Here is a 144,179-nt window from a genome sequence, read left to right as displayed (position 1 = left end):
ATAAGGGGCTTCCATATTCAAGGTAACCTGTATGTAAAAGATCTGCATATAAAAAGTTACGATATTTTATGAAGATATTTATATGTTTAAAGCACAATAAGCATAGTATTTGTCTTTTTAAACTTAGATTTCACTTTTAAGCTCTAAGGCCTAATTGTTTATGATACTTATATAATTAACTATAGATTTTTTTGTTATTAAACTCTGATGACCTGGTTATGAATTACAAAGGGTATCAGCAAAACTTGAGATGGAATAGGACGTAAAAAAAACACTTTGGGGTTCTACAGCTGTCACGAGGTACGTTGACCAGTTTCTGTAGGTTTGCAACCACTTTTTTTTGTTCCCTTGTTTTTTGAGAAATGCTTTTCCTTTCCTAGTTGTTGTGTGAAAAACCCACATGAAGGAATAGTTACAAAGGCCATGACACTGCAAAGATTCGTGTTATAAGCTTCATTTTCTGTACTTTGGATTATCCCCCTGACCCAGGCTGACTCATAATGCATCAGTCCAGCATATGCATAAATACAGATTTGAAGAAATGGATTTACACCATGAAAATTAACAGTCTAAAGCCAATTTCAGTGGTCTTTGTTCTTAAACCAGATAAACAAATTGAATAAGTGAATATATGTTTACAGGGAAAGCTGAAGAGCTTCTGTGTGTTCCTTTCCTAGAAATTCTAGGCTGGTTCAAGACCAGATCTTTAGGAGCCTGTTTCCTAGATGGGAATTGAGTGCACAGATGTACTGGGCTTTTGCATTACAAGCAAAGGATGAGAAAAAAAAATAAACTTTGTTCCTTTCTTCCACAGTCTTTTCAGGAGATAACTGCATTTTATATACCTTCAGTGGATAGAGATGGCTTCATAATTCAAATCTCGGTGAGGCAGGATTTAGGATTCAGCTCCAGCCTTGATATTGCAAACTGTCCTTGCTAAGTAAAGTGCTTTCAAGCCACCGTGGGTCTCTGACTCACATTCATGTCCATGAGAACTCCTTTCTCATTTTAGGGTCTGAACATCCAAGTTACCTAAAGTATGTGGTGTTCATCTCATTCACACATCCCATTATAACTGTGCTGTGGTGGAGTTCTTCAGACACTGAATGTTGTCATGATTTATCAGTGGTAAAGTCCCTCCTTTGGCAAACAGGTAGAACTGACTTGGTTTCAGTAGGAAGCTGTACCAAGTGCACAACTTTTTATAAAGCTCATGCAACCTATGGCAGGAGCAACTCATTTCAGTTGAACCAATTCCCACTTAGGGACTGATGGAAGACACACCTGTTTCAAACTACAGGACAGTTCTGATCCTTCAAATATTTAACACTATCACTTCAAGCATTCCTGCTGAAAGGAAAGAGGCAGCACATCATATAAGGTGGTGTGTGCGCAGTATTGTGTCCTCCAAGCATTTTGTGTGGGCTTCACTAAGCCAGTTCAGAGAAGAATTTTAAATTCAACAAGCACAGTATTCTCACAGAGTCATGTCTAGATTTTAGATACTTACAGGTACTTACAGTCTACAAAACACACTTTTTTGACAAAACAGCCTGAAGCATGTTTTTAAAATGAGGAAACTGAGACAGAGATTTTGTAATTTACACAGAGTCTCGGAGGATTTCAGTGATAGTTCAGAAAAATTCCAGGCCTCCTGACCCTTCATCCCACAGTCTTATCTTTCACATGTAATGATTTTTCAGAATACTAATTTCAGTCTCCTTCTGCCTTTACTAAACCCCAGATATTTCTCTCTGCAATGAGTAGTGAGCTACACTGGTGAATGCCAAACAGATTAAAGCTACATCTCACCCTAAGTCAATGTAGACACTGAGGTCACAATTGTAATACAGCTTCTATACAGCCTATTGTTTGCATTCCCAATGTTTGCATTTTGAGCCAGGGTCCTGCAGATTTCTGGATGTGCTTTATTTTGTGCAGTGACTAGTTCTGCAGATTTAGGTGAGACAACTTCATTACTCAGGAAGTTCAGCACATGGACTCTAGGTTGCATTTTATATTCTACTTGAAATCATGATGACAACAACACCTAATAAATATTTTTTCCAGGACTCTTGATAATGATTCTCAGAATCTTTAGAGATTTTCAGCTAACCAGGCATTGGCATGCGTTGGAAATCTTTCCAGAGATTGTAACACCAGGTAGCAAGCACTGAGGAGGTGATCTCACAGGACAAAGCCTAGGGAAAGATCTTAGAGGTCATTAATTATCTAAGTCTTAGCTTCTGGTTGTACCCAGTTCACAGCCCGATTTTCAGAGCTGATGAAAAGCTCAAAGTAACAGTCCCTGAGAGCCTTTGAGATGACTTTCTAATTGTGCACAGAAAGAGTAAGTAAATTCTTCTGAGTTATTTCCTTAGAAAAAGCAGCTTGGTATTCATGAAATAGGGAAACAGAACAAGTTTTTTTGAAAAGGAAAGAACTAAATATTCAAAAAATGCCAAGGTTAGCAGGGTATAGCATTAGGAAATAGCAGAGAGATTTCTCCCTGAACTTGTGACTTAGCTTTTGAGAAAAATAGCTTTTCTGAAGAAGCCCAGATTGGCATTCCACAGCAGCAAGAGAGAAGGTTACTGTTCCTGCTTTATAATGGTATCTCTTTCAATATAGCTTTCCATAGACATTAAACTTCTTACAGTATAATGTGGGATTAGAGGGAAGCAGTGGATTTAGGCTATTTTGACCTTAATAAAGATTTTTACAGTGTCTCCCTATTATGTTCTTATAACAAAGTTTGGGAAGTATGACATACCTGCAACAACTACTAGACAGATGTGTGACTGTGGAAAATGGGATTCAGGAGGATTTTTGAAACTTGAAAGATGTAGCTAGAAGGGTTTTGTAACAGTTTTATCTTCAGTTCTTTAGTATTCAGTAGCTGTGTTAGGGATGTGACGGGTGGAACACAGCATGTGTTTGCGGAGGTTACAGATGGCACTGTGCTAGAAGGTGCTGCAGATATGCTGGAGAGGAACAGGATCAAAGTGACCTTCACAAGCTGAGAGAAGTTTTTGGGGGGCAAGGAGAGGAGAATGCTGTCATTCCTTAAAGGGACAAGTTGTTCTGTACATAAATTACGTACAAGAATGGTAAATTACAGGTTAAGCAATAGTTCTGCAGGAAAAAGTCCTGGGAATATCATTGCTCACAAGTTGATATGGGTTAACCTGTCATGCTGTAAAGTGAGACATGATTTTCATACATATGAAGAGGTCCTAACATTAATTATAGTAACTGCATTTACAATTAGAGGAGCTCAGGGCAACATGCTTAATGTGAATGCATCGAGTACATATGTGCAGCAGTTTCCTGTGGCAGCAAGGTTCATAGTTAATTGCATATGACATTAAAAAGTACTTCCTTTTATTGTTTTGTATTTAAATATATTGTGCTGTAAGAGAGGGAAAACCAGTGCATCCTGAAGTATCACAAACATGATGACAATGACACATCTTTAATTGTACTTCTTTGATTGTTTTCACCACCATTCTCAGTTTTGCAGTGTCCTGCAGAGGTTGTGACTCTCAGCACACAGCATATACACCTCTTCAGGTGTGGGCATGTTGTGTGATTTCTATACTGGTACTGCAGAATTCTCCTTCTACTATATATGAATATAATAAATGCTTTGATTTGAATATTAAATTAATGTGGACAGTGAACAACAGTCATCTTAAGGATCTCTGGTTTCTGATTCCATTCTTTACATTAAGCTTGTAATGGAAAAAAATGCTCTGATTTTTTTTTTCTGCCTGTATCTTGCTTACTTTTTCTATAATTTAAATTTCTTTTACTAGTGCATTGATTTTTTTCTCTCTCCTCTTGGGGTGTCTCACATTCTCCCTGCTGGTTCCTCACAAACTGACTAGTATTGTGTCCTGTGCAAATGCTGTCAATAAACCACTTATCCATTGACAAGATCATTAAGAAAAAAGTTACCAATTATTTAATTATGAAGCTGGACTAGAATTTTAAGCCAGGATTTATTCCACCTGCATTTTTAGGCACTTAAGTTTAAGTCTAAAGGTCTTATCACTAAAAAGAGAGTTTTCTTGAGAGGTGATTTAATCCATCACAAAAATGATCAGTTTGCCAGGTGTATTCAATAATTATTAGATATTTTAAAATGAAAATTTAAATGTTATTATTTTATTATTATTTATTTATCTTTTATTATTATAAATTGGGGGGGGTAAAATTGTGATGAATCTAGACCTTATTCTTTGCTGTTATAAAAAACAGATTATCTAATCTAATCCTAATCTTTTTTCTTTTTCTTTGCTTCCAGACTCCTTCTTAACACATTGCAACCTTTCATTTTACAGCTGTTTAGTTCCAGCCAAAGTTTGTTGTGTGATGTGTAAGAGAGAGCTTTTAGATGACCTGTAATTTTTGTCATCTGGTTGTGCTTACTGAAGAACTTATAGATCATTAAAATGTTATTTTCCTTTATAAAATCAGTAGCAATTAGACAGGACAGTATTTTCTACTCCCCAAGCCACAGGACAGGGTGATTCTTGCATAGCAAGATAGTTACCAACTCAGTAATTCTCTATTTAAGGTTCTTAATACTCCTAAATATACCTGATATGTTCTATATTCTCCACTGATGCTGCTTCTTGATACCTCACTACTCAAATAGAAATTGTTATTGCCAGAAAAAATATAGAGATCAGAAATCTCCTGAATGTATCGAATAAGAAAGTTGGGTGCCATAGAGGAAAGTAATTTACCTTCCAAACAGCATAATTATCTTCTTTAGCTGTACAAATTCTGTTGTAGGGCTCTTGTTTCTGATATACCTAAGGAATATTTTATTGTTTATTTTTAAATCTTTTAATGTTTGTTCTTGGAAACCTACTTTTGCTCTTTGCAATTTCCTCTTACTTAACGCCTGCTGAAGTTTAAGTTCCTGTTTATTGGTTTCCATAGGATCATGTTTCCAAAATTTGAAGGATTTTTTTTTTTTGGTTGAAATAGACTCTTGAACCTTCCCATTCATCCAGTTTAGCTTAATCCTGTCTTCCTGGTTCCCTTTCTTGCACGGTACCCAAGCCTTCAAAGTACTGCCCTTATTGCCTTTGCTGTCCTCTTCGTTTACTATTAGGATCTCTATGACTAATCTAAGTTTACTAAGTGTGTGAATTCCACTTCATTTCTTATTGTTTACTGAAAAAAAGCACAAGCACCGTGGAAATATGAGCAAACCCCACCAAGAACAGGAGATAGGACAGAGGAACCAGTAAGATGGGAGAAAGGGATCAGGAGAGTACTTACTATTCCCACTGTATGACTGAACTGGGAGTGAGAGCTGCCTGCAGAATCCCAGTGGTGTTGAATGAACTGGTATGTGTCAGGTTCTTCACTGATGACCACCAATATTTTCATCCCTGCCAACCATCCACTGTTGGTGCTGCAAGATAATGCAGAATTTCTGACTGCAGGTACAGTAAAAAATAGTGACCTACTAACAACAACCTTATTCTGGACTGGAAAGTAGAAAACTTGACATACTAAAATCCCCATATAAGGACTTTGGTGCAAGTCCTATTGCGAAATCCAGGCTTGTGCACTTAGTGCTTTGTGAAATCTTGTAAATCCATAGCCACATGCACCTGAAGGATCAGCATCTCAGGTAGAAAGGGCTGCTCTCCATGTCCTGCCTTCTGATACAGAGCAGGGCTTTTGATCAGACAGATTCTGTTATAAGTAGGACTTTTGAGCACTAAAATCATGTTTATCACATTAGAAACAGGAATCAATATGAAATTAGTTAAATACCTGTGGACTTCCTTGTAGAATTACAGAGTGGTTTGGACTGGAAGGGATCTTAAAGATCATCCAGTTCCAGCCTCCCTGCCATGAGAAGGGACACCTTCCACTAGACCAAGTTGCTCAAAGCCCCATCCAACTTGGCCTGGAACACTTCCAGGGATTGGGCATCTCTGTACAACCTGTGCCAGGGCCTCACCACCTTCACAGTAAAGAATTACTTACTTCCTTATATCTAGTACAAACCTGCCCTCTTTCAGCCTAAGGCCATTCCCCTGTGTCCTATCCCTCCAGGCGCTTTAGAAAAGTCCCTCTCCAGTTTTCTTGTAGCCCCTTTAGGTACTGAAAGGTGCTGTAAGGTCTCCCTGAATCCTTCTCTTCTCCAGGCTGAACAGTCTCAGCTCTCTCAGCCTGTCTTCATAGAAGTGCTCCAACCCTTTGACCAGCTTAGTGACTCTCCTGTGGACTTGTGCCAGTTGCCTTTCATATCTCTCAATTAAGGTTTTCCTAGACATTTTTTGAAGGTGCATTCTAAAATGTGTGTATAATGCACCAGTGTTTGGGACTGAATTAAGAAGACAACCACCAATCAGGGTATGAACTCAACAATGCTGTAGATGCACAGTCTTTTGCCAGCTCCACCAAGGGATTAGATGATCAGGTTGCTAGACATAAAACTGCACAGAGACCCCTTTGCACAGCAGAGTAGGATAGGACCAGTAAATTTTCTGGATTCTCTATGTGATGTCACATCTGTATCCCTTTCATCTTGCCTAGGAAAGGAAGAACTTGAATTAGCTGTGTTCAGTGTTTAATTGAAGAAGACAGAGCTCTGCAGGTATAGAACTGAATTGCATCTTCTTTGGCTGGCTCAGAAGTAGATACTACTTTCTAGGAATTTTTTTTTTACTTTAGAGCACTGGCTTTGTCTTTTAACATTCGATCTCCAGCGCCATCACTCATCTCTCCAGTGGCATTCTGCTTCCTTAGAGTAGTGCTGGAATTCAGCCAACTCCATGTTTTGGTCGTGACCAAAGACCTGTGTGATTACCATTTCCTCCCCTATCTCACAGTGTGAGAATGTATTACCCCTGTCTCAAAGCAGCATCAGATCCAGCACTGTCATTAACTACTTGTGCACAAAACTCCATTGCTTCAGATTTTAAAAACAGTCAGTCTTTCCATTTTCTCCTGTATTTCAAGACAGGATTTAGTGTTTTAAAATACTTTCAGTCATTCTAGGACCTGGAAATCGAAATGCTTTAAGGTAATTTAGCCACTCAGGGTCTACCACTGGTTTTGCAAACTGCTGAGAAAGAAGATTATTGTAATTCATTTTCATTTCACATACAGGTTGTGTCTCTGTGATCCACAAGCACAGAGGCTTCATATTGTGAGGTCAGGAGAGGCTTGGCTATCTTATTAGCCCTGTAAGCTCACTGAGCAGAAAAAAAGGGTAAATGAAGTGCTAATTCTTTGGCTAGCTTCACATTTTTTCAGTACAGCACTGAGGTCAGAAATGGATAGCCCTCATTAAAACACCCTTTGGAGGTGCAACACTGATGGTCATGTAGCAACTCTGGGTTCTGCAGTTGAATACATGAGGTTTGTTCTACAGCAGAACTCATAATCTAACAGTGCTTGTTCAAAGCCAGCTCTTGCAGTGTACATTCAGGTTCTGCAGGTTCTGTTGCAACAGAAGCCAGGCAAGGTGGACACAGTGTGATCCTTCTGTGTCAAAATGTTTAAATTTCTGAATATTCAGGCATCCAGACAAACCAATCCACTTTTCAGAGGTGCTAAGTTCCTATTGCTGTCTAATATACCTGAGACATACCAGAACTCAACACTTCATAAAATGAATTAGGTGTCCAAATGTTACACTTAATTATTTATGTCTCTGAGACAGTATCTTGCAGACCAACTCACAATAAATTGCACTGAGCCATTTTTAATACTTCACATTCCAGAAAGGTAAGACTTAGACATTTGGTGTCCAGTCTTACCTCGGTAGGTACCTCAATATTATGCAGGACTGCAGTTTCCAATGATATTTGTAGTTGCCATTGTTTTTATTATATGTTATGTTGAATATTTGAATGACTTGCATGTTGGGATGTCAATAATTTAATCATCTGTTGATTAGTAATGCCTTTTATTGTATGCTTTGTATTTAAAAGCCCACTTTTGTATACTTCATGGGTGATTTATCATGCTTACCTTTACCTTTCTAGAAGCATGTAGGGAAAGCTAGTCATCAGAGATCCTTCTCTGGTTAGGAGAGAGAGAGAGTCATCACCATTGGCTGATTCATAAGTCTGTAAGGGTAGAGTTATATTCCAAAGATGTCTCCCTTTCCATTAATTATGGAATTAATTAATAAGAGGTGACTTAATTTAGTCTGTATGGCTTTTTACTCACTTGGTTAGGTGAAATAATTCTGCTCTTTCTGTCAGTGGGATTCTTTTCCATGGGATTGTAGAAACAGTGACTGCTCTGGTTGCTCTGCCTTTTTTCAGGGTTGGGCCCATCTTGGTTTTCCTAAAAGATTTGCTGTATACTTACACTATTGCATGTTTCTTTTTCTACAGCCAACATCTTGTACATGGCAAGCCAAGAAATGATGAAGGTGGTGGAGAGAGACAGTACAACCATAAAACAAAATTTAAAGAAGGTAACTATTTAAGCCTCAGAGTTTTCACAGGAAGCCCACAGGCATGAGGAGATGATACATCCAGTTATATTTGTGCAAAGCCAGAATTTCTGGAGGCTTGATTCTGCCTTTTGGGGAGTGTCATTCCATATAATTTGGAGAAGGGGTCACTGGTCCTTAAAATGTCTTGATCCACACCTTTGTAATTGTAGCCTTCACCACTATCAGGTGTTCCAAACCATCTGGTATGTTTGCCTTTGTGGAGGACAAACAGCCTGTGTTCTGGTTGAGCCTGAGATGTGGTTCCCAGTGAGGCCTGGGTTCTGATCAGACAGGCAGATGGCCAGCCAGGAAATGAGTGCAGGCTGATGGACCAAATCCCTTGACTTTGCTGCTGAACAGGTCAAGAAGAACATCTCTGTTGTGGGGTGTCAGTTAATACCACAGGGTTCTGCAGGCTCAACTTTTCCATGGCGTCAAAAGATAATAGAGTGGAGTCAGCAAAATTATGGCTCCACAGTTTCAGCCATTGAACTGCAGAGTAAGAGGAATTCCTCAGAGGCTGGAGCTACTGCTCTACAGGTAAATTAATTAATTTCAGGGACCTGTCTCCTGCACTGAACTTTCTTGTCTGTATCAATTTATTGTTGAAAGAGATTTTGTAAAGTTTTTGTCTGGACTGACAGTATTTTCCCAGGCACTTCCCAGGCATGGTTCAGGGGTTGGCACAGGCCAGAAACTGTTCCTAATTGGAGTTCTGGTGTGGTCACCCTGTTTTGGAGGCTGAGATAATTTAATAGTCTGGCCATGGTCAGACAATTCCAGATGGCTCATGAGCCAGAAAACTGTCACATTTAATAAACTTCTATTGGGGTAGCCTCTGTGTGAGTAGATAATCAGTATAACATATTATTCTACTGTGTCCCCTTCCTTCCCTCCATTTTTTTGTATCATCCCTGCCTTTTTACTGGAAGAATGATTCCACCACTTTGCACTGGCAGAGATTTTCGTCAGAGAATGGAATTTTCTGGGACAGAGGTCTTCTGTAAAATTACTTTGTGCCTTTTAAGTAGATATGGTACAAAGTTCATTTCATAAATCAGTCTTTCTTTTTTTGGCTAAAAATAGATATATTTTTTTTTTTGTTTATCCCATTTGCCTTCTCTGCACTTTGAAAGGTATGTTCATATTTTAGAGGACTTGAAATAGCACACATGAACAAGGATCCCTACACTGCACCTGGTGTGCCTAGGCTTTCACATTTTTGCTGCAGAACACTCAAAGTTCTCCTTTGAGTGAATGGAGAATCTCTGTGAAAAGACTGAGAGGCTGATCTTGGAGACTGCAAATATTCCCACTGTCTTAAACAAAACTCTTCATGGCTTGATCCAAAGCCCAGTGAATTTAAGGAAAGTGGTTGATTTTACTGAGTACCAGGGAGCTGGAGGGTCTGCCTGTTCCCTTGAGGGAAGGGGAGCCACGGGTGACCCCACACAGGCAGTGCCCTCCCTCACCAAGCACGATCCAGTCCCACAGCACCTGAGGAGAGTACAGAAACAGGGTCCTTCGACTGTCCCAGACAAGGGAAAATAATGAACCAGGTCCAGTGTCTCTTCAGAGAATCCAGTCAGGATCAAAAGGGTACGGGGCCAGAGACAGGAGTGGAGACAAGGCTACAACATGGGTCCAAAGTCCACCCAGGAGGGACTGCCAAAGACATGAGGTAAGGCAAGGTGCAAGGTGGGAGCCATCCAGGCAGCAAACTGTATAAGGTGGATCCAGTGTCAATCTATGACTCAGGGCGAGGGCTGGAGGCAGATACTCTACAGTGTAGCCTGAGAGACAGAGACCAAAGGTGAAGGACAGAGCTGGAGACCCTGGAGCCGTAGGCAGGGATTGTGGGTCAGGTGCCAGGCGAGGCTGGTAGGGTTATTAGTGCCCTGAAGCTGAGGGTGAGACTGCAGGTCACCCTGCTAGCCAGGATGCAAAAGCAGAGTGTGCAGAAGCAGGACTTCAGGTGCTCATGAAAATGTTAAATCACAAGCACACTTGTGATTGTTGTGCTTGAAGTTAAGCATAAAAGTTTCATTGGGTGGGGATGGTGGTGGTGGTGACAATCAGCTGCAGCTCCAGTGACTTCAGGTAGTCTATCAGATGCCTCACATTACAAAAAATACTGATTTTGTGTGCTGAATAAAGGCCCATAGCCAACAGTAAGAGTTTGCAGGTGTCCAAGTCTGCTCCATCTGTGCTTTTGTTGACTCTGTCAAGCTAAGCATGGCCTTGGCAGGCTGGAACTGTTTTAAACCTGTGTTAACTTTCTTTTATTGATTCTTCTATGTCCTCATACTTTTAAAGTGGCAAACATACTCAAGAAAACAAAAAGCTGAAGCGCGCTTATAAGAGTTGGCAAACTGAAGAAAAAGTAGGTCTAAAAATGCTTCTCTTTTTCATCTCCTAGTAATTTCTGGGAATGTAAGAATTAAGGGAAAAATTTTGAATTGGCATCACGTTAAACTTGAAGAGTATTGACAATAAAAATGGGCTTAACTTATAAAGGTTGGAAGTTTATGAAAACAGGAACTATAGTCCAAGTTGCTATAGAACTGGCAAGCTGTTACTTCAAAAAAATTTATACTGTTTAGTAGTCACTGTGATCATATGGTAAAAGCCAATCTTAACACCTGACTTTGCCAGCTGCTGTGGAATAGAACAGTTATTTCTGGATCTTGTTTGCATTCTGTGATCTGAAGAAGGAGGAAGAAGAGACACAAAATTATTCCAATCTTTCCATACCAGGTTTAACTATAATTGTTACTAGTTAGGGACTAGGAGAAATTTTATCACCAGACTCCAGATTCTTAGTCTAACAATGCTAATTGCTTGGATTTATGTTGAAAGAATGGGAGCTGGAATATTGTTTGGATAATGAAGTGAGTTTTTTCACTTATAATCTTCTAAAGTCAGAAGTTGTGCACATTAAATAGCAGTGGAACTGTAGGAGGAGGATGGAGACCTGTCTTCTAACAAAGTAATATATGATAGAGCCTTTAAAATATTGTCTGTAAAACTACTTGTCTGGATCAAGCAGTATGTGAATGTACAGGAATTTGAGCTTCATATTTCAGTGACATGGGGGTTGTGATAAACCACAAAATCCAAACAAATAAGGTAGGGAATACTGACATAAGATTTGCTTTGGTGGTTAATTATTAGCTTTTAGATCGTGTCTAAGGCAGCTGAGCTATGTTCTTTCACTGTAATAACACCAGCTCCCTTTCCTAACAGAAACTGGAGGCAAAGATACTACTGAACTAGAGGAAGTTTATTCTAATTCCTGCACAAAAGGAAGTGGGTGTAATTTTGTGTTCTTAAAAGATGGATCAGCACTGAGCATCATGGAGCTCTTACAAATAGAATTAAAAAAAAAAAAACAACTTTAAAGGAACAGGAAAATGGATATGTTGGGCATTCACTAGCATGCCTGGAATGGACAATATTTTCATATAGAGGCTCTCTACAGCACTTAACTTGTTATTGTCTGCATCATGCCCCATTCATTTCTCTATTTTCTGTCAAATAAGCTTATAAACCTGTTATAATAAGTAAATCCTTCTATAAATCAGGAAGATATTGCACAAAAGGGTAAAACTAGGGTGCTTACAGAGGAAAGTCACTAAAAAATCACCCCTCAGAGTTTATATTTATTGAGATATATCTGGTCCATTACTCCATATGTAATACACAGTAGTCCTATTTTGAAGTGTAGAATCTGCTCCAAAGTCCAACTAAATCAATAGAAGAACTTCCACAGGCTTCAGGAATTCTTGAATCAGTGAATTTTCTGCAGTGGATCATAATTTCTTAAGACAATAAACCATCTCCTCCAACTGAAAATCATGATTCTTTTGGTTAGCATTTTAAACCAAAAAAGGTTTATATGCTCCTTGAGTTTAGTTTTACCAGTGGTTTGGTGTACAAGTTACATTGATTACATAAGGAAAAAGACAGGAAATATCTGAAAGAGAGATACAAAGATCAAAAAAGAAAACCTTTTATCTCAGAAGAAATGTATAAACTGGAAGTTTATGGACACGTTAACCTATTTTCACTAAGTTTGTGGAAATCTGTATAGTGAGTGGCTTATAACCACCCATATATAGATGGTTAGATGGGGAAGAAATTCAGTTTTGTAAAAATTAAATGAACGAAATACATGTTTACTATTTCATGCTTATTTCAATGATGTATTTAGAATTTGAAGTCATGCAAGTTTATATCACACCAGTAATTCCAAAGAAAATGTCTTCTCCAAGATTATCAACTAAACAGTGGCATGCAGAGTTTTAGAATAAAAGCTGAAGAATTTTTTCCTTTCCACAGAGAAGAGCTAGGTTTTTATTTTGAAAAATTGTCTTTGTTAGAGAAATTTTTTAAAACTGAGCAACCAAGAACTATTTTGACCGCTGAGGCAGCTGTTTTGATGTTGCCCAGTTTTTGGTCAACAGTGTTTTTGTTTGAGTCTCTGTAGACATCCACGGGGGGTTAGTAATTATTCCCAGTGAGAGGAGCATGATCTGAAGATATGTGCTTAAAAGAATACTACAAATACTTTGCCTGCCCACAGCCTGAGTGAGGTGCTTGCCTACATTTGTGAAAAACTTTCCAAACGCTCTTTCTGAATAGGTACTAAGTGCTCTCTCAAGCCAAGAACACCCCTTTTTATGTCTGGTCTCACATCCAGTTTGGTTTGCGCTCCCTGGAGGTGCAGAGTTGAAGCCAGGGAAGCTGCACATATGCTTGGGGATTTTGGTGCCCCTGTCATTTAACCACAAGAACAGCCTTCTCCTTGAAGTGCCCAGAATGCCTAATCAGAGACTGTCAGCTTCTCTCCTTGATGGAAGAGAATCCCAGTGAGCGTTTAAAAGTCCAGTATACCACAGTGTACTTACCTGTGATATTTCACTTGTTCTGTAACTGATCTCCTGTTACCATCGTTCATGCTGTGTGGTGTTCTAGTAAAGAAGCAATGACATTTTTGAGGTGAGTATAAGGTGTGTGCTGCACACAGTAAGCACTGACAGCAATATTTCCCCAGCCTTCTGTAGAATATTTAAAAGTAGAATATTTACTGCACCATACTTACCTTCTGCTGTGCACAGCAATGCACAGCATTGCCCTTGACAGTCAGATGCTGATCCTGCTGTTGCAAGAGAGATCTGACTGATTCACCTTAGATAAAGTCCCACTGAATGTAGATGGTGTCGGGCTAATACTCAGAGGGAAATACTGTTTGCAGTAAATATGGTTGGAAGAATCTAGCCCAGTAATAGTATTGCTTAAATGGTGGTTTCAGGTCTGTTTGTTTTTATTTTGGTATTTATACAGACTTGACTTCTGAAATATTCATGTCCCTGACACATCTAAATATATACCCTCGAAATGCTTTTAAGTCTTTAAAGTGACATAGATAATATAAATAAGTTAATCACCCTGATTTGTTGATAAATCCTGTGCATCCCTTTTTAAAAGCACAGTTTTACTTTACATTGAGTTTGACCCATCATTATCTGTGAGAAAGTGGAAATAAAAGTGGCCTCACATGATCTCATGGTTCTACGTGCAGAGCAGCTGGTAGCATTGCTAACAAACTGCAACAGAGTTAAAGAGAAACCCTTTTCCCTTTGTCAATTTACCAAGTTTCAACACTGACAAAGGCAAGAAAACAGTATGTAGGACACCATGCCTGACACCGGGGAGAGGAGTAACACACCTTAAATCATATGCGAAGTACCCACTGCATCAGGCCATGTCGCAAGGTTTGCATCTTAATTTCTCCAATAGCAAAATGTTTCTCCACCCCATTTCTAGATGGAAAAGGGAGTTTTGTTTTTTATTTCTGTTGGTTTAACAAAACTGACCACCATCCTTATGTTAAATAAAATCACCACAAATACTTGGACTACCCATTACACCTTTACTGCAAGCCCTACAGGGCAGTGTTTAAAAAGAGCATTGTGTACCCCAGATTGTCAACTGCCTCTTCTCAAAACAGTCCAACTGAAAATGTTTGGTTTTGCACAGCCCTTGGAAAGTTACGAAAAACCAGTTCTGGTAAAACAAGCTGAGAAGCAAGTTCTAAGACCTTGCCATCAAACTGGCTGATCTAAACCAGGATAGTGAGGGGAGGGAGACGGTGTCTTGAAGAGCCAGATCCCAAAGCATTTAGGGCTTCCTAGGGCAATGCCAGCTCTTTGAATTCCCATTAGTAAAGCCAAAGTACAACTAAAGCAAATTAAAAAAAAAAAAAAAAGCGTGTCCCAAACCAGTGTGTTCCCATGGCGTTTATCCTATTCTTTTAGCAGGATAAGGTGGAGACACTTTCATAATTCCAGAGAAGCTAGGTCATTTTCTATAAACCCTGATTGAAACTAATTCTGGGCTAATGCCTTTTAAACTAGTTTTCATCCAAGAACAAATGAATCTATTTGCTGGTTACTGTTGATAGATGTCACCCAGAGAGAAACTGCTGTGGCAACCAGTGAATGCATGTGGGAGTAATGCTGATAAAATGTCAGTGTATCAGAGACAAGGATTTCAGCAAGGACACTGGTGCAGTCCCGCTATTGCACCCGTGCTGCTCGTTTATATCCACAGAGATCAGACCTTCGCTCTTTGCCATCAGCTGGAGTGGTGCCTGGCCATGTAATAAGATCCTAAAGTTTTTATAACATGTAACGAATTCCAGAGAGATAGAAGAAACTCAATATTTTTTAACTTTTTTGATTTCTTTTTCAGTGCTGCTCTATGACAGTTACAGAAGAGGCATAAAAGAAATCTCTCTGTAATTTATACTTTTGTGAATTGTCATACATACTATAACAAGTGCCAATGGAGTCAACTGCAGGAAATCTTTATTATTTTCTTAGAAACTCTTTAAAATGTAAACATCCTGTTGATACAAATCTCAGATTCTTCTGATGTTTACTTAGCAGCTGCCATCATTGTGCAGTGTCAGAGTACACACACCATATTACAGGGTACGAGGCTGAACCCTACTCAGACGTGTTTTTTAAGAAGCTAAGGCTGAACATACCTCTGAACCATTTAATGGAAATCAACTTGCAACAATACTACTGTTATTTTAAAACTATTTGAAATTTAGAAATTGCATAACTATTTCAAACATGGTATTGAAATAACCAGCAAAGACAGCCCACATCCCCTTTACTCTGCTCTCATCAGATCCTGAAAGAGGACATGTTTCAGTCACTCACAGCAAGCAGGATATTACATCAGGAATCATAAAGTCTTTCTCATGTCCAGTGGAAGCTGCCATTTCCCTTCTGAGTCAGGAATACCTGGAAGTCTCAGCATTCAATATTGCAAAAGAATAAAAATAATCCTCTTGCCCTCATGGCAGAAAAGTTAAAAAAAATGCAAATATTGAAAAGTTTAAGCCCGTAAGAAAATAGAAAGAACCTTTTATTTATTGTTTTGCAAATCTGTTTATTTTTAAGCTAGTCTCATTATTTTGGGGGCCTGACTCACCATTTCTGAATGCTTAGACTGGCAGCAGCTTTCCATGGCTGGTGCATTGGTTGTGCTGACTCAGAATGTCTTTACAGCCATGCACCGTCCACAGGAAAATATGCACTTTATAGATTCATGCAAACCATAAAGCGCATGCCAGTGTTCCCTACAATTGATAGAGATCCCATGTGCCTCTGGTTACACATGGTTCATTAATTATACCTGCCTGCCTGCTGCAATAGCAAAGCTCCTGATGTGAAAATGGAGATGAGAAGATTTAGATTCTGGAAAGTTTTGTTTAAATATGTCTGAAATTATTCTGTCTTAATATATTAGGAAAGTTGGTGATATTCTAAAGTCTGTATATTTCATGTCTCTATCTGACAAAGAGCAGACACATTTTGTCATTCAAAGGGAGACCCTCAACTCCACAAATGGCAGTCAAGTAGCTGTCAGGTTTCATAGGCCAACATCTGGATCACTGAAAATTTGAACCTTGATTGCAGTCCTGCTCTTTTGCATAAACCATTAATAAGGAAGCATTTTAAAAACAATTCTGAATTCTGTTGGCAGTTAAGAAACACATTAAAGTTTTGGATGTGCAGGCATAGGCACACAGACAATGCCTGCACACCAACATCTGCACATGAAATGAACAGACAAAATAACTGTAACATCAAATCATGACCCCCAGGTCTCCTGTTTTAAAACTGTTCTTACTTAGTTGGTCATAACATACCCAAACTTTAGTTGCATATATGACACAAGTGTCTGTCCTACCTTGACTGTTTTTATTTCAGTGGAAAGGATTCTACAATATATACAAATAAGGCTCAGGGGAAAATGCATTGTTTTCTCGTGTTAACAATTCCTGGCTTGGAGAAGGAGTCCATGTGTTAACTAACATGGCTAGATATTTATGTATGGGCACCTGAACTGTGCTTTATGAGTACACTTGTAGGAATCTAAAGGTGCAGCAGGCATTAGAGATGCAGGTGACCCCAGTAGAGTCAACAGAAATCCATTGAAGAAATCAAGGTGGAATTTGGTCCTTAAATGTAGACCTCTGGTTCAGTTTTGGGCACTGTGAAATATCCCCACCTGGCCTCCAGCTGTTTTGCCAGAAAGTTGTGAGTCTCTTATAAATTAACCTGCCGTACCTGCCAGTCTCATGCAGGTGCCTCAGATATCTAGAGCATCTCACACGGCAGTAGGTCCCCACACTTTGGCAATTGAGTTCTTAGTGGAACCTGAGGTGCAGCTTCACTCACCTTAAAATAAACACTTGCTCTGTCAGCTGAATAGCTTTCTAAGCACTGATGCCTTTATTGAGCCCATCTTTCTGACTCTGTACTGTATTTAGATGTTTTTATGCTGAACTGAACCTGACACTAGGAATAACTGATAGTCTTAGAGATGTTTGAGGAGCAGCACTGGGAATAGAGGTTCTATAAAAAGCAGCCAGGGTTAGAATTCAGACTCAGAATGGGATGGAGAAACCAGAAGACTAAAATTTGGACTTTGCATGGCAAGTATGTGGGACTAGAAGAAAAAGCAGAGTAGAAACCAGAAATGATGAGGTAAGGAAGATAGACCTGAAATAATGAGCCAAAGGGGGTTTAGAGCAGTCTTGAGACCAGAAAAGGACAAGACAAAAGAAGTCATATTTGGAGAGAGTGGACAAATGACTGGACAGCAAGGCCAGTAGTTGGTAAATATTCTACCCTTTTTTGCTGGTAATGGAACCTAAATTTCCAAAATCTTATTGCTTCTGTTCTCATCAAGTGCCATTGGCAATGTTTGCCTTAAGAATAGGAACAGCACAATAGAAGAGAACTGTAGAGATAAATAGTAACTAGTGATGACCTGGTGTTCCCAGTGTAGGCGTCTCAGAGCATTATTACTTTACCCAACAGTTGTCTGGTCCCATGGACTGAATGTCCACTGCTGACTTGAGCTCATTAAGTTTGATCCTGCAGAGCATTTTTCAATTGAAAGGAGTTCATACACTCTGAGACCCTCCACAGTGTGAACCACAGTACTGTAAATCTGGACAATCTTGGCATTTGCTTCAAAAACACATTACATATTCAAACTAGATCACTGATTTCTGTGCTGGACACCTCCAGTGTGACACCCAGCAGGAAAGTGTCCCATGTTCCTCTGGCCAGAAAGTGACAGTGCTATTTCTTTTAATTACACCATGACCTTAAGGGACAGAGGCCTAAAGCAGCAAATCTAGAGGTGCTGACACTGTTGACAAGACATGTAGGTGCCACATGTAAAACGCCTGGGTTTTGGTTTACCTCCTCGAAGCCTGGTAGTCTGTGTACACAAGCTTTGCTAAAACCAGTTGACATTGCATTACCAAGCGTTTCACAGTTAGGGAGCACCAGTCTCATTTCAGATGCCTTCTCTGTATCCTTTCAGAGCTGCTTTCATTTTCCTTTTTCCTCTTTCATTAACCAAAGGAGCTGTGTAATGAAGAACACAGGATTAAGAACTTCTGCCTTATCTGTGGTGGAAGGGGTAAAATGCCTGTTGAAAAAAAAGAGGGAATTGTATGAAATGAAAGGGAATAACTTCATGGTAAAGGCATGTAAATTTCACATCCAAGAATGGGCTCTTGGTGAAGTCATTAATATTTTTCATAGATGGCCACAGTTTGTTCTCACTTTTCTGAGTATCTCATTTAAGACCTTGAAATGTGTGTTGCAGACAGATAGACAGTGTTTCAGAGCACCTGCAAGTGCAGTCCAGGAATGCTGTCCTTTGAGTATAGTCAATTCTGTGTAATGCTGCACACACTGGAAAACCAGCTTGAGGTGTTTCAGACTACACTACATGCTTTCAAATTAATATGTGTAGTTTTACATTAATTTCTGTGCTCCTCACCTGCAAAATGGAGATAAAAATGGCCACTAAGGTGTTGCAAAACTAAATTAATAAATGTGAGCATGCAGATCCTGTAGTGATGTGTGCCAGAGGAATGCAGAGCATAAAGAAAATAAATTCTGTCTGTAAACCATGAAATATGTAGTAAATAAATCCTCAGACCACACACAGAATTTAAAACGAAAAATACTATCAAATAGCAGCTCATCAGCTGAACATCATCCTGTCAGTGGATTGAATGAGTCAAGGATCCTTTGGATCATGCAGTGAAAGATTAAACTGTAATGCAAATATACCAGAGGCAAGCTAAGAATGCACATAAATCTTCTATTTAGGCATTTCCAAATCTGTGAGTTCTCAAGTTTACAACCTTACCTGGAGAACAGCCCGTTTCACAGTCCATGCAGACTAAGCCAAGTATTTTATCCACCTTTGTAACTGTAAATAGCTTTTCATCTTTTTGTTAATGATCATTATGTAATAGACTCTGCAACTGGCCTTTCAAAAAACCTAATGAATTCAAGGACTACTCAAACTGGAGTTGCTCCATTGCTTTTTTTCCCTTCGTTTCACAATCTTTATTTTTGTATCTGTTGGTAACAGAGCCCAGGGTTAAATGTAATTCAGTCAGATGGTTGGCTTCCAAAAGGCCTGAAAGCAGCTGGCCATTTTACATTGGCTTTTTTGAAGAGCTTTTGCTAGTGTGACATCCTGTGATGGATGAATCAAAGGCAAGATCAAAAGAAATTTTCTGCTAAAGCAAATGACACACCTTGTTTCCAGCAATTAGTGAGTGACAAAGGAAACCAATAATGTTTGCTAACATGGGATACGTAGAAGTTTAACTTGGGTTGGTGTCTGTGCAACTGAGATGTTTTGGATACAGCCCATAGTCAGTAATGTACAAGATTTGGATAAACTTCAACAAGAGAAAAGTAAGTTAGACAAAAACCTGTAATATTTTGTGAAATGCAGTCTGGGCTCTTAGCCTGCCTCTACCCCGGTGGGTCCCTTTATTTGTATTCCACATACAAAAATTATGAAATTGAAGATTTTTGTGATGAAAGGAAAACTTCTTGTCCTCTGATTTATGTTAGTAATGCTCAATTTTTCACTGAAGTACAGAAATGAAATATGAAACAAATGAGAGTAATGGAATTGGGCCAAGCTGTGTGTGTGATGTGTTGAGCAATCAGCATCCTTCTGGTACCTGCATTCAAACATTTTAATATGAGGACTGCTTGTCATTAATCTTGTTCTTGTATAGTCTTAAATCCATAGTTTTTTACTCTCTCCCAGACAACCACTTTCCCCTCAGATATTTTATAGAAATTGAAAAACATAGCTATAGCATGCAAAGTTGACATGAAAATGGGGGGAAGTGGTGACTTGGGAAAATGTGACATTTAGTGTTTCTAACAGAGAGAAAAGACACTTCACTGAATATGATATTTGCCTGGAATTTATGACTTTTGCATTTAGGTGGACCCTGTAGCCCCTGCTTCATGTATGTCATCCACCAAGGTTATTATTTGGGCAAGATGAAAACACAATGGACTTTGGCAGAATTTTAGTTCCACATTAGGACCCAAACTAAAGTTGCCCATCAATCTCTGGGAGGTGCCTTCACTCCACACAGGCAACATTTCACAAAGACAGGACAAAAAGCTGGGGTTTTCAGCCTGGAAAAGAAACCTTAGAGCACCTTCCAGTACCTAAAGGGGGGCTGTAAGAAAAAGGAGGACAAACTTTAGCAGGGCCTGTTGTGATAGAACAAGGGGCAATCATTTTAAACTGGAAGAGGATCAATTCAGACTAGACACAGGGAAGAAGTTTTTTACAATGAGGGTGGTGAGACACTGGCACAGGTTGCCCAGAGAAGTTGAGGATGCCCCATCCCTGGAAACAGTCAGGGTCAGGTTGCATGGGGCTTTGAGCAACCTGATAGAGGTGAAGATGTCCCTGGTCATTGCTTTTGGTTAAATAGTTAGAAAGCTAGCACAGAAAGGAGCTAACAGCTTAGGAAAAACAGCAGCTGGGCTGGTTAGGGGTGGACTCCATGGACAACTACATGTTTTGATCCATAATAAGAAATTTCTTAAGGCAGCCAGGCTTCCCTCAGTAGATCTCTGGTTTCAGAATTAAGTCTGTTCCATGTTCTCCAGTTTCACAGATGAGAAAACTGAGTCATAGAGCATTTAATTGTCTTCATTATAACTGCAGACTTGGAAGCAACCAAGAACTACCAATTTGCTATCCCTCATGGTATATCTTGGGACTTGAAGTATCACTTATTATCTGTTGGTTGCTCCACCAGTAAACTTTGCAAATTAATTATTTACTATGCTTTGATTTCTAGCTGATTTTTTACTATGGAACTGGAGACAGCTGGTGTCCACAGCACTACTACGATGAGATCAAAATGGATTTTCCAGATGGGGACATTCGGCTTTGTGAGAAGGGGCTCCGCCACGCCTTTGTGCTGGATGCCAGCAAGGAGATGGCTGCCATGATCACAGACTGGCTACAGGATGATCTGACCAAATTATAAGCATGGATTCAGTGATTAACAAGAAAACGATGTAATTATTTTGTGAACGTGTAATTTTTTTTGTGAGAGAGTCTGTCCTATTTTTTTTCAGTTTATTATAGATTATGGCTTGTTTTCTATTGAGATATTTTAGAGGAAGTTAAAGAGAAACTGGCTGGTCCAAAGTATAGTTTTATTGATTCGGTGCGGGTGTAGTTTTGTCCTGTGTCTTCAGGACTCTGCAGGACTTGGCAAAAGGTGGAATATTTATTGTCTGCTAGGGCTCTAGACAACACTGGTACAATTGTACCTGAGTTATACCACCTCGTTCACCTGGTGGAGAACTGTCAGGGATGTGGAGGATTCTGACAATGGATCCTGGTATGCTGTGAAAGACCTGGCCCTCTCTGTGTGTCTTATCCATCCATGTAAACCAAGTGCATGACAGGCAGAACAGCCCAAGGCCCCTGGGCAACCCTGACATTGTCTCCTCAGGGTCAGATGGTGTTGGTGGTCAGTCCAAGGTCATGCTGAGTTCAGGATGAGTACAAAGGAGATGTGTAGAGGAGATGTGCAGTTTCTCCTATTTTCACAAGGGGTTTAGGGTGCCTCCCAGGACTCCACAGGGTATTAAAAATGCCATAAGGTAACTGCGGCTGCTCAGCCAGGGAATACATAAGGAGCTCTTGTCTGGAACGTGGCCAAATGTTTCATTTTTCAATTGACTGTAGAGACTGGAAAGGACACTGATCAAAAGTGCCAGTATTAAAAGGTTAAAATGGATTGCAGAATCCATGTATAACAACTTCTAGGTGGCTTAGCTCTCCTAATGAAGTCCATGAGAACAGTGCTTGCTCAGCAGCTTTAAAGAATTAAACCAGTTTTAATGCATGTCTAAATTTCAGGTTTTTGCTCTAAAGACTGAAGTATGAAATTTTCTGCCAAGCCACAAATTAGATAAATTCACCATCAGAAAATATCTGTTACTGTGCCACGGCTGCACCCGTGACATGACATGAAATGTTAATGTTGAGAGCCAGACCCTTGCACATTGCTGACAAGTTCACTGTTCCTCACAGTTGTTCATCCCTCTCCTTTACAAATAGCAAAAAAAAAAGAAAAAAACATCCTACCAGTTGTGATAACAGAAGAAGTTACAGGCAACAGCTAGAAATGAAAACAATGCAAGTAAGGGGATCAGAGCCAAGTGTAATCAGGAAAAGCTTTCTAGCCATGAACCTGTGAAATAGTCTCCCTGCAGAGTTCACAGAGACATTTATAAATAAGCAAAACACTACAGAGTATAGTCAGGGGAGATCCTGCCCTTGCAAACAGATGAATTTAAATGAGGCACTGGGTATCTACTTTACATGATTTATTAACAGTTTTGATGTGGTACTGGTGAGAATGATTCTGGAGAATATTCTCGGTGATGCAGAAAGATTAATTAGTCACTTACTTTTCTTACACAATTATACACACACCTTACACTGCTCTCTAAACCCCCCCTGAACCTTTCACTGATATTTAGAGCAACCTGTGATAGAGCTCAGTTTCTGGATATTTTGGACAAGTTTTCAAACCTGCAGACTGACAGTGGATTTAAGTGACCTTCTTTGTATCAGAAACTGGTTTGGCTTTTGGGACTAGCCACTGGATTTTCCGATTACACTGACACGTGATGAAATGGTACAGATAAGTGAGGCAGAAATGTTGAGACCACAGTTGCAGCAGCGTGAGGAAGAACTGGGCAGATTCAAAGTGAAGGGTCTGTGCCCATGCAACTAGTTCTGTTTATTGGAGAGTCATGGACTTTCCTTCTTTCTACAGGTCCATTTTCAGTCATAATCCTTGTTCTCACTTTAGAAATCCATAGTTGTCTGTGTCTGTGTGTGTTTGAATAGCCCCCAGATGCTGGCATCATTCCTGTTGATGGCCTTGGGGCAGATGCTCCATGCATCTGTTGGCCAAGGTGCTCCCTGGGACAGAGCCAGGGGACACGTTCACATATGTGGAGATATATAAATGTACACACACACACACATATATATACATGTGCGCGTTTGTATGTCAGCAACATAAAAACTACAGTTCACTTGGTTGTTTTGTTTTACACATTGATCTGGTTGAACAAAACATGTTCTTCAAAATGTATGGAACCAAGGAATCGAGCAAGGACTTGGTGGAAGTTCAGCTGTTGTAGTGGATCTCCTGAGACCAGACGAAATCTTGTATTAACCAAAGATGATAAGTAACTATTAAAGCCTGGGAACTGAAGCACCTACAAGAAGCAGTTGTTTACAGTGCATTATTCGTATACTTTGTATGAGGAATTAATTTAGCAATACTTGTACTTGACTTGTGTATGCCTTTTATACAATTGTTAATCCATTATAATAAATCCTACTGACTGCATTAAGACCTAATCTGGGACTAGGTCTGGTCAATGATGACCAGATCTACTGCAGGAGAATGCCTTACAATTTTCTTAAATGAATTTTCTCTAATATTATCAAAACCATATTGATTCAATTGCTACCTTCCTCTTAGGAGCTGTTACTGTAAGGCTAAGATCTGACAATTTGCTGCTCTATTCATTGCAAGAACGCATGGGTCTAGTTTCCACAGCTGTATTTCCTAAGAGAAGCAGATCCCACACAATGAGAATCCGTCTTCTCTGAAGCCTGTGGTGTTCACTGTCACCCCAGGCAAAGAGTGTCAAAAGTGCTTGTGGTCCAAATGTGCCAACTTACCATGAAAACACAGTGTGGTCTTGCCTATTTTAGACTACTTAAGAGTTCTTGAGAAACCTATCACAAGTATATTGACTGTATGCTGTAGCACCTAATCTCTGTCTTTCACATCTGTGCTTAATTCTCACCACACAAGTAACCCTTGCTAGTTCAATGACTTTGACTCATGTGCAAGTGTTTTGCTAGATCGATACCTTTTATTAAAAGTACACAACTCCAATAACAAAAATAAAGACATTTATGGTAAAATGTAACTTGATTCTTTGTTTTGATAACTTGCTTAGTCCTAGTTCACCCTCTCTATTACTTCATGCATACAAAATTTACAAAAATACTTTCCAAACCCCAGATTTCACATGCGATGCTGACATCTGCCAAGTGCACAGAAAATCCGTGGGTGGTAGGCACCTGACTCGCTTAAGCATTTTTATCCAGAACCCCTCCAAAATAATCAACCAGTGTTTCCCCTTGCTTCCTCCAGCTCTGTGTTTGCTGCTTTGAATGAGCTATAGAGTGCATGGATCAGTGAGGTTTGTTCCTTCAGGAAGCTGGATGAGTGCTTGCCCAGTGTTTATGGTGAAGAATTTGGAGTTGGACTCCAAGCTAAACACCAGATTCTTGACTCATGGAGACAGATTGCATACATGAGCCACAGCAGATAATCTCTTCTCTGCAGTTGAGGTCATTTATGTATTTATTTTACAGAAAATGGGTTTATATGTACATCCACTCCCCATCCCTTTCTTTGGTCTAGCTAATTGCCAGCAAAGACTTTAAACAAGATGTTCAGTGTTATCATTAATAAAGTCACTCAAACTATTACTGGGTTTGGATAAACTTACAAGACCCAAGAGACTTGTTTTACTCTGTGTCACAGGTCATGCTCAGACTCCCAACTACAATAAGTTTCTAAGGCTCTTCACTTACAGGCAAATGTTCTCTTTCCTGGCACATTTACAAAATAAGAATCCAGAGAGCGTTTGTGAGTGACCAGGAACTATTAAAACAGCATATATTTCTGGAACAGCTGATGGGGGTTGAGTACAATCAGCAGATACAGCAGTAACAGCACAAGGCAGCTGCCAGGAGCAAGCACAGCTCTCAGTAGCATCATGCAGAACTTATGGAACAGGCTCATGTGTGCTCAGATGGGACAGCAGGGAGAGGTTTGATTAAAAACTGTTTCAGAGTGCTTAAGCTGACAGTCAGTGGCCTAGGTCTTGCCTGTTGCAGGAACGTGCTTGCAGGAAAATAGCTGTGTTGTGGAAAGTAGTTTGCAGCAGCTGATAAAACACAGGATTTTGTTTAAAACATCTGACTGACCATACCTGACTGCAGGGTTTGCCAGTCAAGACACTTGAAGGAGATCTTTTGCCATCCTGTTTAATGCAATTCACACTGAAAGAGGCAGTGGGGGGTGCCCCCAGACCTCTCAGTTCGTGAACATCTTCAACAAACTCACCTCAAAGCCCCCAAGCTCTGAAATACACTGTGCTTCATGCATTGGGACAAATCCATGAAGGTGAGGTGGCTTGGAATTGGAAAAAATTAGGCTTTCCCAGTGTCAGGACTCGGTTACTCCTTTTCCCTGACAGGCACCTTTACAATTTGATAAGGATTCAGCTATTCCAATCTAACTTGCAGGATACAGGAATGCCATTTACAGAATATAAATGCTTTGAATTGCTAACATCATCTGCTCTCATCATGCAGGGGGTACTGCAACTCATCTGTGTTTATTAGGAAATAACATGTATTCTCACCCACAAAATAAACTCACAGGATGTTAATCATCCAGTGTGATCCAGCCCCAGTACTGCCTCAATAAAGTCAACAGGATTGCACATAGGCTTAGGTCGACCCAAGTGATTGATTGACTGAGACTCAGGCAACAGAGGGGCCATGACATGAACAAATTGCTTCAGTACAAAAATACTATGTGCAAGACATGAGTTTCCTTTTGTCCTCGTATCTTTACTAGTTTGCACCAAAATAGGACAGTCCAGTGCAGATGGATTCCTACGGATTTGTTTTCATAGCAGTGAAAACATGCCTGCCTAGTATCGGTTATTGAAAATAAGATGAAGTTCTCCTATTAGAATACTTCGGGACTGCACTTGAGCCTCACACCAGCACATGTCCCAGCGATCTCCCCAAGCACCTCTGGATTGGGCTGTGTTGTGGACAACAGTGTGGGATGGTACATGAGAGGCCTCAGGTAAGCCTGGTCCAAAACCTACAGAGGTTATTACAGACATTTAAACAAGTTTCACTGGGCTTTGGATTAGTTGCTAAGAGGAAAACTGGTGCTCCAAGCAAAATTGAGCTTGGCAGTTCATAAAGCAGTGCTCCCAAAATGGATGTCTAAATTCCCTGTCTGGTCTAACTTAGATATCCAAATGCAGGGGGTACCAGATCTCTCTCTTGAGGTCCTGGAAGGCACCGACTAATTTTTTTACTACCTGAGGGACTTAGGCATTTGCTTTAGGGTTAAAGTCACCAGGTGTCCAAGTCAAGCCATGTCCTGTTTTAACAATGGTCTGCATTTTCTTCCACTGTACCCTTTTGTGACCTTGAACATCTCCCCTGTCTTTGCTGTGCCTTTGATTTCTCTTCAGATATAAACTGACTAGTTTATGTTGTCAATCATGAGTAGTCTGAAGTGCTGTGGACTAAAAACCTGTTTCCACTGAAGGCAAACCCACCACTCCCACTGGTTTCAGTGAAGACATGGTGGAAGGTCTGTGAATAACCATTTGCTCTCATCCCTCAATGTTCTGTTGAAAATAACTTGTTAAGATAACACATTCCTGTAAAACTGCTCATAGAGTGGACAGGGGCACATGGAGGCAAATGCCATCCTGCTTCCCTCTGCATGCCTACTGGAGAACTTGTACTGAAAGATCCCCTCAGCCAGTGGGACCATAAATGGGCATGTGAGGATGCAGAAAACTGCCTAAAAATTGACTCATGCATGGTCTGTCATTCCACATGCCACTGGGAATAAAAATGACCATGCCTCACCCCAACTGAGCCATATGTTTGTGGGTGTGCTTAAGAGGAAGGGACAGCCTAGAAAATATCAGTCTTGTAAGAATTAAAGTCCTTCAGGCAAATGTCTCTTTTCAGTTCTCCACGTGTTTCTCCTGGGTCTTGAAAGCTGAGGTTGGCTCTGCTATGTCTAAAACACATAATCTGATGCCTTGAAGACTTCTTTCATTCTTCCAAATGTGCCTTGCTCCACACCCGCACCTTCTCAGTATCGTGTGCATAGGGATCTCCAAGGCATTTTGGTATGTCCACTGCAGGAAAATGTGCTAAAGCAACTCTCCCTCAAACTTCTGGGTTTGCCACTGCAATGTCCCAGTGAAAGGAGGTGAGAAAAAGGCCATGTCACTATGTGACAGCTCATTTCTCAACGTGCATGACACACTTATCTAATGTGATGGATTAAACTCATCTTGCAGATTCCCTGCTTTCTGGATAAAAGCAGAGAACTTTTGAAGTTCAGCTACTACAAATGCAAAAGGATTTCATGTCACAGGATGCTTTACAAAGCTATTAAAAAAATACTTTGAAAACAGGAATAATGGACTAATAAAAACCAATATTCAATGAAAAGCAAACTTTGATGAAGCATTTTCTGCCATGGTAATTAGCAGCCTAATCTCTCAGGTACATCAAGTGATGTATCATGTACCAGTGATACCTAACAGGAAACTACCAGACCCACGGCGATCAAGGCAGTTGAACTGAATTCATGAACACAAGGAAGAAAGGGATGTACATTTTGATGATAAATCCATCACAAACACTCACTGTGCTGTGAGTTTATTTATTGGAAAATAACTGTGGCTGCACAGGAAGACAGTTTAAAATGAATGGGTATTTCATTTTTGGTTTTAACACCTTAGGTAGACCAGGGAGTAAAGACGACTTACGAAGGCTGTTCTGGTATCTGGTTTCAGGACACAGGCACAAGTCTTCAAAAGAAAAGAACAATCTTGCAGAGGTCTATTTATCAATAAAATATTTAATAAACTTATCTGTACAAAATATTAAAAAGGTTATTGAAGAGTATACAAGAATACTTATTTAACAAATATATACTGCTATATAATATATTCAAGAAAATATAGATTGCTGTTTACAGTTCATTTACAATCCCATATGTACAATCTATTTAAACTTTAGATACATACAAACAATGCATTTACACCATCACGTACAGAGCTATCTTCTTTAGAGATATTTCACACACTCAGACCTGAAAAAGCTGACCAAATAAATGGATAGTTCAGAGGCACACACAGGGATATGAGTATTGCTTCAAAATTCATAACTACTAGAGATACAGCTATTGGAAACTCGAGTCCTTTTTCATTTTTTGATATTTTCCTTTCTAATCAAAGAAAAGAACATATAAATAAAACCATGACTGACCAGCAGAGAGGCTCGTTTTGTCAAAGGAACTCCAGATAGTGTTGACTTGGCTTGAGAAAAAGAGCACATGGTGATGGGATATGGAGGGACTGAGCAAACTGGATCAACATTGCTCCTGCTGCATCCAAAACAGGGAGGACCAGGAGCAGAGCAGGTCTGTCCTGCACAGACATATGCCCAGTTCTTGTGAGCAGCATCTCCACCAGCTTTCCCAGTGGAGAGCCACAGTGCAAGACGGAGCTGGTGACTCCAGCTGGGCACAGCCCCCAGCTGCTCCTCAGGCTGTCAGAGCTTGATCTGCAAAGGCACTGCACAAACGTGGCTTCGTCTGAAGTACGTGCGAGTACTGGATGTTTGACACCTCAGGAACTCAGACTCTTCTTTAAAAGCTTCATTACTCACAGCATGTGGGATGAATGCAACCAGAATGATCCTTCCCCTCCTTGAGCAAGGAGGGGATGAGCTGCCCCTACAAAGTGGCTCATCCCCAGCCAATGACCACCTACACACCCACTTAACTCCAGCACCTCTTCAAGGACTACAGCCCAGCCCCTCCATGTCTGACCATCCCTTTTCCTGGCCTGTGGATGCTGTTTCATACTCTGCTACTAATGGCTGAGCTTCTGTGAGCCCCTTGGTGCTCAGCAGTTCCCAGCACATAGCTGGCACACAGCTCCCTAGGATGACCAGCTTGGGACCAAAGCAGCCCCAACATTTGCCTCTTGTTTTTCCCCTACTGCTCCCCTCCTCTCTCTCCACCAAGGCACAATGGAGGAAATTCATGAAACACCACAGGGAACATTACCATCTCCCCAAAACCTGGGACCAACTGGATGCCACAGCTTCCAGGGAGGCCAGGCTTGGTCCAGTCTCTGTGTCTCATTCCTGATGATGGAGACCAGAGTGGCACCAGCATAGGTTGACACTGTGGCAAAGAGCAGGGGAGGGGAGACCCAAACTCTCCCATGTTCCATCAGCAAAGCACATGAGTGTGGGACCCATCATGAGCAAGTCCCCTCCTCCCACCGTTTTCAACCCTGCCAGACCCATCCTCTCACTGTCCCCTAATTGAGGGCACAGACTGACCCCCGTCCTCCTGCTGCTAAGGCTCAGTCTTCCCTTCCTCCCCATCCTACCCTCACCAAACACCACAGCAAGTCTGCACTCCCCATCCTGAAAACCCAAAGCATGAACACCAGTACCAAAGCAGAAAAACGAGCTTACAAAATGTATGAATGCACTATTAAGTGGTGGTGACAGAAAAAAGAAGAGCAAAACCTGCTGAAAAACCACTGAAAATGGGCAGGTTTTGTTTTCAGCCATTTCTGGGAATGAATCAAGTTTTGGTTTAAGATGTTTCAATACCAGCTCCATGAAAATGCTCTGCTGCCCGAGTTTCCTACCCTAGTCCATTCAGCCAGAGTTAAACACAGTGCGTCTGCCAGCCTGCCCATGTGCTCCTTTCCACCACCACTGACATCAGGCTCCTCTCCAACATGGAAAATTCAGGGGCTGTTTGGGTACTGCTGCCAGGAAAAGGAAAAGCAGCCACCTGGGCTACTTGTGTCTTGAGGTGCAAGGATGTAAAATATCCTTTCAGATGTAGAGTGGGCTCTGGCTCCTTGGTCAGTGGGTTACACCAGCAGGAGTTCCAAATTTTGGTCATTTTTCAAAGGCCCAGAACACTGACTGATAGGGTAAAAGTGATTTTCAGAGACATCTTTGCACCTCTATGTATCTCACAACACTCTGTACTAGGAATAAAGAGCTTCAAAAAGCTGAATGCAGCTCGTTTTACCTTGGAAGACATAAACCAGTTTATGACAAAATTGAAAGGTGTCACTCACACCAGCCTGGTGGAACACCTTGCTCTTTTACCAGTCATTAATTCAAAGATAAAACTCTCCCACCACAAGGTCACAGGCTCCTGACCATCACGAACAACCCATCCATGAACAGTTTAGCCCCCAACTCCTCTCCGTGTTGTGTTTTCAGGGAGGATGCACTCCCACAGTGAGCATACTGCTATACTCTGCTCCTACCACTCAGCATCTCCATTCAGGCCCCACATAGCCATAAAGGGATCCCTGATGCTACAGAAGCTGTTCTGATTCCAGTGAGACACATGTAGTCTCTCCATCTGCTGGTCATGGTGACTTAAAAGAAGAACCACACTGCTCTCAGAGACCAGTGCTTGGTTTTGTCCACACAGGTTTTCCCACCCACTCACCTCCCAGAGTGTGATGTGAAGAGAGAAGAATTCACACCATAACTGCAGTTGCACACAGGACAGGGGACAATGTGGTGGGACCATCCAGCCAAGGTTCATCTGACAGCCTTTCAGTCTGACCATCTTTCAAACCCAGTGGTACCGCCCCATTTTGAGTGACTCATTGCCGTTGCCCCACTTAGGTTTTTTTCTCCCTGGCACATGGCCCTGCTGCTCCAGCACAGACAAAAGAGAAGGCACTTGGATTTCAGAGCTTGCTACATGCTTGGCAGGAAACCTTGACATTTCCCACCAGGTTTGTTCCAACAAGAGTATGAGCTGGATTGGTATTTATGATGTATCCGTCACATTAACATAGGTCATAGGGGTTTTGATGTAACTGCAAATGCTGCTATCAAGACAAGTACAAAAAGCCAGAGCTCATGGCAAAACTCCTGTTAAGTCTGGAGAGCAAAGCTGTGGCATCCCATCAGCACTCCAAGGTGCTCTGCTCCATTTGCCCTGCTGTGGCCCCCTGGGACCCACATCCCCCAGGGGTCCTAAGTGATGCCCCAGCCTCTCTGTTTCTCCCTGGAGAGGCAGTGCTGCCAACAGCAGAGCATGTGCCTGCTGTTACGTGGGGGCCAGCACAGGTGACTGTCCCTAAATACCACTTTTGGGTTTGTGGGATAAGGCTTAAAACTGTAAAAGGAGCTGCTTGTTTTGCAACAGGAGTGTGACCGATAAATCAATGCAGCATCACCCAGTGACAGCTGTGTAACCACAACCTGAGTTAAAACCCACATGGTGCAAAAACACCCAGGAGTCACTGGCACTCGAACTTGAGCAGAGGGCTCAAGTCTTGGGCTTCACTTTTAATACCTTTGCAGTCTTTTCCTTATGATGCCAAGCATCAGCCAACAGGCAAAGAAAACGTGGCTCTGTCTGCCAGTGCTGACCAGAATCAACACAACTATGCCAGGAAGAAGATGCTAGAAGCCTGAATCAAGCCCTTTTCCCTATGAACACCCTTCTCTCTTCCAGAGGATAGTAATTTCCCTTCTATCATTGGATTTGAAATACGTTTAAAAAAAATGGTGTGTGTGGTTAGACAAAAGTCCTATTTTAAGAGAATTAAAAATTAATTATTCCTTAGAAGAAAAAAGGATGAAATCTGTGATTTTGGGGAATTATTTCTAGGCCAGAAGCACCCCTGGTCACTAGGCAGTTAAACTAGGCATAAAGCCATTTTGCTTTTGACTATTCCTGCTATGGAGCTCCATTGGACAGGGAGTTTCAGGACATAGCGCAGGCAATGGCTTAAGCACAGGCTTTGGTTTTACAGAGCTCAAGGCACACACACCAGTCCTGTCCCAACCAGGTGTGCTTCCCTGAATCACAGCCCCAGTGCTTCCAAGTTAAATGAGATTGGTCCATGTTTCCCTGCTCCTGCACGATTACATTCATGTGTCTGAGGGGAAGGAGCCAGTTAAGCATAGATGCATAGTCTTTTTCAAATGCTTAATATTTCTAGTTTCACTGTAATTATATCCTGCAGATAAAAATGGTGCTCAAGGTCAAACAAATCCTCCAGGAGAATATACACTGCATGGAAACTGGGAGGTTTTTTTAACTGGAAAAGTTGTATAAATACTGCAGAATAAGAACCTATAATTATCCATTAAAATCACTCTGAGCCTACTGAATTCATATTTGTCCATGTTCAACCTCTAGTCTCATAAAGTTTACATGTGGCCAAAAATCAGCTCAGGCAAGAGGCAACTGATCAGAAATACATTTTTCCTGGACCATTTCTATGGCATTAGAGGGTGATGCTCAGCTGAGGACCAGCTTCAGAGACGAGGGCTGGGCTGGGCTGCCACCTCCTGCAGCCAGTGCCCCACTTACCTGCCTCCACAGGCAGGATTTACTGCTTCGTGCCCTTTGCTGACATGTCCCTGTGTTGCTCCCCAACATGGCAGGGCTGCAACAACTCAGCTGAGAGAATCTCCCTGTCTGGAAAAGGCTTTCACACCCACCACTTCCATTTAGAGTCATAGAGTCATTAAGACTGGAAAAGACCATCAAGTCCTACTGTCAGCCCCTCACGACCACCACGTTCACCATGAAACTGTCTCCTCAAGTGCCTTATCCACGCATTTTTTGAACACTTCAAGGGATGGCAACTCTGCTACCTCCCTGGGCAGTCTGTTCCAATGCTTTACAACCCCTTCCATGAAATTTTTTTTCCTAATATCTAATCTAAACCTCTAAACATTTGCAATGGTTCTGATGGTTGTTGCCCAAGCCTCATTCCAGTGTTTGGGTGCAATCTCCAAATATACCTGGGGATGGAGAGGCAGCCCTTACAGCTGGCATGCAGGGATCCATAAAGGGAGAAGTGGTGCTTTTGCTGTGGAAACACTCCTCTGGGAGCAATAAGCAATGCAACAGCTGAGCACTGCGGCTGATACACTTTCCCAGGGGGAGCAACACAGTTACCCACCAAGAGCCCCAGCCCTGCTCCCCTCCAGCCTTGCCCCACCCATACACATCATCTTGGAGCAGCCCTTGGCTGCCTTCCATCTCGTGGGGCAAACAGAAAGAGGATCTGACTCCATCCTTTTCCCTCCTGTTGTCCTCCAGAGGTTGTCTGCCCAGGAAAGGAACAGGTGCTCCTTTAAAAGAGCAGCTGGCACAGCAGTGTCACCAGTGCGAGCACAAAGGGCCCCACTGCTGCTGGGCTCACCTCAGGGGGCTGAAGTGTGCTGTCCCACCAAACATGCCCATTCTGGAAGAGGTACTTGCAGCCAGGAGAGCCAGGACTGATTCCCACATGGGCAAAACCACGGATGGCATCACTGCCAGCAGCGGCCTCTGCACTCTCACCAAATCCTTTCATTTACTGTAGTGATCCACGCTACAAAACTGCAGTGACTGAGCCACTGCTTTTCCCCCCAGGACCAGCAAAGCCATGGTGGGGCTCAGGACAGAGCCTCAGCAGAGCACAGCGCACAGTACACAGCACTGGGGTCGAGGTGAAGCACTGCAAGACCCAACCCATCGCCCTGCTCCCCGTCAGCCATCTCCAGGCCTGAGGTGCGTGACATCTGTCTGTTCCCTGCAGATGTGGCTGAACAAAAGCCACAAGAACTGAAGGTCACTGGTATTAACACCCCCTTGGACTCGGTTCCACAGGAGCAGGTCTCGAGCCAACCTTTTGGTTGAGGCTAACAAGAGCCACCAGCCAGCAGGGGCTGCCAGGAGCTATATATATCTTGCCTGGATTTGAACTGCCCACAAACCTCCACCACAAATATTTGGAGGAAGGGGAGGGGGCAAAAAAAACAAAAACGTTAAAAAATATTGTCTCAGCAGTGAGAAAAGCTATCAAACAACCCATGACAATTGAAAAATTAGGCACTTCAAAAGCTTGGTTATTTTATAAATGGTGTGGTGTTTCCAGAGCAAGCAACTCGGGCACTGCTGTGCCATTCTCCTTCCCAAAACATCTGTGCTAAAGCCAAAGGGCAGAGGAAAGACACCATCTCTCCTTACGACCCCTCCTCACCCACTAGTTGCACCTCAGCCTCCCCATCCGGCAAGGAGAAAACCCACCTGCATGGACCTGATTCTTCCCTACCAACCTCCATCTCTGAGCATCGCCCTGGGGACAGTTACATCATTAATATATTTACATTTATGCTGAGGTAGGGAGATGGGGTTTCCTCTTGGTTACATGGATGTAAAGTCAGAGGAGCTCCAAGGGAGTCAAGGGGGTTACACGAGATTTACGGGTACCACATTTGCTCTCCTGAGTTGCCACCAGCCACAGCCTGAGGATGCAGAGCAAGCCTCTATGGATGAGGATAGAGGGAAGCTGGGGGGTGTTAGTCCAGTGGATCTATCACCATTATCAGTGTGCACAATTTACTCCCTGCTGATGCACTATTTTCTTGTGGGGAAGCGGCTGTTGGACCTCACCAAGGCTTTTCTGATCCTTGAAATCATTTGGATCTCAATAGAGTTCTTTGAGGTGACCCCCTTTCTGCCCCAGCTAGGCTCAGCCCTCCCAGAAGAACACCCCTGCCATGGAGGACAACTCATTTTATATAGGGAAAATGCCATGTTTTCCAGCAGGGATTTATCTCCTCCAAAAGCAAACTACTGTCACTAATAAGCACTGATGTTTACGCACCAACACTCTGACCACCAGTAAAAAAACAAACCATCAAACACAAAGTCTGTGCAAATACATCTGTGGACTATGCCAACTCAGCCATGAAGTTGGAGTGTGGTACTAAAAGCCACTGAGGTGCAGCAGAAACACTTTCCAGCATCCAAAACACACCCTGTCATGGGTGCGAGGTTTCTCTGATTTAAAGGCATAATTTATACTCAGCTCCTGAGTTACTAAAATCCTGCAGCCCTTTCAGCACGGGTCAAAGCACCCCATTTTATGTAGCAGTCCCCAAGGGTGACATTCAGCCCACAGCATGAGAAAGGTCTGTTCCTGGCGGATCCGGGCTCCCTTAATGGAGCAGGGGGAGGCCAGCGCTCCAGGGAGGGATGGAGCTCACTGGGAAATCAATGCCAAAGGGAGATAGGGTGGAGCTTAGTGCTTTTATAGAGATTATTTGGAAAAAGAAGAACCCGAGCAAAATGGCTCTTCCCTGGGGAACTCAGGACCTTTGTTTCTCTCCAGACACGCTGAGGACATCTGTGACTTGTGGGCCTGATGCCGGGTTCCCAGTATGCCTTGGAAATGGGGTTTTGTGCAGGAAAGGGAGGGGACCCACCAGGCAATACCCCCTGCAGGACATCAACAACAGGGCTAGCACTTAGGACTACATGGAGCCAGGGTATCCCCAGCTAACACCTCCCAGGACCATTCCCATATTTTTGACAGCACGAGCTCTACTTCAGACCTGACTATTGCTTTAGCCTCCAGTTACAAGGACCTTCTTTCCGGTCCCACCAGCAGACTCACAAATCTCTCCCCACTACAAGCAGGCCTGGACCAAATGATTTCAACCCCCAGCAGCCACAGGTTCTCCACCCCCTGAGTTCCCCCAGGGATCCCTCGTTTTTCCACCAGAAAACCTGGGGTGGTGATTTGAAGGCAGACAGAAAAACTCCTTTAACTCAAATAAATGAGCATTCCCATCTCACCTCCATCCCACTGCCCCAGCCAGAAGGTGATGCTGACATCTCCCGCAGCCACCACTCTGTCTGCCCCCCAACCCCAGGTCATCATTCTCACCGAGACAATTTTGGCCAGACATTTTCCAAACCCTTTGGGAAGGAAAGTGTCAGTTCCACCTGGGAAAACCAAGCCTAGCAGGCAGAGCTCAGAGCCAGAACAGGTATTTCCTGGGGGCTCTGACAGTCTGTGTACCGCCCCCCCTTCCCGCGGGAAGCAGGCAAGGCACAGAGATGGCATCAGCCTCACAGCCTCAGGGGGGTTCATGGCCAGGGTGGCCCAGGGAAGGCAAGGGACACCTGCTCTGAGCTTGGCTTTTGGAAAGGCACACACCAAAATGTGTATGTGTATATATATATTTTTTTTATATATATATATCTATATTTATATATATAAAATGGGGCAGGGCTGCTGGGCAGGGCAGGGAGGGGTGGGGAGGAGGAGAGCTGCAGAAATTGCTACCTGCAGCCACACGTCTCCACGACCATGTCCTCGTACTGTTTGTAAACCACATTGTTCCCAGAGTCTATGTAGAGGATGCTGATGGGGCTGAGCTTGGAGGGTACACAGCAGCTCGGGGGGGTGGACTCCGGGTCCATGGAGTTCATCAGGGTCTGAATAATGGCATGGTTGGTGGGCTCCAGGTGGGAGCGCAGGGGGAAGTCGCAGACCCCCTCACAGTGATACGCCTCGTAATCCAGGGGGGCGATTATCCAGTCATCCCAGCCCAGCTCCTTGAAGTTCACGTGCAGGGGCTTCCTGCTGCAGCGGGTCTTCGCCTTCTTCCCATGGCCTCTGCCCCCAGACCGGGCAGCAATTGTGGTCCTTCTCTTCCTCCGCTTGGGATACACCTCCTGGTCAGGATCAGGGGGCTCCAGGAATGGGGGGCTGCCCAGGGCCTTGATCTTATCCCGGATCTCCTTGAAGAGATTCTCCTTCCTCTGGGTGCGGGAGAAGGCCACGAGCAGGGCTCGCTCGTGGGGCTGGGGCTGGGGTTTGTTGAACCCCAGTTGTCGGGGGGGCAGGAGCTGCCCCGACTGATCAGAGACGATCCTCAGCAGGAAGCACAGCAGCTTGCCCGAGAGAGCTCTCTCCCTCCGATCTCGTAAGGCTTCCCAGACATCAAAAACCTCCCATCTGGAGGAGCCTGCGTCCAAAATGTCTGCAGCCCTGGAGTCCAGCAGCTGGGGCTCCTGACCATCCTGGCTTGGGCAGGTGGAAAGGAGGAGGTGGTGGAAGGTGCCTTCGGGGGACAGGGCCAAGCTCCGGTTTTCAGGGAGGGCACGCAGGATCCGCAGCTCTGCGCCCGTCACCTCCTCTGCCTCAGGCAGGCTGGAGATGTCGAAGAGGTATCGCTGCTCGGAGGCGGATAGGGAGGCATCTGGAAGAGATAACACAGAAGGGGAAAAAAAAAAAGGAAAAAAAAAATGAAAATCCCAGCAAGCTGAAGCCAAGCTCTCATTATGGAGGTGCAAGAGACACAGAACTAACAGGAAAGATCTTGCCGTGCAGCAAGGCTCGCTGAGCATCCCAGCAGGACACAGTCTGTGTGTCCCGCATCCAGGAGCATCACTCTGGCTGGAGGCACCAAAAACTAACAAGGAGAAAGTACAGAGGGAGAGAGGCATCAATTGAATCAAGTGGGTTCTCATCAGCACTCTTCCCCATGTCCCAAGGAGGCTTCTCTGCCTCCTCATAGGTGTTCCACTGACCCCAGTTGCATCACTACTCTGTTTTGGCATGGAAGCCCCATCTGAACCTGTGCCGCAGTCCCATCCCCAGTCAGGAGGTGGTCACCAATTTCTTCTGCCCTAAGTGTCATACACACACACACAGCCCCATCCATTCCAAGTAAAAAGCTGTGAAAAATTCCATTTTCCCCTCGCAGACACACGTCTGATAGAGGCACCACTAGAGGCTGAAAGCAAGCCCAGCTTCACTTTGTCACTATTTTTGGTGGATCCAAAGCCCAAACACAGACTTGTGCAGTTTCTGACACTGATTAAATATACTCAATGTGAATTAAAAAAAAAAAAAAAAAAAAAAAAAAAACCAAAGGAGATGACATTAGGGAGAAGACATGAATGACTTCTGCGAGGGTTGTTTTTTTATTTTCTCCCTCGTTAACGAGAAACGTGACCTGACCATGCTGCAAAACTCGCTGCTGTGCCCGAGCCTCTTGACCCGCTGCCGGCAGAGCCCTCTGCCCGACATCCCCACACCGCAGCCCCCGCCCCGCGCCGGCAGCGCCGCTGGGTGCAGTCTGCACACCCGCCAGGGGGGGAAACAATCTTCTCCCTGTCATCTGCTGCTGCTGCTACTATTATTGTTATTATTATCCTTATTATTATTATTCATTATAGTCATTATTATAATTATTATTTTAAAAGCAGATCTAACGTTCCTATGAGGAGCAGATAAGAGCAGATAAGGAGATTCCTTTGAAGAGTTCATCTGGTTTCGTTTTGCTCTGAAACTTCCCAGGACCTATGCGCAGTTTTCCCCCGGCTCTCCCAAGCCGGGCACTGCCCACCCTCCCACGGATCATCTTCCCCGCGTCCCACCTCGCTCCCCTGACCTTGCCCCATCAGCTTTTAGCACCCCTTCCCCTCAAAGGCTGCCGGTAGGATACGATCCGTTCTGGGTGTGAGGATGGGGCTTGGGGGGCTCCACACCACCAGCCGCCGCTCTCCCACCCCGGGGCAGCCGGCAATAGGCACCGCGGGGAGGCTGGGGGCTGCTTTTCAGTTTGTCTTTTAATTTTATTCGATCGGAAATTTATTATTTTTTTTTCCCTAGCCGAGCGAACTTCGGCGGCAGTGCGCGATGCATGCGTTAAAAATATATCGTTAAATGCGTTTACGTGTTATCATCATTAGATCCGCGGATATGAAGAGGGCAAAAGAGGAGGAAGAGGGAGAAGGGGGAGCGCGATGCCGAGCTCAGTCGGCGGGTCGGCGGGAGCCGCTCTGGAGCGCTCCCCGGAGCACCGCGGCTGCGCTCCCTCCCCAGCCTCGCCCGGCCCGTCGCGAGGTCTTGCGGAGCTTTTCGGGCTGCAAAGGCTCTGTCGGGTCTTCTCGCTCCCGGTCTCGGGGATGCCGCCCAGAGAAGCTGCCTCAAAACTGCGCCGCAGCCGCCGGCCCCGCATCAGGTGGCGAGAGGTTCCGAGAGCCGCCGGCAGCCCGGCCCGGCCCGGCCGGCTGCACCTCGCACCCCGTCCCCAACCCCAGCCCCAGCCCCGAGCGTCATCTTTGACCGCGCAACCCCATCGCCACCCCCGACCTCACGCTCATCTCCATCGGCAATCCCTTTTTCCAGCTCCAGACACAAACCCTTTGCTGTCACTATCGTCGCCTCACCCCTACGCTCACGCACAACCCCACTCCCAGCGCTGTTCTCGTCCCCATTCCCACGCTCGGTCTCGCGCACGGCTCCATTCCCGTTAAACAACCGGGAGGCGCAGCCCCTATCCCGCGAAGCTCTATCCCGTGAGCTACCCCCAGCCCCTGCAACCACCCCGTGCTCAAACCAACGCAAAACTTCGTTCCCCAACCAACGCACAACCCCATCCCAGGCACAGCCTCGCGTTTGGACCAACGCGCGAGCTCCCGCTCCGCGTTGCCACCACGTCCCCAAACTCACGCTCAAAGTGATGCGCAACCCCGCGTCCATCCCTGCTCCCACGCAGGAGCCCGATCCTCGCATCCACGCACAGCCCCGTCTCCGTTCCCAAACCCCATCCTCATCCTAAAGCCCGTCCCCAAGCCCAAGCATTCCCGACGGCGGGGTCCCGGGGGGACGCGCTCCCCGCACTCACCGCTGCGCGCCCGCTCCGCGAAGCCCGTGACGGTGTCGGCGCGGCCGCCGGGGCCGCGGCGGGCGGCCAGGCGCTGGTACAGGGCCACCATGTAGTGGTGCGGCACCACCGTGCCGTTGCGGAGAGCCCCGTCCCTCCGCGGCGGGGAGGAGAAGGGGGAGGCGGCGGCGGCGGCGGAGGAGGAGGAGGCGGAGGAAGGCGCGGCTGCCGAGGGTCGCTGGGGAGCGGCCGCCGACGGGCCGCGCACGGCGGCGGCCTCCAGCCCGCGGCGGAGGCGGCAGGCGCCCAGCAGGCAGAGGCAGAGGGCGGCGGCGGCGGCGCGGAGGCGCATGGCGGCGGCCCGGGGCTCGGCGCGGAGCTGCTGCCGCCGCCGCTCCCCGCCCGCTTTTGAACATCGTCTTCGCCGCCGCCGTCGCCGCCGCCGCCGCCGCTCCTCGTTCGCCCGCCGCCGCCGGGGCTCCCCCTGCCGGCCGCTCGCCCCTCCCCGCCCGAGCACCGCCCGCGCCCCGGAACCCGCCCCGCCTCCCCCGGCAGGTGGGACCCCCTCGGACACCTCCCTGGATCCCGCCCCTCCTCCCCCGGCAGACGGGACCCCCCGGACACCCTCCTGGATGCCGCCCCGCCTTCCCTGGCAGGTGGGACACCCCCGGCTCCCTCCCAACCCCGCCCCGCCTCTACCTGCAGGTGGGAACCCCCGGACCGTCCCCTCGGACACCGCTCTGCCTCCCCCGGCAGGTGAGAGAAACCCCGTCCACGCTCCGCCTCCGTCTGCAGGTGAGACCCCACCCCGGACACTCCCTCCCCGGTCCCCTCCTCGCCTTCCCGGGCAGGTGAGACCCCCGCAGGCTCCAGCCCCGTCTAGTGGGAGGCACCTGCGCCCCCCGTGGGGGCACCCCTACCCCTCATTTGTCGGGGAGAGCTGCGTCCCACAGCCCCGTGACGCGGCGTCACTCCAGCCTAATTAGGGGGGATGCGGATGGGAGGCGACCCTGTATTAGAGGGGGTCACCCGCCACCCCGTACTGGGGCGGGGGTCCCGGTCCCACACTGGACGTGGGGCAGACCCCGGCTCTGTTTCGGACTGAGGAACCGTCACCCCACATTTCGGGCTGACTTCCCACCCCCAGACTGGCCTGCGGGGTTGATGCTGGCTGCGGGGCCGGGCCGGGAGCGTCGAGGGAGCCGGAGCGACTGTCCCGGGCTGCCCCGCACCTCCATCGGCCCCGGCAATTCCGCCTGGGGAGCCCGACACCGGAGCAAAACAAAGCCCCGGCCGGGCTGCGGGCTGATGTTTTCCCTCGCACGGAGGGTTTCCTTGGTAAAATTCAGATGTTTCCTTGGGTCTCGATTAAAATAACAAAGTGGGGTATTTACTAGGATGTTATTTCAAGTCTCTTAAGTCCCTGGTTATGTCTGTTGCGATTTCTCCGCAAATACAAAAACAAGGGCTGTGATGATTTATTTGAAGGAATGTAGGTGTTTTGCCAAAACAAACATGGCTTTTTTTTTTTCCCTTTTCCCCCCCCAAACAATTGCTTCTCACTAGCATTTGTCACTGCAACCTCTCAGATTTCTTTCTGCTGTGATTTTACAGGTGCTTTGTCACAGTATCACGAGCGGGTTTCTAATGCCAACCAGCGGATTTGCTCGGTATGAACGCACACACTGTGCAGAGACACAGACACAGCTCCCATGACACCATCCCAAGAAATCCGCATCCCGAGAAATCCCTGTCTCTCGCAGTGCCGGATGGCCAGGCCCAAAGCCATTTGCACACTTTGCACAGTTTGCCCAGCCTTTGCACAGCATTTGCACAGGGCTTGCACAGCCTTTACATAGAGTTTGTGTGGCTTGCACAGCATTTGCACGCTCTGCACAGACCACAAGGCCTTGCACGCTGCCACTGGCACCACCCACCCAGCAGTTAGTGACCACCAGGAACCCCAACCCAGCTGGGGCAGGAGGCAGAGGAAGGGAAGGCAGAGGAAGGCTTTAGTAATTGTTATTCTTTTGTCAGTCCCTTATTAAATCCAGCCTGATGCTCTTCAGACACTAAAGGTCACTTTTAAAAGCATCTGACAAGACCTTCCAGCCCCTGAGGCCTCACTCCCCCCTGCCCAGGGTGCTGAGATCCCACTCGGGTGCCCTCACAGAATGAGAGCAGGTGGCAGCGGGGCTGAATGTTGAGGGCAGTTCTTCCCAAAGATGGGAAGGCTGAAAAACACTGTCTAGCCCTGTGCCACTCAATCCCATCTCAACCAGCAGCTCCAGGGTCACAAATTGTGCTCCTGATGCTCCCACTGAAGGGTATGGCAGCAATCCCTTCCCAGTGCTGCCCAGAGAAGGGATCAAAGGGATCAGCAGAAGGATGGAAGGATGATGGGACAGGAAGGACTGTTGAATTCTAGAAAATGGGCAGACAAATCTATCCATAAACCTCTGGGCTTCTCACAATGGTTTCTGGAGCCTGCTGCCTGGAATTGTTTTCACACAGTCAGTTTTATGTGAAACACTGAAAGATACAAAAATGGTGAATGTGGTCCATGCCCTGGGTCCCCTGAGACGTTACATCCTCCTGCATGTTGGGGTGCATGTACCTGCCAAACATGTGGAACCCCAGGCTTAACCCTGGGACTGGAACTGTCACTGCATTTTTTTCTGTGTGTTTTTCAAAAATTAAAGTTACCTTGATGCAACAGACAGCCAGGCTGCACCTTCTGGGTTTTTTTCATCACAGTTTCTTTTTTCCCTACAGACCAGCCCTCTTCTCAGCTCCCAGTGTGGGCAGCAGGGCCAAATCCCTGCCTGGTGCAAGTCAGCACAGCTGAGCAGTGGGTTCCTCTGCATCAGTTTGCACCACACCATCCTTGTTCCTGTGCACAGTTGTCCCCATGACAGAGCCTTGTGCTGCTGGGTGATGAGAGCCAGATCCCTGTCCTCACCATCTGTATGGAGACCCAACACAGGCACACGCATACCCACACCACCCTGAGCGACACGGACACACATGTCTGCACACACCAGGCACACATGCCCACACCAAAGGTACACACACACACACACCACACACACGGGTACACAGACCCAAGAGGCAAATCCTGCCCAGCCATGCCAGAGGGTAGATGTGAAATCCCACGGCTCATCCTCTCAACCACACAGCATCTACTGAGGTGCACAGGCGCTAACTTTCCCATCTGTAATCCATTGCAACTTCACTTAAACCCTTCTGGGCTTTCTTGAATTTCCATCAGCCCAGCCCAGCCCAGCCCAGCTGCAAGACCTTCCCAAGCCGCTCCAGCCCTGCTCAACAGCTCCTGCCCCCAGTCCTTCCCTGCACCGAGGACGGGCTCCCTCCTCTTCTACTGCAAACCTTTGCGCATAATTTCACACTGGCAGAGAGCCACCTTCTACCAGCCCCCTTCCAAAACCAAATTAGCACGCTGCTGCAGCAGCAGAAATTGGAGAGGAAGGACTGCAGTTTTATTTTACAACTCAATTAGCAAGTTTATACAGAAAAAAACATCCATATAACTGAGGGAGATTTTATGTCCATTTGGCTCCACCAGTAAATAGACTTGTTCCTCCTGAGGGTACTTCCCACTGCAGTGGGTACAGCAATGTGCTCCTGCCCTTTGGGGGCCCTTAACCAAAGTAGTGACCCTGGCTCCAGACCTGCTCACTTGCTCCATCTCTCTTTGCTTTTACACTTACAAATCCTCTGGGTACCTCCATCACAGGTTGAAAAACAGTTCTGAGACTGTCCTGTCACCCTGGTCACCAAGTATTAAATCAGAAGTGTGCCAGAACCTCAGAAGAAGATAAAGGGCCCCATTTGCCTCTAATTTTTCCCTAAGAACTAGTCCTAGACAACATGAAGCCAGTGGCTGTATGCCCAGGATGGATCCTGACTGCCATAACAGCTTGCACCTTGTCCCACTATGGTCTCTTTCTCCCTTCACTAATAGGTCAGGTTTTTGGAAAGAAGGGCGCGGTCAACTCACTAAGCCTGTTTTCTTATTGGGAACATTTTATGGATGCTGATTCCTTCAGGATCAGGAAGGAATCATTTCTGCCTGGCTGATACTTAGGCTAGTCCCTCTGACACAGTCTCCATCCCTCTGCTCCCTCTCTTGGTCCCCAGCACTGCCCTGCTTGTCGTCCTGCATTGTCCATGGTGGTTGGGGACCTTTGTGTGTGGAGCACCGATTCATTTCCATGAGTCCTGGGCAGGGTGAACTCCCCTACCACATCTGCATCCTCTTGTGCAACTGTGGGCAAGGTCCTAGCCTGGCAGAGGGGCTGCCCTACAGATGCTCTTTGGCACAGGAAAGAAGGGGGTATTCAATTTAACTGGAACCCACTAGCCACAGAAGACCACTTCTCAAAGGAGGAAACTGAGGCAGAAGAGAAATCCTCAAGGAATAATAACCACGTACCTCACATCACAGCCACATTCCCACAGCTCTGCACCTCCACCTCACCTTCCCTATCATCAGCCCTTTTTGATGAAATAAAACCAAACTGCAGTAACAAACTCCACTCTTCAAAGCTGGAGTGGCTGTTTCTGTTAGCTAAGTCAGTGGGGCTCCACCAACTTTTCGTCTCAAGCAAGTTCAGAGCGATCAGAATGTTGATGCCAGTGGCTATTTGGAAGAGTGTGTTTTCATGTAGTGACCACACAAGAAGCCTCTTGAGGCTTCACTTAACAAATGTCTTCTAGTGAGATAGCTACAAGTGACAGCAAGACCAGCTCAGCAAGTAACCAAGCAACAGCATCATTTTCTTTCCAAATCTTCTAGCAACTCCTTCCAAAACGTACTTAAACTCAAGCCAAGCTGAATTCTTTCTGGTTGTCTGCACAGGGATAGCCAGAGAAGATAAGAGAAATCAAGGTACAAACTCCATGCATGAAACATCAGACAGATTCAAGGACCCCATGGGCTTCTTTGCTTCAGGCCCAGAGACCTGACATCACCACAGCCTGGATGCCTAAAGCTGTGTTTGTCTCACATCACTTTCTATTTGAACACTGTGCTCTAGCTAGAGGACAGGAGACTTATGGAAATGCTTTGCTGAAAATTCAATCCTTCTGGAAACATAAAAGCTTCTTGAAACAGGCTTTCCAATCCCCTCAGGGCAAATTGTCCTATTCAGCATCTGGTCGACAGGATCGGGCATAAGCCACCTGAAAGTAGCGAGTCAAAGCACAGTTGAGCACTCAGTTGTGCTCAAAAAAAGAAAAAAAAAAGCCCATTTGCTTTTTGAAGGGTGCAGAGTAAGCAGGTAATTTGTCTATGCACCAAGCCCAGATGCTGGACCATGGTGACGACTCACTCAAGTGTCCTTATGGTGGTAGTCTAGGCTAGCATCTGGTTGGAAGGGGTGGGATTCACTTTACTTCATTCTGGCTTCTTCTCAGTCACCTTCCTCCCATCACTAGTTACTGCAGGGTAAGCTGTACCTCCAGAAAGCTGTTCTTACAGCATTAACACAGACCCCAGCTGGGACAGCTGTTACAGAGGTGCAGAAAGCCCTCAGCTGCCTCCTACCCACCCCTGGCTGCCCATGTGAGAGGTCACCAGGGGAAGCGCTCTCCTACAGCCTTCCTCAAGCTCTGCTCCATGATTCTTTATTTTTACATATTTAATCCTTTGATCTCCACTCAGTCCTTTTTTTCTCTCATCTGTTTTCCACATTACTGTGTTTCTCCCCAGCTTCTTGTCCTCCAGCTCCCAACCCCTTTGCAAAGGCTCCTCAGATGTGGGGGTATCAGGACCTGAAGGTGAGACCCGGCTGGGAGAGTAGAGTGGAGACCCAAGGGAGCACCGGAAAAGGAACACTGCCCACAGTAGCTCACCCCGATCTTTCCAGTTCCCAATTATTCCTAGGAGAGTCCTCTGCCCTCTTCCCATCCCTCTCCAAGAAGTGCTGCTTACCACTGTTGTCACTCTCATTTCTCTGCCACTTGAGACAGGATTTCTCCATATGAAGTCTTTTGCTTTCTATCCCAATGCAAAGTCTTACCCGTAACTCCAGTTCTGTCTCACTCATAACTTTCTGCATGCAGATGCTCACCACTATGAACATGGAAGGAAGAATGGGGGGGTTTTCCCCTTTAAGTTATCTTCCCTTCCTTTGGTATTGTTTGTTCCTTGTCAGACACTCTTTTCTCTCTCATTTACTTCAATGCTCTAATCCCATGTTTTTGTTTTCCTCCATAGACCAGACAAATGGAGATAAACTTTAGGTCAGCCCGATAGTTCTCCACCAGTAATAGGCATCTGGCAAAGAAAGACCTTTCCCCAAGAACTGATTTCCCTCCTTTTTGGGGATATCATCCTGATTAGGAATCAACAGGGGGATGGATCCTACCAAAGTACCTCTGACAACGCAAGATATCTAGTTGGAGGTATCAACTTTGGTTTCCTGAGCAGTTGCTCTGGGGACACCAACAAGCCATGGGTGTCAGCTGAGGTGTGCAGAGGGTCAGAGCAGACCTGCCAGTCCTCAACTCCAGCGCAGTCCTCCTCCCTTCACTCCTCTGTGCCAGCTGCTGTGCTGGGTTGTGATGAGGAGGAGGAGGAATGGAGGAAGGTGAGTGCCTGAGTGGGGAAAGGGATGTGGTTTAAAGTCCTGTTTGATTGCAACTTCTCATGGTCTGGATCACTTCTGTTGAAGATTCTGTCTGTCTGACCTTCCTGCCAGGGCAGTGTGTCCTTTCATGATGAATGTGGGTGGTTTGGGCCAGGCACTCAGGAGAGATGCCCCTCACCCAAAAGGCCCCACAGAAACCAGCACAGACCATAGGGCAAACTGAGCAGCTCATGAACTACTTACCACTTGTACCTTCTGGTCTCCTGTGCAGTTCTGCATTTTAACCCAACAATTTCTGCTTTCTTTTTCCATCTTGCCTTTTCCAACTTTTATTGGAAAACATTTTCATGCCCTGGGTCTCTTTGTCCTTCAGCTGCTGAGCAGCAAGAGAAGCTCAGAGGATAAGAACCATCGCGTCCTAGCCCAGCAGAGGGGTCGGGTGGCTGCGGTGGGACCCAGCATCATCTGGAAGCGTGCGGGCAGGAATCTCTCCCAGGGCAGGAGCACCATCTCCTGGAGAAGGGATTTATAGCACTGAGCCTCTGCATAAGGTGTTTCCTGTCGCACTTATGAAATGTGGAAGGCACTAGCAGTTTCAAAGGCACTCACTCTTGTTTCTCTCCCCTTAGGCTGTGAAACAGATGTAAATCAACCCAGTATGGGTGTGTCCTGTATACAAGAAAGAGAGATGGAAAACAGGAATATGTTATGTGGGCACATACCTTTTCCTTTGCGCTGTGCATTAGATGGACTTGAGTGTGAGGTGCAGGATCAGCTGTTACAGAGTTTTACTATGGGTGTATCAGGTGAAGCTCCATCTTACTTTGTATTTCTCTGTCTCAAAGCACCCTCGAGTTAATATAAAGAGCAAATCACACCTCACTTAAGGGTCCTTTGCATAGTATTACTATATAAGTCAGAACAAGCCTTCTGCCCACATATCTTTTCCTTAGTAGATGCATTTGAAGGAGATAAAAGCAATGTACTAAATCTTGCAGTCCTTGTACATTTATTTAGTGCTCTCACCAAAGTTAAAGCCATGCCTCTGGGCTGAATGGACAGAGTCACTGACACACATCGCTGGGTGGGATGTCAAATACCCTATTAGCAATGAACTTGATTTCCTAATGCATTATAGTGGTGTATCTTCACAACTTCCTAACTCAGCTCTTTTGCTCAACTCAACTCTTGCTCAACACTGCAAGCTGGTGTGGGCCGTGCTGACATCAGTATTTAGGTAACATCCATTTCTGCCTTAACAAGAAAGGCACAGACCTGTTATCCAGAGCAGGTTACAGGGATGACCACAAGGGTGGAGCACCTCTCCTGTGGAGACAGACAGTAGGGGTTGTTGAGCCTGGAGAAGAGAAGGCTCCAGGAAGACCTCATTTCAGACTTGCAGTACTCTAAAAGGGGCTTATAAGAGAGAGGCAAAGCAATTTTTTTACACGTGCAGATAGTGATATGATGAGGGAGAAAAATTTTAAACTAAAAGAGGAGAGATTGAGATCAGATATTAAGAACAAATTCTTTACTGTGAGCGTGTTGAGGCACTGGAAGAGGTTGCCCAGAGAAGTTGTAGATGCCTCACTCCTGGAAGTGTTCAAGTGTTCAGGATGGGGCCCTGAACAACCAGGTCTAGTGGGTGGCATCTCTGCCAATGGTGGGGAGGTTGGAACTAGATGATCTTTAAGGTTCCTTCCAACCCAAACCTTTCCATGGTTCTATAATTTATATTTGATGCAGGGAACATGTTTGCTTTGCTTTGCCAGCTTGTCTGTTCTTACACACCAAAACGCTCATGCGCAGGTTCAGGCACCTGAGACCATCTCACATGCTTAAATGTGAGCATATGGTGCCACCTGAGACATCCAGACCTCCAGCTGCTGCCTCAGAAAAGGAGGTGATCCTACCCCTTCTCATTGACCAGCACCATGCCTACGGATCTTTTCAAACCTAAAAGATCCTATAATTCCATGTGAACATCTTGGGTGCCCTGCAGTCTGAAGAGAGCTCCCAGCTGCCTCTTTTAGCACCCGACCACCAGCTCTTCTGAGAAGATCATCAGAATTTAGTAGGAAAAAAATAAATGAGATGGGACTTTCTGATACTGAAGAAATCCTTGAAGAGCACAGCACTGTGTTTGGGTCACTTCAGCAGTGTACAGGGAGCTCTGCCTATTTCTGTGGTTCACATACTGATCTCACCAGGTTCATAAGTCAAAATATGCCATTTTGGGCTCCTTGTTCTGTGTACAGAAGAAAAGTGCAGCTGAAAATTATTTAATATGACTGACTCCCGCATGAAACAAAATGATGGCCCAGTGGCCACCTGTTGGTTTGCTAACAAGCACTTTGCACTTGGAACAAGGAGATGCTAAATTCTGCCTCTGTTCTCTCTGCAGGGCCTTGTCCTGCAGTTCAGATTCTGTCTGGGCTGACAGTTTTTATAAGAACCAAAGGCACAAGGACTGTGAAAGATTGTCCTGGTCCTTGATGATTTAGCAATGTGGAAACTGCAAGTGAACCCAGTTCTGAATCTTCTCCATAGTTTTTTCCTCTAAATCTTCTCCATGTTTTTTTTCCTCTGTACAGTGATGGTTTGTGGATACAGTATGTGTAAGACAGGTTGTGAATGTAAATAATAATGATTGAATAACCATAGAATACCCAGACTTGGAAGGGACCCACATGGATCATTGAGTCCAGCACCTAATAACAACAATTATGGTCACCTTGTACCATAGTCCCTGAATTTTGGTATTTATTCCTCCACTATTCCAAGTTTTGCAGTTCCTCTGGCTTTTTCATGAAAAGCCACAATCCCAGGAGCAGAAATAGGGCTTGTGCTGGTAGTTCAGAGAAAAGAGTTGTAGTAGCTGAACAGTTTAAATTTTGGGGAAAATGTAGCACAGTGATCAGCCAGCTTCATCCCAGTGGGATCCCAAGCCCATGCCAGCCCCTGGCTGAGCCTCTCTGTCCTTCCCTCCCTCAGGCTGGAGCTGTGCTCGGGATGCCAGCTTCTTGCAGAACCAAGTTCAGCTTTGATAAAAGCAAGTATTCCTTTTTTCTCCTCCTTCATTTCCAGCTCCTTCCCTTCCTTTCCCATTGCTGCTGGTTTGCTGGGTGCCCACAATCCATTTTCCATCAGCATTAAATATAGCAGGAAGGAGACCAGGGGAACACACAGAACAACAGAGCATGGCAGGGCTTTAGGCTCATCTTTTCACCCAAGGATGCTGCCAAGCCCCACAGCACAGGGGGGAAAGTGCCATCTCCTCCCCTTCCCCAAATCATGTCCTACCTGTGCTGTAGTGCTCCAGACTGGTTGGCATCTCATGTGATGGGCTCATCCCAGAGCAGGCAGCTCATCCTCAGCTGACAGCAGGTGGCCTGGAAGCCACTGGTCACCCAGTGATCCTCACAGGGGCTGGCAGCTCCTTGTTTCATCACTCCAGGCTGAGTACTATGAGCTCTCCAGGTAGACATAATTGTGCAACTAGAGTTAGACTCTTAGGCTGCATCTACACAGGTAAATTAAATATTTGTAGGAACACTCATTGGTTCCCTGGCATTATTTAATTTACTTGTGTAAATGGAATGCTGGAGACCCTGAAGACCAGGCCAAGTTACCTGTTGGGCTTGTGTGTAGGAAGCCTAGCTCATGGTCAAGATTGTCTGCAGCCTTACCTTCTTTACCTCAAAAGTTTATTCCAGCATGTTTGCGGTGAACCTTAGCTAGCCAAGAAACAGTGGCTTTTCTTGAAGAAAGAAAGGATCAGCCCTTTGGTATTTGTTGGGGAGCTGAGAATTTGGCAGCAAGAGCAATAAAGAGTGCTATCCTGGGGATAGACCTAAGCCAGCACTGGGTGGGAGCTTGGGACAGCCACAGTCCTTCACATATTAGTTTTCCCCTCTCTGTAGTAACAGGTCCCTGCCTGCTCTTGAGGGAAGCTTGGGAAAAGGATTAAGGAAATAGTAGAGGTGTATTTCCAACCTTGCACACAGATGTTCTTGATGGAGTCTCAGGAAGGAAAACCACCTTCCCTGCAATTAGTTTTTCCACAAGTCCTGCATTTCCCATTCCCCTCCCCAGCTAATCACAGCCCAGACCAACTCCCCTGACTGTGTAATGTTTGGGTAGAAATTACCATTATGATTTTGTAATTGTAGATTTGAACGCCCGAGTGACTGATTTCAGCAGAGGCACCAGTCATATGAAGTGGGAATGGATACAGCTGGTTGTAGGACCAGACAGAAAAATGTGGTCTCCCAAGGAGACTTCATTTCCATTCTCCTCAGGCTGATTGTTTTTCTCACCAGGTGGTGGTTGCTTCCTCTTGCATTTTGGAAAGCTGAGAACTTGACTCATGAGAAAAATATTCAAAGTGTTGCTACACCATTGTACCATAAATGGCTACATCTGTCTCTAGGGATGTATTTTCCTCTGTCTTTCTGAAGGACAATCACTCATTTCTGTAAAACCTCCAACACCCTTATAGAGCTATTTTAGTAGTTACTGTTTTGGAGGAGTGTGATAAGGAAGCATTTAGGGTGGATTCATTTCACTTGATCTAGAATGTTAAATTTGTTAGACATGCATCAGCTGTACCACTCTTTGGACTCCAAAGATTGCACTGAATTGATTTTCTATTACTACAATATATATATATTTAATGCACATGACAGCACGAACACCTGCTTCTAAGGTCACGAATTTCAACCATTTAGGCCTCATTCTGTTTTCTACACATAGACACTGCAAATTGGGATGTAACAGAGATTGAAGACACCTGCCTGGACATGTAGACATAGCACAGGACCAGCACAAGACCTGAAACCCTCTAGGGCAGCAGTTGGAGGCCATGTGGGATACACCAAGGTCTCTTCAAGGGCACTAAACCACAGCTGAACAATTGAATTGAGACCCGAGCACTTAAGCTGGTTGTTACCATTCCCCTATAGCCACTGGGGAAAAAGTAAGCCCTTTTAGGGCACAAATCTTTAAGTGAGCACCTGAAGCAGATCCCAGTGCTCCCCGAAATTTTCCTCTTCTCCATTGACTACAAAGTCAATCTACCAGACCAGCACAGAGCAAGACGTTGAGGAGGTCAAAAATCTAATTTTAAGCAAGAATGATATCTCTCCGTGAAGCTAGATAGGCAAATTGTTACTGCTTTATAACACCTTTACAATTGCAATACTAATATCTTCATTAAAAAACATGGATGTAGAAACCTGTGTTCATGGCCTGGTGAAACCCAGAGTCTGACTGTCAGCCACTTTCTAAGCAAGAATCACAGCATTTTACTTAAAATGCTTGTTGTAAAACACCTGTGAGCAAAACTCTGCTACTGGAAGAAACAGCACTGACCTGGAAAGATATTCACCTTCCTCCTACAGCTGTGTATGAATGATTGGTTGATGAGATGGGTTGTACTGGTTGTGTTATGAGACAGATGCACACTTACAGATCTCCCTGCACAACTGGGCAACTCTATCCTGGCTTACTGTCACCAAGAAATGGTTGGGCGATTGCAATCTCTCTCATGGCATCTGCCAAATCAGTTATCTTGGACTGAAAAGAGCGCAGCAGAACTAATGCAACTCAGTTTACCAAAATCCCTGTGTTTTACTTCCCTTTTATTTCCATCACACACTGGAGATACACCAGAAGTGACTGGCTTACTGGTGAGCCAAATCAAACAGGTATCTGCTTAAGTCTGTGCCTCAGCCTTTCCCTTAGAGGGACACAAATCCAGGCCTCTCACCTATTGAGCTGCCAGGTTTTTACAATAATTGGAGGAGCTGAAAGTTGTCCAGCCATCTTCTCTTCTGTTGTATTTGATTAAAATTGGTCATTGGGTTGTTGCAACGTTATTAAGTGGGGAGCAGACAGCTAGACTGGCAGATACATGGAGCAACAGACAGAGCAATTGTATACACTTTCTATTTAGGAAGAGATGATGAAGAAAAACACCATCTCTCCTCCCAGTCCCTTCTCAGTTTTTTGCTAATTCAGAGAGCTGAAATTTTTCCATTTGGGAGAATTTCAGCCAGGTCCAGCATCACTCACAAAAATGGAGGAATTGTTCCAACAATGTCCCAGGTTTCCTAATTTTATAAAGAAATCCAGGAAAAAAATCTGGCCAGCTCTAACCTGACTGGCTCGCACTGTGCTGTGGTGGGTAGTTCAGCAGAGAAGTCTGGGTCTCCATGAGTCTCAGCCTTTACTCCTGCAGGCAGAAAGCTTCATAAAAGGAGTCACCTCTATGCTTCATGCAGGTAATGAGCGACCAGGAGCCAGCACCAAAGGCAGGCAGGCCTTGGGCTCTTGCTCATCTCCAACCAAATAACTTAGTATGGACATGAACACCTCCAGAGCTTATTTGGTGGGAGTGAGGGAAATCAAGGCAAAGTACTTGGACAACAGCTTTGGTCAGGCGTGTGGTGAAGATGGACTTGAAAAACTTGGCAGCATATTTGGGAGTCTACCTGGAAATTTGTGCAGTTATTGACTGTTCCTTCACCTTTTCTGGATTTGGGGAAACACTTTTCATTGAACCTATGTAAAGAGTCAACTACCCAAAAACTATGGTTCCTTTGGGGGAAAAAAAGATTCTACTCTATCTATTTATTGTAGATGTGATTTTTGAATAATATAGACAATTTTCTGTACTTAAGGTTTGGTTTTATTAAACTGGGGCAAACCAGAAAATCTCATCTTTTCTTCCTCACTGGCTATGATGAAATTCATCCCCGATTTACCTAGGGTCTCCAAACTTAAGAGAGGTGGAATTTAAATTCCAGGGCTGCAGCAGGTCAAGAGCCAGGTTTATCTTTCAGCAGGGATTACCTATGGTTTCTACTAGATTATTCCTGACATGTGGCTCATCATATTACAGGTTAAATGTTTAAAGGGGGGAGGAAAGCATGAGGTATAATGAATAACAGCTATATAACTCTCCTTCCTTCTCCCCAGAATAAATCCATACTGAGTTTAGGAGGTGCGTAGATTAAAAGACTGTCCTGACAAGCTATCAACAAACTTACCACATCATATAACAAGAGTGAACTTTAAATCTACCATTTTGGCTACCTTTGAAACTCACTGAGAAGCCCAGTCCTAATATAAAATCTCCTAGTGGTTCACATCTGGGTTTTGTAATTGTCATCTGAAAGGAGCGTTAGGAGTGATAAGTGAGTGGTCATCTCACTGGAATCCTAGTGCAGCCTTTTTCAGTAATGAAATGATATTGTATTTCTCCCCATATGAATCAAGGCTGAAAAAAGTTTCATGTTCAGCTTTTAAACTGTGTTTCCACAGCTGATTTATTTTGTTTTTAAATATGTTCCTCTGCCCTTGCTTTTCCCCTCTCATTTTATTTACTATACTCTAAGCAGGGCTCTGATTTCCCCTCATCCTGTCATGATTACAGGCAGAGTCCTCTGCCAGGGATTCAAAAATCGGTGGACAATACCCCCTGGGCTTATAAACTCACTGTTGTTCTCCTTCTGCTTTGGGGGAGATGGAAAGCAAATCCGTGAGCTGCCAAGAATCACACCCAGGCAGGGACACAGTGCTGCAAGAGCTGGTCCCTGCTCAGTGTACAGGAGACAGACGTGACCCTGGGATGAGTTCATGGGGTCACACCTTGACTCTGACGGAGACCCCTCGTCCCCCCGTGCCCCCGTGGAACAGAGAGAGATTAAACTGCAGGGCTGCAGTCCGTTTGCATGGACGGAATGAACAGACCCCAGCTACAAATCACTCCATATTTTAACAGGCTTTGAGAGGTTCTCCTTCTTCACTTTAACCCTTTGTGGGACCTCAGTGCCTGCAGAAGATGGATGGTGGGCAGTCCTCCAGTACAGGTTGGTGAAAGGCTACCTGGTGTAAACCTACTTTTTCCATGTCCCAGTCGGGGCTGAAGGAGAGGGAGGACCATCCCCTTTACCTCTCAGGTCTGGGATCTCCACTACAACTGCCTTCCAACACACTCCTCACTAACAGTGCTTCCCTTTGCCCGCTCACCAAACAGTTCCCCAATTTGACATCAAGCTCTTCCCCAAGGAGGCCAGGACCTGGTTGTCAGCTATTTCACAGGCATCAGAGCATAAGCCCTGCAGAGGACCTGGATACCCAACAGCTGTCAGATCACAAGCTCTGCAGTCACCTGCCAGCCCCCAGACCATCAGGGCTTGCCCCAGTCCTTGCAAAATTCTTTCACATGCTTTTTAGGTTGCCATAAGGAGGGCGAAGGGGAGAGCTTTTCAGCCACATCTGGTGTAGGACAGCAAATGTGTTTGTGCCTCTTTCTGAGGAGGGGGGTGGTTGCTGCATCTCCATCATGTCTATCTGTATTTTCTTGTCTGTCCTGCCACAGGGTGGTGGATGGAGAATTATCTACTGTTTGGTAGAAAAGTGCTGTGCTAATGCTGAAAGAGCTCACAGACAATAGGAGCTGTAGGCTGCTGATTTCCAATCTTTTTCATTTCTTTATTCTCCCCCTTTTTCATTCTACTCCCACTTGGTCCCCTACAACCCTCTTCATGCTGAAGAAGGTGGTTGAGAAAACTTCTCTGAGCTATGTGTCAGTGAAAGTTTAGCTATTGGACGTAAAACTGTATCAAAAATAAATACAAACATCAGTCTTGACTGCAAATGTGGTCATATCACTGACTGACTTCAGCTCTGTAGCAAATCCCAGTGCATCTGGTCCCAGAGTCAGGTTTTGAGAATGAGCTGAGAGTTAGACAGGAGTTAGTGGGATTGGGTGTGCAAGTGAACGGTGCCAGACAGGCACCTTTTGGGCATTGACTCCCAGAAGGTGAGTGTCATGGTTTTCTAGCTACTACGAAGAAAATTAACTTTACCCCAGCCAAAACCAGCAGAGTGCGACACAGCTGAGGACTGCAGTCAGCACCAGCAGCCCATCCCGGGTCTATAGGTTGTACTTGAGTGCTCTCTAGTGGACAGAAAAGCAAGTTCAGAGGTTAACACAGCTGACGAGGCGCTCTCTGAGCTCCAGTCACTCTCACCTGGGTGTCAGGCATTGGGTCTGTAATATCCACGCACCACGGGTCTGTGCTGAGTGTCTGGGTGCAGGGTTTGGGAAGGCAGTTCAAAGCTGAGTCTTCCTGATCCGTGAGACTGCAGGGCAGAGGTTTGATGCAGGAGCAGTGCAGGGTGGCAGAGGATACACACCTTGTCTGGTAAGAGCTGACTCACAGGTAACATCCCAGTCCCTTCCCACCAACACAGCTTTTCAGTGCTTCTCCTTGTGTTGAAGGAAACACCTGAAGGACCTGTTCCTGCATGTGCAGTCAGTGGGTAGAAGAGCACAGAGGTACTGTGGAAGGACAGTAGAAACACTGGTCGTGGGATTTTATAAGGAAGTGGGGGAAAATTATATCAACTCATTTACCAGCCACTGATGAGCCTCCAGGAGCCCTCTGCTCTGAGAGCCCTGCTAGTGCTGAACATAAACACTCTGAGGGAAAATAGCTCTTGTTTCATAGCACAAAGTGATAACCCACTGGATAGAGCAGAAGCAAACTACTTCAGTAGTTATTATAGAAGTTATTATAGAAGGTTATTATAGAAGTCAGCTCAGGACACAGACCATAAAGTGGTATGTAGTGGGTGCTCCCAGATAAGCAGAACTATACTACTGAACCCAAATGTTCAAAAGGTGCTCGAAAATCATGAGATCTGAGTTTTGAATTCTGAGAATAACTCATTGCATTTTCCTTTTATTTCTGTGAAGTGACAGCTAAAAGATTTTTATGATGGTCATATTAAAACCAGAAACAGCCACTTGACTCATGAAATAGTTACACCAGCTACAGAGGTTATATGCATCTCTCCTTAAACTCTTTAAAGTCTGACTTCTCCATTACTTCTGTGTTGTGGGAGCTATTATCTTAGGTTGCCAGGATGTCAGAGACTGAAACGGTTAATGATTTATGCATTCTAGGATTGCCAAGGGACTTTTGCAGGCTTCTGCAGGACTTTTGCATTATACTTCTGATGGCCCATCAAAGCCCACCCCCCCTCTGCCAATCTTGAAAGGCAGGAACGAGGCCAGACACAGAAACTCTGCACAGGCCCAGGGAGAGGTTGGAGGCTCGAGGCATGGCTCTTGACACTAACCATGGATATAACAACTCATAACTTCTTGGAGTGTGGGGGTTTCCCTCCTTCATCCCCAATGGATCAAGGCCACCACTTCAACTGACAGACATAGAAGCGGCAACTACCAAGTGTCATCGCTGGACCCCGTGGGTGGTGACTATATACATCTGTCCACTCTCAGCTTTTCTTTCCCTTACTCTCCCTTACCCTTATCCCGTCTTTCCTTTCTCTCCCTTATGAATTTTCCTCCCCAGAGGTTATCCCTATGCCATATTGCTATAGATGATATAGATGATAACACCCAAAATGCTAACATACCTGTTGAAACAAAATTGTTAAAATGAACTCTACCTATATATGTTTAAAATAAACCCTACCTATATATGTTTTCAAACACCGATTACTCAGTGTCGTTTCACTCTAATCCTCCCCAAGGGAATTACTGATAAGAACCTGGGTTACCCCCTCCCCTTTTTCTGGGGCGAGTTGTAACACAGGATGACACCGCCTTTCATCAAGAGCTCCTCTTATATGGACACTTACCAATGCTCAGAAATCCTGAACACAAATAAAACTCCTTCAACTTTTTATTAAGCTTAATTACTTGTCTCCTATTCATGCTTTCTCTTTACTTTCTAGAGGCCTTTGACTGAAATGCGACTGCCTCCTTTTCTTTGAGCATCTTCTTTCACTTGGAGCAGTCATCTTTGACCTTGCCTCATCTAGTCAGAAACCACTGAGGTTCTACCACAGTACCACACGTACCTGCAGCAAAAGAACATGGGTTTGTATGTGGGCAGTTATTCCGTGCAAATTCATTAACAGTTTTGTTACAGAGATGCTGCAGCTATGCATGTTAGGCTGCTGAATACTGACTGCACAAATATGTTGATTCAGTTTGTTGAGGGTCCAGAAAGAAACGGGGTGGGAGGAGGGGGGAGAAAAAAAAAAGGAAAATGAATGAATAAAAATAAATGAAGCAACCTACCAAACCAGTCAGCACTGGAGAGTTAAGAGGAAGGAAAAGAGAAAAAAAATCCCAAAGAAAATAGCCCTGAAACTTCAGAGAGTTTACTCATCTTTCCTTCACTCATACACAACTAAACTGAGGCAAAGGAGACCCACGAAGGTGAGAGGAGCATCACTCTATTAGTGATGACTTTTAGTGGTATTGCTTCTTAGATTCTCTGCACATTCTCCCATAAGCCTTCCCCTGCAGGTTTCCAGTTAACAACCAGCTACAACACTAGACAAATCCCAGTGCCACCGTGACTGGTGGCCAAGGTGCAGGGTCTGGCCAACGCTCATCAATGGGCTCATTTCTGCAACAAAAAAGAAGGAAAAAAAACAGTTCAGTGGAAGAACTTTTCTCTGTTGCATCCAAAGTAACATGAGAATCAAACTTCAAGTATTCTGGGAAGTTGCTTCTGAAAAAGGAAAGATTGTTGGTCAGCTCCAGCAGGCAGCTCTATCGGCACATTACGGTCTTCTCCTGTCAGGTTTGATTTACGCGCGCACCTTCTATGCTGAGATTCACTCTTCACAGTCACCATCTGATGAGAGACCCTGCCCTAACATCACAGGAAAGTCAGCTGATGATTTCCACAACCTCAGAGTTTAGCACCACTGAGGCATTTGTTTTATTCATTTATTACGATGATACAGGCTGTGGAGTTATAAAAATGCCATATAGGATAAGACTTCTTAGGAAATCAGATAAACAGGCAGCCCTTGGACTTCTTCATGAGTATACTGATATAGTGCACACAACCTCTCCAGGACAAAGAGAGGCAGCATACAGGGGCCAGGCAAACACTTCTGTTTAGAGAGAAAAGCCTCAGGTTTTGAAGCATCTTCACAGGCACTTGGCAATATTTGGAAGGACAGTGCTCAGTGAGCATGACAAGCCTCAGTGGGAACTCATGGCTCAGGTCCTGCTCTATTTTTGCTGTCTCAGGCAGCTAACTGCCAGCTGCTTACTCCTTGTTACTATCTGAATAAATTGGATAATCCAGGAAGCCAAATGGGGATAAAAATGCCATCAGAGAAGCAATTCATTTAGACATAAAACTATTCACGATATACTAGTGCTTTCAAGAGCTCCAGCCCAGAGCTCTTTAACCCGTCAGAGGCCACATGAGAACAATTCACGTTCCAAAACCACTTTCTGGTGGCTTGTAGCACTTCTGGTAACCAGGACTCCTGTGCCAGAAAGGCTGAAGCTGGGGGATGGTGTTTACACTCTGCTTAACGAAAGGTTTTTAGTGGCAGGGAGACAAAACAACTGGGATTTAGAAAAGTTCATGTATGAAGTCTCCCCTTTTTGTTTTGAGTTCCATGCTCCAGATTTCTTGTTTCACAAGCATCAAAAAAGACTGTTCTGTGTATGCCACTTTGGACCTCTCTTTATTTTTACAGATTTCCATCCCATCCTAAACTCCTCTAGCTGTTCCTTTCAGGGGTGAAAAGTCCTAATCCACTCACTCAGTCTTCTTTCAGATGCTGCTCCTCTCTGGGGACACCCCTGGACCCTGTTGCATACCCACTGGTGTGCAGACCTCGTTTGGCTGCCTTGATGCAGTCTCAGAGTCTGGTTTCTGTTGCTTTTCTAATAATCCCTTCCATATTAGTGGGAATCTGTCTGTCCAGAGAAGCCAACGGAGCTGATGAAGGGTCTGAAACACAGTGTGATGAGGAGCAGCTCAGAGAGCTGGAGGGGTTTAGACCGGAGGAGGCTCAGGGGGAACCTTATCGACATTTGTAGGTCGGTCGCTTCTCCCAAGTGAAAGGAGAGGAAATGGCCTCGGGTTGCACCAAGGGAGGTTTAGATTGAGTATTAAAAAAAAATTATTCAACTGAAAGGGTGGTCAGGCATTGGAACAGGCTGCCCGGGGAAGTGAAGGAATTGCGGTCCCTGAGGTGCTCAAAAAACCCGTGGATGTGGCACTTGGGGATACCGTGTAGTGGTGAGCACGGTGGCTGGGTTAAGGGTTGAATTCGATGATCTTAGAGGTCCGATCCAACCATAACGACTCTATAACTCATAACTACAGAAAGCAGCCCCCGGTGCGAAGCTTTCCCCCCCCCCTCCCCGCTGCTTCCCTGCAGAAGCCCTGGGCACCAGTGCAGAGAAAGCGCTGGGATAACCGAGAGCCCAGAAACCTGCAAACCAACTGGGTCTGCCCAGACTGGCCCCGGGTGCCGTGAGGGGCAGCAGTGGGACCAGCTGCTTCCTTCTTCCTTCCCAAAATAAATTTCGGAGCACACAGCCGAGGTGTGTGGCCGTGTCCTGCTCCCGGCTGGCGCTGCCTCGGGATGGGGCTGGGTAAGGCCAGGGCTCTGGAGCAGTGTCGTGCCCAATGTTTTAAGGCAGAGAAGCATGTGAGCTGTTTCCAATGAGGAGGAGGAGGAGGAAGAGGAGGGCGCCGAGATGCACCGAAGCTCGGGGGATGTTTTGGTCCCGTGGGGAAGAGGGTGAGTTAGTGGGGTTCCCGTGGAAATGTTTACGCCCGCCGGTGTAGTCGTGGCCGAGTGGTTAAGGCGATGGACTAGAAATCCATTGGGGTCTCCCCGCGCAGGTTCGAATCCTGCCGACTACGAGCCAAGGCCGCTACTTTTTTCTCCGCGTTCCGGACATTTCCCTCCCTCCCCCCGCTCGATTTGCACCGGAGCCGCCGCCGCCGCCCGATATCCGGCAGGGCCAGCCCCGGGAAGGGAGGCGGGACCTCCTCCCGCGGCCATGGAGCAGCGCGGCCCTGCGCCCGCCGTGCTGGTCACCACCAGGTACCGGGGACACCGGCCCCGCCACCCGGATCGGCCCCGGCGGGGCTGGGGATGCCCCTGCCGGGCCAGCCGTCCCTCGGCTGCGCTAGTGGCGGGAGCCGTCCCGGGAAAGCGAAGGGAGGGAGGGAAGGAAGAGAAGGAGCGCGGGGTGGCGGAGCTGAGGGGAAGCCGGGTGGCTGCTGCGTGGGTTTGCCCCGGGACATTTGGGATACGTGCGGATCCTCGAGTTTTCTGGCGTTTTCCCAGCCGGGAGAGATCCCTCCCTGGCCCTTTGCTCCTGTGATAACTTGGGGTCGCTTCCCCTCCACGCTGACGCAGCGTGTGCTCCCGCCCTGCGGAAACGCCTTTTCCTCGTCGTGGTTCCGAGGTGGGTCAGAAGGAATTAGAATTTATCCCGAAGCTTTGGCTTCATCAGTGGTTTGGCTGATGCCCATTCCCCGCTGCCATGCCTTGCATCCCGATCCCCGTGCCCACCGGGAGCCCCTCTGGCTGGAAGCCCAGAGAAGGGCTAAATGGATTTTTTCTCTTTTCCCACCTTCTTGTAAACCTGCCCCAGGTGGGTGCAGAGGCGCTGTTTTCCGTTGCATTAAACTTTTAAAACCTGCGTTTTCCTAGATGTGATAAAGGAACCCTCACGAGAAATGCCTCAAGAAGAAAATGCTTCTGGCAATCTTTATAGAAAAATGATAGAGATCTCTCTCTTTTTTTTTTTCTTTTATCCCCACAAAATATTTGAGACCACATGAAAGCAGTTTCCTGTCAGATGAGTCATGAGAAGAAGTGTTGATTCAGCAAAGTCCTTATCTTCTAGGACATAAATAACAGTTATTGCAGTCTCATTAACTTCAAAGCTGTTATATTAATCCCTGGCTTCCTTTAGAGCAGTGGCCTTGAACCTTCAAATGTATCTGACTTGACTAATAGATATTTTGTAGGACTGACTTGATATTAGGTTTAGCCTTGGAAATGGAAATCTGAACACCTGGACTCGTTTTACAGTCTGTAGACTGTAAAAGACACACTTGCAAATTGTCCCATTGATACTGGAATACTTTCAGTGATAAAATCAAATATGTATGTATGTGTGGGATTAAGACTTTAGCAAATAAACATATTTTTTATCTTGTGAGGTAAAATAGCTCTACAGTTGTGACCTTTTCCACTCTTCATGCATACTGGTTTTGAGAATGGGACTCCTAGTTGCTGTGGTAATAAAAATCATAGAATCTTAGAATATGCTGAGTTGGAAGGGACCCATCAGGATCATTGAATCCAGCTCCTGGCTCTGCGCAGGACACCTCAAGAATCACACCATGTGCCTGAAAATGTCCAAACACTTCTTGAACTCAGACAGGCTTGGTGACCACTGCCCTGGGGAGCCTGTAATCTGTATACTTGTACTTAGACTATACAGAGGAATAAAACGTTTGGGGGTAATTTGTGTCAGATAGTTTGCCTTCACTTAATGAATAGACTAGCTGTACAAGTTTTTTTTCCTTTTGTTATGACCTGGAACACCATGTTTTGGCCCCCTTACGGCAGAGGTTGTTGGAGCTGGGCACTGCTGGCAAGGCTGACTGTATCGAGGCAGGAAGTGCAGAGTCCACTCTCCTGGGTGCACACACGTTGGAATAAAGTTTCTCTGGTCTTAGCTCTTTATCTTTTACTTTGCTTTCTTGCCTGCAGTGGGTATTCCCCACTCCCCATCTTAGCCTTTCAGCACAGAAAGGAGATTAATTAAAGTACAATTTAATTATTACATGCAAATCAAAAGACAGGAATGAAAAACTGTCTCTTCCATGAGCTGTGGAAGCTGCTCTGTTCAGCTGACCCTTACATAAGTTCCACTTCCTCTGTCCCTTGCCAGCCCCTCATGATCTGATTGTGCAAGCACAGTTACTGGTATGAATGGTCTCCTTGTATTCAGGTGATTTCCTCTTAGGAAGGTTGGCCATGTGCCCAGGTCTCCCCTGAACCATCGATATTGTAGACAAAAGTGTAACGTTGGGATAAACAAGCTAGATTTAAATAAGGAGTAGAAGCAGTAAACCTGTGTGTCCAATTTAAACAACCAGCTTTCTCCTTTTGTTGCTTTTTTTTAAAGGAACAAGTGTAAAAATAATTGTGTTTGATGTGAAAAATGCAATGAAACTATATTCTGTCTTGGGATTTGCAGGTGCTGCTTCTGTTTGAACAACAACAGCAGTATTTAATGAATTAAAACACTGAGGCTGCTTATTTTGAAATTAAGGCATTAAAAAAACCAGTGAGCACTTTGGAGAGTACACTCTGTCTGTCACAGCCTCCCTGTTGATTTCTGTTTGTTTAGAATCATTTTTATATTTAAAAAAAATCCTGTTGCTGTTGAAGAGGTAGTAGGGGTGGGTTTCCTGTAAGAGATGGTAATGAAAGTGATCACAAGGCCTAAAGCAAACAAACAAAAATGTAGCTATTCCCTCCTCCCTCTAATTGCTTCCCATTACCATCACTTTATGTCAGACTTTTAACAACTTTAAAAGAAAACCCCTGGGTATAGATAAAGTATTTATTAGGTTCATGACATTTTTAGGGCTCTCTGAGGCAACACCTCTTAAGGTGAAGTTGTTGTGTCATCTCGGAATATCTGTATGTTTTCAGCTGAGTGAGAACCACTCAGGATGGTTCACTGCTGGTTATTTGTTTTATTTACATCAGGAGAAAAGCAGGTTAATTTGCTGTTTATACTCTGTGTTAACAGAAGTAGAATCATAGTCATTTAGTTTGGAAAAGACCTTTAAGACCATCAAGTCCATCCATTAACCCAGCACTGCCTCGTCCACTACTAAACCATGTCCCCAAGTGCCACATCTACATGACCTTTAAATATCTCCAGGACTGGTGACTCAAGCTCTTCCCTGTGTTATTCCTGAGTACCAGCTGACAAACCCTTTTGCTGCCTAAGCTGCAGGCACAGCTTCTGAGTGACTACACATCTGGAGAGCATTTCCTCTGCTACAGGTCTATTCTAAAAAACTCCATATCCAGCTGATTTTACTGGCAGGTGCCCTTTGAGTCAGCATTTTGGCAGAAAATGAGAACAGAATCAGAGCAGGCAGAATAGCATTGAGGTAAATACTATAAAATGTTGGTGATGGTAGAGCTGTTGTTAAAGCCCTAATGTTTTAAACATGTCTTGCAGAGAGGATTGGATACAAAATTTGGGACTGTACCCTTGTTGGTTGTTGTCCTATTTATCAAGAACTCTCAAGATACTCTGTTTAAAGTGCTTTTTATTAAAGCTTTGCAGATTCAGAGATTGTCTTCTTGGAAAAGCTCAAGTTTCAAAAGAACTGGTCAAGTTTTAACATGATGAGGGGAGTTTTTTGAAACTTTGTTTGAAACTAGATTGTTTAAACCTCTTGAAACTATATTTTAAGTTCTATGCATCTTGCATCCTTAGGTGAAAGGTGCCTGTGTTAAGGAATCTAAACTTCCTAAAGAAAGGAGTAAATTCCATAAGACACCTCTGCAATCAACAGAAGTCCATGGAAGATGGGACTTGATATTCCCCATATAGTTAAGGTTAAAAAAGGCAGGAAAAAATGTTTAATGATTCTAGTTTGTTTTTTTTAAATGATCCCTTCTGATTTCACTAAAAAGCATTCACACATGGGAAGCACTGTTTTGTGCCCCAACAGCAACTGCTTGGTCTTACTCCTGATGAGTGAGAAATATAATACAATTCTGGCATTCCTCTTGCAAAAATACCATAAATAACTCCTTGGATAGGAATCTAGGGAAAGGTGACACCCTGGTTCCTTGGGTCTGAAGCTGGCAGGAGAAGAAAATGCATTGAGTAAACTGCTGCAGCAGCTCCCCTGTTGCATTTTCCTCCCAAAAGGAGATGTTCTAACTTTCTGGGTGGTTCTGACTGTTGGCAACATTCAGAGGTTAATGCTGTGATTGTCTGTTTAACTGGGTATGAAAGGACAGGTAGTTTTGTTTCCAGTAAGATTTTCTGTGGGAAAGCTGAGATGTTTTAGCTGGTGCACCCTTAGGTGTTTGGCAACAAGACTATGTCAGGCAGTCAAAACTAGAAGGCAGCTCCAAGGGATCATGTCCTCCTTTAACTTGCTCAGTCCTGATAGATGTTTGTCTAATTTTCCTCAATGACCTTCACAGATGGAAACTGTGGTTGGCCCATCAGTCTGCTCCAGCAGCTTCCTTTGTGTTCCGGGCTTTTGTCTAGTTCCCTTGTTCTTCACAAACGTTGAGTTGTTCCTGTGCTCCAGCAAGCTCCTTCTTCCTTTTGTGGCCCCTTTTAGCTTATTGTTGCTGCTATTCCTGGAAATGTCCTTAGGCAGAGGAGAGTTGGATAGGCCTTGGCATGAGTTGTGATGAAGAGACCTTTGCCTCAAAACAAACTGTGATGAGAGATCATGGGATCTTCTTACCTGCCTTGCTGAGTAAGAGCACTTTCAACTCCTGTGAGTGAAGTCCTGAAGAAATCCACATCTTCTCTTTGCAGAAATGCTGTGCTCCTGACATTTTGCCTGCAGTGGCCAGTGGCAGGTGCTTTGGGATGGAAAGTCATGGATAGGAAGCAAGCCATGTCTAAATTTGTCCTGATGCAGAGTAGGAGCAGTGTTGGGGCAGGGTCTGTCTGATGTCCTGTTGCAGTGGGAGTCTTTGCACTGACTTTCTTGTGCTTTGAACTGGATCCTTGGAGAGGGTCAGTTAAAAGTCTTTGTGCCAATGCCTGAACTCTGCGTGTATTTCTTCCCTTAGGCAAATTCAGAATACGCACACGGGGCTGGATTTGTCAGTGCCAGAATACCAGGAAATCCGTGGGAAGATGATGTCTGGCCATGTGGAGTATCACATCGTTGTCGTCACACGACTGGCTGCCTTCAAATCAACAAAGCACAAGCCTGAAGATGTAGTTCAGTTTATGGTAAGTATTTAATCAGAGCTGTGTTGGTGACCACTTTCTTAATCGGCTTTGATTATTTTTGTCCTGATGTAGCAGATACTTTATCATCAATCACAGCCTCTCTGGGTCAAGGTCCTTGGTAGCACAACACAGTCTGTATTATTTCTGCAATAGGAGTATTCTACATGTATTAGTTGAACTCTTTATTCCAGGAGCTCAAAGCAATAATGACTGTTGTTGCCTTAAAGGCATTTGGCATTATGGGTCAACAAATAGAAACCAATTAAGCTTTTTATAAGTCCTGCTACAAAATTGTCTTCTTCCAAGCTCTTGGACTTGGTACATAAACTTGAAATAAATATGTAATAGCTTATTTGAATGGATATATTAGCCTTGGCATGGCTTTTAAAATCCTTAGTAAGAGAGTTTTTCAAGGAAGCGTCCATATAAAACATTATTGAGTTAGATTGTCTTTGTCATTATACCTGCAGAGTAGAGGTTTGAAAATACAGCACATGACTTAAACCAGGTGAAATTAATCTCATCTATAACACATGCACATCCACTTAAGCTGTTTCACCTGGGACTGTCTATTAAGTTGATGGAAGAAGGTGCATTTAGGGTATGTTTTATTTGATCTTCTTTAGCGGCCTGCTGAACCGCTCCCAAGAAGTGCATTTCGCTGTCCATTAACTATAAAGGGACCCATTCTGCTGCATACTGTGAACATGTGCTCTTTTCAGATGTTTTGGCAATAACTGTAATGTCACAGTGATGTGAGTGTGTGGTTACCTGGTAGACCATTACCTGCAGTGTAACTCACACTCCTTAGAAGATAGTTGATAAATGGTTATTTACACAGTATGATTTGCAGATAAACATCTGTCAGTGTTGTAAAGAGATGCATGATAAGGAGAGCTCATTCATTTATTCCACACCTTAAGCTGTGTATAACTTTATGGTAAGAGCAGCAGTGCTGGTGTAAGAGTCTGTTCTGTTCTCCCTCCTGGTCCCTTGACTGCTTGTTCTCACTCCCTCAGTGTTTCCTTTTGTGTGCCAGTGTCATGTGGCTGTTCCATAACGTCAGCTGAGGAACTGGTCCTGGCTAAAAATGGGTGTTTGGGGGGTTGTTATTCAGTGCTGAGTTACACATATTTCTTGAGCCTGTGAGTTGCACAGCCCCATTAAAGTTTGTTTTCAGGTGGGGGAAAGGCCAAACGTGAGCAGATGGGAGAAGGGGATGTGCAGTTGCTTTTTTTTATGCAGCAATGCCTGTTTATGTAATGTAATATTCCCACACAGCTCTGTGCAAAAAAGGATCTGACTAATCCAGAGGTGTTAAACTGGGTTATTGTCATCTAAATTCATTTTGCTTAACTTAAGAATAAGTTGATAAAATCAGATTGTCTATAAAGAGGATAAACAAACTTTCTACTGTGGCCCCCTTGCTTGCTGAAATTGTCTGTTCCCATGTCTGCTCTCTATAGGAGGATTTTTAGCATTCAAGTGAAATGAACCTTCCTGATTTTTCCTCTGGTTAGACCTCCTGATATTTCATTCTTCAGGAAGAAGAAAACTGGTGGAACCTGGCAGGAATAACATTTATCTCAGCAGTTACATTTTTTTCAGCTGACTGAATCTGATATATTATACAGTTTGTTTTGTGAGAGTAATTTAAAACCACGAGCTGGGAGGTTGGAGGATGGATGCTTTGCATCAATTCATTCCAATGAGTTTTGTCTGTATGTATTACTGGAAGGAACAGGGGGATTCACCTGTCCTAACTTATCTCTCTAAGTTGGATATTTTAATCTGAGACTGTCCTTGCTTTTATGGTCAGTGGGGAGAAGGGGAATGAGGTGACTCATCCTCTGGAAATGTCTCTCTTCTTTGACCATAAAGGGAAAGCATCTACATTTTAGACAGCTGCAGCAGGGGGCTTCAACTCCAGGCTGAAATGCTTAAGGGTCAGTAGAGTTGCACACAAATCATGTGTGCAGTCAAAGCTGCCCTGGGATTTTCCACCTGAACTTCAGAAGGTTGTGGGTCTCCCATAGATCTTGTGTGTTATTTGCCTGCCCCACACAAGCCCCTTGGATGCCATGGGATGCCTGTCTCTAGGCAGAAAAATCTGCTCTCTATGATTAGGTGTCTGCATTTGGTGGATTTCTAAACTCCCATCCCAGTCAGGGCAGTGCTATTGGGAAGGATGTAACTGAGCATCTGTGGTGTGGAGGAACCCACTTTGCATAACATACACAGCTGGTACCATTTGAGAAACTCTAAATTATCTGAGGTGTGTGCACAGGGCTGGCAGGTGTGACAGGGGGAATAAAGGCATTGGCACTGCCCTGGAACAGAGTGAGGTGAGATACAGGGCATCATCCAAGGTAACACTAGCTGCCTGTATTCAGGTGAGTTGAATTTCAGTGACATATTGCCAAAATGTAGGGACTGTATCTGTCTGTCATGAGGGCTGGGGCACCTCCTGTGTGTAGGCAGTTTGCTTAAGCTGGAGACAAGTCTCAACCCTGTGCTTCCAGGAGAGGTGAGTTGCACCCACAGTGTCTGCAGTGGATATCTGCTCTGCTGGATGCTGTACCAGCACAAACAAGAACCACCACCCTTTCCCAGGGACTTGCAGGTGAAGTGTGAGAGAACCAGGGGGCTAGAGAACAGTAGAGAATAATGAGGTTACATTGGGCAGCAGATCTAACATATCAAATTTATATCAGAAAGCAGAGTGAGATGAGACACCTGAAGGAGCAAAAAGAAACTACTGTGTGTGCACTCTGGAACAGGACGGGAGAGGTGACCTTTTTTTTTTTTTTGCTTTTGTTGAAGCTGCTAAATATGAAAGGTTAGAGGAAGGAGTCTCACAGTGCTAAGGTGGCAGGTAGGTTAGAGGCGACAGGCAGGTGTGGTAGGATTTTCACTGGCTCTGCATACATTAGTCCAATTTTAGTCACCTCGGGAGCCAGGTCTGTGTTTTGAGAGCTCCTCCTCCCCTTCTGCCTCCCCCTGAAGCATCAGGTGAGTGGATTTTCCCTGTCCGACGGTTCTCCCTTCCCTGTGGCAGTGCCGGCGTCGCTCCCTGTCCGGCGCCAGGTGGCAGCAGCGAGGGGCGGACCCGTGTTTGCTGCTCCAACAGCGCTTCTGTTTTCCCTGGAAAGTGATGGCGAGCAAGGCACAAGCACCCTCTAAGCTAGCTGTGATGTGTGGTATGCTGTTTGGGCAGAATCTTTTAGGCTGGAAAAGATCTCTAAGGTCATCGAGTCCATCCTTTGACCGATCACCACTTGGTCAGTAAGTGCCTCATCCAGTCATTTCTTGAACACCTCCAGGGATGGTGACTCCATCACCTCCCTGTGGACAGTCTATTCCAATGTTTAACAACGCTTTTCATAAAGAAATTCCTTCTGATCTGCGACCTGGACCTCCTCTGGTGCAGTTTGAAGCTATGTCCTCTCGCCCTGTCAAGATCAAGATATATTAAGGGCCTATGATCAAAACCAGATGAACATCGAATAGATATTCCAGATTTGACCTGTGGAGCCTTTACTAGACTTGTGGGTCTAAACAATCCAGAGTTCCCTGTACTCTAGCCTTTATGTGACTATGCAAAATCAGTACCATAGCATTTCTAATTGAAATGTTTGCGAAACATTAAAGAAGAAGACATTAGCTTTTGTGATGACTTTACGATCTAAATTCTTAGAAACTGGAGAGATCTTTCAATTTTAAAGAATGCTAATTGTAAAATAGGGCAAATGAGTTGTAAAACTGCTTAACCTTGAGATTATAATTGGTAATTGAAGGAAAAGTCAGCTGCATTTCTTTCAAAGATCAGAATACTCTTGCCCCATCAAAAGAGGGAAATATGTTTTCTCTTTGGTACTGCTGCCAGGGTGATATTTAATTACTGCCTATGGATCTGCAATTTTCTGTGAGAAGAAGAAAAGGTTTTGTTTTTCTTGCATACTTTTCTTCTAGTCACACCTTACCTTTTTTAGCAATTAACTTCTGTCTTCCTAACCTTATTAAATATCCACCCAGCCTTTAGTGCCTTCTCTTTCTATCTGCATCCAGTTTAATTGATGCTTTTTTACAAGTTACATTTGTTAGTCAAGTTCTTTCTTTTTCAAAGCTGAACAAATAACTACCGGTGTTTGACAGGCACAGCATAATTTAGGAAGGCATTTACTATAGAACTGTCTTCTCATAAAATGAGGGAGTATAAGTATGTGGGTGTATATTCATTTATGTTTTCATCATTGCCTGTTTGCATATGTTGGCCTTCTCTTTGTGGGCCTCAAAATCTCTGCATTGGAGTTACTCTTTCCTGACCATACAGGTGTGTTGTGAAGATAAATTCCTTCGCTTTATAATCTCTGTGATGTGAGAGGGGTTGAAAAAAAAAATCAATGCTCAGCATAGCGATGGGTTCAGGAGCCATTAAGAATTCATGTTGATTAAAAAGAAATATTTGAGTGCTTGCTCTTCTGCTGAGCAAAACAGATGGGGAGAACAGCATGTGGTCATGTAATTAAAATCTACCGTAATGCATACCCGTGGGGTCACCAAGCAACATTAATTCCGGTATGGCTTGAATTGGGAGTGTCCAAGTGAAAGCTTGGGTTGTGCTGTCTGGGAGAAGGGACGCTTTTGATTCCTGTACCCAAAGCTAGTGGTTGTTTTAAAGGAATAGTGTTGCCGGATCTCCATTTTCTGACAGTGTTAAGAAGTGGGCTTTGTAAAAAGAATGTCACAATAGCCATGTTTTTCATGAAATACTGTAAAATCAAGAGTGCTCTTGGCTGGGTTGCATTGGCTGGCAAAGGGTTCGAGTTAGCTCTGAAATCTCTGTTTTGTTGAACTTTTGCAGTAGATACAAAGCATATGACGAAAAGCTTGAGGTCAGAAATGGGGCATTAAAAGGAGCTTTGAAGGGAAAGGGCGCATGAAATCCCATTAATACTGAGTGGGATCAAATTCTACGCACAACCGAGAGTCCTGGGCTCGTATCCTACAGGCGTTCCGGTGAGTGCACTTTCATGCATGAGGTTCTTGTGAAGAAGGGGGACAAGGCACATGCATTAGATTTGAAGGATTAGCAGCAAACTTCAGGCTTTCACTTTGAACTTCTTGGTGGTTTTCTTAACCTTGCAGCTATATTTGATCACATTCAACTTTATTTGTTCCTGGTGAAAAAAAAAAATATTCAGCCCATCGCTGTCTCTCTTTAAGTTCTGTGTTGGATGTTAATTGTTACAGGCAAATAGGGTCTTGACCTGGCAAATAGGCACATGCTTTGCTGTATTTGCATGATTAACTCTTTTGAAGTGAAGTAGATTGAGCCTTTGATACTGTGACTTGACAGAACTCCTTGAAGTGTATACATTCAGGCTGACTTACAGGTGGTGGGGGTTTAGCTCCACAGTGTTCACAGAGTTCAGTTAGAGGCATGGAGGGGGGGAGAATAACTGCAGGATCATAACCTGGAGGATTTACAGGTAACGGAAGGAAAATATTTTAATATTAATCAAATGGGACTTTGTTTACTTAATTGGATTGATAAAACAGGGTTTGGAGCAGTGTTTATTTTTATCCTGACATTTTGGGCCATATGATCCATCAACTATTTTCAAAGGGTTGTGAGTGATAACCAGAAAAAGCAAGATTTGATTTTGTTTACATACTGATATGCCTTTCTCCTGTAAAATTGGCAGAGGATGTCAAATTCAAAGGGTACAAAGTTGTCATGGCAGAGCAGTGATGCCTGACTGGAAAGGTGTGAGAATGCTCTGGGTGATGTATGGGACTTGACCTGAGAAAATACACCCCATGGAACTTGGCCAGCACTTTAGAAGGCCCCTGCATTGCCTCTGTGCTGCTGCATCCAGACCTGGGGTCCTGAGGACAGGAAAGACCTGTTGGATCAGATTCAGAGGACGGTACAAAAGTGGTCGTAGGGCTGGGACACCTCTCTTGTGGACAGAGGCTGAGAGAGCTGGAATTGTTCAGCCTGGAGAAGAGAAGGTTCTGGGGACACCTCAGAGCCCCTTCCAGTACCTAAGGGGGCTACAAGAGAGCTGGAGAGGGACTTCTGCCAGGGCTTGGAGTGATAGGACAAGGGGGAATGAACTTAAGCTGAAGGAGGGAAGGTTTAGATTAGATAAAAGGAAAAAATTCTTTACTGTGAAGGTGGTGAGGCACTGGCACAGGTTGCCCAGAGAAGCTGTGAATGCCCCATTTTTGGAAGTGTTCAAGGCCAGGCTGGATGGGGCTCTGAGCAACCTTGTCTAGTGGAAGGCGTCCCTGCCCATGGAACTAGATGATCTTTAGGACCCAAATTATTCTGTGATTCTAAATGCATCAGTCTGAGGTTGTTGGGCTCAGCCAGTGTTACTGCTGCATTTCCAGCACCAAACCCAAGGAAAAGCTGACAGCAGTGTTGAGCAAAGGTGTTGAGGAGCCAGTGGCTGCTGGGGTTTGAGGCACAGGAGCAGTGGGCAAGGAGCATTCAGCTGGCAGGGCTTGCAGGGGCCAGCAACGGGCTTAGGTAAGTGGGAAATGGTTTCGGCTGGAGTTTTGACATCTCACTGGTACTGTGGGTTATTCCAGCAGAGGGCATCCCGGCACTGCCAGATATTGGCCTGCCTGGTGTGGTGCAGGCTTTGGGGAAGCACATTAGTATGCTTTGGATATAGTGCTGTCACACTTGGTATGCTGTGTCGTGTGTATGGTTGCTGGTGTTGTTCAAAGCCCATGCAGACCCACAAAGGCTCAATTAGGGTGTGCATTTGCTTTAGGTTCAGTGGTGTAATTAGACATAAATTGAGATTTATGTATAATTTACAGAGTTTAATAGAGAAGGAATGAAAATTAAGTGGGGAAAGAAATAAGTTTGTGTATCTCAGCTTAATGCTAAGAGTATTTTAAAACTGTTTTGGCATAATCTTGATTGGCTGCTGTCTTGTAATACTTTCAGACATTAATTTGGTATTTATTATTGAAATTAATTAGACGTTAAATGTTTTTCACAAATCTGACTCATTTTTTTTTCCTGGGTGGAGGGTAATAGTGTTTATTCTTCTGAAAAAGTACTAGTAAATTCCTCACTGCCCTTACATTTGTGCTTATGTGGTATTGTTGGGAGAGGCTCTGCTGTCATACCTTCTTCAGAGTGCTACTGGGACCTAGCAAAGTAGAAATGTACAGCAGTTCAGAATTCTGGAATTGCTTTCCTCACTCTTTTTGGGGTATCTTTTGAAGGGAGGATTGCTGTATTCTGGAACATCCTCTATTGCCCTCACTTTAGTGCTTGGCTGGTGAATTGTGTTTCAGATCCTGTGCGTGGAGCACAGTGGTACTGACACCTTCACTGCTTTCAGGAGACAAGTCTAAAATACTTGTTTTTCATTCTCCTGAGGGCTCGAGTTGAGTTTTCTCCTTCAGGTCTTTGTTACAGGGCTGCCTGCCTTTGGTGGCTGGACACTGAACCCACAGTGAACATTGTACAGCTGAAACACAAACGCTTTTCGAATCAGCCAGCTTGGTTGATAATTACTGTGAAAGGCAGGGAAGTGTGAAAGCTGAGGTGGTTATTGCTCTTTATGCCTAAATCTGATTTAGTAAACTAGTCGAGGTGTGTCTGGTAATGTCAGGGCCTGTTCTCTGGCCTGGAGGGCAGCTCTCACAGTCTGGCTCATCTGTGGTATGAAACTCTGACCCATCTGCAGGGGGTGTCAGTACCCAAACTGGCTCCTGTGGAGCCCCTGTACCAGGCCAAACCTTGGGCTGACAAGTTATCTGGGGGAGTGCTACCTTTTAACTATTCCAGGCGTGGTCAGGTTCCCGTAGACACTATTAAGGTTTCTGTAGACACTCTCAGGTTCCAGTGCCTGAGAATATGCCTGCTCCTATTTAGTTTGCTGGTATAGATGCAGTTTAGGGATTCTGCATTAATCTATAATTAATTTCCCTTCTACTTTTGTGCTTTTTGTTAGGTTGACTTTCTTTTATCACTTTCTTTTATCATCTGGTGGAAGAACTCTGCCTTCTGCCATCCCAAAATGTGGTGCTTGAGTCTCTCTATATCCATCTCAGTATATGCAATACTGCACACATTGCAGTATTAATGAGGATTCACTTCACTAGAGTTCACCAACGTGTTACAGGAGAGTAAGAGAGGACCTGGGCTGTATGCACTCTACTAGCACTAGGTTTTTGGATTGTTTATTTTCATCTCTGTATTCATTAAAACACATTCATAGATTATGGGAGCACAGAAGACCTTGATGAATATATTATTTGTGTAATACCACACAGCATGAGAGTCAGTCTCCTTTGCATCTGTAGCATCACTTAGAGATAGTGTTTTGTTTGTGTGTGAGTTTTGTGTATTGGTTTTTTTAAGGTACTGAATTTAAAACCTAATGCGACATAGTAGCCACACCTTTTCTAACCCAACATTCCCATAGCTGTTGCTTTCTTGCTTTCCTTGTAGTATATTGAGCCTTATTTCTCCTCAGGCTTCCTGTCTTTGTGTGCAGAAGGAATGACTCCATTCACTGTTGGCATCTTCTCCTTGTATGAGAACCTGTAGGCCGTGGCCAAGTTGTTGGGTTTTATTTTCTCATGGATAAACTGAATAGTCAGGGATCAGCTGAGGTCTTTGCCCTTAGGTTTCTGTGTTATGTGCTCTGCAGGCCAGCAAATGTGCCAGATTTTTAGGCCTAAACAGCCAAAGGGCACTGTAGCCACAAGGAATGAGAAATGGGATGTCTGGCTTAATGGTGGAAAGGTTCAGGTAGCTTTCTCCATCACATACTTACCTGGCAGGGCTTTTCTTCCTATCTCTCAGGACTGAGCATCACTTTTAGTGGACAAGGATTTCTGCTGTCAGAAGAGTATCTGGAGCAGTGACCCCCCCAGTATTTCATTGATGAGTCAGACAAATGGATGCTAGGTATCTGGCAATGAACTCCCATTCTTTTAGGCAGTAGATTTTAATAACAGAACTAGAAGACCAGCAACGATGCTTGGGGATTCCCTGGGTACATAACAGGCTTTGACTGGGCTGTATGGAAAGCTCCTTGCTAATACATGTTTTTCCACTTCAGTTTCCATGGTTAATGTTTCACAGCACTTAAACTGCTGCTTTGCTGCTCCTGTCTCCCCTGTAAAGAAACATACCCAGGCAGCACATTTCATTGCAGGTTTCCAAGAAGTACAGCGAGATAGAGGAGCTCTACCAGAGGCTGACAGCACGATATCCACAGGCTTCTCTTCCACTCTTGCCTAGAAAAGTTCTCTTCGTGGGGGAATCTGACATCTGTGAACGAAGAGCTATGTTCAATGATATCATGAAATCCATCTCGAAAGACGCGGATCTAGCAACGAGTCCTGAGTTACTGGAATTTTTAGGTAACTAAAAGATGTGAGTGTCCCCTCTCCCATGAATGTGCTTGATGAAGGCATTTGTCTCAGGTACTCAAAAACTGGAGAATGCCAGAATAGAGGCTGTCATGGAAAATATCCTCATGTGCATCATTTACAGTGCTGCGTAGTCGTCTTTGCCAGTGTTTTCCCCTCCTCTGTTTGGACACATGCCTCATTCTGAGGTGTTGATAGATACCTTCAAAGCAAGCACTGTGCTGTCCTGTCTCTGATTTCCTGCTGTGAATCAGAACATGTAACTCTAGAAGGCTAAATAATCATATATTGTCAGTGGAGAGATGGACACTAAAGGGACAGGTCTCCCTTAGTGAGCAACTCTTTCATGTTTTTTCTGTTTTTCATGCAAATTATTGACTCTGAGAAAGATTTAAATAAAAGACAGATTCTTTATTAGCTAAACACATTCTCTGGCCCTCTGTTGTTTTGGTTTTTTTTGTCTTGTTACCTTTTCCAGTGATTCATATAGTTTCTTTCTTATGTCCCTTGGGGATAGAAGGGAGTCACAGAATGAATGGAACATATGGGCTCTCTGCTTCTAATTCAGCTGAAAGGTGCTGAGCAGGGAATACTCCAGCCCAGTGCTGTGCAGGATTCTTAGTGGAGTGTTAGTTTTAAGGGAGTGAAATTGCAAGGTGCTAACAAGTGTGAACAGCCCATTTTCGAAAAGTGTCAGGTGTGGCCTCATTAGAAGTTCTGTGAAACTGGCAGCTTCCTGAAGTCAAGGGGGGCAAAGCTGTGTAATACTGGGTAAAATCCTTTTGCTAATAAGGTTTTGGAGTGGGTTTTGTTTGGGTTTGGGTTTGGTTATTTTCCTCTGGCAGTGTTCTTTTGAAAGTAGACCCCTTGCACAGAGAATTCAGAATTCATGTCGATTGATCTTGGCATGCTGATTAACCTAAGTGTGGTGCACATGTCTACAGGTAAACTGGGCTGGACTGTCTTTATATCTGGAGAGATTGGGTGCAGGTAATGTGACCCATTCATCAAACTCTGCCTTAGAATAGTCTAAGTGCCACCCTACCAAAGCAGGTGGAATTCTGTACGTACACTGCAGATCCTCAGGGTACTTGTGTACGCTTTTCTGGAGGCTTGGTTGATATAGTCAGGGATATTTAGGGAGAATCAACATGGTAAAACACCTAACTGTGGGGATAAGATAAGCAGCATCCTAACATTCACTGCCTACCCTGCCCAGTGCTCTCTTGCCTATAAGGGGAGCATAAGACCACATGATGAGCATGGACACCCACGCTGAGTCAGTGAAGTCTGCCCTGGGTGATTTGGCAGATGCAGACATGAAAAGCTGGGTGAGATGAATTTCCCATGCCATGTTAGTTGAAAAGTCAAAAAGATGAAACCATTAACTTTATCCATCATAGTTTTCACTAGCCTTTTTTTTACCTAATCTAATTATTTTAAATTACTTCCTGGACATCCAGAGACTTGACAGCAAGGAACAGTTTTCTCCTCATTCTCCTGGACTCTGCATATGACAAGTATGGTGAGAAGACTTAGTTTCATGTTTCAGTTGCGTGAATTTGCTCAGTTGGATGGATCTTGCATTCTGAAGGGTGTTAGAACTTCAGGCGTCATTTTTGAGTGTAAATTGAAGAGCTGCTGCGGAAACTTTTTCATGCTGTCCACTACTCTAATTTTAGCCCAAATGAATTAAATAAATGTCAAAAAGTGGATTTCATCTTAACCAGCTATGTGGAAGTTGGCTATCTACATCTAAGCAGAGTATTTACAGCCCCTGTGTAGCCAGTGGAGAGAAAAAGGCACTTCAGAGAGAAACTTATTTGGATGGGATGAATAACCACATGCAAAATCTATTGTTTGTGTTGGATATAGAGGGAACATAAATAAGCAGATTTGACATGCACTGCTGTGTCTCAGATAAAGGTTCATTTCCTCTGTCTTTATCTACTTAACTACTTTAAATCAGTAAACAGATCGAATACATGACACATAGTGGATAAAGGGAACAGTGGGAATGTTGAAAGAGTTTCACAAAAGCTGATCATGTCCTTCATTCCTCAAACAAAACCATCAAGAGCAGTTGCAAGGTATTAAATAAACTAGTTGTTTTCCTGTGTACTCAGTTTTACATCTGTTATTGTGTCTTGCAGGAACAAAATCTTCCAGTGCCATTGACTTCAAGGGTAAAAACATGCCTGATGACAAGGATAAAGAAGATGAAGAAAATGAGGTGATGGATTTTTTCAAAGAGGAGAAGACACCTGACTTAATCTCGCAGCTTTTATCATTGCAGAATGTCAAAAAGGGGGAAGAAAAGGAAGAGGAAGAGGAAGACGAGGAAGAAGAAATTCTAGACCCCCTTGGTATAATCAAGTATGGCTGCTAGTGCCTTTTTTATTTAGATTTTAGCCTAGTTTTCTAAGTAAAGCTGTTCTGTGTCACTGTCCCCTGATCCCAACATTTTATCACATTGACCACTTTCAGCTGAATTTCACAGAGGAGGAGAGGCCTCTGCAGTTTGCAAAGGAAGTGCCTTGGTAGAGGGAAGAGAGTTTGTAATTGTTCTTCAGTGCATTCTTCAGGAAATCCAAGTGAGTGGGACATTCTGAATGCCTTGATTACAATCCCAACCACAGGAGGCACTTTACTGGGCACTGCAGGGCTCTACCACAAAGCATCAATGCATCAGCATCCAGTGGATGTGCTGTTCTGGAGTACACTGGTGTTTACAGTGTCTGAAACTGCTTTTGAGCTCAGTTGTGTCTACAAGGAGGTAAAGTTAGAGCATCTTAAAGACCAAAAGAGCTAACATTTCAGTAATAATATTCACAAATAGGCATTTCTTTCTTTATTCCCTTGTCTGAAGGTGTCACATTCTTAATGCCACTAAGGCATAAGCAATAACAGCTTAAGAAACAGTAATTGAATCAAAGCTTCCTGATATTAGTATCTGGGTTGGTTTACCTGTCCATTAATTTTCAGACAGTTATTTCCTTCATTTCAAGATGGATTTTCTCACTGAATTCCTAAACCATTTCTACTAAAGCCTGGAAGCAAATTTAGTTTCTCGGCAGCTGGGATCATGAGTACTGACAACTTTTTTTAGGGTGCCTCAGGCTTTAGATGTCCAAGTACAGAAGGCTTAGCTGTTCTTGATCCTCGGTAAGCACTGACTGACTCAACTGAACTGTTTCAGCCATGAGCCACTACTGAATGTTCTTTGTCTTGGATCCAGACAGTGCTTCTTCACTGCAATAGGCAGTAACTGATAATAACAAGCCAGAGCCCACTCTTGGTGTTTCCCAATTACGTTGAATCTTTTCTAGAGATCATTCTCTCTAGGCTCTAAGCCTTTTTACTTGAAGTATTTAGTAATTTACGTATCACCAGAAAACTTTGAATATTATTCTTTTGACAAAATGTGCTTAATTACTCAGCATCAAAATCATTCTTTTGTTGAAGAAGAGTTTAAAAATTTAAATAACTATTTACAGGGAGAAGTTAGATAAAGCAGTACTTCCCATAAAATGGTCCTTAGTTGGTAAGTTTACAAAAGAAGCTGTCCTTTTTTGGATAGGAAAATGATCTATTGGTTTAGCAAATGCAATGTTGTATTTTCCAACTTAAAACAAGTAGAAGCTATAAAGAACTTGCTATGCCAAAACAAGCAAGAAGTTTGCTTTTCTGCTCTGAACAGTTTGACATACTATTTGAAAATCTTGATTATTTTGGTCTTTTAATGCATTGAAGGATGACAAGATCTGGTATTTAATCCTCATTTAGTTTATTGCTTCCATTCCTTTCGAGAACAGAATTCTTACTGAATCAAAATAACTTAATTTGCAAAAGAAGTATGATCTTCACTGGGACAGAGCTGCAGCATGACATGTTCTGCAGTCAGATGTTTTTTACTCTGAACCAGTGGTTGGCTATCTAGAAAAGAAATCTGCATATGTGTTTATTATTATTTTTGTAAATCTCACATGTACAGTGTTGGGGCAGAAACGTGAAAGTGGAAATGAGAATCCTGAATCTGATTTTACATTGTCTCTGTTCTCATGTAGCTCACTCTGCTTCCGTGGAAGTTATTTTCAGTTGACATCAATGGAGATCAGACTGTACATAAGCACTGTGTCCCAGCTCTGTGCCATCTACCAGTAGGTGTCTAGGTAAGAGGCCAAAGGCAGGAGCTTAGTTGTCAGGGGATGGGCAGTTCCTGGAGGACCATTTTAGTCTGTGTTCTATGCCTGTTAAAGTGTTATGTGCTTACATGCTTTGTCGAGGGAGCTGCAGACCTCACAGCTTGAGTGCTTCAGATGTGCTTGAAGTTACTTTGGGATGGAAATGAATAAAACAGGAGATGACACAGATAAATGTGTTTAGTAGTAAACTGCTCTCTAATGCCTAGTAAATTCAGGATAAAAAGGAAAAAAAATAATCCATGGCCCTTTTCTGTCTGAAAATCTTTGAAAAGATGTAAAGTCAGCACTGAAACAAGACAGTCCATCCCATACAGTATTGGTGGCCAGAGTGCTGTGAGCAGCAGAGCTCAGACCTAAATTGAATCATGTGTTTGGCATAATCTTATAGGTTTTTTGCTTTCTGGATGAGGATGAAACTGCTTCAGTAGCACAGGCTTCCATATGTTGTCAGCACGCTTCATTTGATAACAACTTCTCCTCCTGGGCCAGAAGGCTGTGACTTGGATTTAGCCCAGCGCTGCTGCTGTGCTGCTGAACCACCTGATATCCAGTTAAATATACTGGCCTTAGGGGTAAAATGCTAATCTAGGGCCTTTATTTTCTGGTTTTGTATTGCTGGTGATCATCCAGGTGGAAGCTCATAGTGGCCTGGTTGCTTTTGCCTGCAGGAGACATCCCAGTTGTGCTGATGCTCTGCCTCGAGTTCAGGGCTGTCTGAGTTGCTCTTTGATGTCAGGTGGGCAACTCACTTGCCAATTCAGCTCTTCAGCTTTTGTGGGTATTAATGATGATCTACAAACTTTGTGTTTCTTTGCTCTATGATTCTCATTCCTCAAAGCTTTCTTTCTGTGTCAGCAAGGGGATCTTGGGATTCTTCACAACAGAAAGACTGGATTTTTTCTTGTCCAAATCAGGAACATATCAAAAACCATAATACATGCTTGTGGTTAAGTTTTCAGCTTTTAACACCCCTTCTCCTTAATATTTTTTATCCCAGGCCTAGTTCTTCCTAGAATAAAGGTTGCTCAAAATTATGTTACATTTGTGGGGTGCAGTGTTGAAAATCATTTGAAAATATGTTTTCTCTTCTTCATCCTCTGACTTTCTTGATAATTTGGAGTATTATCATATATTGTCGCCAGTTACTCTGCAAGTTCTCCTGGACCTTTGTAGAAAAGATCAGCTCTCATAGCAAACTTTTTTTTTTAAAGTGAGCATCTTTTTTTTTTTTTTCATTTTATTTTCTGGTAAATCAAAAACATTATAATATTTCTGTTAAAATGTTCTAATTCCCTTTACAAGTAGGAAATCAGATATATATTTAACTCCATATTGTAGGGACAATGTTAGGTATAGTGACTTATCTTTTTCACCACTCTTTATCTCTCTTCTTTAAATCCATCTATCTCAACATTTGCATATACTTATTTTCAAGTCCTTGGTAGGCTACCATGCTGCTTTGGCAATACATCTGGATTTTTAGAGGTGCACTGCCTTTTAACACTGCTGTGTTTTGAAAGATTTTCCTCATAAATTGCAAAGTAGTACTGCGAATCTAGTCACAACTGCAGGGGGTTCTCCAACTGGAATGCCTTTAGGGATGAATGAAGCAAGAGCACTAGATCTGAAAGAGGCTAATGCTCTGAAGGGAAAGGCAAGGAAGACAGCCACAAGTTGGATGAGCTATTCACCTGCAGCCAGGGTGGTCTTGATGGTACTGCTGAAAATTCTGCAGTGGAAAGAGGCGTAATTTGCCAGTGGTTTGAGGGGAGATTGGCAGGGAGTGAGGATTGCTGTGTGAAGCGGGAATCCAGAGCAACACCAATGCTAAGTTAGCTCAGCTGTGCCAGGGTGCCCTGGCTGGGCCTGGCTGAGAGTGTCTGGCTGTGTCTATACCATTACATTCTCCTGTCCTCCAAATGTGGATTGCTACATCCAGAATGCCCCGCTGGAAATGGCTGCTGGCCTGTGCTGCCTCCTGGGCTGTGATTAGGATAGCTTAGGAGAAGACAGGTTGTCTCATGCCAGGGTGGGTACCAGGAACTGAACAGCTGAACTCTTGAACTGAGCTCCTATGCTCAGGCCCGGGGTGTGAAGGAATTACTAGAAAAGACTGTATGGCCCTGAGCTCCTCTGCCCACAGAGCTTTCTGCGGGCCACTGTGTTTGCCCCAGTCTGCCCTCAAGGTTCCCTAAAGTTTTGCTTTATGTAGGGAATTCAGGCATCCAGTTGTGGATTTTTTTACTTGATCCAAACAGGATCAAGTTAGCATTTCTGGTCTGAATCTTAAAGCAATTTAAAAAACACATCACAGCAACTGAATTTGGTTTTGTCTTCTTCCACTGTGGATGAAATACAGAGTTTTATTGTTTATAGGTTGAAGCCAAGAGCTTTAGCTTTAGCTTTATCTCTCTCCTCTCACTTTGTAGTTAAAACAACTCAACTTAGTATTTGTGTTCGGTTTACTCCAATAAACTTCAGACAGCAGCTGATTAAAATGGCTGTGAACCAGCTCCTCTGGACAAAGCAGCAACAATTTTGCAGAAGGACTGTGACTGCCTCATGGGTTAAAACATGCAGCAGCCCTTTCAGTGCATGCATTTCTTCAGCTGCAATTAACTTCTGAGGTAATATTTGTTTACCATTTTGGGAGAACCCACCTTTTCCGGTGCTTTCCTTTCTTGTCTTCTTCAGCCCTCCAGAGCCCTTGCAGAAACCTCTCCTCCCCACATGGTTCCTCCCTTCCGTCCTTTTTCCTTTGCCTCTCTAAATCTTCCAGTGACAGCATATATTTCCTGAGCCTTGGGTTTTTCCTGGCAGACTGCACAGGGTCCAAAGGTGGGTATTCCCCAGGCAAGAGTTTTTCTGTCTCCTCATGAGTCCTGGGGAGTTTCTGTCTCGACTCTCTGCCTTTGCTATTGTTAGAGGATTTCCCCTCATGGCTTCTCCCATCCAAATTTGTGCCTTTCCTGAGGAATACAGGCAGACACGTGGGTGGGTTGAAGCTTTGCATCTGTTGTGTTTAAATGCAGATACAGCTAAGTCCTGACAATAGTTTGGAAAGGATGGGGCTGGTGAGGGCTGACCTTTCGGGGGCCTTCTGCCAAAGGTTTTTAAAAGCCTTGTAGCTGGTTGTAGCTGGGGTCAAGCTCAAGCGCCTCCAGTGCCAGAGGTTTCCCGTTGCTGGGTTTAGTTGGTAAGGAGATTATTGAAGGACTCAGGGCCTTTTCTGGCTGCAGATGAAATCGGTGATGGCTTTGAGCAGCAGATTGGCAGGGAGTGAGCAGCCAGGAGCCAGCCTTGGCCTTGCCAGAGCCCTGCAGAGCCAGGCAAGCTGCAGGAGGAGGTGGGTTGGCACACAAGCCAGCAGTTGTTCCTGGTTGTATCCTACACCTTCGTGTTTCCCAGCCCCTTACTGGCAGCCAGGCTATAGTTTGACCGTTCATCCCAGTACTCCCTTCCCTTGCCTTTTCTTCTCTCTCGTGGCAAAAGAGCCATGATGGCCTCAGCCTTTTGTCTTTGGGGAAGAAATGAATGGCAACATTTGATCTTGCTTCCTCTGCCAGAAACCTTGGGCCTCTGAGAGTGGCTGATGAAGAGGCAGAAATCAGCTTAGGGGCAGTCCTGGGTTTAGCGTCTTTCCAAGGGGTTTTGTTGATGCAGTGCCCAAAGCTGTAATAGGTGAGGGCAATGTACTTGCTGGTGGATTTTCACCTCCAAGGCAGAGAATTTCTGCAGGCTGGAGTGGTGTCATGGCACAGCTGCTGTCTACTGGACAGATTGTCTGGAGGAAACTTGTAAAAATGTGTGTTCAGCTGCTGTGCCTTCTGGTCCTTGGTTGGCAGGGTTGTAGTTCTGCCACTCCTCAGGCATCCTCCCACTCCTCAGCCACTCACAAATTCACAGCTGCCTTTTGGTCTAGCCAGGTATGTGTGTGACTTCCCCTCTGAATCCAGTAGGATTCATACACAGCAGTAGAAACACTGGTCTGTTTGTCTAGATCAGCCAAGAGAGTGTGAAGGTGTCAAAACATCAGAGAAGAGAAAAGATACAGGTTATTTTTCTTTAATTCAGATCATTTAAACAACGAATGAGGGAATAAAGAGCTTTGTTTTCCTAGCAGTGTGTGTATGCGCGCTCACAGCTGTGAAGCCTTCAGAGATTTGAACAGGCAGATCTTTATTTTCTGTTGGTTGTTGGGTCACAAGCTTAGGTTGCAAGGCATGCTCAACCATCACTTTGCCAAGTGACACAAGTATTTGTCGCAATTCCAATCCAGCTGCTGTCAGATTGGCAACTCACAAAATCCCAGTAAACAACCCCACTGGTCCTCTACTGCCATTTGAAATTCTTCTGAAAACCAAGGACATAGTCTTGTATGGTGTTCTTCCCTGTCAAAGTGAGGAGAAAGAAGAAAAGACAGCAAAGAAGTCTATTACTCTCCCAGTTAAAGGATAAGCCTCACTTATTTTTCATAAATTACCTGCTCTCAACCCTTTTCAGGGGCAATGTTGTAGCCTCTTCTTGAAGGTGTTATTAACTGAGTGGCTAGAGAGTAAAGCAGGATGGCAGAGATGCTCTCTTTGGAGGAGTTCAGTCCCTCCAGTTTATCTCTCCTGAACTTTTTTATGTTTATAGGTGCTTTGTGAGTGGTGTTTTCCCATGCAGTGGGCTTTCCTTTCCCTTATGCTGCCAATCCCATCTCCTGGAAGCACAGCTTCCAGTGTGTTTCTTTAATGGAAATCTTACTGTCACCTCACAGATGAAAGGTTGAGGGTGATTGAAAGAAAACATTGGAAAATGAAAGCATGTTTAGCTGCTGGATCTCACAGAATAATCCATATTCATTCTGTGTTGTCTTCTGACTAGAATAAACCTGTTCTCTAGGAAGAACTCTACCAAGGCCTGTGTAACTGCAAGGAGTGGAACTGAGAACCTTTCCTAGCTACACTTTCCAGACATGTGAATCAAGTTGGATGTGTGAAGGACTTGGTCCTCTTCTCTCATTGCTGTTCTTTGGGAGAGCCAACTGAATGGAAGTGCAGTCAGGAAAACTGAGGTGTTCTGGTACTCCTGGGCTTGTAGTTTGCATGTGTTATATCCATAACCAGTCCTTCAAGAGAGCATATTGGACAGGTGATTGCTGTTATGTCTGCTTCTGGCTATCAGAAAGAACTGTACCTTGGGATCAGAGCTAGGCAACTCACACTGTGGGAGAGGTTTGGAGAGGAGTGGGTACATAACTTAGAGATCTAAAGTTGTCTGCTCTGTGTTTTCTTGTATTCTGGAAATAGTATTTCCCTGACCTAAGGAAAACTTGTGAGAGTCCTTCCCTGTGCCAGCATTGTCCTTATCTACTTTCATATTTTCCTGTCTAGCGTTGGATTTTTGGTCCCATGAGATTATGCAGTCATTATTTCCCCAGGTTTTTAAGCAATTGCCTGGCTTATACTTCAGTGGTAAGTTTCTGTCATGACTGGCTTGAGTGATTCCAGTACATACACAGCTGGAACACAAGGATCCTTTGGGAAGGAGTTTAAGTAATTATTTTAATGTGCTTCATTTTCTTTCTAATTAGAACACAGAATATACTTTAATGGGTTTTATAAATAGTTAATTTGTGTTTATGCCATCATCCTAAACCCAAAGGGCTGAAAATATCTCTCCAATCTGTGTAGTGTTACAGCTGTGTGTACCATCCGGTGGTGTTTTCAAGCAGAACACAAATGTAACTACACCTGGGGTAAAATGCAGCAAGGACCTAATAGCTTAGTGCAACACTTCATTGCAGCATCAGACTGTAAGTGAAGAACACTTAATTCAACTGGGAATGTAGAGGGAATTGCATCAACATAAGTACCCAGTCTGGAATTTGACTAGATTGCTAAAGTAGATAGTCTGCTTTTAAGGAAGATTTCACAGGATTTTTAACAGACCTGGTTCATTGTTTACAATGTACTAAAGCAATAAAACTTACCACACACTTTTATGTATATAGAAGAACTGTAGAGCAAAGTAATATCAGGGAACTGGAATGCAATACCATTGCCACTAGCTGGCATCAGCTTTCAAATAATTCCCATAGTCCTCTGAGTGAACTCTCAGCTTTTGGTTTCCCCATCCTGTTTGACAGCGATGTGCAGGCATTTGTAGCAGAACTAAGCAGCACTGAAGGCACGCAGGAGCCGTTCTCCAGGCATATTCAGCAAGTCCTTACTTAACTGAGATGGGTTTGTAGGAGGCAGGAGATCCTTTAGAAGGGCCATAGGATAAATTTATGACTACACAGAATCAGAAGTGTGTCTTTTTTTACCTCTGCTTTGGAAGAGGATTGTATGTGATGTAATTGGGCAGATTTAAACATGTTTTGTTTCATGGACTTTACAATAATAGGATGACTCAAATCCTTAATTAGAATAGAAAAGCATTACCTCATCGATGAGCCTGCTCCTTTCACCGAGGCACCGAGGGGGAATCTTTAATTGACAGATGCAGGGAACTGCTCCTAGATGAGGCAGACTGCTAATGAGGGATGGATTCAGAGCTGCCCTATTGCTTTTCTGTTCACCAAGTATAACAGAATTGTTTGCCATAGAAGAAGCTGTCTGTAGGGTGAATGTGTGCTCAGTTTAAATCGAGATGGGAGACTTGCTTTTCCTTTCATCTGATGCTGTCAGGTTCCTAATTCAGCAGACTTAATAAAATCATTGTTCCCTTTTCCCCATGGGTCTGCTGCAGACACTTCTGTCTTTGTTTCAAAGGATCAAAGAATCAGCTTTTGGAAAACCATTTTTGGAAGCAATCTGTAAAACTTTGCCAAAAATGCATGAATTAGCCATTGTAACTATAGACCAGTACTAATTGCCACACCTGGGGATCAGATTTCTTCCTATTGCCCTTGCAGCAGTTGGCCAGGTCTGGAGTCATCTGAAGTGCCAGTTAAAGGAGGAATGTCCCTAAGGACAGACACACATCTGGGACTCAGCAGCTCTTCATTTTCCACTTGAATTTCTTGGGTCATATCACAGTACTAAAAGGTTGGATCTCTCCATTATCCCTTTGGTAAAAGGAATAAAACTGATTTTGTAGATCTGCCTAGGGAAAAGAAATTCTTCATTTCTTTGCACAAAAATGTGGCATTCGGATAGCTGTTAATGACCATTGTCATTGAAGTGAAAGAAGTGCTTTTCAGTACCTTCTATAAATTTTGGAAAGGCTTGAAACCTTTCTTTTCATATTGCCTGAGATACCCAGTTATGTCCAGATCATAAGGGGGCTAAGACTGTCATCACAGTAAAATACACAGCTGTAGTCGGTGATTTGACTGTGGCTAAACTAGTAAATAAAAGCAAACAGGAACTGTAGTGTTGCTTTTGCCAACTAGAATAGAGTAGCTTCTGTCCAATAGCTAAATCCTTCTGCTCCTCAGAGCAAACTGGCCATGTCCAAAACAGGAAAGGCCCTAAGCTTGTAATGATCCCTAAACCATGTCCAGGCATCATTTGGGAAAGCAATTATTAGCCTGGGCCAAGTTCATGCCAGAAAGCATGATAGAAACTCACAGGGCAGTTACTGTGTGCCATTATCTCAGCACAAGCTCTGACTAAATTTATTTGCTGGTATACCTGTTGGCTTTTCATTGCCAACAGGGCAGCCTGAAGAAAGTGCATGTTTAGGGGTCAGGATTGGAGCCATTGGGATCCTGTAATGAGGCTTTTCTTGATGCAGGCAGTGATGAGTGTATGCCTGGCACTTGAGGATGCTCTGTGATCATAAACCACCAAGGGCATTTTGCAGCAAGAGTGGAGCTGGCTGCTGTGGTTCCTCTCAGCTGGCACTCTTTTGGATGATGGCACAGCTCAGGAGCTCACCCAGGACTGGATGGGTGCAGCCTGCCTCTTTTGAACTGTAACAGAGTTCAGCCATGAGGGTGTGAGCTGTGATGGCTTGGAAAAGGTCTTGACTTGGGTTTTTGCTAGTATAGGCTGTTTTCTGAGGTCTGCTCTCTGAACCACGATTTTCTGTAATAACTGCTGCTTATTGGCACGAGGCACAGATGGATTGGAGTGGCTTGGATGGAAGACTTCCAAGCTTTCTTCTTCCTTTATTGCTTTTTGTCTTTGATAGTATCTGAGGCGTACTTCAAGGCTTCATTAAACACAAAACAGTGTCATGCTCTCAAAACTAACTTATAACATTATCTAGACCCATTTGCAACAGACATCTCATTTTTCATCTATGTGATGTGTTATCTGCCAGCATAGGCTGTTGTTGTGTATAACACTCTTGTCCTGGAAGCTTGTTCCCAAGTCATCCATCTTACTTTTCCTGGCTGTGAATGACAGAGCCATGGCCCCTACTGTCCTGTAATATGAAAAAAGGCAAATGCATTTTCAGGAGGCTCCTGAGGGCTAACCCTCTCTTCCTCCCTCAGGGGCTGTTAATGCAAACCCTGACCTCACTTTTTGTTTATTTGGTTTTATTTGTTCAGTGGTGCTGCCAAGAGACAAGGGCAGTGCCACACAATGTGGGATGCTGAAATGGGAAGGAGAAGCATGTGGTCCAGAACTGCTGGCCAAGGCCTCAGAAGAATTAGTTTTCAATTCTTCATTTCAAAGACATCCTGCTTAGGCTGCAGATAGCTCACTTCTGGTTTTCAGGACCTCATTTTATTCCTGATCTGTAAAAGAACAGTACTGGCATGCCCTGACATGCAGAGGTGCAGAGAGAATGAATTCTGAAGGATTGTGAGGTGTTTGGGGTCTGTTGGCAAAACATAGCTGTTTGTTGGCAATAAGCATTGTTTTAGTTGCCCTTGGGAGGTGATGGGAGATGTTACCCAGCCTGTTGTATCCCTTACTCTCATGGAGGAACATCCTTGGTCTGCCAGGCGTTTTCCAGCTGTTGGCAGCACAGCACCATTGCTCACAGGAGGGATGCAGTCATGGTGCTGTTCTGTGCTACTGATGGATACTGAAGGATGCCAAGGTGTCCTTAAACCCTGCAGCCGAATGGACAGCATGGCAAAAGACAGTCTCCTTTCAGCTCTTTGCTTATCAGTTCTTCCTTGGAGGGGCCTCTCTCAAGGACCACTTCCAGAAGGTGACACAGAGAAGACTGCATCAAACTTGCCTCCATATACAGTCCTCTGGCAGTATCTCACCAACCTTTGCTTCCTCAAACACTCCCATATGCCTTTGTTCTGTGCCCAAAGCATGTCATAAGCACTGTTTCAGGCTGTGACTTTGCAGAGCTCTAGCACAACCCTCATGTCATTTCAAGCACTTGAACTGAAAATCGGATACAGAATAAATAATAATTCCAGAACATCACACAGAGGAAGGGAAGACCAAGGCCAAGTGTTTTATAGTATGGATACAGTCCTGCCCCAGCCCTCTTGTTCAGCGGGGGTGGGGGGGTGCTGCCTCCTGTGCTCATGGCACCTCTGCTGTGGAATTCTGCCAGTCATGGGAAGCAGCTTCAAAAACCCTTCCCTTCCTTGGAGAGACCATAGGCAGGTGTAGTGAGTTAACCCTGGCTGGACACGAGCTGCCCACCAAAGCTACTCTATCACTGCCCTCCTCAGCTAGGCAGGGAAGAGAAATTATAATAAAAGACTCATGGGTCAAGATAAGGGCAGGGAGAGATCACTCACCAGTGACTGTCATGGGCAAAACAGACTCCACTTGGGGAAATGAATTGAATTTATTACCAATCAAATTAGAATAGGATAATAAGAAATAAAATTGAATTATAAAACACCTTCCCTCCACCATTCCCTTCTTCCTGGGCTCAACTTCACTCCCCATTTTCTCTACCTCCTTCCCCTCAGCAGCACAGGGGGACCCTGTAGCATTGGTTCTCTGTCCTAGCTATGTGGCATGTGAAAGGTTGCTGTAGCATTCTGCCTTATGGATCCAAATCCTGAAGTGCCCTGGGTCTGTTTTCTGTCTGAACTCATCATTCTTCCTCCAACGCTGCCATACCCACTGTAACACCAGGGAGTAAAAGCTTAAAAAATCGTGCAGTTATTTGTAATTTTTACTCCCCTGCTGTCATCAGCATCATTTCAGCACTTTTCCACGAGTCCCTCTCCTGATGCAGATCAGTGATATGATTTCTGCTCCCCCTTCTGTGTATTCAACCAAAGATCCCCCTTACCAAACCTCAGGTCATTTCTCACATGCCTCCATCTTACTAGATGGCACAAGACTCTTCACTGTTGTAAAATGGTATAACTTTAATGTTCTTTGAGTGCATTTAGGATTTTTGAGTCAGCAAACTGACCAAAAGGATCAAATTACTGACTGAGGCTCACACTGTGAGTCAACAGCAGCTAAACCTGGAAGGAGCTCAAAGAGCACTACACACTTGGTGCTTTTTGCTGCCATGCAAGCCTGACTTCTCACGTCATCTGGTGTGTGAGAGCCTGAGATGTATACCAGCATTTCTACCACAGGCTATGTTCCCTGATCCATTTTCCCTACAGCATCCCTTGCAGCACAGGAATTGTCAGTATTTTTAATGGAGCCAGCCCCAAGGGGCCAGTGGGCAGTAGCAGATCATCAAGTGGCTGAGCAGGAGTGAGGAGGAGGGTCTGCAGTGAATCAGATGTGTGGATCTACAGGCTTGTGTCACTTGTGTCTAGTCATAATTCTCTGGGGATATGAGATGCTAGTTGGAGGCCTTGCTGAGATCATCCATCTACCTTCTCTTTAGAGTGCTGTGGGAATAGCAAGTGTCACTCTGACTCGGCTGAGCTCTGAGGGGTTTTTTGCCAATAGGAAGGGAATGATTTTGGTTATGATTTTACAATATTATCATGTCTGCCAAATAACACCTGCACTGCACTTGACCTCATGCACAAGGCAGAATACTTGTGCACTTGTGCACACTACTTATTTCTTCTTCTTTTAATCATGAGTTGTGGTTTGCTTGCATTTAGCAGGTTTCTGTAATTCAGCACTTGGCCCCACTGTGCTCCACAAAGGGCTCCTGGTGCTTCCCCAGCAGGACCTTCCCTTCATCCTGACAACCAGCTGTTGGACACACTGAGCTCAGTGCTCAGCCCCTGAAATTACTTATGTTGCAGAAGCTTCTGAGCTGTGAATTCAGGCCAGTTAGTGATAAAAACATAAATAGGAGTCCAATTTAAAAAATGCAGAATTATGTCATCTGTTTTTCTGCTTGCAGCAGAAAAGCTGCCACTGCAGAGCCTTGGTGTCTTGCTTAGGAGGGAGAGTTTGTTGGCTGTGGTGCTCCCTGGTGTGGCTGTTCCTACAGTCTGACCTCCAGCAGTGTCTGCAGCATCACAAGTGGAGTTGCTTTGTGCAGCAGGTATATCCATGGCCTGGGGAATATTTCACCCAGAGCAACTTTATCTTACCTCTGTTTAAAAAACAAAATCAGCACATGAAACCTCTAGGCAGGAAAGCTGTGTTCTCTTTTTATGGAAGAGGATTTGATCTCGTGATCATCAGGAGAGGCAGCAGCGGGAGCAGGGCGCTATGTCTGCAACAGCGTTGTCATTTAGCTCTGACAATGTCTCACTGTGTCCTTCTCTATTGTAGTTCCTGTAGAGCCATCTCTGAGTTGTGGTGATAGGTTTGTTTTACCCATGACGTAGTCAAGAGGAAAAAGTGACCTCTTTGAACAGCAAGATGTGAGTGAGGGAGCCAGGCTCAGCCCTATGGTCCCTCCTCAGGCAGTCAAGACCCTGTGCTTTGGAAGCAATCTGCCCCTACTTCCAAATCCTGCTTGGCTACTGCTGGATTCTGCTCACTGCCCTGGTAACCAGCCCTTCTCAGGCTTTTCATAAGCTCTCTAGATGTGGTGTGACAGGTATGTCAGGCAGAATTTTAGACTGGAACATCATGTACAGGTTGCTGGGGGTTTTCTGTAGGTTGAGGGTCAGTCTGTGCAGGTACCAGGCAAAAAAAAGGAAAGGCACCCTTCAGACTGAGTTTTATACGGAGTATCTGGGATTAGAAAGGCCAGACTATTTTGATGCAAGCATCCTTTCTTGTTCTGTTATCTCTTTGAGGCTTTTCTGTTCACAGACAGACGAAATTTAAAGTTGTGCCTGCAGTCTGGGCTCCTGTACCCATTCTACTTTAGGATGCAGTGAGGAGGGAATTCAGGTGAGGCAGGACTGCAGGGAAAATGGTCTCCTCCTGAGGAGCACAATGGGAGGCCAAGGGGCTGTCAAACATAGGTGGCAGGAGATGCTGCTGGCTATGATGGCATTCTGTTGTGAGGAGCTGAAGATTAGGTAACACAAAGTTAAAACTGTATGAAGTAGATATGGAACAGGCTGCCTGTCCTTGGGAGGAGGCACCAAACACTTGCAGGTCATGCTGACTTGACTTTACTGAGGCCTGTAGTGAGAGGACAACTTTGAAACTTTCAGTTTTAGGCTGAAAGAGAGTGGATTTAGATGAGATGTAAGTACAATAAGGGCAGTGAGACACAGGTTGCCCAGAGAAGTTGTGGCTGCCCCATCCCTTGAAGTGTTCAAAGACAGGTTGGATGGGGCTCTGAGCAACCTAGTCTGGTGAAAAGTGTCCCTGCCCACAGCAGAGGGATTGACTAGGTGATCTTTAAGGCTTCTTCCAACTCAAGCCATTTTGTGACACTAGAGTTCTGTGACTCAGAGGTGCACCCAACACTTCTGAAAATGAGGCATCAGGTATTCTCATGTTCAGTAACAAGAAGGTGGTACGTTCACGCTTGTGTGTGGTTCAGTGTTGAAGAAACCAATCGCTTCTCCAAAATGGTTGCTGTTTTTTGCTTTTACTTGGTTAGTTGTAGGAATTCTTACCACAACAGTGGATACTTTCAGTACCTTCAATTCCTTCTTTGTGAGGCCTTCTTTTTTAGAGTTTGGTCCTGAATCTATTGTGCATGTGACAGTTAACATGCTCACTAGCAAGTTTTTTCACACCCTCTTTGTTTCAGCTTGGTTGACTCGGGTTGTGAAGCTGCTCAGGATGTTTTGTGAAGAATGTCTCATAAAGGCACGATGTTGGCAGGTTGATTTCATTACATTTTAATTCTTTTCATGTAGCACATCTTATTGCTGAATTATACTGCATGTAGGCATCACTTTACAGGCATGAAACAGAGTACTCACTATAGAAGTTGTTGGTTTTGGAGCTACAGACCTGTAACAATCAGTAATTAGTGTAAGAGAATGGATTTTCTTTCTTAGACTGTAATTTTTATAGGGTTAGAACATAAAGCTAGGGCCTATTCTTGAAAGTAACTCCATTAGTTTGAATAATGACATTAAAGGAAATAAATTAAGGAATAATTTCTTGCAGAATTTTTTAGGTTCAAACTGTTCAGCATAATTTTTTTGCGATAAAGCTTCCTTTCTCCAGAAAGATTTTGCATTTATTTAAGATTTGACATGAATTTTGTCTTTTTTTTTTTTTAAACTGACTAGTAAATGTTGTTTATTTTCAGTGGTTGGCAGTTATAGCTGGTTATTTTTTTTAATCAGTTTCAACCTCTTCCCTTTCTCTTGCTTTGCTAACTTGCCTACTGTTACCTCTGCTGATTTTATACTTTTTTTTTTAACTTATCCTCCCATCTGCATTTTCCCACTTTCCCTTTGAAGCTTCCTGTTTCTCCTTCAGTTACTGCCTGTGGTCTTCTTCAAAAGCATAGTTTGACCATGATAATGATCAAAGAGTCCAGAACAGAGGTCTGGAAGGTAAGAGGTGCATAATGCGAAGAAGAGCACTGAAGATCACAAGGAGGCCCAATTAGCAGTCTAGAGGATAAGGCAGCACTGGAGGCGGAGCAAGAAAATATCTGATGCTGGCCAGAAATTTGGGAAAATTATTGAGGAGGCATGAAAAGGAGAAATAGAGTGGAATTGGGCAGAATTGTAGCTCTTTTACTACTTCCTAGACTGAACAGAAAGACAATATTTTCTCTTCCTTGTCCTACCAAATACATGACGAAAACCAAAAAAAGTGTTCTGGTTTCATCCCTTCTTCCTTGAGGCGTGTGTGTGTCCAAGTTAATGCAGAGACAGCTCAAGATCTCTCTGTAGAGAAGCAGATCCATGCAATGCTGCAGTGAGATCCCTACCTGCAGCTCCTGGAGGATAGGAGCTTCCATCATCCTGCTTCTGCTTTGGAAGAAAACAGTGGGAACTTCATGATTGCTGTGTCAGTCCTTGGGTAAGATACCATTACTGTAGACTCATGAAAAGAAAATAGCAGCATGATTCTAGCTAGATTTTAATAATGAATGCTCTTTTAATTACTTGCTGATTACATCTGATTATCTGACTTTCTATAATCTTACCAAGCATCAAGGCAATGCTCACTAGCCTGTGCTTCTTTATGTTGTATTTTTCTAACTTTCTGATTTCTGAAATGGCTTCATTTTTATTCCTCTGTAACCTTCCTGGAGTTCTCAAATGCGTTTAGTTGTTATATCCAGGATGGTCCAAGATACCTGGCCAATTTTTTCCAAAACACCTTAGTATGTGTTATCTGGTATTGCATATTTGAAAATGTGCATCATTACCATGAGCTTTAGGATAAGAAAAAATTCACTGTTGCAGAAACCCTGAAAGTACCATTCTGCTGCTTTGCAGATGAAACCCCAAATTCTAGTGAGCATTTTTTGCTCTTTCACATCATTATGGGCAACTTTATTATGCCTGTCTTGTTCTGGACCACTGTGGTTTCATTCAAACATGATTGTATTTTGAAACTTGTCTTTTGTTGTCCTTATTTCAGCAAGTCTCATGTTCTGGTTTAGTCTAGAAAATCAGAGGAAAATTATAAATTTCCTTTAAGGTTATTTTCTTTCTTTGCAATCTGCTCTGTAACCCTAGTTCCCTTGCCAGCCATACGAGTGCCTGTGTGCTTTATTAGTTATTTAGTTGAAAACATTTTAGGAAATGTTTCTGTATTATGATTATTGCTAATGAGCTGTGTACTAAACAAAAGTCCATCTGTGGTCTTCTCATCTGTTTTCAAATTAAATTGAAAATTAATGTAATCAGAAAGCTTAAGGACAGATTACAAAACCAGCTTGGCTTCATTTAGGAAGAAGAGGTACTCTTCAGTGCTGAGCCCTTCAGAAAAATCTCTCCACAAAAGCAGGTCCCTAGATGGGACCTGAACTCTTGAAAATCTGTTCCTTCAGGCTTTCTTTCCATCTGTTCCTCTGCTGGAACAGTAGTCCAAGACTGACCTAATCTTGGGGCTGCAGCAGAGAAACTTTGCCTGCAATTGAATGCTTTTCTTCCAGATGATTTCTAATAGGAAATTCATCCCATCTATTATGCATTATCTTATTTTGGAATATGCCAGAGGCATTTAAAATACTGTATGTTACTGTGATGTCCACAAGAAAAGGATTACTGTGTGAGGTAAAGTACCCCTGTGGCCAACACTTGTCATGGTTGCTTAGTGCTTAGCAGTCAGGCTGTGCTGAACTGACGGGCTTAGAATTTCTATTGGGCATCCCTTGCCCAAAGTGGATGAGAATGACCCCTTTTGTCCTGTCTGTTGTTATCAAGCAGCTTTGGAAAATGAGCACTGTTGAATGAAAAGAAAGCAGCAGATGACATTTTGTTTTCTGCAGGAACTAGTGTATAGGTTCTTTGTTTTTCAGAAATGATTTTCAATAAGATGTGCTAGTATTGCTGCTATTTTAGCTGTAGTTCTTTTGTTCTTTTGTTCTGTAGATTTGTAGGAGTTGGGGTGTCCATTTATATTAGAGATCTCTTCCCATGTAAAATCCCATGGATACTTAAAATAGGAGTATGTATGTTCTGAATAAGTTGTTTGGGTTTTTTTTTTAATATTACTGTAACATTTCTTTCCTGGAGCATAATTTTATTTCTACAAAAAAGAGATGGTCACATTTTCAGAACAATAAATTCTGTAAATTTTTGTCAGTATGCTGAGATTACACATACTCTGATAACAACACTCACTGTTTTAACCCAGCAGTGATCATGGGTTGGGGACTCCTGTAGAGAGCACAATACTCTGTGATTTAAGCCACGTGTCACCACGTGTTAGATCTGGAGATCCAATGTTTCATAATATAGTCATCACACATACAGTTCTGGAAATCTTCTGACTTTAGAGTGTCTTAGTCATCTTTGTTGCTGTTTTCTGCAGCTGACCAGAAAGCATATTTGCATGATTGCAGTGCCAGTGAGACCTGGAGGCTGCCAAATCGGTGACCTACATTGTGTTTGGTAAACAAGAGAACTGTGCTCACAAAACAGGTTAAGTTTGAAAGTGTCTTTGCATCCAGGGGTTTGTTGGCATTTTCTTGGGTGATTTGAGGATCATTTGCGAGCCAGGAGTCTCAACTGGACTTTCAAGTGTGCCAGCAGACTGACTAGTTGGATTTATATACTCTAATTTTTGACCACCTGGTTTTGGTCCATGTCAGGAAGCCAGTGGAGGAGTCAGAGCAGGAGACAGCAGTGTTATTCCTGTGATTCTCACAGTTCTTTCTGTATGGAAGTCAATCAGCTCAACTGGGTAAGCAGTTTCACTGAATAAAGGATACATCATCTTTAGAGCTGGTTTGGTGTTTGTTGATATTTTTAATAATTCACTAGAGTGATGTTCCGAGGGTTCACTTGTTTTGGCAACAAAGAAATAGCAATGACATGGGTCATCTTCCACCAGCTGCATGCTGGTAGTTTCAAAATGTTGGATCTCAAGGTTGTGAGCGTGATGTATGAAGAAAGTTCTAATGAAGTGCAGGGCTTGAGTACAGTAATACTTTGAAAAAACAAATGTTACTTTGTTTCTGTCATCCCAAAAGCTTCTGCATCCCTGCACAACTTTACTGCACCCTGGCACATCATGATCATCAAATTAAATGTCCTTGCAGGTTCTCCTCTGAAGGGCCACCAGCGTGTGGCTTCACAATCAGCTCAGCTCCAGCTAAGTCCCTGCTTATGGGGAGGTAGCACGAATATGTAGAGGGGGGAATGAGAGGGCAGGCAGATGCACACTCAAGCCAGCTGCAGCTGATTCTGAAACCAGAACTCAGACAGGCTCTGAAACTTCTTAACACACCCGTTCTCATCCACTGACCTCTGCTCAGCAGTGCACAGTCTGGACTGGCACAGCTAAATACAGAACCGTGAGAATCCTGTTTCCCAGTTAGAGCCTGACCTCAACAGAGTCCCTGTATGGATATGCTGGAATTACTTGGCAGTCCAGCTGTGACTTCCTTAGGAGGGTAGTGAGGGGAAACAACTTGAAGGCAGAAAAACAACTTCCTTATGTTCCTACCAGTAGCAGGTCAAGCCCTGGGGTTTTGGCCCTGTGCCGTTACTGCCAGTGGAGTCTCCTGGCAAAACAGAAAGTGAACCCATGTCAGTGGGCTGGTTTGGTGGTTGGACTAAACAGAGGGTTGTTACTAGGACCTTTCAGTTCAATTATTTTTGTTTTACATGCTGTTCTTTATGACAGTCTTTATGGTTCTCTTCCCTTTCTTTGGTATTTCCCACCACACTGGTAAACTTTACTGCAAATACTTCAGCTGACTGCTAGTAAACTCTTTCTTAACTTCACTGGGGTGGAGTTGCTTGGAAATGTACTGGCTCATGGATATAAGTATCTGTGGCATAACAGGTTCTTATGCATCAGGAGAGCTGTTGTAACCGTCTGAATGGACAAGGGATCTTGTCAAAGACTTTTGGCATTCTGTAGGTTGGTAAATCCACGTTTATTTTGTCATTCACCTCTCAAACACTACTTTATGAGGCTTGAATTATGCAAATAAAGGTTGCTTCTTCCCCAGTAGGTTGGATTTATTTGTGTCTAATAATTCTATTTTTAGTCAGTTTGTCAGCTCTGAAAGACTCAGTCTTATTGTTCTTCTGATTTTGTGGTTAGATATAATGGCTCTCATTTTTTACCTTTTACTTTAATACTAAGATTCATTTGAGTGATAGATTCCTTACCATAGTTAATAAAGCAAAGAATTTGAGTTTGTGTAGAAATCCTGGGTGAAAGCTGTCTGATTTGTACATATTATACCTTTAGATTTTGACAGGTTTTGGAAGAAGGGTCTTTTACAAATGCTTCAGTCTGAAGCAGTTCCTCGGAGCTGAGCTTTCAAAAGTAGCTCAAATTCAGAAGTCATTCAAGGCATATCCATAATGAATATGAATGCAAAATAAAAAAAAATGGAAGTTTCTTCTGCTTTAAAATGAAGGTTTATGTCATAAATAGTATGCTGACAACTGCAGATACCTTTACTATATCATATAGGGTATATTTCCAAATAAAGCCATGTTTAAGTTCTTCATAGGGCCTGTTCTTGGGCCTCCAAAGTGCTGCATTTGCCATTGTTGAGTCAAAGTGGTGGTAGCAAGGTAGTATCATCCATGAGTTCTTGTTGATATAAACTTTTGAAAATAACTGAAAGTAACTGGACTCCACTCTTTTGTGTGCAGCTGTAATCGGAAGAGGATTTTACAAGATTCTTTAATGTAATTTGAATATATGTGTAATCTGTTGACCTTGTTATTAGTTTTTGATGACTGTGGCATGATAAGTGCTGATAATTGGATTTGCTCTAGGCTGAAACCTGACCTGCTCTATGCAAAGGAGAGGATCAGATCTATTGTAAGAGGCCTCAAAGGGTCTACCTTAGAAATTGCAAGGCCAAGACTGCTGAGAGTAAGGTTCTGAGGATCTCTGAAATGTGGCAATTACTTAGGAAGGACATGCTGTCCTAAGGAATGCTTCTCTTTCAGCTTAGTTTGAATTGGACTTTTCACCCAAAGGTTTTGTCCTGTTCTCTAAATTTTCTTTTTTACACCCTTGAGCATAAGGAAGGCGGGGACTTAGGAACAGATTGGGGTTTGCTCATAGCTCAAGTTGCCTTCTTGTGAGAGTGGCCTTGTAGTTTCAGCCAGTGCAACATGAATCCTGGGTGTGGAAGTAAGCAGCACAAACTTTTCACTCAGCTCTTGGAAGGGCATTCAACTCTCCTTGTTTAAGCCATGTGCAAATGAGGCCTCTAATCCAAACTAGGTTTTAGCTTCTTTCTCCAGAGTGTGGGGAGAGGAGGAGATCTTCAGAGATTTATTGTATCCAGGTATCCAGTGTTAAAAATAGGTGGGATTCATTGCCCTATGGAGATGTGTGTCTTTGTCCACTGAGTAGAGAAGAAGCCTAAAAATTAACTTTGTCTCACTGTCAAATTTTTAGAGGACTAAATTTAGAGGAAGTTAATCCTATCTGTGGTTCAAGAAAGTATGGGTTACATTTGTAAATTCTGCAAATAGCAGCCTGTCCACCAAGTCTCTTCCAGTTCCTGCTTGCTTCAGCTTAAAGGTGGTGTAGTCTCATAGTACATCTCCTCTGAGGATGAGGGGAGTGTCTAACACCTTTATGAAGGAAGTATGCAGCAATCAGAAACAGCAGCAGGAACTGGTGGGGAAATGGAGCCAAAGAGATTTTTTAAATCCTGTCCAGAGGGATCATGCAATGGACCAATCTGCACTTTGTTTTTCAAGCCATCCCTTTTTGTCCATCTAGGACAGTGTTGCTGAAACTGGCCTTCTTTCTTATTTTAAGCTTTCTGTGTGGGAGGAGTATAACTGCTTAAAAAAATGGGTTTGAGTGGCAGTTTGCACAGTACAGCATTGTTAGCCCTGCTCTTCCCATTCCCACTGGGCTCATTGACAGTTCTTAGGAATACACAACATAGGCATATGTACAGTACATCAGACAACAGTCCCTCCAGCTCAGTATCCCATTCCTGCCAGTGACTAAGAGGTGTCTGTGCACCTTTCTATAGACCTTTCCTAGCCTCCTGTCATGTATTTTCAGCGTAGGAGACTTTCTAAACATAAATCTTCCTTGTTAAATGAAGAATTGGAGCTGACTTTCTTTTCCTCTTGTGTTTTAGAACTAAAAAAGCAAAAAAGGCACCTGCTCCTCCAACCAAGGAAGAGAAACCCAAATTAACCCTTTATGAAGAGGAAATGGATCCAGATGAAGGACTCTTTGGTCCAGAAGAAGATTTCTCATCAGTTGGTCCCAGAAAGAAGATGAAAGAGAGTAAATCTGTTCTATATTTGTAAATACACAGATTATTTTATCTAAAAAATGTGTGTAATAGAGCTTTTAAATTAGGGTGGTACAGAATATACAAGCAAAATAATGACTTGGGAATGTTAAGGTAAATCTTCAGCTGAGCAGAATCATTTAGAATCATTCAAAAAGAATAAGACCTATACAGGTACCATAGCTGTTCACTGTAAACATTTTGAACTGGGATATTAAGGTCTGTGTAGGAGCTGTCTGTCCCACAGTCACTCATGCCACACTAACGAGTAATGTGACCTACTGCTGAGTGCAAGGAAAAAGCAGATTTACCAACTCCTGAGAGTGCAGAGTATCACTGCACTTTGTGATTGGAAGTCTTTGTTAAAAACATAATTGTCTACATGATCTGTTTTTTTAGCCCAGTAGCCACATTTACTAGCTAGTGTTAGTCCAGGCATCATGTTACATTGCGTGATCTAACTACAGCATTTTCTGGTTCCCCTTTCTAGATCTGAAATTATTTGAAGATCCAGACCTTGGTGGGGTGGTGAGACTGGGTGACTCACTGCTGCTGCCAGATGCCTGTGAGAACAGCAAGTATGTGCTGAGCAGGGGTCCTGAGGAGGACACTGAGGAACTGCTGAGGTACTCATCTTAAATGTCATGTGGGGTGAATGAGAGAAAAGCTTAAATCCTTCAAATGCAAACTGTGAATCAATACTTGTACTGATAAGTGAAATGTAAGACGTGTGTCATGGAGTTTGGAAATCAAACACATTAAAAAGGAAAGTAGGAAGACTCTCTGAGAAAGGTAAGGTGCAAGGTATTATTCTCTGACTCCAAAGGAAATGACTTGAAGGCCCCAGGCATGCTATCTAGTTCTTGTTTTCTAACATGACACTTCTGCTTTCTGCAAATGATCCATAGGGAACCTGACCTCCATTTTGAGAAGTGAGGAACAAAGCCCAGAGACAGAACAGTTCAGCTTCAGGGAGGTGAAATTAGGGGCTCTTGCCACAGGAGGAAGGGTTTTCTGCTGATGGTTCACAGACCTCTGTGCATGTTTCCAGGAGGAATCCTATGCATACCTCCACAGCAGTAAAGGACTCTCATTAAAATCTTTATCACCCTGCATTTAATTTTTAATCTAGTGGAAAGGACTGGAGCTCAGAATTATAGGAGGGAATAATGTATTGCTTCCCCCTTGATAGTGTAGCACGGGAACAGCCCATAATGTGTTTTATCCCTGACATCTCTCTCACAAGACTAGTTTACCTGCACTGATAATCCTCAAGAGATCAAGCAGGGAACGAATGCTCAGAGAAACCAGCGTCACCAGGGAATCTGTGCTGCAGTAATGAGTCAAATTCATGCCTTCTGGATCTTAGGCTGGCATCTGAAAGATGAGGCCAGCCAGCTTCCAGTGCTAATTCGTGCCAGCCAGCTCTTGTTAGGATGTATTACTTCCACAGCAGGTACTAAGCCCAGGAGAAAGAAGCTGTGTGTGGTTTCCAACCACTCCTGAAGCAGGTAATTTTGCAGCTATTGCTTTCTATGCATGTAGAAGTGCTGTCTGCCTTAGCAGCAATACCTGGCTTACTTTAAACAAAGGTTAAATTGGGTTGGGTGCCATCTTGCATTACATTCTGACAGCCCACCTGATGTTTATAGAAGCTGATGGGGCAGAACATGACCTGATTTGGTGCAGTGGTATATTGGGAGCAGACACGTATGTGCTTGCTATATTTTCATGTTTGCTTTAGCAATCTCAGCATTGAGCACTTGATCCAGAGTGTTCATACAGCTAGAAGTGCCTGTTCCAATGCGCTCCTTGCATTTTCATCCTCTAGAGAGAGCCTTTCCTTCTGTCATGTTAATGTGTTCTGGATTATGTATGTTCTTTTCCTCTGTGGCAGAGAAGGGTCTCTGAAGTCTGCTCTGAGACCAATAGACCATGGTTTTAAATCATTTTGGGTCATCAGTGACAGCAGCACACCCAGATGGTTATGGAAACTCATGGGAAAAGATTACATTTCTTTTAAATTCCAGTAGTTTTCATTTATCCTTGATTTGTCCCAGTGCTTTCAACAGTTGACAAGTCATCAAGATCCAATTGGAAATGAATGCACATAATGAAGCAGAAAATCATGCCAGTGGTCCAATGGGAAAGTTGCTATGGGAATCCAGAGGCAACTCCTGGCTGTGCAAGAGGTATAGGCAGATAGGTCAGGATCTGTTGACCTGTTCAGGAGCCTAACACCCTCTGAAATTCCCCTAGTAACCCCAGTTCATGGTGTTATCTGCACATCATAGAGAGCTGGTAGAGTTAATGCAGGGCAGTTGGGGCTCAAGGAGAAACTGCTGTTAATGGGGCGGGAGGAGTGGCAGTGCTTTTTTCACCTAACCAACACTTCACCTCGCCTCTATGTCAATTCTTTGCAGTCACCTGAAACCCCACATCTAAACTTTCTCAAGTGGTTGAGCACATTACATTTTTTTTTCTGTTCAGCCTCAGCAGAACTGTCAGGTCTCATAAATTTAGGGGCAGCATTTGAATTATCTCCCACATTCCCTTACCACCGGTGTTTACATATTCTTGCAGGGCAGTGCCACAGTCTCTTTTCCAGGCAGTGACCCTTTGTGGTGAAAGGAAATGTTCAACTTGAGCTGAACCCTGCAATCTCCCCGGCATGGGGGTTTGAGCATATTTTGAAGCCTAAGAATAAGTCTTGCCTTTGCCCTGAAGGTCTTGACAAGTACTCTCCTTTCCCAAAGGAGACTGAAGAAATGTCTCCCCAGCCTTCAGATCAAATTAGGAGCTGTGACAACCCATTCCTTCAGTGGGCTCAAGCTGTATGAGCTGCTAGAGGAAAACAGAAACGTCTGGGTCTGTTGGACATACTCTGTTATACCACACAGAAAGTTTGCCTGGACACATTTTGTTAAGATCCCAGACCATCCTGAGCTATGATGCTCCAGCAGGTCTGTCCAGGTCAGAAACCTGGACATGGTTCACCAGTGGATTAGCTGAATGATGCAGATATGGGAGCTCCTCACTCATGTAGTGAACATTCACATGTACTACAGAGTCTGCTCATGTGCATGTGGTAGATCTGAGAAGTGTCTGACTCACTGTGAATCATGGGAAGAGTTAGGAGAGCACTGCCCAAGGCAGAGGAAAGCAGAACCTTCTTCTTCCAAAGGGGAGGTGGGAAAAAGATATTGCTCAGAGCAGAACACAGGAGCAGCCAAATCGTTCGTGATTTTTATGGTACCTGGGTGGTTGTAGCAGCAGTAGCACCACAGCACTGTCAGCACAGCAGTGAATCCTCAGCAGTGACTGTAAATCTTGAGGCAGAGACTGTTAGGGAGACAAACGAGTCTGCAAAATGTACGTGGGCTGTACTTGTCACAACATGAGGGAGAAGAGAATATGATAAATATTCTCATTGCAAACTGAAGACTCTGCTCTCTCTGAATACCTGCTCATATGAAATGAGAACTACTGTTTTAAATAGAATCACCTACTTTACATTAACAAGCATAGAGAAGAACCAATTTCTCTGTAAATGTAATGGAGGGTTTCTTTTTATGGAAAAATACCCATGTCCGTTCAAACAAGTATCTTCCCTCTTCCTGTCCGTTGACCAGCCTTTTACTGGTTACTAATTTCTTGGCCTACTGACAGATATTAAGTGATGGTGATGGGAAATCTTGCTGAGCTACCTCACCCTAACCACTGGCTTAGTAGATGCAGGCACTGTTTCCTACCACTAGGTCTGCCATAATACATCAGTAAGGTGTCTGTCTATACTTCATGTCCTTCCAGAACCTGTGGAAAAGAGATAATTGCTGTGGTAGGAACCAGCAAGGTCAAGTCCCATTGCGTTGCCTTTGGGAAAACAGGATCATGTCTTACTCTTCCTTCATAGGATGTGCTTTGAGAAAGAGAGGGATAGGCAACTGGATGGTTTTGCCTGATTTATCTTTGTTGGAGCGTGTTGCTCTGAGCTTGGAGAAGGTTATCCTTGAATATTAACCAGCTTTCTTGGGCCCCTCTTCCCTCCAGGCCTTTATCCCATGGTACTCTACTAAGCAGGCCCCTGAAGAGACCAAAGACTGCTTTCCTGAAATACGGAGTACTGAGCTTGCTGTGCACCCTCTTCACTGCTGTAAGAGACTTCACCATTTCATGGTCACTGCAGCCAAGGCTGCCATTGAGCATCATATTCTCCGCCAGCCCCTCCTTGTTGGTGAGAATAAAGTCCAGCATAGCACCTCTCCTTGTTGGCTTCTCTATCACTTGGAGAAGTAATTTGGCCTCAACATGTTCCAGGAACCTCCTAGATTGCTTATGGCCTGCTAGTTGTCCTTCCAACAAATATTGGGGTGGTTGAAGTCCTCTTTGAGGACCAAGGTTTGTGAACATGAGTCTGATGCTTTCTATAGAGGACCTTACCCTCTCAGTCTTCCTGACCAGGTGGCCTGTAGCAGACTCCCACTATAATGTCACCCATCCCTGCCCTTGCTTTAATCCTGCCCCATAAATTCCTAGATGGCTCCTCATCCATCTCCAGGCTGAGCTCCATGCACTCCAGGTGGTCATTGACATCAGGGATGACAGTCCTTCCTTGTGTCCCCTGCCTGTCCTTCTTAAAGAGCCTGTATCCTTCCATTCCAACACTCCAGTCATAGGAGCCTTCCCACCATGTCTCCATTATGCCAGTGAGATCATAGCCCTGCAAGCGTGCGCTCTTCTACCTCATTAATCTGAATCATACCTGTCTGGTGTGATGGATCAGGTTTTTTTGGAAAACCAATGCTAGAATTGATCCTGTGAATGTTGCAGCAGCTCTGTGGGCCCACAGAATTACATAAATTATCGCACATCCTAGCCTGAAGTAATTATCCCAGTTGTCTGAGCAGCTTTTTAGGAGAGATTTAATTAGCTTCACCTTTGATAATGAATAGGGAGCTGAGATGGAAGGAAGCAGCTGTCAGCACAACATTTGTCTTTTTCTAGTGCTTAAAAACGTGTTAGCAGCAGGATCCCAGTTTTGCTGCCCTGAGATGGCAGACCGTGTGTTCTTTCTTAGGATTACACTGATGACCCTTTCAGGAGCATTGCAGTGTTAGAGACTGAAGCTGTTTGTGAAACCACATCCTAACGCTGCACATTTCTAACCATTCAGTCCATACAAACCCTGAAGTTATCTCTGTTGATTAGAGCATAGTGTTAATAATGCCAAGATCATGGGCTTGATCTCCATGTGGGCTGTTGACTGAAGATTTGGACTTGGTGGTCCTTGTGGGTCCCTTCCAACTGAGAAGATTCTGTGATTGTGTGACTAGAGGTTTGTCAGCTTCCGGTTTGCCAAGGAGCCGTTGCCACCCCTGAGGCAGAAAAAGTTTGTGTGATCATCTTCGAGCAGGCATTAGCAGATGCTGAATTCAGAGAACAATACTTACGTCTTCAGACTGGCCAGAAGTCATGTGGGGCACCATCTCCAGCACTTTTGCCTCGTTCTGGGGGTATGAGAACAGCACCATAGTTGGAAAAAGAGCTTTGAGAAACTCCAGAGGGTTTTAATATAGATCCTTTGGGCAGAGGGTTGTTTGGGCAATGGGCAGGTGGTAGAGGAGATTGCAGTAACTGAGTCAGAAAGCTCCTGACCACTCCAGGGCAGTTTGTCTCGCTTGTTTGTGACCTAACTGTGGGGAAAGGTCTTTGATTTAGGTTAAAATAAACAAATACATTCTTCTGTGATGGTTTTCAAGCATTTACTTTCTTCATTTAATTCTTTGTGTGATGTATAGGGTTGCTATTTACAAACACTGGAACAGCTATAAAATAAACTTGGCCAACAGAATAAAAAGGCTTTTGCCAGACAGGAAACATTAATCCTTGCCCCACTCTTAGGAACATGTATAGGTTGTACAGAATAATGCAGAGAGGTGGCCTGAAGTCCTGACCTCTCGTAGTGTAGCAAGAAATGTTTTTGCTGGACTTGAGACTCACCACGTTTCAAGGATCTTGCCCCAGGCTGTTTGCATTTTTGACAGACATTGTCAGCTCAGGGGGCAAAAGCTGCCTGCTTTTCCATGCCCCAGCTGCACCTTTGTCTGGTGATTAGGGAACTTTCTAGAGAAGCAGGAGACAGAGGTTTGAACTTCTTCAGACTGGAGAAATTGACTTGTCTCAGTTCCTGGGTGAGTGATGTAACCAGCAGGCTGTTTTCCTCAGAGGGCTTGTGGGCATATGTGTGTAGGACTTACCTGTGCTAATGAGCCCATTCTCTGGCTCTTGGCCAGGCAGCACCAGGGACTGCATCCATGCTGTTGGGACTCTCTCCGGCTTCAGAACAAGGTGAGTGTATACAACTGCCTCCTGGGAATGGTCCCTGTCCTGCACCACCTTCGAGTTGTGCCGTAGAGTTTTTTGGACGAGGGCTGATCTGTCCCAGACTAAAGCTGTGCCAGTGGTTCTTGTAGCATTTCAGCAGTACAAATTCACACATTCTAGTGTCCAGACATATTTCCTGGTCCTGGTTAAAATACCACTATGAATTTACCCATAGTGGATTGCAGGGGAAAGCTGAAGCAGAAAGGGAGATACCTTCTACGTGGCCCCCAGTGCTTGACATTCCTGTGGTTAACTCCAGCCTGTGTGTTTCCCTGGGCCCTGCTAGACACCACACTGTCTCCAGTGACCATGGTAGCAGTGATGGTTCAGAGATACTTTGAAGCCTCCTGCCTATTTTTGGGCCCAAATCTTTTCTAAAGTTATAGATGTGATATTACACCGCTCCCCAAGGCTTCACTAAGGTATCTCTTGTGCATGTAATTAACACCAGACAAAATAAAGATAATAAGATAGGGAAAGATAAAAGTCTGTTCTGCAAGAACTGCTGTTAGTTGCACAACAGAGCTTCAAGCATGAGCCTTTTTGGATACTTTAGAAAATTATGGGAGTCTTTGTCTCTTGCTTTCATTACTGATTCTTCTCATTAGAGCATTCCCAGCAAGCAGAATACACTGTTCCCGTCATGCTGTACATGCACATAGTCATTCGTGTCCCAAAGATTTTGTCCAGAGAGACAGGACAGAGTTCAGAGAACTGGCATCTAAAATGCTGATGTTTGGATGGGGACTGTGTCTGTCTCCAAGTCAGAACTCATTTACTCTCCTGAAGACCACATGCCATCGGTCATTTTGTAGGGCTTTTTGACAGCCTTTCTTCAGTAAGGGTTTTGATTGCTTTCTGTGTCTGGAAACAAAGAGAATTTGCACCAATAGAGTCTGTGAATCAGCACAACAGTATGGCAGGAATTTTAAACAATGTGGCACTACTTTTCCATTACAGAAAATGAGAGAGACTAATTAAAGAATGATTAATTACACGGATTGTGTGCCTGGTGGTCTATAAAAAGATGGGAATGGGAAGGTTCTTCCTTTAATCTTGTTTCAGAAAAGTTGCTTGATTTTTTTCTTCCTCCTCCTGGCCTGGAGTTAAATATGGTAGTAGTTACGCACTGTAACAACTCATTTGCTTCTCAAGAAATAGTAGTCCTTGTTTCTATCTCTGCCTGAGGCATTTTGCATTTTACCTCTTTAGTTTTGCAAAGACAGTTCTGTCTCACATGATCAAACAGCAGTGGATCAAACAGTTTGCCTGCCACTGCAGCACTGAAAAGCAGGTTTTGAGACAAAGACCACATATTATCTGTATTCTCTGTAAGAGACTTCTGTCTAACCCAAGTCTTGAAAAAATCCAGGACAAAGGAAATTACATTAACAGATTCCAGACTTTGAAAAATCATCCCCTGCAGAATCTTTGGGTTAAAAGCACTATACCAAACCCTCACTTCCTAAAAAACCCAACAACCTACTGGACTGGACCTTTTGAGGGTGATTTTGGCTTGCTGAGTAGTTTTGTTGCTGTGGTTAGCACAGAAATTAGTACAGAGCCACACAGGATTAGAGAATTCAGGAATCTGTACCATCTGATCAGGTAATGAGCTGGATTTACTGCTGCTCCTTCTGGGCAGTGCACCTACTTCAAAATCATGCTTCCTCCATAGGGTCTGTATGTATATCATGTGTTGTTCTCTGGTTATTATGGTTTCTGTTATTTATGACCGGAACTTTATGACATGGACGCTGATTCATTCAGTATTTGTTTATGCCAGGAAAGGAGGCATCAGATCAGTTAGTGAGACTTCAGAAATACCAGCCCTAACATGTTTTGTTTATTACAGACCAAAGAGAACAAGAACATGTCTTGGCAATGTGATCACAGGTGTGATATCTCTGGGATATCAGAGTTTGCAGCAAACAGAAAAGCCTGGTCTTAAATGAAATTAATTTCTTCCACGTAGATGAGAAATTCAGAAATACATAGAGTGTGTTTTGTAAGTTAAGTGGGATGTGTCATCCACAGGGAATCATGAAAACTAAAAGACATCAGAAATCTTATCTAAACAAAGAAAAATATAATCTCCAGAGTTATTTGGAGGATGAAATTTGAGGAGCTGCCTGCTGGAATACCACAGGTAGAGTTCAAGGTGCAGAGCTCTGGGTCAGTGGACTGCTCTGTCCATCAGCTGGTCTGTTTAGATATTTCCCAGTTCTAGATATCAGTGTTCAGGCAATTAATTTTAAAAGAGTAACCTTGGTTAAAACTGAGTCTTTTTAGATTCCTTTTGGGATTCACAGAAAGACCTGTCTGACTTCAGGAATGGTTTTACCTTAAAAGGTTCTGACTGACTGTACAGCAGAAAATTTAGGCTGATCCATGTTGACTTTATGTCCAATTCATGGTGAGCGTAGTTTGTCTCAGCCTGGGCAGAACAGTTGTAAGTTCCTCACAGCTTTTAATGAGAGTCGACACAAAAAAGAAACCCTTGAAATCATGCAGTTTGTCTTAGTAATAGTGGGATCCTTAGCTGAGGGGTCTGGAGCTCTTGAAGTACCTGTGGTTTTTACATTCAAACAATATTCACTGGAGATGGAAGACTAGTGTCTCTGTGAGGTTGCTTCTTCTGTTGATCATGTTCCCCATGGTCCTGGACAGTTGCCCTCGTCAGTTGCTTCCCAAATTATGGAAAAGCTGAGCTTTGCTTTAATTGTCTGCAAAAAGCCCTACCAATTGTTCTGCCATGTAGCAGAGGCATTTACAGTATTTCTCCTAAGACTACTGGCAAATAAAGAGAGAAAGGGAGGAATCATTGTCCTGTTTAGTCAACAGAAGTTATCCCAGTGGTTTCACAGGGATATGGGTAATACCTCCCCTAAGATGACCTCATTGCCTGGTAGTGAGGAAGATATTAACTGGATATCAGGGTTCTTCCCCTAGAGAGGGTGATTGAGCACTGGAACAGGCTCCTGAGGGCAGTAGCCACAGCCCCAAGCCTCAAAGAGTTGAAGATGCGTTTTGGACAATGCTCTCAGGCACGTGGTGTGACTGTTGGGGTGTCCTGTGCAGGGCCAAGAGTTGGACTCAGTGATCATTGTGAATCTCTTCTAACTCAGGATATTCTATGATTCTATGGTTATAATTACAAAAGGCAAAGAGTGGAAGAACCAAAAAATACCTGACATGAAATGACTCATTCATGCTCCAGGGACTGCATACCTATGGGGCATGTGGAAGGGGAAACTAAAAAGGTGTCTTCCTTAGACTCCTATGTGTTATCCTGTTCCAGTGAGTGGAGCTGCTGGAGAGCATCCTTCTTTTCTTTTCCTCCACATACTCACTTTTCAAAGGCAGACAGCCCTTGGAGTTACAAGACAGTCTATTATAGGGGCTCTCTCCAAATCTTTAACAGCTCATGTGGGAACAGAGTTTGGCACACACAGCCTGCTGCATCTCTGATAAGGTCAAACAATGCAGGTAGAAAATATCCTGAACTGTTTGAAGTGCTCTGGGTTATTTCACTAGGAAATAGAGGGAAATTGTCACAAAAAAGAGTTGTATATGGTCACAGACTGCAAAACTTCTTCAGTTTCCAGGAAGCAAATGTGAACACGGTATTTTTAAATCCATTAGTGTTTCCAGTTTCTCATGATTGAGCTCAGTCTCAGTTTTGGGTGATGGGAATGAAGAGGAAGCAGAGCTGAATGTGAAAAATTTTAGTTTCCCATGAAAATGTATGGGAAGCAAATCATCCTGTCACAAATTAAAAACGTTTGTTTCCCAAACTAAAATAAAGTTCTTTTTCATTTGATAATTGCAAATTACTTTTAATTTAGACATTTGAAAACATGCTGTAAAATTAATTAACTTGTACAATGAACTGAGAAGCCACATTATAAAAGACAGTTCTTATGGAAAGTTCTGTGGAAAGAGAAATTCATCAAAGTAATTCTTTCCTGCAGAAAGTTATATTTTGAAAGATTGCATTTTCTTACAAAACAATTCAGAAATTCCCAAGATTTTAGTAATATTTTCTTTTCATTCCAGAGTTGCAGATGATTTTGAGAAACTCTTGGAAGTTACCTCTAAACCAAAACCTAAGGTACCACCAAAACCACTGCTGTCTCAGAAGCCAGCAGTTGCCCCCAGGAGCACCAATTCATCTTCGCCGACAAAGCCAAATGAAAGCAGGATTCAGACAATGAATGAAGTGGACATTCTCCAGTATATCCAGGAAAATATGAACAATGAGGATACCAGTCTTTTTTGAACATAGGTATTTTTAAAATGTAATGATACCACCTTGGCCCTAACTCATGGTGAGCTCTAGTGACAGAAGCAAAAGCTGACCAGGTGTTTTTACTGTCGCAGTGCTTATTTGTGTCCCAGGACATAGAGAACAGCAAGTTTGAGTAGAAGAACCTCAACATGAGGTTTTCAAAACAGTGCAGCTGTGGTATAATGTTGCCTTAGTTTTTCAAGGGTTCACAGGGAATGTGGACAAGGAAGTAGCACTACAGATTGTCTACTACTGGTTTAGTTTCAACATATTACAGTTTTGGCCAGTTGATTGAAAATGGTAAGAATGTTGTACATATGATATCTGTGAATAATGTCCAACAAATGGTCTGAAGCAGAACGGGATGGTGTTCCTGTAATTTTTAGACAGTGTATTTCAGCTCACTGGAAAGGCCATTTTTCTTTTCTCCAGTTCGTTTTTGTAGCAGCCTTTTCCTGCCTGACTTGTATCTCAGTAGTTTATAATAGGAACTGTTGAGTATAGGTAATAGTTCCTCAGTATTTCAGAGAAGCACTGAAATCCCAGCTAAGCCTGACTACCTGCTGCCTTAGTTGCTGCACAAATGCCAACTTGTAAGAGAACTTTAGACCTGCAAACACCAGACTATGCATCTCTGACTCCTGGGTAGAACTGCAAATGACTGAAGGTGGGTAAGAGCACAGCTCCAGACATATACAGAGCTTGCAGTATGTGGGATGTTTGGATGCTGTAGGACTCCTGTGAACTCCAGATCCACAAGAGCTAATTTTTTCCAGCCAAGTCTTCCTGGGCTTACACTGTAGTTAGCGGAGAGACAGAGATTTCTCCGGGAAGTGATTCAGTGCAGGTGTCTTAATGGAAGAACTCTGAATTGCTCTCTGGAGTCACTGTTTCTCTCCTGTTCCTTCAATTTACCCAGAACTTAAAGAACCAGCCATGGTGGTTGATTCTACTAAGGTAAAATGAATTTTTGTGATCAAACAGCAGTCCATTCCTTACTATGTAATGGATAAAAAGAGGGAGGACAAACTTGGGATCATTCAGAGGAAAAATACTAAAAAGAAAATATGCTGAAGAGCTTCTAATATGCAGGAAAAGAAAACCATGGTAGAATAGGCATCACAGACTACCCCCTCTTCTTGTCTGGCTCAGCCGCTCTGGTTGAACATACTGGATTTGCTTCTGATGTGGGTTGATATCTGCCATCATGCAGAAAGAGATTCCTGAACTCACCCCACATGTGGTCTAGCCAGAGGTGAAGACCAGCTTCCCAGAGGGAAAATTTTAATATGTTTAAGCCATATCACTATCCCAATATTTGCCTTTCTAATATAGAGCAGAATTAATAGAAAACGTTATATATATTTTTAATAATGAAATTATTTCTATTAGTATTTCCTTTTTAAGCCAATGGAAAATATTATGAAGGTATTTTGGTTTGATGGGACAGATAAAATATAACCATTGGCTTTTGTCTATGTCTGTTATGTTTTACTATAATAAAGCATTTTGGTAACCCACAGGTGTTATTGTTGTTGTTCTCTCAGTTGTACATTAGCAACAAATCAGAGTTAAAGAATGGATTCCATTTAACCCATGAGAAGTGTTACATGGTATTAAAGTGTAAATAGGTATGAAACCAAGAGTGTAGCTGCACTCACATTTCCTTTGAGAGCAGTTAAAGGTAGAATTATGTATGGGCAAAGGTAGTACCTGATCCTGTCTGTTCCCACAGAGTCCTGGTGCAATTAGGAATCCTATTTATCCTAGCCTGCAAAAGGGGAAAAGAAGCAGTGGGAAGAAAATAAATGACTTGCCAGAGAGCAGGCAGGGAGCAGCAGGCAGGATAAATTAATTCAGGGCAGCCTTCCTGTTGCAGTACCTGCTGTCATGAACAGCCACTGTATATTTAACTGAGGGCTGAGGAATCATCATCTCCATTTTATTTGGCACTATGTGTGGACGCTGCTTGTATTCCTGTATTTTTGGCCTACAGCCCATCACACAACCTGAACACTACTAAAACCACCACACTACAGGCCATTAATGATCAGTGGACTTGAGTGCAGATCTTCAACCTCTGTGGGGGATCAACAAGGGAAAAGGATTAAGATTTCTTGAAGTGCATTAGAGAAATCAATGAAGAACAGAGCTGGCAGCATCCTGGGAGACCAGTTTGTCCACTATCCTGTCCTGAGTGGGAACATCTGTCCTATGTCCTGCTGATAGCAGGTCTTACTGGCTGGGATAATGTGTTTCTGATGTGAGACCACAACTGGAAGAATAGGTAGGTGCCAGAGCAGGACATGGTGGCTGAGCACGGTTAGACTGGAGACATAGCTGAACATGGGCACTGAATTATTCCTGCAGTGGCAGTAATTATGCTGGTACTATCTCTCATAGACATTTTTTTAACCTGCCCTTAAAAGTTTGCCTCTCTGGAGAGCAGCACTGGAGATGTCATAGCCTCCCTGGGTGTGCCATTACAGTTCTTTGCCATCCTCTTAGAAATGGTTTGCTACTGTTTGACGTAACTGTTCCTTCCTGCAGCTAATCTTGTTACCTCTAATTCTCATCACCACAGAAAAAGAGAAGAGTATATTCCTTTCAGTCTCTTTTCCAGACTGAACAACTCTGTCCAGTGAGGGTGGCAGCAGGAGGGGTCAGGACACCACTGTGGTATCAGCTTCTCATGACCTGATGTGCCCTGGATGAATATTGTCCTCTTGCACTGGATTTCTCCTCTGTTTTTTGAAGAATTATTACATATCCACATACCAGTATACCAGGGGCAGTAAAGGATGCCAATATCCCACACACTGTCATTAAAACTGCTCAGTGCAGTGACACAATGCACAGCCTTTGTTCCAGCTGGGACTGTTTTTCTTTCACTGTTTCACTCAGAGCAATGTCCTCTATCTGCCTTCCACCACCTCTAAAGCTCCACTCTGAAATGGCTCATGCTTTTGCAGAGCAGTGGGAGGGTGTGTATTTTATATTACCTTCATAATCATAGGAACATTCCTGGTAGTACTGATGTAACAGCCTTACAGTTGTATCCATTCTAAATGGCCAAGGAAACTTTGCCACCGGGGCCTCCCTAAAATTTTCAAATTACCTAAACAGAGGGAAGGAAGAGCTGTTAATTGCTTCCTGTGCTAAATTTTTAAGATTATTTTAAGGTCAATGTTTTGCTTCCAAAAATCTATCATTCCTGTCAGGGAACTAATATAAAAGGATCCTTCTTAAACCCTGGTGTTATGCATTTGTTTTACAATGCAAATATCTAGCTGCAGTAATATTTGTGAGCACTTAGAGGTGAGTTACAGTCCTTGAATAAATTATATATAATGAATCATTATTATACAAGAGAAGAATGTCAGACAAATGTAGCCCAGAGAAATTGAACATATTATTTGAAATGCCATAGGGAAGCCATACAACATACTTTGCATCCTAGCAGACTAGAACTTTCTTTTTTTCTTTCTTTCATATATCACTTCTAGTAGCAGCTATTTGATTAGCCTGCTCTTGACAACTCTTGAAATTCAATTATGGTCTCTAATGTTCTTGGCTGACAGGCATCACCTTCCAACATGAGTAATACAGCTCATCAGAAGATTTGAAAAGATGAGGGTTTTAGTGATTAGCACTCATAAGAGGTATCTCTATTGCTTTACAAGCAGCTTCTTGTTTTGCATAACCTTCTGCTTGCTATGTGGTACAGCACTAATTGAAAAATAACACTGTATACTTCATTATTCAGGTCACAGTTAAACAAATTACTTCACCAAGCTGAGTATATCACAGATGGCTTGTGGGTCATCTCCTGAGGTCTGTTCAGTTGCTGAATTTTTAGGAAAGCTAATTCCCACATAGCACCTAAGGCCTAGTTCTGTCAGTGACAATTTGGGTTGAGTTCTAAAAAAAAAATATTAATTGAAACTGATACTTCTGCTAAGTTTTGCCCAGATGTTAGCTTCTGCAGAGAAGCTGAGCTTGCTACAGCAGAATACATAAGTCAGCCTGTGATTTAAGGTCATGAAAATCCAGCATGCTCATGGCATTACCTACTGCGAATGGGCAAATCCTGAGGTTTTTAGATTTGATATAGAGTACCAGGAAGCACTGATATTTCACTTAAAAACGTGACTGTAACTAATGTCACCAAGGATTCTCGAATCTGTCTGTATGGATCAACCACATTTCATATTGATCAATGTGATCACACATTTGTGACAGTTTAAACCTTTGTAAGTCAAGAGGAGAGAAGGCTTTTACTGTGAGTTTTTATCTATATTCTTCTTATATCTATATTATAACTTTTCATCTCAACATGAACAACAGGACTGAATAAAGTCACTCAGTTGCTTTCTGTAGTGCACCCATTCCTTCCTTGATTCATCTTTAAACCCTTCTGACCCAATTTTTTCAGGCGTCATCATATAACTGATCTTCCTTTATGGCCTCCTGCATACTGGTATTTCATGTCATGCATTGAACCTAATGAAGAATTCAAGTGATGGGAAAATCATGTGCACTGCTTTGAGTTAAAATACTAGCAGTGAAAGGTGGTAAATTAAATTAATAGTCAAATTAAGTGCTGCTGCGGGAGTTTAGAAGTCAATGAAGCTGCTTAAAGGATTGATTAGTCATAGATATTTAGGGACTAAGTTTTATTCATACCAAGATGTTATGGATACTTAATATTTATACAGACTCAAGGTTAGACTCATGGAAGAGAAATCAATCAGTGGTTATGCCACTTAGAGCTTGGGAAGTCCTTGAGCTACAATTGCTGGGAACAAGGAGAATACTCAACAAGTATTATGATATTTCTCTATAGTGATCTGCTTTGGGCTGTTGTGAGGAATTCTGTTCTGGGCTAACCCAAAGCTCTCCTCTGCTCTGAGACCCCACCTGGAATTCTGCTTACAGTTGTGGTGTCCCCAACATAAGAAGTACGTGGAACTGTTGGAGCAAGTCCAGAGGAGGCCATGAAGTTGATAAGAGGACTAGAGCACTTCTCCTATGAAGACAGGCTGAGAAAGTGGGGGCTGATCAACCTGAAGAAGAGAAGGTTGCGTGAAGACCTCATAGCAACATTCCAGTATGCGAAGGAGGCCTACAAGGAAGCCAGAAAGGGGCTTGAGCTGTCGTGACAGGACAAGGGGAAATGGCTTCAAACTGAAAGAGATTTGAGATTAGATATTAGGAAGAAATTCTTTACTGTGGGGGTGGTGAGGCACTGGAACAGGTTGCCCAGAGAAGCTGTGGATGCCCTATCCCTGGCGGTGTTCAAGGCTTTGAGCAACCGGGTCTAGTGGGAGGTTTCTCTGCCCATGTCAGGAAGGTTGGGACTAAATGATCTTTAGGGTCCCTTCCAACCTAAACTATTGTGTGATTCTATGATCTCACCCTGAATGATAAGGTTAGTAGATACTGCAAATTGCCTAGGATGTCAGATGGTGGAGATTTACCAAAGTAACCAGGCAACAAATGGCATCATCACAACACCCAGCAAATTGCAGTGGAATAACCCCTAAACAGACCATCTGCTGCTATTTCATGATCTTTTTCATTGAGGTGCTGAGGAACCTCAGAGTTTGAAGTCATCACCAAATATAGAAAGACCTAACAGCCCACTGGCCCCTGCTGCATCAGTAGGCACTGTAGTTTGTTACCCAGATATATTGTTTTTGTTAGCCAGTACCAAGGAATCATAGGAAGGATCTGGAGGTCTGGAGCTGTTAAAGCTGTGGGGAAGCATTGTGGTCAGTGTGGCCTCTCAATGGGGGACTTCCAGTCACCCTGACAAATCACAACCATGTATGAAAACCATCATTTTGTTGGATTTTGGTAAAAAAAAGGTGCAAATCAGTCTCTCCTTGAACTCATTTAGTACACTCAAAATATGATTTAGCTATTTTCTGCTGAGGGCAATGTTTCTGTGCCATTGATGTCATCGAAGGGTTGTTTCCTGTGGCTGCTGGGAGGATCATGCAGTCAATCTAAGCTGTCAGAATCCCATGCAGATCAGTAGAAGCCTGGTGATGCTGATGCTGGAGAGAGAAGGCAAAGGAATAGGATGTGACACCACTGTCAAGCGTGATCAACTTGGAGAGCACCACTGAGAAACAGCAGTGACAAGACAGAATGAAAGAAGGCATCTGCCTGATTTATACACACAGCTCCAGAGCCTTTCACTTCCCCTGAAATATTATGACTGTGAGGCTGAAATCAACAATTGATTTAGTGGTTCTTTGGCAGAGGAGCTCCAGGGGTTTTCAGGTGAATATATAAGCAAACAAAATAAAATTACAAAATTCCTGAGGTATTTACTGAGCACTTTTCTTACTTCTCTGCTAATTTATCTGCTTTTTAAGTTCATCCAGTGAATTTGTGCTAGTGATCACAAAATTCTCAGATTACTTTGTTGGCAATAATAATTTAAGGACACTGATTTTACCTCAGAAGAAATAGTCCATTTGGTAATGTCTGGGGATGTTAACAAGTTCTTACTGTGAATAAAATCAAACATTTTTTTACCTTGAATGGTGAGAACCAAAGCTACCTAGTTCCCTGATCAGCAGGTGCTGGAATGGGTTTCACAATACCTAGCCAGGTCTCCTGCCTATAACAGCTTTATCTCTGCTCATCCGTCTCTGCTCTCCAGGCTGTTCATAAGTTTTGTATTAAGCAAACGCTGGCTCAACTAAAGGAAAAAAACTGTATTGTGTGGAGATGGCAGGAGACAAAACAAATTCCCACACCTCCTACTCCCAAGTAGATGTCCTACTTGCTATAAAATTCCTGTTTCTTCTTTTAGGAATCCTGTTTCTTTCCAGTTTTGGCTGGGAAGGTAATGTATGATTTTGGCACTGTCTTGTTTCATATTTCCTGGAGAAATGAGAAATGGAGTTTGAAAGTCCCTGTGGCTGTGAAAGGCAAAAGGCTCACATTTCTCCCCTCCTGGGTGAGTACTTTGGGCACTGCACCAGGGAAAAAGAAGAAATAAAGATTTCCTTAAGTAACAAGACAGGAGACTCAATCCCAAGCCTGGCTCAAAAAAAGTAGTCACTGGGGGTCACTATGAGATGTTGTTGCTTTCTCCCGTTTCCAGTTGGCACCACAGAGCCAGGCTGGATGGGTGTCAGGGGGTTGGGATGGCTCTGCCCAGAGGTGTGCTTTTGGCTGAGACTGACAAGCAAAGGCTGTCCTGAATAATGTTGCACTTGCTATATGCACAGTCTGGTATTTGCTCCAGTCTGCTATTTGCAAGTTTGTGCATGAGGACTAGGTTTGTAGAGTAGCCATGAGCTGACCCATTTCCGTTTATGCAGTAATTAGCAGATTGACTGCCTTCCCCTTCAAAGTACTGGCCTGCAGTGGCTCATCCTGTAATTACTGTGGATGAAATCTGCAGTATCTTCATTTACCACAGCTTTTTTGAATTTCAGTTGCTAATTTTTAAATTTTTTTTTTATTTTTTAATTTTTATTTTTCCAACTTGGCCTGCAGATTTACCAGCTTTGTAAAACAAAATCGTGGCGTTTCTATGGTTCAGCCATATGATAAGAGCAAAAAGAGGAAAAACTGAGTTTAGTGGAAAAAAAAAGTTTTCCTTGAGCTGTGTTTCAGTAATGAATTCCATTTAACTCTTCCAGAGATCCACACAGGGAGTTTCACAGGACAGCAGTAAGAGATCCAGTAAGAGATCCTGGGATAGTAGGTATCACTGCTGTCTACGCTCTTGCCTTGCTGTGAAGACTGTGCTGTTTGGCAGGGACATTTCAAAAGATGCTGGGTAAGGGTGACCAAAGGGTGACAGAGGGAGCACAGCACCATGTTCCTGCCCAGGGGATGCACTGTCTGCTGCCCTCCTTTTTTCTGTGGCTATTTTAATAACAACCACTTCATGAAAACAACATTCGGTTATTTTAGACACTTCAGTAGACACTGGGTTTTGAGACTTTGGAGTCATTTATAGGCTCCATGTTTCTCTCTGTCTGATAATATGTATGTATATAGTACATATGAGAACATGGAAAATCAGAGAGGTTCATTAATCTTCCCACAGTTAAAGAGAGACTTGTAGCAGAGCCAGCAAAAATTTTGTCTAGTTTCCTATCTTGGCCATGAACCTCAAGGCTGAACTAAAAATATAAACCAAACAATCTTTTGGGTAAGGGATTTTCAGATTTGTTTTCGCATTTTTGTGATGTGCATAAGGATGACTCGAAATATTCTTCCTCTAAAAAATTTTTGCCTGCTTTTCTTGCTTTGTTAGAAATTCATGAAATGCTTTGGCTGCTGGATAGCCAGTGAGCTGGTGACTTTGAAACAGATGAAAGGGAGGAAAAACGATCTGTTTTGGTATTACAAGTTTTAATTTCTTTTCCAGTTGAATTCCTGTTTCATTTTAAAATGATAAACAATATTTGAACAATATTTGAGATAAAAACAATGTTTGTTAGGCCTGCTAATGAGTTTTCCCAATACTAAGGATGTGAGAATATGGGTTTCCTCCTATTTTTTCCTGATAAAATATAAGAAGGAAATGACTGACTTTTAAAAATAAAAGAGGAAAGGCTTAAGTATTTTCTTTATTATGTCAACAAAATAGGCCCAAATTGGAAATTCCTTCAAAAATCACCTTTCTCTTCCCCTTCAGTCTCCAGTCACTGTTCAGTCACCACAGACTGCTCAGAATTGGAGTGAATAAAGCATTTACTAGATTTGTACCAGAACACTGTGGGATAAAACTTTTTAGAGAAACTTTTTTTTAAATCATAGTCAACTTGTCACAGCAAAACCCACAGATGCCTTGAGAGGCATAAACACTAGAAAACTGCCTCTGTGGCTTTCCCCAGGATTAAGCACTAGGACTATAGACTTTGTGGTTTCTTAGAAAAATAGGTACTGGATATAAATACGGGACAGGCCTTTTTTTTTTTTTTTTTTTTTTAGGTTTTTCAGTTTCCCAGGCTGCTCTCTGAACAAAACAGAGAAAGGCTGCTGCCCCTCCAGCACAGGCAGGGGTGTAGCCATGCCTGAAATGGAAATAGCTGAGCAGAGTGTTCGGTTGTAGCCTGAAAGCACACGCTGACGACAGCCCTGCTCCTTAGAAACACAGTTATGGAAATTCTCACAGCGTGAGGAAATGCTGACTAACGAGCCATTGCGTAGGAGTGTGACTGTGCACTTCTCTAAAAGGGAAAGCAAGGGCAGGGATTGAACCCAGAAGCTTTTGGGTCACTGTGACAGCAGGTTTTTCTGCCATCACTGCACCTTGTTACGTGTTGGGGGGGGGGGGGCAGGGCGCTTGCAGGCAGAGTGAGATTTTGGAGTATGAATAAAAGCATAGTTTCCTGGGATCTGAGTTGTTGCTAATCGTTGGAGAGTTCCTGCTGTTCTTTCCCTATTGATTACAAACCACAAATGAGACAATAATCCCATTTGGCACCTGGTTAAACCAATATGAACATGATGGTTATTAGTATTAGGTGGCAAGTTATTCCTGCTGCAGATAAATATGTCTAGCCATTTCCTTTATGTTTCTTTTTCCTGATTTTAGCTCCTTAAACTTTGCCAGGTTTTAATTGTACAGGATAACATTTCACATGCTCCATTATTTGGCTCCTGTAGAGATACTAAGAAAGTTTCAGCTCAAACAGTTCAGTACTCTTTCGATGAAGAAGTTGTAGAAAGTTCTTTTAGCCTGTATATTTTTTCTCAAAATTTTGTGGATGAGAAGGCTTTATGGTCTCATATCTTGAGAGAAGCGTTTGGGAATCACTTGAATTTCAAGAGTTGTGCCTTTTGGTTTATTAATTAGAAGTAGACAAATAAAGCCTAAACTTTCCCAAATTTATCTGTATGATAAAAGGAAAAAAGAAAGAAAAAACAATTTATTTTTTTAAAAAAACCTGAATACTGGACATATGTCTCCTCCCAAAGCCCAGTGCAGAAGCTGAACAAGACTTGCCCTGCAAGTACATCTCAACTGCCATTGTCCCGCTCTGAAGGAACTGTGGCACCTGACAAGTGATCAGCCTGAAGCTGGGGACAAGGAAGACTTTGGGGGTCAGCAGCTGCAGACGAAGCAGATATTGGACATCTGCACTTAGGCAAAAGACCAAACCTCAAGAATGGTGTATCCTATCCTAGAACTGACAACTGAGAACCCTTTTATAGTCAGTGAAACAACTGGTGTTTCCAGGCAGCTTCATCTGACCTTCACCTAACCTGGGGTGAAGTAACATGCCCTCTGGAAGTGCCTCAGCTGCAGGCTGTAAGCATCTAAACTTAGGTGAAAGGGATCCTGCCCCAGGAGCCCTTATCCCCAAAAGTCATGCTGGGTCTCCCTGGAGCTGTAAGTGGAGGAGGCAGCCGCTGCCACCCACCAGCTGTTGGGAGGCTATTCCGGGCTGGGACCCGCTGGCTGGAATCATGCCATGAGCGTTATTTTGGCCCTGGTTCTGCACATGTGCTTTGGGTCATTTGTTATCAGACGAGGCAGCCAAAACAGGCACGGGCAGCGGGTACGTGAGGCAGTTCATGTCAGCCAGCCCAGGGAAAGTGGAGAGGGGGTGGCTTGTCCCATGTGGGACTTTTCTCCTCTCAAGCCATGGAGGGCCATCTTCCATGGGTGAACAGAGGTCTGTCCCTCTTTGCCATGGGCTGGCCTCGTGGCAGAAGTGGGGACTCTTTAAAAAAATTGATTCTTACATGTTAATCCTGAGAGAGCTGGAAGTAGCTGGAAGTGTTGTGGTGGTGGGTCTATTTGTAGGGAAATAAGAAGGTTTCAGAAACCTCAGAAATCTCAGTTTCAAATCACTGCACAAAGGCAGAATCTCAAACAGACTCACAAAAGCTTGTAAGAAAAACCATACAAGAAAGAACCAGAATCAATCGAAGTAGGTTTTCATCTGGAGTATCATTTTCCCCCTAAAAATATAAAATTATAATTTAATTTTAAATTTAAACCAAAACACAGGGATGAGATATATGGATGTCTGTGACATCCACAGCTTTTTAAAATAAAATTAAAATTCTGAAAACCAGAAGTTCATTCAGAAAGGTACTGCCCTATTTCAATAGAAATTCAGTTTGGGGTGTTAAAAAGGAAGGTTTTTTTCTGCCCCACTACAGACCTCAGCTGGGCTATGCCAGTACATCCTTGGAGAGATATGGCTGCTAACCTGTGATGGATGCACCCCTTAACCAAACTTGCAGTGGTTTGGTACAGGCTGAAAAGGAGAAAAAGGTCTGAGACACAACTGGGCTGAGAACTTCTCTAATTTCAATCTGTTCTCTGAAAACCCACAAAGGAGCAGAGTGACACAGGGAGCACCAGTGCATATGAGCTTGGCACACAGATCATGCCATTAACACGTGAATAGCCAGTGCCTTTTCCAAGACACATTTATCAAGGAACAAAGAAGGTTGTGGATATAAAGAGTCTCGTGCATACTTTTCCTATCATATGCAATTTGACTATGAACCAACCACTTTATGCCATCAATATGACAGCCTAAGGAAACCTTTGAGGTCTCCTGGCCAGGCAGCCTGGCTGCATGTTGGTGATCTCCCCTTGAGCTGGGACATCTCTCAAGGTTAATCTTCAAGGCAGAGAGACATTTTACCAATGGCAGATCTTCAGTAAGTGACCAGTATCACACATAACCTTGTAGTGTGGTAACTTTGATTTGTGCCTTGGTGTAGCGGGGAAGGATGCTGAAACTGAAACCAGTACACCGTTGAAAGCTCAACAAAACCAATATTTATTACCGAGAGATGGCCAACAAAACAAGAACCCGAGAGAGAGGAAAGGAGAGGAAAATAAGCCCTCAGTACGACTCCCCCTCTCACTCAGATGTTGCTTACAAAGTTATCTTACCGACCCCAGAATGCCTAGAACTACCCATAGCAGAAGCTCCCTTCTTGGAGTGTTGGCAGGCTCACAAGATAGCAGGCATCCCCACAAGAGGCAACGTTGTCCTTTGATGTGAAACTTGGCTTCCACTCCCAGCACAAGCTCTCTGCTTTTTTATACAATTAATTGGTGATGTCTACCTGGGCAGGTGTGGCCAGCACCGCCCAGCTAGAGGCCTTTGGTCCGTCCCTCCATTATGCAAGTGGCATCTCTTCTGCGCATGCATGGGTACTCCGGAATTCCCCCACGCCTGCGTGCTGGACCTCGGGGCTAAATGGGTGTGGGGGCTTACTTTGTCACCCTCCTCTTCACTTTCTTCTTCAAATGCCCTTGAAGGGCCATCAGCCAATAGTGAGGTACTAATTACTTATAGTTTAAACAGGATGCTTCCTTCAAGGACAAAGTTCTCATTTATCAGTGCTTGTTTTCTCATAACTTGGCAGGAAAAGAATAGACTCTCACCAGTGGCTGGGCCAACCACAGGCCAAAAAATAGCAGCATCTAATTAAGCACAAATACATTTGGTTACTTTGACTTTGTCGTGGTAACTTCAGTTTGTGCCTTGGTAGTTTTAAACAATCGCTCAAATGATTGTGCCGGGCAGTAATAGAGTGAACCTTGCCATCAAACTCCGTTAAGTTGCACTTTTACAGCATTATATTAAAACCACTTCTGCTAGTACATTTTATGGTGATTCTTTGAGATCTAAATCATCCTTTGGGAGGAGGAAGGGAGCCAAGCGTCATCTCCTCGAGAATGGCAACTCATGTGAGGAGCGGCCTCCCGAAGCAGAGCAGAGGGCTCTGAGACCTCCTCTCAGCAGAAAAAAAAATTACATTCTCTGGCTGTGAAGCCTTTAAATATTTGTTCATCATGTGGCAACCAGTGCGTAGTATGATGTCAGAGATTATTGCCCATCATGAAAGTGCTGTGCCAGGGATGAACCCAAACCCAGGTGTGTTGCCTCTTGTACCATTTTATCCCAGGCAAGAGGAGAGGGTGTCTGTGTGTCCGGGAGTGGAGATGTGATAAGGCAGTGGCACACAGAGGAGAAACGTCCAAGTTGTGTGGTGAAAAGCTCTTGTTGCTTTACAGTTTTTCAGGCTTGCATGAAGGCGATTGGAAAACCTTTGCAGAGGGTTGTCACCCTGCTCTTGTGTACAGTTCGTATTTACTACAAGTTCCTTTCAAACTTAAGTGAAGAATATTGTAAGACCCAGAGGGAGGGAACACTGGAGGAGAAAAACGTCTTCTGGTCTCCTGTAATCCATTGAATTAGCAGGGTATTTTGGAAAGGCTGAGTGATAAATATTTCAGGAATAATGAAAGAGAACTGTACCTGCAGCTGACCTGTGAGATGAGACCTTTCCCTGATGTGAACTGAAGCAGTAGGTAGGGAACTTCGAAAGTTCACACTTCATCCAAGGCAAAGCACTCAGGTATATGCACCCATGTTTCCTTTACTAGTTCAGTGGATGCAGATTCTAAGGACTGGGTGTTTTCTTTGTATATGGAATGAGATAGATAACATTTTAATGATTAATCTGCTGTGAACACCAACACAGTGCCACCGTGGGAGAGACAGAGGTGGAAAATAGCAGTGCTCAATTTTGCTATAAAAAGGCTGAACCACTGTTAGCAACAAGCTGTTTCTCCCCATGGCTTTTAGGACTAGGAAGCCATAGGCATTGCTTTGGCAACTTGCTTATCTGTGACAGCAATCACTAGTTCCTTAGTTATTTGCCTGGTTTTAGTGACTGCCACTGTCATTACCTGCTTGGGGACAGCCTGCTCATGAACATGGTGATGAGGGAGTGAATTTGCATGATTTCATCTTTTTTGTATGCATAGGAAGAGTGATTGTTCTCTAGTCCATCGAGTGCACATAAATAAGCATGTCTCCATAATATAGACATGGGGGTATGTATCTGATTTTAGTGCCCCTCTAAGATGAAAGGAAGGATGTGTAATTTTACACAAGCTATCCCCTGAAGTGGAGGTTGATAGCAGGTCTCTCTGCTCCTGGGTGGTACCCAGCATTCACATCCTTTTTTTCCCAGTGAACACAAAATAAAATACCTTTCACAAGGAAAACTTATTGTGTCCTTGTCCAAAGTGTCTGCTGGCTGGACAGTTAGAGCATCTGCCTATTAGGAAGGAGGCACAGGTCTCTCTCCCCTAAGGGAGGCACAGCTGTGCACATTTCCCCCAGCAGCTGCCTAACCAGTGACCTAGAGCATAAAACACAGGTCTTGACACATCCTCCTCAGGCACGTTTTAAGCACAAGCAGCTGCTGGTGTGGTCTGTGGGGCAGACCTGGCCATGTGGCTGTGGAGCTGATGCAGTGCTGTGGGCAGCAGGACCTTCTTTCCCTCTCCAGTTCAACACATGTGAATATGAGCTGCTGTACCAATACTTGGCTACTGCCCTACTGACACCAGCCTGACACCCCCAACAAAATAAATCCAGCAATTGGGAGCAGAAGTGTCAAGGGAACCTAAAACCTGTGACTGCTTTTGAAAAACATTTCTACAGATATTTTGACCTTAAAGGGATTACTACTCTGGGGCTTTTCTGTGTCAAGTGATTATTTGGCATTGCCTTCATGTCATATAGGAAGGATTGGCTTTTAATTTAATTTAAGTATTTGAGAGTGTTGAGATATTTCTCATTACAGGGGCTGGGGGAATGCCAGAGTCCATACCCCCCACCTCCACGTGGACAGACAAAATACTTGTGTGATCCGTACTGTTATGCAATAAAAATGGCAGGGAATGACTTGCAGGGTATTACTATTGTTCATTTGTTTCTACGGCCAACTTCCATTTTCCCATAGGAACAGCTAACAGTAGAGAGCCTAATAGGTTTCCAAATGTTTCCTTGCCCTTCAGAATAAAACTGCTGGGTTTAGAGTTAGGTTAAAAGACTCATGAAATTGCTTCAATAAGCTGAAATTTCTGTTGATACTGAAACCTTTCAGAAATCTTTGCTGCGTTCTGCCAATTTTGTCCCTAATCTGAGTAACTCCTCTACCACTGGGATTTGAAAGAGAAAGGTCAGGCTGAGATGAACATGTTCTCTCCTGAAGCTACAAAACCCTCGGCTCCACGTCTAGCCTGGGACCACACATCAGCCCAGAGCTGGGGGAACAGTGAAAAGCCAGGGTGCATCAGCACATCCCTGGGAGAGCAAATGCCACTGCTGCCATATCGTGGGGACCATGGCACTGGGTGCCCCAGCAGAGGTGCTGGTGCTGAGGGTTGCAGCACTTAATCACCACCTAATATGGTGGAGGACCCAGTACAGAAGAGTTTTCTCCTTCAACACACCTGCTTTGGCTGGTGCTTCCTGCCATTTTTCATGGCCATGTTCCTTAGCAGGTCTGGTTGCCCTCTCCCAGGAAACATCATTTCAACAGTACATTCTCCAGGACTCCCACCTGGAAATCTCAGCCTTTGTTGAGGAAAGCCTGACACAGAACTGTAAGGCTCAGACATGTGGAAAGTATCTCCTGCCATGAGAGGAACACTCTTTCTCAGCCCCCAGCAGTGCTGCCTAACTTCTTCCCACAGACTACTCACGTCCTTTCTCTGCTGGCCTAGGACATGCTCAAGTGTTTATTAAAAAGCATCTTACAACCCTACTGGCAGAAGTTTCCCTGCAGGACCTCCAGCACTGAGACCAATTGGCATAGGGGGATCATGTTATTGCAGAGGTGGTCCATGGTGTGAGCTGGCTCCCAGACCTGGGAACACCATCAGGGCCAGTGTGTGCTGGGGACCATCAACCACCTCAGCATCTGGTTAAGGGTTAGTGGCTCAAACAATCGGCCATTTGCAAAAGCACTTTCCCCCAACCAAGGGGAAGAGGGGAGTTTTTCGGTGTGTGATGGTGAAACCTTTGATCTGCAAAAGAACAGCCCAGGTGCAGAGGGGATGAACACCCATCACTGGAGGATGACCACGACAAACCAACCTTTTGTTTAGCAACAAGTTGTTTTTTCAGCCAGATAAGGGAGAAGGCCAATAGCAAGCAGATCCTGCGACGTGGGATTTTTATCTAGCTAGTGTCTTCCGTCCCAGTAAGGCTCACGTGTAAAACTCCCCCCTTGGGGTGGTGTTGGGGCATTCACACATCAGCCTGAAGGTATTTATCCCTTCTAATAAGGCATAACTGGCTCAGCTACTCAGATGTGAGGTCTTAGAAGGGGTTCTAAAACATCAAAGACCCCCAAAGTGCCCCCAGACTCTTTTCTGGGGGCCTTCCACCAGTGGATGAGTATGATCCACAGTCTTGCATCAGACGGTGTAAAACTCCCACCCTAGGGGAGGTACCTGGGCATTCCCATCTGGACCTGAATGTATATTAACCCACTGAACTTTTTGTTTAGGGGGTTTATATATTTTCTTAAATTATATTTTTATATTATTATATTTCTATAGATAATAACCAAAACAGCTACATACCTCCTTTCCATTGCAACAAAGTTGTTCTAAAATAAATCTACCATATATACTGGTAATTCAGTGTCTTTTCACTCCAATGTGCCCCAAGGGATCTACTCACAAGAACCTCAGAACAGCTTCATAGGCAAAGTCCTTCTGGTGCCTGGAGCCCAGGGCTAGTGTAGTTGACTTTTCCCAAGGATCCAACCCAAGCACTGGGACTGCAGTTTTGCAGGGGCATTTACTGGAAGTCACAACGCAAAGCAAGAGCACAGCAGTTCTCAGAACTGCCTTTTTTCTTGCTACATGAGCTTTTTTCAAGGAAGATGTTTTCTACATTAAAAAATTCCTAATGCCATTACTTCCGAAAGGATGTTACTAAAAGCTCAATGTGACAAAAGATGACTGGCAAGGACACGTGGAAGATAGTAAACTATGCAGTGGCACGTGAACTCAGAAGGAAAGAGCTGTTTCCCATTACACAGCCCATTTCCCATAAATCTTAGCTTGAAGCAGTTGTTTCAGTAGTGCCAGCCAGGCATTTGTTTTTTTCTGTGCAGTTTTGAGTAATTCATGACTAAGAGGCCCAGCCTCACTGATAAGTGCACAGAAGGCTCGTTGCCCATGTGTTACACCAGTGTAATTGACTTTTATGGAGTTGCTCCTGATTTGCACCCATTAAGAGGCTCAGACACATGACTGCAGATTGGCAGGTTATCACACAGCTCCTCAGCAGCAGCAAGTGCCTGATCTGAGCCTCTGGCAGCAGAGGTTAGGTATGACATCATTTAGGTATGACAGCTTGCAGTGAGAGAGGACACAGCTGCCCTGAATTGCCTCATATCTCCTGAAGGCTGAAATGTTGGTCCAGGCAACCACTACACTTGGGAACAAACGTGTCTGACCTTCAACCGTGCAGAATATGCCTTCCATGCCTCAAGATGCTCCCCATGCTCTCATCATTGCCCCTGGCTATTTTAGGATGTTGTCTCTGCTCTCATCCAGCAATGCTGGATCCAGCCAAGCTCCATGTCCTGCCATGGATACACCTGGAGCCTTACACTGGTCAAGTTCTCACCAAGGTCTTGTGCCATTTAGCTGTGTCAGTAACTCCATGCCCTCTGAGGATGTTGGTCTCCAGCCATTGCAGCTGGAAAGAGCTAGCTGACACATGGGATTGCTGTGCACCCTCTGGTGGTGCACTGTGTGGTGGCACTGCCTCCTCAGAGATCTACACCACCAGAATCGTCATCCAATGCCAGGTGTGTATAAGGACAAGGTGTTCCTGCTGAAACCCGAGGGCCCTGTAGCAACAAATGACAATTTTTGGAGATGAGACCAAAGCCACAGATGAGCTATGGAGGGAAGTGGTTGCAGCTGCCTGTTTGAAATAGAAATCAGCTGCTGTCCTGTGGGCTTAACCCACCATTTCAACTCTGCAAAATCTGCTTCCCAGTAACTGATTCAGCTCCTAACAACCCAGAGCCTCACCGTGCATGTTGGGATTGCAGACCAAAAAACTGCACTGGCTGTGAGATGGCCTGCCAGGAATCTTCCACGTTAGGCAAGCACATTGTCCTCTTTCAAGAAACAGCCCTTCTTTGCTGAGCCATGACCTAGAGCCAAGGTACATTTAATGAGGGGGTTTTTTTCCACCTAGGTCAAACAGTGGTTTCTACAAGCTTGGATGCAAAGAGGAAACAGGAGAAGCAGCAGGGGTGGTGTGGAGGGAGCTTGTTAAGCTCCTAGCAAGCAAGGGAATGGTTGATGGAGAAACACTGAATTTTGGAATGTTACTGGTAGTTAATAGTTGAAAACCTTCAGCAAAATAAAATGTGTTAAAATATTGTGTGTTTCATGAAGATTTTATACATGGCATTTTTTCCAGTGGTCCCAAGTGTTTAATAGATTGTTTTTATTACCCCTTTAATCTGCTTTGTTGTTCATGAACTAGCTAAGTGAGGTCAGAGAGAAAGAGTGAAAAAGCACTTTTGGCAAAGGGAAGCTTTAAATATGTCACATTTAATAGAAGTAATAAGTGCACAAAATCCCAGGCTCTATAAAGGGCTTTGTGGAGGGAGGTTAATTTGCATCTCTATTGGATATCTTTCCCTAATTATCTTTTTGTTGTTGATGTTCTTACTTCCTTTGCTGTGTGGATGAGTATTAAGGCATTTCCTCTGCCAAGTGGGGAATGGTTGACACAGTTCACTGCAGAGCTGGGACCCTTGAGCACAGACCAATCATTGAGAGTGCTGCAAGCTCCATGTCATGCCAGGAGTGAATCGCTAGGGAGAGATGCCCACAGGGACTTGAACTTCTGTTTCTCTGTCTTTGCACTCACAGCTTTTTTATAGCCCACAAGATCGCCTAAGCAGAGGCATGCTAGATGTTATTTGTGAATCCATAGATGGAATTGAAACACAGAAGGTTAGAGTCAAACTAATCTTCTGATTTTTGAGGCACTCTTTATCTCTGAAGTGTTTGACAGTACAGCCAGGCCAGAAAAACCCTCTCTCACATGCAGTCTCTTCAGAGATGATGCTGTTTTACTGCAGATTTTAAGGACTGACATATTTTCTGATAAAATAGGAGGAGTAAGTGCCCAAAGCCTGGAGAAAAGCAAATGTTGCTCCTACCTTCAGGAAATACAAGAAGGAGGACCCAAGGAACAACAGGATATCCAGCCACAACTTTATCCTTGGAAACTATTTCCAGGTGTGTGCACGACAGGAAAGTCACCAGGAGCAGTCAGCACAGTTTCACTAAGGGGAAGCCATATTTGACCAACTTGACAAACTCGTATGAAGAAGTGACTGGCATGGAGATGAGCGAAGAGAAGTCGATAGTTTCTACCTGGACATCTGTGAGGACTTCAACACTGTCTTACATTAGATCCCCATTGATGTGTGGGTTGGTTGAGCAGACAGTGATGGGGATTGAGAACTGGCTGAATGGCTGGACCCAGAGGGTGGTGATGGGTGACACAAAGTTTAGTTGGAAGGTAGTGACTGGCAGTGCAGGGTCTATACTGGATCCAGTCCCATTTGACATCTTCATTAGTGGTCTGGATGAGGGGGAAGTGTGTACTTTCATCAAGTTTGCAGAGGACACAAAGCTGTGAGGAGAGGCTGATGTGCCAGAGGGTTATGCTGCCATCCAGAGACCTCAACAGGCTGGAGAAATGGGCCAACAGGAACCTCACAAAGTTCAACAAGGAGAATTGTGAAGTCCTGCATGTAGGGAGGGACAGCCCCATGCACCAAGATGTGCTGGGGGCCACTCCATTTGAAATCAGCTTGGCAGAAAAGGATCTGGAGGTCCTGCTGGACACTAAGTTAAACAGGAGACATGGGCTGCATTAGGCAATGTATTGCCAGCAGGTCAAGATCCTTCCACTCTACTCATAACTTGTGAGGTCACGACTGAAGTGTTGGGTCCAGTTGTAGGCTTCCCAGTACAAGAGAGTCATGAACATACTGGAGAGACTCCAACAAAAGCTCATGAAAAAGAATAGGGGTCTGGAGTATCTCTCCTATGAGAAAATGCTAAGAGAGCTGGAGCTTTTCAGTGTGTAGAGAAGGCTCAAGGAGAATCTTGTAAATGCACATAAATACCTTAAGGTAGGCTGCAAAGAAGTAAGAACCAGGTTCTTTTTGGTGGTGCCCACTGACAGGACAAGAGGCAATGGGTACAAACTGAAACAAAAAGATTCCCTCTGAATATTCAGAAACACTTTTTCACTGTGAGGTTGACTAGCACAGGTTGCCCAGGGAGGTTATGGTGTCTCCATCCTTAACCCACAGCAGCAGGACAGTCACATACCAAGGTATTTTGATGGCCTCTGGTGAAGGTAATATCTTATCAACCCAGCTTCAGAGCCAGAACAAGAGTGATGAATTCCCAGAAGACTCAGTGCCCACCAGACCCTGTGGTCAGCCTTCCCTTGATGCTGCAGCCCAGCTCACTGGCTTCACCCTCTCCCGTGTGCTGGAGAGTCTCCCTCACAGCTACCCCTCCTTGCAGCAACTATGACAGCACCCTGCCTGCTCCCCCAGCATTTCTGTGGAGTCAAGAGGACCAGGGGCAGGAGAAAAGTTGCAGCTTTCACATAGTTTTGGTCACTGTGACTCTTCACTGTTTATGTTACCCACAGCTTCATTCTGGATTGAGAGGCTGCCTGTTATCACAGACCTCTTCGCTTAAGCCACCATGGTCTGACAACTTGCATTCAAAGCCCACGCTGTGTATCAGTGTACTTATTTTCTCTGGAGGAAGGTGAGTGATTTAATTAATGTTGAATTTCAGCTCATAAGAAAGCAGGCACTCTCTTTATCAGAAGATTAATGCAAATCCTTCCCCTTTCTCAAGACTTTATTCTTGGCTGTCCTGACTCCTTGCATGGATGCAGCCTGCATGTTTCAACAAGGAGCAACTGTTTTTCCGGCATCTTTGGCTCCTGCTCTGCTGAGATCTCCTTTGTTTTCTGCAGCACTGTGGTGATTGATAGATCTTACACTCATGCCAGTGCCTGAAGCTCAAAAGCTCAGGATGCTGGGCAGACTGGAGCTGGTGAGCTGCAGGGACACTAATAAGCCGCTCTTAAGCACCCTCCAGCCATCTAAATTAGGAAGAGGAAGAAACACAACAATGGACTCTTTCTGAAATACTGAGAAAAAGAGTTTAAATGCTAACTGTTCCTCAGCAGCAGAGTCCACACTGTTGTTTGAGCAAACACACAACCTTCCTCTGGTTCCCAATATTGTGCCTACATTACATGATGACCAACCCAGACTCAGCTGTGAGCTAGAGGTGACATTTGATTCTGTGTAAATGGGGAAAACCTGAACCCAGGCCACTTGGGACTGCCAGTCCTTGTTGATCCTCACCTGCAACTGGTTTGGGATGGCTGTGCTGCTCTCACCCACAGTACCGCCTGCTTTCTTACCTGTTCTTGCACCAACATGATGCAGTCAACACTGGGCAGGTAAAATGGCCATGAGGTCCTTCCTGGATGACACACATGGGCACTTGAGATTTATAGGCCACCTTTGTTAAATTGCCTTTATAACACCATAGACTGGTCTTACTCCCACCTTGTCCATCCAAAACTGGGAGGACAAATCACGCTTCAAATGTTGTAGGCATATAGTCAAGAAGAGGAAAGGAAGGACCAGAGAATCATAGAACTGTAGAATAGTTTGGGATGGAAGGGACCTCTGAAGGCCAACCCTCCTGCAATGACCAGGGACATCTTCAAATAGATCAGGTTTCTCAGAGCCCTATCCAACCTGACCTTGAATGTCTCCAAGAATGGGGCATACATCACCACTCTGGACAACCTGTTCCAGGCTACAGAGTCTGCTAAAATATGTCTCCATCTTTCTTATAAGACCCCTTTAAGTACTGAAGGGTTACTTTAAAGGCTCCCCAGAACCTCTTCTTCTCCAGGCTGAACACCCACAGCTCTCTCAGCCTATCTTCATAGGAGAGGTGCTCCAGCCCCTTGATCATCTTCATGACCCCCTCTGGACTCATTCCAACAGGTCCACATCCTTCTGGTGCTGGGGATCCCAGAATTGGATGTAGTGTTGCAAGTGGGGTCTCACGAGGGCAGAGTGAAGGGGGAGACTCAGCAACCTCAACCTGCTGGCCACACTGCTTTTGGAGAAGCCCAGGATACAGTTGGCTTTCTAGGTTTTGAGTGCACATTGCCAGCTCATGTCCAATTTTTCATTCACCAGTACCCCCACACTCTTGTCTAGAGAGTCCAGCCCCAGCTTTCAATCCCCCAGCCTACCTCTTTGGCATCCCACCCACATTGCAACTGTGTGCCCCTCAGACCATGATATCCCCCTTATGGGAAATATCAAAACCTGGGACTCAGAAGAGTCCCAGAGATAAGGAAACGCTGCTCTATGTAAAGAAGTCAGCCCTCATTCCACTTACTCTGGCAATGAAGAATTAAACATAGGTTGGTGAAAGATGCAGAAATCAAAGGAGAGTTAGATGGAAGTTTATGGAAACCCAACGAGGCTGCTGTCACTCAGAACATCAGCAAGGACTTCTGCTGACCATCAGAGGAGCAGCTGTGAAGACACAGCCACTGAAAGTGTTAAAGGTTGGATGGAGCTCTGAGCAATCTGGTCTAGTGAAAGTTGTCCCTGTCCATAGCATGGGCATTGGAATATCCATTCCTTGATTCTTCGATTATTGCTGCCTCTCGGTCTTTGCCTGCTATTTTCCTCCTCCATTCCTGGACCCACAACAATGAGGTCTGATACTGGTGACTCTGATGATACTGAACATCTAACTCCTTTAACTCCTCCCCACAAAAAGAAGATTAGGTATATGAGATAGGTCCTGATACTACCAAGTACTGCTGCTTGCTGTGACTGGACTCACCAGCCAGGATTGGAGAGATGTCAAAGTTGTCTCAGCAATCTCCCCATCATTACCACCACCTCAACAGCCAGTCTAACTGGGCCTCCTCTGCATCATCACACCCCACTCAGGGAATTGCTGAGGCCAGAGAGGGAACTAGGCTTCCCCAACATTTGTGGAAGAACTGTGCAGAGCTGGGTCCAGGAGCTGAAGGAGCAGTCTGGTCACACAGCCCTGTCTGAAGCCCAATGCTGCTGCAACACTGGGGTATCACCTCTCTGAAGACAATGTGAAGCAGACCTGTTAGCAGACATGCATCTGCAGTCACCCCAGTGCCTGGTAGCCTGAGAGTCTCAGCAAAGCTGCAATATCCCCTCTATTATACTCCATCCCTCCTGATTCTCCACAGGAGTTCAGCCAAGTCCCATTTCTTTCTGAAAGCAAGTAACAGCTTACTTTGCAACCAATTCAAAAAGCAGTAACAGAAATAACTCCTCTAATCCTTCTTCTCTAAGAGGAACTGAATCTCCTCTTTTCAGCAGGCAGGCTGCAGTTTCACTGCCTTCACCTTGCCTAACCCTCTACTTCAACATGCTTTATCCTCTATTTTGATTCCTTTTTACCTCCTAGAAGTTTCTGCTGTTGCTGTGACTTTTCCAGTATGCTGCTGCCTTCAAATAGGCCTCATTTCCACATCTTGAACTGTTCAAACTTTGAGTAGGGGCCTGTTAAACCAAGCCTTTATTGACATCACACAGTAGCAGAACTAAAGGATGGCCTTGCTCTCAGCACATGACCATCAGAGCAATTGGGTTCAAGAGCAATTGACACTCATGCTCAGAAAGAAGCACTCTTGACACATCGGGTACTAAAAATAGTTGTAGCTGGTTACCTGAACACTATCAGACTCTCTATAGAATCCACAAGCAAAGCCCATAACTTCCAGAGGATAATTCAACCTTCTTAAGATATGTATTGTTTTCTGTTTGTCTCCATTTTCTCATCTACCTTCCTAAATACTTCTGCAGAATTGTAATTTTGTTCAAGGTGGCATTTAAGGTAAAATATCCTTGCAAATTAGATTAGTTCTGGATCGTTAGATCCCTTCCCAATTTCTGAGCGAACACTGCCAACCATTTTCAGAAGTGCCAGCACCTGATGAACAGACCACTGTTATCCTTGCTTGTAGTCTTTGAGATGTAAGCAAACAGCCAGTATTATTCCAGACCAGTTAAATAACTTCATTTCACAGGTAATTTACACTAAGGGAAAGCATATAAACGAGTGTTTTAATATCTGGAAATACAATTTCCAGTTTGGAAAAGTGAGAACTCTGGGGAGAGGCGTAAGTAGAACGTCATTAATGCAACTAAAGTGCAATTTACACTGAGTTTTGGGCTTAAATTCATAGAAAAATCAGTTGTAGGTACCACACTACTTGTCCAGGTGACACATAATACCCTGGCTGCTGACACTATTCCATGTCCTCCTGCATCCAAGGCCTCAGCAGCAGCCACCTGTGCATGCTTGGCACAAAACAAGTGTGTTGCTGTCAGCAGTGTTTTTAGTGCAATGTCTGTGTTCAGGAGCATACCAGCAAAGCTACTATTCATCTTCTGCATGAGAGCAGTCAGAGCTTTCACTTGGGAAAAAAATCCTGTTTTCTTTTCTTCCTTTGGCCCCTACTCCACAAAACCTGCACCCACAGCTCCTGTATGCAGGAATGCTTTAACCCTTAACAGTATGATGATATTTCAGGTGAAAAACCTCCCCATGACTCCCATGGGGATATAAGGTTGGGAGACAAGGCTCTAGGCTTGTGAATGATAGAGACCTTCAACTCTCTGAGTTTGGAGAGAGAAGAATGAGAAAATACCTGCCTTGTCAATGCTGGGGGTTGAGAGCCTTTTCCTGTTGCTTTAATGAGTTGTGCTGTCCCTCTGTGGTCTGTGGGGATAAGGGCAGACTGGCCTACAGCAGAGATGTCTCTCCTGGTAAGGCAATTTGCAGTTTAACCTCACTTATCTTGGGTGAAAATAAAATGTGTCCCAAGAGGGCACAGCCTTACCTACTTATTTAATTACTGTGCAGGATTCTACTTCAGGCAGCTTTACAGAACACCCAACAGGCAGTTTTGGGTAGCACTGAAGCTAAATCAGTGACCAAAATCCCACTGTCAGAGTCCTCAAAGAGCCAGCTGCCACCTCCGGATGCATGGTCTCGTTGCAGTATTGCCTTTCCGTGTCCCAGGGGACACACAAACATTGGCCACGAATAGAAGATCTCAGGACACAAGGTCACATAAATCTGAGCTGCACAAAGAAAACCTGTCAGCTGAGCCAGGCTGCAGCAATGAACTTACAGTCCCTGACATTTACCATTCCAGGACAAAGCAGCCATAAATGTGCCATTTAAACTCTGCCTTTGAAAGGCTCCCATTTAAATCCAGATGGACACTGCTGAAACCAGCACAAGTGGCACAAAGACACAGGGGTGCCTGCCATTTCCCATGTGACACTCCAGTTACCCCCTCAGAATATGTGAAACCCGGCATCCCATTTACCAAAAATGGTCTGGAAGGGTTGAATTGACCGTGACTATTTATGGAAAAGGCCTCTCAACTCAAAGGATTGTCCCAAAAACCAGTGGACAGAAATCCACTCATCCCCAGAACAAGGTGTGCCAGACACAGTGCTTATGAATGCAGATGGCGGGGCTGCCTCTCACCCTGGGTATTTTACTTTCTGGACTCAGGGAGGCACAGGAGGAAGGTGTGACACCTCTCATGCCAAGAAGGACCCCCGTGTCCCCCTTGCTTGCAGACCACACGCTGGGAGTGGAGCTTGTGGTGCTGGGAAGTTACAGCATCAGCCCTTGTGGTGGGACTGGATCCCACAACAGCAACACAGCTCCTGCCCGGAGGTTTGTAGAACAATAGTCCTTTCAATTAGTGATTAAATTACTATCTCTGCAAACGCTGATTATTTCCGGTTTGCAATTAGCGTGGATAAAGTTTTGTTGCCCTTTTTCTTCTAAGCTGGTTTTGAAGTGTTTTCATCTTACTAAGCTCTTTTTAATTAAATACTTTGTTGTTATTGAACTGCTGTCCCAGTCTGTCTGAGAGCAGTTTGATTTCTATTCAGTTATTAATATGCCTAAGTAAGTATTACAAACAAAGGGAAGATGGGTAAAAGCAATTTCAAATTGGTGAATTGATTGTGAACACCTTCTACCTTCAGTCTTCAGCTGTTGCAGCACAAAAACTAATCTTCCCTGTAAAATTGAAACATAAGAATCTAATGTTGTTTATGAGACTGTTATCCTCAAAAACGAGGAGGTGATGACCAAAGTCGAACGAAGCGCAGGCTTTCCCTCTTATCCCAGCAGGGCAGAACTCAGACATGAGGAGGAAGGAAGGATCACCACTGAACTTTAAAGCCTACAAATATGAAAGGCCTGGAAATGTTTTGGCCCTTAAAGAGGTCAAGCCTCGTAGCAAGAGAGAACAAAACTAAAGGTCAGGAGGAGCTGGACAAACCTTGCTCAGCATGGCTGGAGCAGAGAGGCAGGGATTGCTGCTGATGCTGGTAGCAGCAGGGATTTACAGTCTCATCAAGGTGGCCATGCCTGCAGGGACAGGGACACAAGGGTTAGCTGAGACAGGGAGAGAACCAGACTCTCACCTCCCTTTGCACTGCAGCACTGGGCAGGAGTAAGTCCCAGTAAAGGCCTCGGAGGCTGATGTTAGGGAGTGCCACATATCCACGTCTGCAGTGGTAGCTGATGCCTCGGCAGCCAGCTGACTTTTAAAAATAGTGTGGCAGGGAAGAGAGAGGCAGGTGGTCTCTGCTTTTCATGCTGGTCCTTCAGCTGCAAGCTCAGGAGAGGCTGATTCATCTTGAACTTGGTTTTCTGTCCAGTGAAAGTGTCCATCTGTCAAGACTAGATCCAAGGCTTTGTGCTGTGAAGTTAATCCAATGAAGGTAAAATCATTGCTGAGAATCAAAAAATGATCCTGGGCTGAAGTAGGCTCTTTTTATTTAATGAAAATGGGCTTTTCATGAGATGATCAGCCTCCAGCAGCAGGCTGGAGTGGCAAGTGTCCCACTAGCAGGGAAATACCTGGGCACCAAAACCCACTGATGCCGTTGGCCTGTGAGCAATGCCTGAACTCCCACCAGCAAACATTCCAGTGCTTGTGCATCCCAGTGAGAGGCACCCACTACTCCTCAGAGGCTCTTTTTGAAGTGCTTAATCTCCTTAGCCAAGGAAACAGCTGGGTAAGAAGTTATGTGTCTGACCAGCCCAGAGTGGGAGGTGTCCTGTTCCCCAAGATTCTGGCACTGAGCATTGTCCCCAATAACTCCCTATGGGAAAGAGTAGCACACGCTGACCCAGAGCAGGCAGCAGCCAGGACAGCCACATCCCTGGAGAATGTTATTTTAGTTTTCAAAGCCATTGAGCTTTGGTTGAACTCAGCCAGTACCAAACTTTGATTCAACCAGAACTGCATCCTGCTATCGATGGGAAGTAGCCTATTAATGGATTTCCTGCACCTTGAAGAGTGCAAAATAATGTATGCATTCAAGGTCTTGTTATTAAAACCAATCTGGTCTACATTTCTGCCACATACTCAATTTTTTTTCCCCAAAAAAGCATTTAGACCTCAGTTTCCTATTATCACAAAATAGGAAAGTTTAACATAACTTTAGGTTAGAATAAGCTTCCCTGATTCACGTATAACTATCCTAGCTGTAGCCTCCTTGCATAGACAACATGATCTAAATTAGTGAGAAGAAGACATGAGTCTTTAATTCTGAAAGCCTATGTGCGTTCCAAACAACTTTTAAGAGCACTTCCAGTGCTAACTTTTAGGAAAGACTCTATCACACTGAGATTAAAGCATTAGAATTTAAAAAGAGTTCCTAGACAAGCCTGAAAATTTACAAAAAAAGGAAGAAACATGTTAGAAGGAAAAGATCCATTGTGAATATGACAGTGTCTGTTTCTAAAAGTTGTAGAAGAGAGTGATGTTCTCCACAACCTGATAAAACATTTCCTCCTTTACTCATTTTTACTTGAGAAACAGAAACCATCCAAAATTAATATCATCTGCCTGGATTAAATGGGCTCTGCAGGAAGTCCTGTTTTCTGTCGCTTAACATCAGGGATTACACAGGGCACATGTTCCCAGCAGATCCCTTTACATAAGCCTTGATTACCTTACAGCGGGAAAGTCTGCTCACCTCAGCAGTAGCTCTGCCCGAGGGGCACAGTGGAAGTGTAAAAATGCATAAGAATAAGCAATTACAGCATCATGATACAGGATTCTTGATAGCTGAGTCTGTAGTTTATTGATGGGATCAGATTAGAGGCTTAGAGCCTGCCTGGGTGAAGGAGGTGTTTTTGCTATTGAAACTCCAGGCAAATCCTGAAAAATGCCTCAGGAAGTCTTCAGGTAAATTTAACTCTGCTCCTGGCATTACTTTTCTTCCTCTGGGTTCTGCACATCAAAGCATATGAGTACATAAACATATACTCGAAGCAGGCAGGTAATAACAGCTCGGAAAATTAAAAGGGCCTTTTTAGGTTTTTTGAGGTATCAGTCTGGCTGGTGCCCAGGATGAATGATGTACTGTGGGTGTAGAAGCTGAGCTCTAAAGAGCTGTGAGAGGCACAGATGCTCTTTGATGGCGTAGTCGGGGAGTTTGCATCAAGATGACTTCACCAGGCAAGCCTGTGAACCTGGGGTTTAAAACATGCTCCTGCTACCTCTTCTGCTTCCAGATCCCTTCTGCTGTCATCTGAGTGTTGGACAGAAAAGTCTCCACTGAGTATGAAGAAAACTTTCAGACAGAAGTGGAGAACTGTACCTTCTCATGGTGATCTCCCATGCAGGCACCATCCAACACAGTAGAAGCACTTACCTCTCAGCCAGTTTCAAGGCAGGAACAAGCATATCTAGACCATCACTAGTGAAGACTTGTCTGGCCTGCTCTGTATGATCCCCAGAGCAAGATGTTCAGGAACTCTCCAGGCCATTCATTCCACAGCTTCACCACTTTACAGTTAGAAATATATTCCTTCTATCTCATACAAATGTGGTTTGTGGCAGCTTCCATCAAACATGTTTTGCCTAGTGCTACCGGCGAGACAGAAAAAGCTGCTTGCTGTCCTCCCTGCCACTTTCAGAGAGACCACTGCACACTCCCCTCTGTCCTCTCTTCCAGAGGAACTCGTCTGCCAATCCTCCAGACTCACATTTCTTAAAGCTCTGTCACAGCTGCCCATCCTGGGTGGTAGCCAACCTTTTTTAAACTGGATTTAGTGCATAAGGCCAAGATTCATCAACAAAGAGCAGCACAAACTCACAGCCTGTGATGTTATTACCAGTACAACCCAGAATGCATTTTCCCTTTTTTTAACATTTCGTCTTCTAATACAAACTCATGGGTTTGTTTGGGGTTTTCGGGGGGGGGAGGGAGAGTGGGTATTGTTTTTCTGCCTCCTTTGTATTTGCACATTTGAACCCCCCTTCCCAAATTCAACATTTTATTTCGTCTTCAGCTCCTTATTAAGCTGGAGGAGCTCAAGGAGCAGAATGAGAGTGAAGAGGAGGCCATGACAGATCAAGACCAGTTTGAGATGGACATCTGAGCTTCCAGCTCCTCATCTCCAGGACATGGTTGGGCCTGTTCCTGGGCCTTGTGGAGGTGGTGGCACTTAGGCCAGCTGCCTGGAGCCCTCTCTGATGCTGGGGATGGACACATGACACCTCAGGCTGTAGCACAACTGGCTGGTGCAATTGCCTAGGAGTTCGTGCTTGATCAATAAAGATTTATTTCATTCAACTTTGCTGGTTGTGCTTTTCCCCGGACTTGCAGATTGCTCTGAGCCCTACTGCATCCCTCAAGTAAATTTGAAAACTTCCCTTGAGAGGTTTTATCCCTTCACAGATGAAAGTGCATCCTTTAGTCCATCATCTGATCTCGAAGTGAAAAAGAAAAAGTCTGCAAATTCACTAGGGAGTGAACTATTGACTTCTCGCCTTTGGGTATCATATGCCAAGCGGTTCAGCACCCACCTTGTCATGATTTAATCTCTTTCACACTCTCTTAGATTGTATGTAAGAACATCATCTGGCCAGAACAAAAGCATTTCTGAAGTCAAGATGCAACACATCAGCTGCTTTCCCCCTATTCTTGGGACAACTTATCCTGTCAAAGAAAAGAGTCAGGCTGGACTCATGTAACTTGTTTCTGAAAAATCTACTTCTGATATGTTTGCATTTTATCCTGCTGGTGCTTATAAAGCTGTAAATAATTCATACAGAATCTTCCAGATACCAAAGCAAGTCTGACTGGTCTTTCTTCTCTCCATCCACAACTTTCTTCCTTTCCTTCTATTGTTTGCTATTCTTCAGCCTGTTGGGATCTTGTCTTCCACCCTTGTTGGGCACTCAAAGATAATTGCTAATGTTTCAAGCAGTGCTTCAGCTGATCCCTCACTTACCCTTAGGTGATTGTCATCTGTCCCTTATGGCTTATCTAATCTCATAAATTTCTGCCTTACATTTAAAACATTTAGCCAATTTCAACATTTCAACACTGAGAAAATAGCAGGGAAATACCAAATAATGGTTATTATGCATTGATTTATTGTTCTGCTGACTCAGGAGAAGGAATGGATCTTTTATGTCCTATTACTTCAAAGATACTTTCAAATGCAGATAAACATTAGATTTATTTGGTCTAATGATAATGGTATGTTTATAACCCTGTTTGAAGATAACATTTTTGCTACAAAGAAATAATGAAAGATCAACTTTGAATTTCCTCTTTATATAACTCTGGCTCCTTCAAATGCTACACTTTATCTTTTATAAAGCCAAAATCTGCTGTATTTTTGCTTTTAAGTACTGCTAGTTTTTTAACCCAATAGTAATGGAAGTTCATAATTTTGTTTCTCAAATCACTCAAACTGTTGCCATGGAAATAATTTTATATGGAGATGGGTCAAGAGACAATAATCTCTTGGAGAAGATTGCTACTTGTAAAGCACATAAATTATAATAATTTAATCAAAAGCATAAAGTAGTCAATCTGAAAACCTATGGAAGTATAATAATTGAATTCAATTGTCTAATCTTTCTCTCCTGTGCCTATCTTCTACACTATTGTTAAAAATCCATCACTGATTAATCTCTAATATGGTTTTCCAGGACACAGCCCAGTTGGTCACTGAAAGTATTTTGCAAAGCAGATGAGAAAGGATTGCTGCTGGACAAAATACAGAGTATTGTTCTCACTCTTGATAGTCACTTCGAGATAAATGTGATTTCTCCTGGATATAGAATCCTTCATCTTCCCTCTTTATGCCCTACCGTAGTGCTGTGGGAAGGCTTGCAACACTTAATCCCTGTCTCAGATGTGGCTGCACATCCATTGCAAGTGTTTTATCTCTAGGAACCTGGTCTCAATATCAGTGAAAAAAAAAAGAAAAAGCCCAAACAGGATCTTTCTAAAGAAAACATTGCTTTTTTGAAGTTTGGAGTGGATGAAGATACCAACTGAATTGTAAATTGCTTTGTGGGTTCTGTGTTAAGGTAAGAAAATTCCATATTAATGTCATCAAAAGAGGACCTGATTATTTTGGTGTAAAGCAAATGCACCCCAGAAGGTCCAATTTACTTTACTTTTGTTCGTCTCATTGTTGCCCCTGTGAAGACTTGTGATGTATCTGCCACATCTGTGCCCATGAGCTGTGCTAACATAGTTTTCCTTTGGGCCTTCTGCTGAGAGGTCCTGTGGTCCTGCTCATTGCCCATCTCACTGTCTCTTCTCTGCACAGTGTTTTACCTGGGCCTGGCTACATTTTCAGCTGAGACCTCTCCAGTGCCCTTCACCCAAGGCTGACCAAGGTGTCATGTTTGAAACAAGCTGCAATAAGAAATTGGCAAAAATTCTTCCCATTTCAAAGACAGCTGAAATAAGATGGATTTGTTGAGTGATTTGCTCCTGGCTATTGATCCCACTCTGCTACAACTGGGTAAAAATCCAAAGCACCCGAATCCAGTGTTATCCTTCAATTCAACTTCTAATGCCTTGTCATTTCAGTTTCCAGGGTAACCCACGAGTGTGTGAGACCTATTTTTGCCTAAAAACTTTGGAGAAAGGTGAAAGGGGAATAAAACTAGAACAAAGTTACAAAATGCAGACAAAGAAAAATGACAAAAATAACAACCAGTGTCCCAGGACAGCAGGATTAACCAAAAAGATATGAAAGCTTATGATTAATGTCACTAACAGAGAAGTGATTTTTCCTTGCAGGAATGATAAAGGGGGAAATATAAGCTCAAAATAATGTTATAACAGAGTTATTGGGCCATTGTTTTTCTGTTTTTATATCTCAGAAGGACAGACTTTTAGCTAAATTGATGATAAGACGTCTAGAGAGAGAAATGCAGGAAAATAAGGAAGTCTGCAAGATAAATCCAAAAATAGGTTGTGAAGACTCCAAGCCTCTTGTTATTGACAAGGCATTAAGTGCAGACAGCATCCGTCCAAGAGTGCAAAGGGAAGTGGGGGTGGGATGGGGAGAGGTCCAGCAGATTATTTTTCCAAGGTCACACGTCCCCCCTCACTGGGGGCAGACCAAGTAAACACAGATGACTCAAAGGCACCAAGAGCTGCCAAGGCTGTTCAATAGCAGCAGTGGAGAAAATCCTGAAGCTTGCAGAAATACATTGGGAATGGCTGGAGAAGGGAGGTTCACTGGTACCAGAAGGCAGATCCAGGCTTTCTGCATCCTTCATCAGAAGCTCCCAGCTCTTCCCGTTAAAGGTGTGGGGAACACCAGGAAATCACTTCTAGCAGAGGTGTCCAAACACTGGCAGCACAAATGTGGTTCTCCTCTTTGCTTTTCCTGCCTACACCTAGCAGAGGGTGGCCAGAGTGAACGACAGCTCACACATACATACTTCAGCTTGGGAAAGTATCCAAATTTACGAAAAACCCTGGGCATTTCTTTCAATCTCACTGAAGTCAAAGGAAGCAGACATACGTGGTAAGACTTTTATATGAATTCCCAAAAAAAGCATTTCTGAATCAATCAACCAAAAGATTAATTACTACTATGAATTTACCAGACAGTTTCACTTTTTTTTTCCAGATGATTACTTATTCAGACATGACAAGTCTGAATATTGATAGTCAGGTTAAATAACAGGTTACCTAAAGGATGCCTTAGGGTTCCTATTCAGCAATTGTTTTTTACTGTTAAGCATAATAATAATAATTATAATAAACCCCAACAGTTTAGGAAGTGTTATAAGAAATTCAGACCAGTAATGCTCTTGTGGTAAAATTCTAAAATACTAAACCATCTCTGACCTCTGAATAATGAATTGTTAACAACAACCAACTTAATAATTCTAAAGAACAAGTGATGTTCCTCAAATCATTCATACATGTAACTGAAATTTGTCATGTAAAATTCATCAATTCAGGTAAGAAGGCAGCCTTGCCCCTAGAGGCTTTGCATTTTCCTTCCTTATTGACCTACCATTGTAAAGTTGTGTCGTTGTAAAGAGCACTATTGATTTTCAGAAGGTCTTTAGAAAAGCAGTCTCTTGGCTTCATTAAAAATTGAACAGCTTATTATAATGGTATGTCTGGAAGAGAGCTGAGAGGGTCTGGATTTAGCCTCCAACTGACTAATGAGACGAGAGAAAAACCCAGTAAAAGGTGTAGAAGTCCAGATGTGGGGTTTCAGTCTTAGTCAAGCTTAGACCTGCAGATCTGCAGACATATCCACAGATGCTGCCTGTCTTGGAGGTTCCTTCACTGCGTGGGCAACTCAGGATTTTACCTCAGATTTCCTGAAGAACCAGAACTTCTTCATGAAGTGCATAGATATGTGAATTAAGCTGGGCTCAGTCCACCTTACGCCCAAACCCGTTTGTGTGACCCTGCCCTCCCTGGCTGTCTCAGGGTGCTGGGGGTTGCTGGCATAGCTGACAATTACCTTGTGATCATGCTACCTTTCTTTGATACCTAAAAGACAATTCCTGACAATGTCTCATTTTAGTGTTTCTTGCGCATGCAGGCTACTTCAAATCCCAATTTAGGACTCAGCTCTCCCACATATGTGTAAGGTCCCTATATCTCTTCCAGAACTCACCATCAGATGTTGCAGCAGGTGGCAGCAGTGATGAGCAGCCCAACACAAGGCCTGCTGTTGGATGCTCAATTTGGTCCTTCCTATCGGGTTTTGGCACCTTCAGGAGTTAGGCAAAATCTGAAAGATTCCATGGCGTTCCAGAACACTCTGGTGTTTAAACTGCTCTGGTGCAACATCTGGGACTTATGAGAGATCAGCTGAGCTCTGAGTTGGCAACTGGGTCCCTGTGTGACCTGAAGTTTCTTGATGTTTATTGTCCTGTCTGACAGATAAGGCCATTGAAATGCTACTTAAACCTCAGAGGTAGAGAACAAAGTAAAAGTCTCAGACGGGATTTCTGAAAGTTTTAAGTCTTTTTCCATCAGGCCATTCCCAGCAGGCAGAAAAATCCTGGCTGAAGAGTAAAGGCTTCTGAAATGAATATCATAAAAAGATGTCTTTTATTATCTTGCTTCAAAATACAGATCATGACCATTAAGTTATTTGGGGCTACAAGTTCCAGACCTCCTTCTCCCCTCCTCTTTCATCTAACCAGCAGAGGAAAAAGCTGTAACAACTTCAGGATTTAGCACA

At 43.9% G+C, this 144,179-nt stretch overlaps 3 protein-coding genes and 1 non-coding gene across 6 annotated transcripts in view; 3 read left to right on the top strand and 1 right to left on the bottom strand.

Annotated features, from left to right (window-relative positions):
- LDAH (lipid droplet associated hydrolase) overlaps positions 1-24,411 on the top strand; it is a 114,880-nt gene extending 90,469 nt beyond the window's left edge. For both annotated transcript variants that reach the window (XM_027641044.1, XM_027641043.1), the window contains exons 6-7: positions 8,385-8,467; positions 21,234-24,411. In XM_027641044.1, coding sequence (XP_027496845.1) covers positions 8,385-8,467; positions 21,234-21,425 — 275 coding nt within the window. In that variant the 3' untranslated portion in view covers positions 21,426-24,411. The remainder of the gene's footprint in view (positions 1-8,384; positions 8,468-21,233) is intronic.
- Positions 24,412-30,995: 6,584 nt separating this feature from the next.
- GDF7 (growth differentiation factor 7) lies at positions 30,996-40,160 on the bottom strand. Its single transcript, XM_027641166.1, has 2 exons — positions 39,830-40,160; positions 30,996-37,393 (listed from the first exon to the last, which is right to left on the bottom strand). The coding sequence occupies exons 1-2, from the start codon at positions 40,158-40,160 to the stop codon at positions 36,471-36,473; spliced, it is 1,254 nt and encodes a 417-aa protein (XP_027496967.1). The 3' UTR covers positions 30,996-36,470.
- A 19,916-nt stretch (positions 40,161-60,076) lies between these two features.
- Positions 60,077-60,158, top strand: TRNAS-AGA. Its single transcript has one exon. It is a non-coding gene; the product is annotated as a tRNA-Ser (tRNA).
- A 55-nt stretch (positions 60,159-60,213) lies between these two features.
- HS1BP3 (HCLS1 binding protein 3) lies at positions 60,214-111,170 on the top strand. 2 transcript variants are annotated; one of them, XM_027641130.1, is made up of 7 exons: positions 60,214-60,342; positions 65,110-65,275; positions 74,476-74,683; positions 76,846-77,068; positions 98,824-98,975; positions 99,473-99,608; positions 109,426-111,170. In XM_027641130.1, exons 1-7 carry the CDS (start codon positions 60,299-60,301, stop codon positions 109,646-109,648), a joined length of 1,152 nt encoding a protein of 383 aa, XP_027496931.1. In that variant the 5' UTR covers positions 60,214-60,298; the 3' UTR covers positions 109,649-111,170. The 2 variants fall into 2 exon arrangements, with proteins under 2 accessions (XP_027496931.1, XP_027496930.1); XM_027641129.1 differs by having other exon boundaries at positions 74,461-74,683.
- Positions 111,171-144,179: the final 33,009 nt, after the last annotated feature.

This window comes from Corapipo altera, unplaced genomic scaffold (assembly GCF_003945725.1).
Source record: "Corapipo altera isolate COAL_440 unplaced genomic scaffold, ASM394572v1 46, whole genome shotgun sequence".
Lineage (NCBI taxonomy): Eukaryota > Metazoa > Chordata > Aves > Passeriformes > Pipridae > Corapipo > Corapipo altera.
This window is presented reverse-complemented; position numbering and strand designations above follow the sequence as displayed.

Bases quoted from the DNA above. Each gene is read 5' to 3' on its own strand.
- GDF7 (XM_027641166.1), bottom strand. From the start codon at position 40,160: ATGCGCCTCCGCGCCGCCGCCGCCGCCCTCTGCCTCTGCCTGCTGGGC. The intron at 37,394-39,829 runs GTGAGTGCGGGG...TATCTCTTCCAG, and splicing joins CGCGGAGCGGGCGCGCAGCG to ATGCCTCCCTATCCGCCTCC.
- HS1BP3 (XM_027641129.1), top strand. From the start codon at position 60,299: ATGGAGCAGCGCGGCCCTGCGCCCGCCGTGCTGGTCACCACCAG. The intron at 74,684-76,845 runs GTAACTAAAAGA...TGTGTCTTGCAG, and splicing joins TGAGTTACTGGAATTTTTAG to GAACAAAATCTTCCAGTGCC. The intron at 99,609-109,425 runs GTACTCATCTTA...TTTTCATTCCAG, and splicing joins GACACTGAGGAACTGCTGAG to AGTTGCAGATGATTTTGAGA.